This window comes from Plecotus auritus, assembly GCF_963455305.1.
Source record: "Plecotus auritus genome assembly, chromosome: 1".
Taxonomy (NCBI): Eukaryota; Metazoa; Chordata; class Mammalia; order Chiroptera; family Vespertilionidae; genus Plecotus; species Plecotus auritus.
Window position 1 is genome coordinate 182,390,868 of NC_137770.1, and position 120,899 is coordinate 182,511,766.

Genomic DNA, 120,899 nt, shown 5'->3' on the forward strand with positions numbered 1-120,899 from the left:
CTCTCTGCCTCTCCCCCTCCCTTCTATTCTCTCTCAAAAAAATCAATGGAAAAAATATCCTCGGGTGAAGATTAACAATCAAACAAAAAATACGTTAGAACTGATAAATGAATTCAGTAAATTAGCAGGATACAAAATGAATATACAATAATGATATATCAGAAAGAGAAACTAAGAAATAATTCCACTTACAATTATATGAAAAGAAAAGAAAATACCCACGATACATTTAACCAAGGAGGTAAAAAAAACCTATACTCAGAAAATTATTAGGCATTAAAAAAAAAATTTGAAGAAGATACAAATAAATGAAAAGCATATACTGGGCTCTTGAATAGGGAGAATTAACATCATTAAAATGTCCATACTACCCAAAGCAATATATAGATTCAGTGCAACACCTAAAAAAATACCTATGGCTTATTTCACAGAACTAGAATAATCCAAAAATTTATTTGAAACAACAAAAGACCACAATAAGACACAGTAATCTTGAGAAAGAAGAACAAAGTTGGTGATATCACCCTACCTGGTATCAAACTATACTATGAGGTTATAGTTATCAAAACAGCATGGTACTGGCATAAAAATACACACATAGATCAATGGAACAGAATAGAGAGCTCAGAAATAAACCCACACTATATAGTCAATTAATTTATGACAAAGGAGGCAAGAATATACAATAGGATAAAAATAGTCTATTAAATAAATGGTTTGGAAAAATTAGACAGATACAAGCAAAAAATGAAATTAGACCAACTTCTTACAGTAAAGTAAATGAGACATATTTTCCAAACTAAAATCACCTGAACATCTCATTGAAGGAAATATATTAGGCGAAATCTTTCTATGAAGGATTTAATCATTAGGGGAAAAACTGAGGGCATCCTTAGTTTTCTTTATATCTATCTAGTAGAATTCCTTGACAAAATTCCCGTAGTCTTATTATATTTAATATAACTTTATATTACTTATAAGTTATTTATACTATTTATTAAATATATAACATTTAATAAAATTTTAAAATTTAATATAAGATATATAAATTATATATAAGAATTAAATCGGTGTGTTATCATTTCAGAAATTTAGCCTCTGTAACACTAAAGTGTTTCTGGTCCCCAAAAAGGAATATATATATATAAATTTTAATCAAGAGATCCTGCTTGGATAAGGGGACAGAGACCTTGAAGAACAAGGAGAACTTCTACTTTTACCAAGAAAGCAGAAACACCCCTAGGAAAAATAAAGTCTTATCTATTTCACATACATTTTAATTTCATCAACTGGAGTAAGCAAGTATCAATCCCTCCTAAAAAAGAAATGAGTTGATTCATTACAACTTGAGCCAAAGTATCAACTGTTACCCATAGATCCAAATATAGTGCCTCCTGGCAAAGAAAGAGCACACAGCAAAAGGCGAGCTGGTGCAGAGACACCTGATAGCATTGGCCGAGTAACCTGAGCTACAGTTTTGCTTGTTGTGGAGACTAATACACTGAAAATCCAGGCAGCAAAGAAATCACATTACCTCAATTTTAGAACGTTCTTGAAGATAGATTTTAAATCTCCTACATGCCTTTTGTTTTACCTTTTATTGTAGAATTTTCAACCATTCACAAAAGAGAAAGAATAATGTAATGAACTCCCAATGCATCCATCAACCCAGCCTCAACAATTACCATCATTAATATAATTTTAAAGTTTTATGCATAGTTTTAAACAAAGATACGCTTTATATATGGCAAGACTTCACAAGCTATTTTTCAGGTTATACGAAGGAGTATGGGTTTTTGTTCATCCATGTTACCCTTAGGGATATGTGGTAAGAGCCTGGCCAGCTTGGCTCAATGGTTGGTCATTGACCTATGACCCAAGAGGTCATGGTTCAATTCCTGGTCAGGGCACATGCCTGGGTTGGGGGCTCGATCCCCAGTGTGGGGTGTGCAGGAGGCAGTGGATCAATGATTCTCTCTTATCATTGATGTTTCTATCTCTCTCTTCTTCTCCCTTGCTCTCTGAAAGCAATTAAAAAATATTTTTTAAAAAGATGTGGTAAGAGAGAAAGGGAGAGATTGGGAACTTGGCGGTTTTGTGTGTGTGTATTTTTTAGATAGAAACTCTCAGGGCAAATAAATGTTTATGAGGACTCCATCAATTAAAACTGAGAATGTTCAGAAAACCACTTTTATTATTTCAACTACAGAATAGACAGACTCTTGGAGACTCATTCATGCTAACAATAAAGCTTGCTAGAAGCTAATGGAAAACCCGGAAGCTATTGTTAATTTATAATAAAGAAAGCAATCTGGAATGTTCAGTTCATTTTATTTCTGGGAAGAATCTAATAGGAAAATAAAATTTAGGTTAGACGTTTGCTTATTAAGAATAGAATCAGAGTATAAAGAGAGGGATAAAGTTAAGGAGAACCTCACCCTATTGGGATATTCAGGTGGGCCCTTCCCTTGTTGGGTGCTTACTTTGTTTAGTAGGTGACTTGGGGTGCTCATAACACGCCTCCCCAGGCCAGCGTTGGAGAGCACTAATAAGGACTTACTTTCAAACTCTTTCTTGTTAAAGTTCCTTAACTCCTTTTTTTTTCCTATTTCTAAAACACTTCCCATGAAGATGTATACTTTCTAAGATTATAGTTTACCTATCTGAGTAGCATTTTAAATTAGTTTCTTCCATTTGGAGGGAAAAGTCCTAGGCCCCTTGCTGAAGTTTCTAAGCAGTCTACTTAGAAACTATGGACTCCTGGATGTGCTATCTACCACCCCTCAGGTCACGGAGACTTGAATACTGGCAAAACAAATTGCGTACAGATTTGTCCTGTTTTTACAGCTTTCAGAGAAAGGACTTGGACTTTTTCCCCTGGGTTTGTTAAGGAAGACTAGCCTATAACCCAATCTCTATGGGAGGACTTCTAAAACGTCAGAATTCTCCCTTAGATTTTTCAACCAGAACATCAGAATAGTTTTTTCTGTCTTTTTGCAAGCTTGTTGATTCTTTTCAAATTTGTTTTTCTATAAGATTAATAAAACAGAGTCTTTCTCCTTTGTGCATGCACATGCTACCAATATATTATTATTGTTAGCTTTTCTTTATCAAAGGATTGCAACAATTTCAAGAGTTCTCAGATTATAGAATTAAAATTTGTTTCATTAGCTCACTCTCGTACTAAGTAACAGAGGAGTAAATGAGACACTTTAGTCAACAGAGCCAGACATTTCATGATTTCCTTCATTTGCTCTAAGTGGCTTCCTTTTTAACCCAACCCTAGCCTATCATTAAGAAGTCGACTTAATCAAACTGCCTGTCTACTGATATGAATTCTTAAAAATTATTTTCAACCAAAAAGAGTTATATTGGAGGGCACTTGACTCCTGATAATAATAAAGTTCGCTAAAAACTAATGGAAAACTCATTGTACCCTTGAAGATTGCCAGCACATTCTGATTCTGGGGTTTGTAAAGAGCAGTTTCCTCCTCTGTTAGTTTGTTCCAAGATAGTTGACCAGTAGACCTTATAGTGATAAATAGTGGGATGCTAAGGAATTTCCTTGCTGTAGCATTTAGGTATCAGTAACATCTCTGAAATAAGGACACTTAGTTATTTTATATGCAAATATAATGTTGGGTATAAATCACGTTATCAAAATAATTTACTTTCAGTTTCAAAGTTAAAAAAAATTCCCTGTCCAGCTGTTGTGTCTCAGTGGTTGAGCGCCAACCTGTGAACCAGGAGGTCGAGGTTTGGTTCCTGGTCAGGGCACATGCCTAGGTTGAGGGCTGGACCCCAGTGGGGGGCATGCAGGAGACAGCCAGTGGATGATTCTCTCTCATCATTGATGTTTCTGTCTCTCTCTCCCTCTCCCTTCCTTTCTGAATTCAATAAAAACGTATTTTTTAAATTCCCTCATTAGTTCCACAAAAGCTAATACAATTTATTTGCTTCCTTCAGATTTATTTACCTGTTTTTATTTTCTCATCTATTAATTGCAACCATTATGGATTGACAAGTGATTTCCTTGAAGGCCTCAGCTGTAAAATTACAATAAAATTATCTGACAATATAAGAACATAATAGCTTTAGCTCAGATGGCCTACACATTGAGCATAAATACAATGCTTTCCATTCTTCACATTTTTTCCTTAAAAACCAGTAAGTGCCACATTGTGAGTGGTAGCATATGACTTTCTTGTAAATGGAACCTTGCAAGTAGAACTGGGGGACATGAGGAATGACCTTTAGGTATAATTTGTTGACAAGTTTATTATACTATGGAATTATAACAACTGATAATAATTTTTCAGGCTTTTATTGATATGCACCTCTGCTTTGGTTACTAAGAGTGTGTGTGTGTGTGTGTGTGTGTGTGTGTGTGTGTTAATCCTCACCCAAGGTTATTTTTTCCATTGATTTTTAGAGTTGAATGGGAGTGGGAGAGACAGAAAGAGAGAAACATCGATGTGAGAGAGACACACCAATTAGTTGTGTCCTGTTCAAGCCCCATCCCAGGACAGGGATTGAACCTGCAATCCATGTACATGCCCTTGACCAAAATCAAAACCATGAGCTTTCAGTCCACAGGTGGACACTCCAACCACTAAGCCAAATCAGCTAGGGCAGTTACTAAAGGCTAATGATTGTGTTATTGTGGGATGAAGCAATAGAAAGGGAGTAAAAAAGTAGGGGGAAAGAATACATGAGAGGAGATAAGGAACACAAAGGAGAAAAGACAAAGAATTTGAAAAAGAAAGTATAGAACAGGAGAAGGCAGAATGTTCTTTAGAAAGAAGAGATAATTAGTCCTCTTGTCAGTTTCTGGGTGTGTGAAGGAGACTTATGTCTCCAGGAGGAGGAGGGGGAGGGGAAGGGGGAGGAGGAGAAATTCTGAGAGGAACAGTTGGGTTGGTTCTCATAGCAGTGTGGTTGTTTCTGGCAACAGGACCCCAAGCAGCACTCCACAGATAAAACACTCACATGTCCTGCGGTGATAAATATTCAGTTTTCAACATGTCCTTTTTATGCTCAAGTTAACTTTGGCTCCTATTAGTTATTTGTTCTTTTTCTGTTACCAAAAGCTGTTCATCTCTTCTTTTTTTTCCTCTGCCTTCCCTTTCAGTCTTAAAGTAATGAGACTCCTGTTCCTCTACTGTCATAAAGCCAGAAAGAGGAGCAAGCAGATGTTTAGGTGAAAGAATAATGAGGTTTCAGGAACCCTTTGACCCATCACGTCATCTCCTGAGTTAACAGCGCTCCTCTGCTAAGCCTCTGTAATGCAGGGATTATAAGCAATGTCCCCTTTTACAAGAGAGGAAGCTGTAGTCTAAATGCCTTGCCTATGGCTCCCCAGTGAGTGAATAAAAGTCAGAAATAGAACCCAGACCTCCTGACGTCAGATTCAATGTTCTTTCCACTTCACGATGCCTAAAAATACAAACAAATAAAAAACTCCCTAAAGCAAATAAAACCTTATCCATTTCCATGTTGTAAGTCACATCTTGGAAGCCCAAAGTTAAGTAAGATTGATTTTTTTAAATTCTAGCTTCTAAAATATACAACACCTGAAAAAAAAATAAAATAAAATATACAACACCTGAATTTGGAACAAATTGACTATTTAAATGTATTTTGCTAAACAAAATATTCTTAATTTTCATATTGAGTCTAATAATCTAGTAATGCCTTATAATAATAATTTCAAAGGGTATGGTCCCTTAGAAAATTTTCTTCTATCATCTTAAAAAAAAAAGTCTTCGAAATGAGAATTTTTGTGGTTTTATTTATACATTTGACTTACTTCACTATATTCCCTTCTACAAATGTGTCTTGTTGACTCTGGATCTCAGATTAAATGTCATGTCCCCAGGGCAGGCTTCTGTGACTCTTCAGAGTAAAGTATCCACCCCCACACACTGTATTTATACTTTTATAGCACCTGCACTTTTCCCTCATAGTCCTTGTTATGATAGTAATTATATAGTAATTTGAGTAAATTACAGGGTGGGGCAACAGTACGTTTACAGTTGTTGGTATGGAAAATAATACAATAATTAATGAATAATAATACAAGAATAAGCTGTGTTTTGAGTACTCACAACTGCAAACCTACTTTTGCCCCACCCTGTATTGTTGAATGTCACTATTGCCTTCCAGACCAGAAGCACCATAGGGCAGAATTTGTTTGCCTCACTAACATATCCCCAGCACCTACTACAGTGATTGGCACATATTAGGTGTTCAACAATTATTTATTTAATAATTGAATAGATACGTTTCTCAGGATGACCACATAAGTTTTTGCTTATCTGACTTAAGAAGAATCACAAATAATAATGGCTTTCTTTATTGTGTGCCTACTGTGTACAGTGTACTAGGTTAGGTGATTTACATGCATATTCTCACAACAACCCTATGAAGTGGCTACAATTTTAAATAACACTGCAGTGAGGACACTGAAATTTAGAAAGGTTAAGTAACTTGCCCAAGGTTACCTGGTTAGTGGTTGATGTTTGGGTGATATAGAAATTTAGGAAATAAAAAAATGCAAGGAAAATATTGTGTCATTTTCCCCCAAAGAGTAATCTCTTCTGATTTTTAATTAATGTTATACCAACACTAGGAGAAGTAGGAAAGGGAAACCCTCACTTTTACAAAAAACCATTCAGTGTCAGAATTCAGTGTCAGATTCTTTCACTTTGATTCCTGCTTCACAGATCCCGATTATAGCATTTTGGCTTTTATGTCTACGGGTTAAATGAAAATATTTCAGACTTTTTATTTCCATGTCCATGTATTACCTACATAGCTATTTAAAATGATATCTGAATTTCCATGGGTTCAAAGAGACAAATGATATTTTTGCTTTTTTTTTTTTCCCTAGGAGTAGAAAGAAAACCAGAAATAATAGCAAAAGAGGTTATAGAGAAGAGCCAAGAAAGCCCCATGCAACCAAGCAAAGTGCTGTATGTTTTTTAACAGTAATATATCAAGATGTATCAAAATCTGTAATTTCTGGAACATCAGCATTCCCCTCAGGAAGACAGTGCCTGTATCATTTTTGAAAAATGGTTTTGAAAATATTATTTCTGTTTAATTTAAAATCATTTTGGTTAGGAACCCAGGGGTTTCCCATAACTATTTTATAGGCTGAGAGGCTATAACTTTGTCTCTATAAAGTTACTCTCTTACTAATAATGCATTTTGTGGAGAGGCTCATCTCATACTCTTGATTCTTTATTATCACAGTCTTCACAGTAAGATCTGCAATGTTCATATTATTCAGCCTTTATTTCCTGAAATCTGTTATAGGGGGTTAAGACGATTAAGCAAGATTTGATATCATTGAATCACTTTATTATGCTACTAGAGGCCCAGTACATGAAATTCGTGCACGGGGCAGGAGGGGGAGAAGGAGTGTCCCTCAGCCCAGCCTGCACCCTCTCCAATCTGGGATCCCGAGAGGGATGTCCAACTGCCTGTTTAGGCCCAGTAAGATCAGGCCTAAACGGGCAGTTGGAGATCCCTCTCACAATCCAGGACTGCTGGCTCCCAAATGTTCGCCTGCCTCTGCCTGATTCCCCTAACTCAGGGGTAGGCAAACTTTTTGACTCGAGGGCCACAATGGGTTCTTAAACTGGACCGGAGGGCCAGAACAAAAGCATGGATGGAGTGTTTGTGTGAACTAATATAAATTCATAGTAAAGGAGCGGAGGGGAGAGCAAGAGAACCCTCTGCTCTTTCGGCTCCGTGGGCCGGATAGAAGAGCCGAATGGGCCGGATCCGGCCCATGGGCCGTAGTTTGCCCACGGCTGCCCTAACTGCTTCTGCCTACCAGCCTGATCACCCCCTAACCACTCCCCTGCCAGCCTGATCGATGCCTAACTGCTCCCTGGCCAGCCTGATTGCCCCTAACTGCCCTCCCCTGCCAGTCTGGTCGCCCCTAACTGTCCTCCCCTGCAGGCCTGGTTGCCCCAAACTGCCCTCCCCTGCTGGCCCAGTCACCCCTAATTGCCCTCCCCTGCTGGGCTGGTCACCCCCAACTGCCCTGCCCTGCAGGCCTGGGTCGCCCCCCAACTGTCCTCCCCTGCAGGCCTGGTTTCCCCCCAACTGCCCTCCTCTGCTGGCCTGGTCATCCCTAACTGCCCTCCCTGCTGGCCTGGTCTCCCCAACTGCCCTCCCCTGCTGGCCTGGTCTCCCCCAACTGCCCTCCTCTGCTGGCCTGGTCACCTCTAACTGCCCTCCCTGCTGGCCTGATCGCCCACAACTGCCCTCCCCTGCAGGCCTGGTCCCCCCCCCGAACTGCCCTCCCCTGCTGGCCTGGTCTCCCCCAACTGCCCTCCTCTGCTGGCCTGGTCACCTCTAACTGCCCTCCCTGCAGGCCTGGGTCACCCCCCAACTGTCCTCCCCTGCAGGCCTGGTTCCCCCCCAATGGCCCTCCCCTGCAGGCCTGGTCCCCTGCCCCAACTTCCCTCCCCTGCCCGCCTGGTTCCCCCCAACTGCCCTCCCCTGCCAACCTGGTTGCCCCTAACTGCTCTCCCTTGCTGGCCTGGTCCCCCCCAACTGCCCTCCTCTGCTGGCCTGGTCACCCCTAACTGCCCTCCCTTGCAGGCCTGGTCCCTCCCAACTGCCCTCCCCTGCTGGCCTGATCACCCACAACTGCCCTCCCCTGCCAGCAATCTTGTGTCCACATGGGGGCAGCCATCTTCGACCACATGTGTATTGGCATGACAGTCAATTTGCATATTACTCTTTTATTAGATAGGCTATCTGCACATTATATTGAAGTCGCATTGCTATTTTTCAGAGGCTCTGCTAGAAAACAAGCTAGTTGATGATATTTTTACAGAAATTCTTTAGATAGTTATGCAACTAAGCCCTTTCAAAACAGGGCTCAAGATAAATCTTATTCCCCACAAAATGTAATCTCCACAAGGCTTGAAAGGGTATCTGCTATATAAGTAGGTGGGTACTCAATAAACACACGTTGACTTAATTGAAAAACCTTTATATTGAATCATGATTTAAGGTCATGATTTTTTTTCAAAGCTCAGTGACGATTGGCTTATAAAATTAGTATATAGAGTAAATGCATTTGCTCACATAGAGGAAGAAGCCATTTTCATATTTGCCCATAGGTCCTTAAATAAACAATAAACAATACAATCATGGATCAACTAAACTAAACTCTTTTCCTTCAGAATAATTCCTTATTTTGAGGCCTGCCCAAAAGTTCAAAGTAATACCCACTACTTGAGCTCTATAAGCCATGAAATACCTTGAGATAAGAAGAACAGTAGAATCTTATTGAAGGAGAGGTCACCTTCTATATAGTGTAAAGTAACTATTTATTTGGCCAAAATTCAGGGTTTTTTCTAATGGAATTTTTTTCCTGTTCTTCAAAATAACATTGCTAAGAACTCTTCATTGTAACTCCACCACTCCACTACTCACTGAGTAAATTTACCTTTTATTTTCTGTGAAAGCTATTAGTAAGTTTTGAATAACATATCTCATTTGTTTAATTGGGGAACATAAAAAGTGTTTAAAGTTTCCCGTTTTTAATTATGTAGTCATTCTTGTACATATAAATAGATTGAAACCATCTATTAACAATGCTGTTCAACGTTAGGAAAAATCATCATCTCTATCATGAAGAACACAAGCTCTCAGAGAACAAGGTTTCACCCTGCAGTTTTAAAAAGGCCTTTGAAGGTGTCCATAGCTTTGGCAGTGTTCCAGAACCAGCTGCATCAGAGTGATCCAGCTGACTAGAGAACACTGCAGCCCTGAAGAATTGTGAAATCCACTATAATGTCTGGAGCAAAGGAATGTGATTATCGCTTATGAACCCAACCTTCCACTGGGAGGCATCTGTTGAGATTTCCTAAGGAATGAGAGATTGTGCATCTAGAAAGAATACATCAATAGTTTATGAAATATACAAAAATTAATACTATTTTCCTTATTTTTTTCTTTATCTACTTTGAAGAAAAGATTCTAACTTATAATTAATCACCCAGTCTAATGTGTTAAATTATTGATAATATATTAAAAATCAGTGCTGAACTTCAGTTATTTTTGGTTAACTTTTTCTTTACATCTCTGATGGAGAAAAACAACAGACATTTCCAGTTGAGCTGTGCTGGGTGATCACAGTTAAATGAAGTAGGAAGCACTTCATTAAACTATCTAGATAGCTAAAGATGCTGAAGGTTCATTCATTCATTCAGAAAATATTTAGTGAGTGCATGCTCCATGACAGGCACTGTTCTAAGGACAGTGTTCTAAGGGCCATAACTATTGACACAAATACACTAAGTTTGTGCCCTCATGGAGTTAATGTTTTAGTGTGTCTGATAGGCAATAAAACAGGTAAAGACATTATTTTCAAGTGGTGATAAATGCTGTAAAGACTGATAAAGCAGGATAATAGGACTGTGAGAAATGGTGTGATGGATTGGGTGATATTTTAGGGCAAGAGCTTTTTGAGAAGGTAACATTTAAGCAGTCTACTGTGTGCCACACAAATATCTGAGAAAGAACATTTCATGTAGAATAAAAAGCAAGAAATAAACAGAAACAAAAAAAACAGAACAGATCTTGAGAAGGAAATGCATTCAATTTGCTTTCAGAACAGCAAGGAGGCAAGTTTTGCAGGAATAAAAAGAACTTGAGAGAGAGACGCCTGATATGAGATCAGAGAAGTAGCCAAAGGCCAGATGTCAGGCTTTGTAACCTATGAAGAAGTCTGGATTTCATTCCAGTTTCCAGAAAGTCATTGGAAGAGGTTATAATTCCACAAACACAGACTTTTAAAGGTAAAAGTGGATCAGGGAAACCATTAGAAGAGGGAGGGTAGCTTGAATCTAGGCACAGCAGTAATAGATATGTTTAGAAATTGTGGAATATGACAAATACTTTGGGAGTGGATCTGAAAATATTTGCTGGCGACTTAGATATGGAGTTTAATTTTTTTTTAAGAGAGGAATCAAGACTTTTCCAACATTTTGCCATGAGCATATGAATGAATGAGGGTGCTATTTACTGAGATGTGAAGAGAGGTCAAGGGAAATGGGAGAGCAAAGGTTTTTAAAGGAAAATCAGAGTGATGCTTGATGATATAAATATGTTTAAGAATTAGAAATAAGAATTCTTCAGATCTTAGGCACTATATCATAAAGATCACATTTATTCAAAAGTCTGGAGACTTTTTAATGTGACATGTTTCTAAAAGAAAATAGGCAAGGGTATTGGGAAGAGACGCTTTCAATTTTCTTTTTTATACATTCCTGTGCTTGTTCAAAGCTTTTAAAAAAATCTTGTTCGTGTATTACTTTTATTGTAAAAAATTTTAATATACTAATAAGTTAATAAAAAGTAATTCGTTAAATTAGAGGTTATATAGTAAACAGGTAGAAGAAAAAAGTGAACTGCATTTACCTACAATAAATCTATCCAACCTCTAAACCCTTTAATGAGCTTTAGAGGCCAACAGGTGCATCTTCAGATCCCTCTTCTAGCTTTACATTTGGCACTAATATCAACTTGTTTCTTAGTTTAAAGTTTGCTTTCTTTCCCCAGTGATGCCTTACGATGCTCCATTTGTAGTATGATATGCCCTGCCTCAGGCTCTAAAATGGTTTATGCCCATCTATCTCAAAAGCATTTGCCATTTGTCCTAATCCAGTGACTGCTCAAGACCAAACCAAATGGCCTCAATTAGCTAAATGAGCCCTGTTTGTTTGCTCTGTGGACTAGGTAGCAAATACAAGTACACTCCGACTTGCCATATTACCTGATGCTTTCGACATGAAATCAGTTAGCAAACTAGCTGTCATGAAGTCACTCTTTCTGTTTAGATAAGAGAGTAGCCAAAGCTCCCAGGCATATTTTCATAGATTCCTATAGAGAAGGGATTAGGATCTCTATTAATACCCTCAGTCCCAGGATTCCTGGAACATGGGCTATTCTACTGATCTTTTCCCTTCACATTCTTCCAATGAATTACCCTTCTCTCCACACTGGGGTCTGATTTCAAGGGTGTTCACTAGCTCACTTATAAGGTCAACCTGCTATTTTTAAAATGTGGTTGTCAAATCATTAATTCATTGTAATGTCAGCTTTATTGAGGGGTAATTTTAAATGTACAATTCAACAAGTCTTACAAATCTATACAGTTGTATAACCACAATCACAATCAAGATATAGAAAGTTCTTTCATTGCCCCTCTGTAGTCAATCCTCTCCTTGACCACGGACCTGCTTTCTTGTGCTGTAGTTTTGTCTTTTCTAGAAATTCATATAAATGGAATAATATAGTATGTAATTTTTCCTGGATGGCTTCATTCCCTTCGCATAATACTTTTGAGATTCATCCATGTCGTTAGATGTATAGGTAGCTTGTTCCTTTTTATTGCTGTAAAGTATTTTATTATATGAATACTAGAGGCCTGACACATGAAATTCGTGCAAGGGACTAGGCCCCTGCAGCCCCCAGCCTGCCTCAGCCCTCACAGCCCCGGCTTCGTCCAGAAGGTGGTCCGGAAGATCTTCCGGACAGTTGTTCCCCTGTTTGGCTATCCGGTCTAATTAGCTTATGATGCTTTTATTATTATAGATAGAATATTTTATTTATTCATTCAGCAATTGACAGATATTTCAGTAATTTATAGCTTACATAAACTTATAAAAAGTTGGGAGGCGGTGGTGGGCTATAAGGGGTCAATGGAGAAAAAAGGGGATATATGTAATACTTTCAATAAAGGTTTTTAAAAATAAAAGTTTCTAACCTTGGTTATAAGTTTTTGTGTGAACATATGTTTCATTTAATTTGAGTAAATACCAAGAAGTAGGATGGTCAAGTTGGGTTTTAATCTACCCTTTTACTATTTGTTTTCTATTTGTCCCATTTGTTTCTTGTTCTTCCCCCACACCCCTTCTTTTCCTGCATTCTTTTGTATTAATTATTTTTAGCATTCCATTTTATCTTCATATTTGTTTATTAGCTTCAGCTTTTTTTAATGGTTTCTCAGAGGATCAACAATACACATGTTTTTAAACTTAGCACAGTATTTATTAAAATAATATACTGCTTGCCACGTAAAAAACTTACAATAGTATTCTTCCATTTTGTCTCCTCCTTTGTGCTGTATTTATTGTATTTCTTATTTCTACACATATTATATATTCACTTTACAATACACCATTATTTTTGCTCTAAATAATAAATATTCTTTTAAAGGGATTTAAAATAGAAGAAAAATGCTAGCTATAATTTTTCATCTTTTACCCCTTTCTGGGGATTTTTATTCTTTGTCTGGATCCAAGTTTCCATTTGGTATTATTTTTCTTTTGTTCTTATTTTGACCTTTATTATAGTGTTAGGTATGCTTACAATGAATTTTCTTGGCTTTTATTTGCTTGAAAATGTCTTTGTCTCACTTTCATTTTGAAAGAGATTTTCACCGACTATCATTCTTAGGTTGGTAGGTTTTGTTTGTTGGCCTTTTTTTTCCTTCCAGTTCTTTCTTTCTTTCTTTCTTTCTTTCTTTCTTTCTTTCTTTCTTTCTTTCTTTCTTTCTTTCTTTCTTTCTTTCTTTCTTTCTTTCTTCTTTCTTTCTTTCGTATTTGTCTACTTTATTTCCATGACAAATGTCAGGCAGGAATATGATGCAGACAGCACACAATCCAACCACAGTATTTAAAGGTACAAATATCTCAGAATTCTTACATCAAAGCCCACGCCCTAATCCAACACTCCCATTCCTCTTCCTATTCAAGGTCACCAAAGAAATTCTTTTTCTTTTTTTTAATAAATCTTTATTGTTCAGATTATTACAGATGTTCCTCTTTTTCCCCCCCATAGCTCCCTTCCACCTGATTCCCCACCCCACCCCATACCCTTACCCCCTGCCACTGTCTTCATTCATAGGTATAAGATTTCTGTCCAATCTCTTCCCGCACCCCCTGAGAATTGTCAGTCCACTCCCTTTCTATGCCCCTGATTCTATTCTATTCATCAGTTTATTCTGTTCATCAGATTTTTTATTCACTTGATTTTTAGATTCACTTGTTCATAGATATGTATTTGTTGTCACTTTGTTGTTCATAATTTTTATTTTTACCTTTTTCTTCTTCTTCCTCTTCTTAAAGAATATCCTTCAGCATTTCATATAATCCTGGTTTGGTGGTGATGAACTCCTTTAGCTTTTTCTTGTCTGTGAAGCTCTTTATCTGACCTTCAATTCTAAATGATAGCTTTGCTGGGTAGAGTAATCTTGGTTGTAGGTTCTTGCTGTTCATCACTTTGAATATTTCTTGCCACTCCCTTCTGGCCTGCATAGTTTCTGTTGAGAAATCAGCTGACAGTCATATGGGTACTCCCTTGTAGGTAACTAACTGTTTTTCTCTTGCTGCTTTCAAGATTCTCTCTTTGTCTTTTGCCCTTGGCATTTTAATTATGATGTGTCTTGGTGTGGTCCTCTTTGGATTCCTCTTGTTTGGGGTTCTGTGCTCTTCTTGGACTTGTAAGTCTATTTCTTTCACCAGGTAGGGAAAGTTTTCTGTCATTATTTCTTCTAATAGGTTTTCAATATTTTGCTCTCTCTCTTCTTCTGGCACCCCCATAATTCGGATGTTGGTATGCTTGAAGTTGTCCCAGAGGCTCCTTACACTATCTTCATATTTTTGGATTCTTTTTTCTTTTTGTTTTTCTGGTTGGGTGTCTTTTGTTCCCTCATATTTCAAATCTTTGGTTTGATTCTTGGGGTCCTTTGGTTTACTGTTGAATTTCTGTATATTCTTTATTTTAGACAGTGTATGCTTAATTTCTGAGTGATCCTTTTCCTTTTTTTTTTTTTTTTTTTTTTTTTTTTGGCATTCTCATTAAGATCCTTAAAGGTCTCACTAAGTTCCTCAGAGGTTTTTAGAAGATTCTTGAGTAACCTTATAACTGTGGTTTTGAAAGCTATGTCCAGTAGTTTGCTTTCCTCCATTTCTTTCATTCGTGACATGTTTCTTTGTCTCCGCATTTTGGCTGCTTCCCTGTGTTGATGGAGTGGTTTTCTGTGGTAGGTGACCTATAGGGCCCAGTGGTTCAGCCTCCCCAATCACCTGAGGTGGACACTCTTGGTGCACCCCTTTGTGGACTGAGTGTACAGTCTTGTTGTAGTTAAGCCTTGATTGCTGTTGGTACACTGGGAGGAATTGACCTCCAGGCCAATTGGCTGTGAGGACCCGCTGTGTCTATAATGGAAGAACTGCTGTGCTGGAGACACCCTTATGGGGCAGGACTTGTTTCAGTGGGGCTTTGGTGCTCACTGAGTCTGCCTTTTGAATGTGTCACTTATGGATGTGAGGAGTAGAAATCTGCTGTCATCTCACACTGACCACTAGGTACACTGACTCCTGGATCACCAATGGGGTGCAGGTCAACTACTGTCTGAGGCCACCCAGCAGGAGCTACAGCGGATTTCTGCAGATTTCTCCTCTTTGCTTGGGGTTTGGAAGTTTTGGAGCTGTCTGCCCAGAGTTGCAATTGGTTAGGTTAAGCTGTGATAGGGCAGGCCATTTATATGCAAAAGCTGCTGCGCACAGTTTGGGTGGGTTTGTAAACTGGGCGGGATGGGGTCTCAGGGAATCACTAGGGCCTGGCAAACAGCGATGACTGCAAGTCAGCCGTCTCTGCATCTCCGCGTTTCCATGTCCCCATGTTTCCACGTCCCAGCGCAGTAAACAATGATTCCTGTGCGCACCTCTGCAAGAAAGCCACCCTCACTTTCCGACCTGATGGCAGACAGTCCAGCTTCTCCCCGTAGGAGTCTGGGTCCCCAGAGTCTTGCCGGAAACTGGAGTTCAGGGCAGTTGGGAGCTTGTATCTCCCTTTGGGTTGAAAAAAAGAGCGCACTCAGTCGCCAGCTGCCAGCCCAATTCGCGCACCTCCGTCACTCTGCTTTTCTGCGCTTGTGCACGTCCTACCCGGTCTCAATGCTCTTTTTTCTTTCCTTCTAGTTGTAGAACTTCTACTCATCCAGCTTTCCTGTGGTTCTGGGTGATAGACGTTTTGTCTTTTAGTTGTAGTTTTGGTGTGGTTGTGAGAGGCAGCACGTACAGGTGTATACCTTATGCCGCCATCTTGGTTTTCTCCCTTCCAATACTTTAAAGATGTTGCTTCATGTCTTTTGGTTTGCATAGTTTCTGACAAATTTCTGTTGTCCTTCTTATCTTTGTTTCCCTGTGTTTTCTTTTTATTTTTCTCTTAGGCGATCTTTAAGATTTTTGTCTTCATAAGGACATTGAAGCAATGCAATTTTGATATGCTGTGGAGTGGTTTTCTTTGTGTTTCTTTTGCTTAGGGTTTGTTGATGTTCTGTGATCCATGGGTTTATAATTTCAATGAACTTTGGAAATATCTCAGCCATTGCTTCTTCAGTTTTCTGTGCTTCACTCCACGTTCTCAGACTCATGTTTACAATGTTTACATGTATATCAGAACACTCGATAGATACTGTTCTTTATGTCATGACACTCTGCTCATTATTTTTTGGCTCTCCCCCCACCCCGCTCTCCCCCTCTTTTCATCATCATTTTGTGTATTATTACATCTTTATGTTTACTTATCTTCTCTGTGGTGTCTAATTTGTTCTTAATCACATGGAGTATAATTTTTATTTCAGATAGTATATATCTAATCTCTAGAAGTTTCATGTGGATCTTTTAAAATATCTTTAATTTCTCTTTGCACCATGTTCATGTTTTCCTTTACCTTCTTGAGCAGATAAGGAAATATTTCTAATAGCTCTTTGATGTTCTTATCTCCTAATTTTATCATCTCTGTCATTTATGGGTCTGTTTCTATTGACTGAAAATTTCTCCTGCTATGGGTCATATCTTCCTGCTTCTTTGCATGCCTAGTAATTTTTGATTGACTGATGAACATTGTGGATTTTACACTGATGGGTGCCATATTTTGTTGTATCCCTTTAAGTAATATAGGAATTATTCTCAGACACAGTTAAACTACTTAGAATTCATTTAATCCTCACAAGCTTGTTTTTAAAGCTTTGTTAGCATGTTTTTAGAGTAGTTTATCATCTAAGTGTAAGTTATCTTCACTATTGAGGTGATGTTTATCCAATGCCTGTGTATTAGAAGTTGTTCCATTTAGGCTGGTGGGAACACAAACTGTTACCACCTCTGTCTGAACCACAAGAATTACTTGGTTTACATCTTTCTGATAGGCTTTCCCAAGCCATGAATAAGTAGTTTCTTCACACACATATGCAGATCAGTACTCAGGAGAGCCTTCTGTAAACCTCTGGGGCTCTCTCTGTGCAGCTGGCCCCTGCCTTACAAATTTAACTATCTTGGTTTCCCAGAACATTGATCTCTCCTCATTCACTGAGAACTCTGAGCTCTTATTGGGTTTCATTTCCCTGAGCCGTGGTTTGGAAAATGCATCCAGACATTTAGCTGGAGCAATTTTAAGGCTCACATTATTTGTTTCCTTCTGTCAGGAATGACAGTCCTATGTTGTTGTTGTCCAGTGTTGAAAGGCATTGTTTTGTATATATTGTCCAGTTTTTGGTTAAGAAGAAAAGCAAATGTTGGCCCTGTTGCTCTATCATATGTGGAAGCATAAGTTCCATTAATTCTTTTAATGCTATAAAATAACTCAGTACATTTACAATTAATATATTTGTACGCCATGTGAAAAAGAAAAAACCTGCAATAATCAAAACACAAACAGGTCTTAATATGATTCACGCAACTCTGACAAATTCAAATACACAAGCATGCACTCATATACACAGCCCTTGTGCATTTTGATATTTTGAAATTAGTTTGTGGCTCCCTCTCTGTACCTAAAAAGTAAAAATTAAATACTGAAAAAGAGGTGAACATTAACAAGAATAAGTGAAGAGAATTAAAGATAATGGTGGCTTCACTCTGCAAGTGGCCAATAGTTTTTCTTTACCACTCCCAAATTACGGTTTATATTCCAGAACAGCAAGCCATAGCACCAAACTTGGTCTTTTAAAAAATTTTTGTGACCACATAAATAGACTGTCAGCCTTCCTTGGAGTTATGTGTAACAAAGAGACTGAATTTTTGCCAGTGGAAAATCAGCAGAAGAGACATGTGCCACTGTCAGGCCTGGACCATGCAAAGCTCCATTCACAGCCCACTGTGCTTTTTCTGTCCATTGAGGTGCCCTTGAATACCACATATTGAAAATGGCAAAGTAGCGATAAGGAAGGAACTGAGTACCACTTGCAATAAAGCTGTCCACTTGTCAGGAATCCCTGTTTTGACTTTATGTAAGCAAGACAATAAACACAAACCATTATGTTAAAGCCACTGGTTTGGGGGATTTGTCTGGTACTTAAGTTAGTGCTACCTTAGTATGCTGTTCTTCCCTCAAACGGCTTCTCGTTTCTTTATAGCCACTCAAACAAATGAGCTGTATTTAAAAACTGCAAAGTTTTGCATTCTTTCTGTTATATCTGTTTATTTATATGACTGATGTTGAGAACATTTAATGTGATAAGGCAGAGCAGGGTACAGTTACAAGCATATGCTTGGGAGTCAATCAGACCTTTAGTGGCAGTCCCTGATTTAACCTTGTACTGTGTGACCAGATATTTTCTTGTCTGTACAATCAGAATATTAGCTCTACCTCAGAGGTTTTTTATGAGGCTGCTATAAAGTGCTACATAGAGAATGCTTTGCTCACTGTCTGCCACAATAAGAATAAAAAGTTGCATGTGCTATCATTCCATCTTCTATATATTGTTGATGTAGTCCATTTAATCATTTAAAAAGTGTTCTAACATAACTCAGATATGCCACCACTAAAGAATTCATCATAGTTTATAACTTTTTATTAATCATTTCTTTGTGAAAAGATACCAGAATATTTTCTACACAGATTGTAACAAGGTTAATTTTAGATGAGTCACTAATAAAGTAAAGGAATAAAATCTTCCTTTCATGGAAATCCCTAGGTATCATCCATTTTAAAATGAAGAGGGAAGTTCCGATGTCACATTAACCCTGTGGTTAGAGCTCTGAGTTGTGGTTCTATTCGAAGGATCACTTGGGCCCCCAAAGGCCCACTTAATCTTGTCAGAGAAGAGATAGCTAGAGTGAGGGAGTGTTTCTTTGCTCTCGCCTTCAAGTTATAATAATATTAATGGGTCTTATCTTAGAAAGTGTCTGCCAAAGTGCCTAAGTTCTTAAGACTAAAGTCCTATGGGATGTTTGAAAACTCCATAGTTATAGTTAAACTGTCCTAATATTTTTCCAAACTATCTCTATATGAGCTCTATAGAACTGTGTCTAGGCCTCCATTCCTACATTTAAAATGTGTTTATAATAGTCAAGCTTATCACTCTGTTCCTATTAATCACATTAAAACATTCATTTCATTTCCAATACTGGATCCATTCTTCTGTGACTTAAGATGGCATCCAATTCTAAGCTAATGAACCAGAGTAATTATTTAAAGCATGGTCTTTTAAAAAATTTTATCTTTATTGTTGAAAGTTATACAGATGTGCCCCTTTTTTCCCCATTGACCCCTTCTAGCCCGTACTCTTCCACCACACCCACCCCCCCCCCCCACCCCGGCCAGGCCTTTACCACACTGTTGTCTGTGTCCATGAGTTATGTATATATGCATGTAAGTTCCTTGGTTAATCTCTTCCCACTGACCCACCCCTGCCTTCCTTCTCAGATTCTGTATTCTTTCTTATGCTTCTATGTCTCTTGATCTATTTTGTTCATCAGTTTACTTTGTTCATTAGATTCTACATATGAGTGAGATCATGTGACACTTGTCTTTCTCTGACGGGCTTATTTCACTTAGCATAATACTCTTCAGGTCTGTCCATGCTGTCTCAAAGGGTAAGAAGTCTTTCTTTCTTTTATTTTTTTTTTTAGATGCATGACGCTGTTTTACTTTATTTCACATTTATACTTCTTAAAATAAGAGAAAGGGAGCTTTTTGGTAGGGAGTCAGCCTTTTATAAAAGATCATTTGTTAAAATCTTATGCAAACGTTTACTAACATTCCCTTACAATGGTTTTAGGAGAAAAGACATCAAAATTTCAACTGTTAGAAGTCTATGGTACACCTACACAATGGAATACTATGCTGCTGTAAAAAGAAGGAATTCTTATCATTTGCAACAGCATGGATGGAACTGGAGAGCATCATGCTTAGTGAAACAAGCCAGTCAGAGAAAGATAAATATCACATGATCTCACTTATTTGTGGAATATGATGAACAACATAAACTGATGAACAAAAATATAATCAGAGTCAAAGAAGCATTGAACAGACTGTCCAACCTATGAGGGAAGGCAGAGGGTGAGGGGGTAAGAGATCAACCAAAGGACTTGTATGCATGCATATAAGCCTAACCAATGGACACAGATGGGGGGGGGGGCATGTGCTGGGGGGTGGGGGTGGCTGGGGAGAGGTCAATAGGGGAAAAAGAAGACCCGTGTAATACTTTAAAGAATAAAGAATTTAAATTAAAAAAAAAGAAATGGAAAAAAATTTTAACATTTACAGGTGTGATTATGGGTTTTCTCCCCATTTTTATACTTTCCACACTGTGTATCTGCATATTCTGTGATAATGAGATTGGGGCATAAACTTGAACATGTTGAAAGAAAAATCTTATTTTTACTTTTCCAGATTAAAATAAACTATATAGCAGAATAAAAGTGTAAAGATACAAATGCTAAAAAAAAAATTTTTTTCACCTGAACATTAACCCTATTCCCTGAATGCTACAGTTTGAACTGGCTGTAGTAGAAGTCACTCAGGCCTAGAACCTCTTTATCCAGCAGCTGATATCCAGTATTATGGGGCTTCTAAAGACAGGATTTGTTTATTTTATTAATTCTGAAAGCCTCCAAATCTGCAAATTCTTTGATGTCTAAAGTTAATACTGCACTGTCAGGGAAGACCAGGCAGGGAAGGAAAGGGGCGCTAAGAGAGGCTGGCAACCCTACAGCACATCCTCCAGACTATCTCAATGCCACTTTTCAACTTTAGTTCACCTGTTTTGGGAAGGTACACAATTTGATCTATCCCCAGACAACCAATTCCCTAAGCCCAGGGTTTGCTGGCCCTATCAACAAGGAAATTCTACATAAATGACTTTTAGCCTTTAGCTATTTTACCAGTCAGTGTACCCAAATATGTTTATATAGTGGTGACTTCCAGAAAATTTGAGTTCTCTCAGCACATAAGGTGACAACAAAACTGTGACAGAATGGACGTATAATAAGTTCATTTTTTGCTCTTCAGTGCAAACACATGGAACAATACCTAATTTCAGTTCAAACTCATTTCCTTTTTATTAAAATTCAAGTTACCATTACATGGTTTGGTACTCAAAAAAGAAAAACTTGTTCAAATAAGGTAATATGTTATCATCGGTATTTTCAGGTGATAGTTTACACTCAAGTAGTATTATCAGTAAATCCTGGGGAAGCCTATCGATGGGGTTTATACTTTGTCAAGGCCACTTCCTCTGGGGTGGAGATTCCCAGTTCATTTAAAGTTGGTCTAAGTTCCTGGATGACATAAGGGTAGATTTCCTTATGCGGTCCTGCTTTGTCCTTAACAACCACTGGGATGCGAACAGCATTAGCAAAATCTTTTAACCGTCTGCATGCTCGCAAAGCAGCATCAATGACCATGGGCTCTGGAACCAGATCATAGCCAACAAGCGTGTTCATCCCTTTACGCAATTCCCAGGCATCAATATCTGGCTTGTTGAAGTATGTCACCCAGCAAGCATCAAATTCCTCATCTGTCTCATGTGACCCATGGGAGTAGCAGCGAACTGACTGGATACCCGTAGCGGGGCCGGGAGCCTGTGAGGTGCAGGAGGCCTCGAGAGCTGGCTCGGTAGGCTGCGGCCGCTGCCACAGTGGCAGAAAGTGGCACCCAGAATAACGGCGATGGTGGTGCGCAGGCTCAGAAATCTTCCTTTTTTACAGCTGCATAGTATTCCGTGGTGTAAATGTACCACAGCTTTTTTATCCATGCATTTACTGATGGGCACTTGGGCTGTTTCCAGATCTTAGCTATTGCAGACCACTTTCTTAAACTGAACACCACACAAAACAACTTAGAAGAAAAATTACAGCTGTATCCTTAGCACACACATACATGTACATGAGTGTTTTTTAATATTGCTATAAAGTTTTTATCTAGCTATTACATGGGACCTGCAAATGAAAAACAACTTAGTTATATAGGTTATGAAGTAAACAAATTGCACCAGAAGGAAAATGATGAATTGAAAAGATATGCTCCTCAGAGAAGGTAAAGTTTAGGATGTTGCTTTTTTGGTGTGTTTGTATATATAGGGGGGCAGAGGCTGGAGGAAGAAAGAGGGGTAGAGAATATGAATGAATTATAAAGGAATCATATCTTTAAAAATTGTGACTGAAAGCAAATAAGAGCACACTGAAGATTTTGTGCTTGATATTGAACACACATTTTCTATAACTTTTACATGGAGAACTGAAATACTAAAGTAATCAACTAGTAACAATAAACATTTATGTAATTTGGATTTCTTTATGTAATTAGCAAGGCTTCATAAAAGTCTACCCTAACTTGTGTAGATATTCTTCCCTCCAAATAATTGGGGAGTCATTCAAATAATTCAGCAGTTAAGTGGGAGGGATACTTTTTACTTTTAATAATTACCTTTTTTTTAGACTAGATCTCATAATATTCAACTATCAGTTAATCAGTTATATGTGTTTACAATTTTATGAAGTTGTTCAGACAGGTAAATATAAGGTAAAAAACTCACAAATCTAGGGTGAGGCCAACCAACTGTACAGAATGTTGCTGTTTATTATCATAGAAGCAGGATGTTTTTTCTTTCTACTTTTTCTAATATTAAGGTGATTAAAGCAATTCCACTGACTGACCCTAGTTGTTTTAACGTGGACTTTATACAGTCAAGCAAACCCTTCACTTTGAACTACTTCTGTTATTAAGGGAGGTGGTGATCTAAATGTTTCAAAATATAAGGAAGACTTTCATTTAACTTTAAAAACACAAAAATGAGAGTAATCAGAACTAAGCGGCTTCCAATTCATACTAAATATTATTGTATTCAAGAAATAAAAATGTTAGGAAACCATAAAAATATTGATTTATATTCCTGAGGAATTCCAACTTTGGCGTTTTTTATTGGGATTTATCTAGTCTTCATGTTTCAAATAGCAATTTTTAAGAGGCCATAAAGTAAAGGAAATAACTGGTCTTTTATCTAATGTAGACTTCAAACGGCTAACCATGAAAAACAAGTTCCATGTCAAGACTTACTTATCAATAGGAGGAACCGATTATCTTAAAATTGCTGTATAAGGAACTAAATCACAGGTTGTTGAAACTGGAGGTGTTATTTCAATGTGAGATTATATACTTAATTACTTTCATGAATGCACACCTCCCACATTTAAGATTTCTAACTTGAAAAATTAACTACAAAAACTCATATGCGATCAAACCTACAATTAAAAACTGCAAAGTAAGTGGGAATTAATTGAGACATGCTTAAGAAAAAAAAAATGAGTGTAATATTTCCATTTGGGACTAAGAGCAAAATCAAAGTAGAGAAAAGTAGATTCAATGGTTTAGAGGAAGGACATAGTGAATTAAAAAAAAAAAACTTTTCCCATGAAAATGAACTGCTATAAATTGACAGCTAAAAACCCTAAATTATTTCCACATTTTAGTGGTTTTAAACAGGTCACAACAAGTCAGTACTAAAATTGGGTTACTGGAGAATTTATTATGTGACTAAATCGAGATATGAGTATCCATTGTTGAGCTCCTAAGTATTTAAGTTGATCCCTTGAAAATTAAAGTTCAAAGTCACTTTTCATGTGAACATCTAAGACCATTAATCTCAAGCAGTAAGTTATAACAGGAGGTATTGTAAATAATGTCTTCATGTATTATGGAAATAATAATGAAAAGTTTTCTCATTTTCCTTAAGAGAAAATCCAAGGATCTCAAAAAAGAACCTTTTTTTTTTTTTTTTTATGGAATCACACAGATGAAGTATTATATTAGGGTTTTCTAGAGAAATAGAATTAATAGTGTGTGTGTGTGTGTGTGTGTGTGTGTGTGGACTTATTATATGAACTTGATTTACATGATTTTGGAAGCTGATTAAGTCCTAATATCTACAGGGTGAGTCCATAGCTAGAGACCCAGGGTGTTGGTGGTGTCGTTCTAGTCCAGAGGTGAGCAGGCTGGAGAAGCAGGAAGATCTGCTGTCCCAGTCACACTGGAGGAATCCTTTCTTACTTGGAAGAGGATCAGCTATTTTTTTTTTTTTTTTCCCTATTTGAACCTTTGATTGGATGAAGCCCATTCAGATTAGGAAGGGTAATCTGCTTTACTCAGTCCACCTATTTAAATGGTGAACTTATCCAAAAATATTCTCACAGAAACACTCAGAATATTGTTTGACCACATATCTGGGTACTCTGTTGACACATAACATTAAGCATCATAAGAATAATGAATGGAGTTTTTGGTCACATTTTCTCCAGTCAAGTGTCCCTGCATTGACATGGCAGTGCAGTGGGGCAGTTATAACATGAGCTAAGTGTGAAAATGTCTGTGTTAGAATCCTGTCTCCCTAACTTATTCCCCAGGTGACCCTGAACAAGCTATGGCTACGTTTTGATTCTTGAGTAGTAAATTAGCAATAATAACAGTGCCTACCTCATACTGTTGTTATTGTTATGAAGAAAAAAAAGAATAAATGAGATATTACATGTAAAGCACCTAGAAAAATAACCAGCTCATAGCAAGAACCCCCCAGTAATGCACTACATTACATAAAATTCTTGGAAATAAAATTATTTTTTAAAAACAATTGTTTCACATATTTTTCTTTTACACCTGACTTTTTAAGTTTCATATAATAGTCCACAATTTTTCACACGCTCCAACCATTTTTTCCTGCCAAGTGTTCAGTAGTGCATATAGTAAAACCCCTCTAAACAGGTTGACACATTTATAACACAAATATATCTTATAGGTACATTGATCAAGTAGCTTTACGTGGCTGTTATTGGCCATCAAGAGAATACAAAGAAAAGTAAGAAGAGTTAGACGTTCTTCTTTCTCAAAAATGTTTGGTTCAATTGAGGAAGTAAATTAATATACAGGACTTGAAACAAGAATTAGAAACAATTCAAGACAGTGAAGTACAGTACAGTAGGGACACAAATTCCTGACCTTTCCTGCTACTCTCCAGAGCTGAGGATTTGTTAAACTGGATGTTGGGTTTTGCTTTTGTTGAATGAGGAGAATGGGCAAAGTAAACCAAAAGCTTAAAAACAAAAACTACAAAGCCAGACCAGCTAGTAGATCAACATAATAAAGAGGAGGGAGAGAGAGAAGAAAGGAGGTGGGGAAACAAAATTTTTGAATGAAACATCCAGGGTGAGTGGGTGGTAGTAAAACAAAGGTCTAGAGAAGCTACAAAAGTGTAGGGTATTCCAATGGGTGGGCTGGCCCTATTCTTTTACAAGTCATCCTCTCTTTTCTGTTTTATGGCTCACCCCTTGCTTCATCTTATTCTGATTTTGCTGAATCCTGTTGATGCCTCTCTCTACTTGTATTTGTCCCCTCGTTTCATTGAGCAGACTCCTGAGTGGACTCCCTCCGTGCTCAGTGCAGTCACTAATCTGTGTTATGGAGTGAATTTTTGGGGTGACCTCAGGAATGACCTTCCTCATAGGGCTCCTCAACTGGGGCCAGCAGGCTGGGCAGGAAGCTAAGTGCCAGACTTTTACCTTCCAAGCCCTGGCCCCAGGTGTGTTGGGTGTCAGAGAGTAAGAACAAAGGTTAATGTTAACTACTTAATATTGTACAGTAATGACACCTTACATTTATTGTTACTGTGGCATAGTTACAATTGTTTTCTTATATATTACGATAAGACATATAGCAATTTAGGATGATTCCAGGTGAGAGAAGCCGAAGGGCAAAAGATTATGATAGTCAGTTCGTGAATTACTAAGGCTTGTGAAAGGAGCTGGTCTGCATGGAAATTGGTGCACGTCAGAGAGATGCCTACAAAGAGAACCAGCAAGCTCTGGTAGCCACAATGGTAACAGAACTAGGGGCAGTCAAGTGGCTTTGAGGTTTTATAACAGGTAATGGCTGGACGGTTTTATAACAGGGCAAATGTGATGGGGACTAAAGCTGATGCAGTAAAGTTGGTGCTCCCCATGGCGGAATTGCGATTATGTTGGAGGTAGAGAACAAGACAAGCAGATTTATTTGAATATCTTTCTAAACATTGGCTGATACCACGGGATGAGGACTGCTCTCTCCATTGAGGGAAAGTGAAAACAATGATACGGCATCGATGCAATGCCTCTAGGGAGACAGCCAAACTATTCCTGACTTTTTAAAAAATATATGATGGTTTCTAAAAATTTCCCAAAGGGAAGACAGTAAATTCTAAGCTGACCTTTTGCAGGTACTGTCACTTAAAGATGTTTCTGGACTTCTTGGAGGAGGACAGTTTGTTTATGTAAGGGAAATGACTATGGATCCTCACCTACTGGGTGAGTGAATGTTTATTTTTTATTCAGATTGCAGGAATAAATTGCCTAAGAATGTCTCTTACAAAGTACAATAAGCTAGGTCAAGGGAGAATTAATATCACGAACTAGGAAAAGCCAGAAGTTCTGCCAAACCAGGACTGACTTTCCTGACATGCTGACATTGATTCCGTGCATTAGAGGACTGAGGAACGTGTATGCTAATTAACGTAAAATCTTTAAGAGTTTAAATATTGCACTCAGGTTCCAGGGCTGTGCGACAGCAGCAATGTTATAATGAAATGCCATTTGCTGGGTTTGACTGGAAGTTACTTCTTTGCATGATCAAAGTAATTCATTTTAAAATCTATCTATTTGAAAAGACTTCAGAGTGACATTTATGACATGCTCCTGTGTGAAAGGCTCTCTGTTGGGTACTTTGGCTGAGGGGTATGGGTTTTTTTTAATGCCATTCTTCTGCAGTGTAAACAGGAAAGGCTTGGAGTGGGTGGATTAGTCAGAGGATGGGACATGGCAAGCGTTTGGGGAGGGAGACTTGTTATGAAAGTCCAAGTGAGAGAAATAACATTTCTTGGCTCCGTTCCCAGTATTGTTTGCTGGACACAATTTGCGTGTGAACTGAGCTGCGTTCACACCCGACAATTCCGTTTTTTCTAATCAACTGGTGGTGCGTTTAAGTTTCTATGTGGCCGTGCTTTGGAAATTAAAACTTCAAAGGGCTGTCTTAGCCTTTGGTATGCTTGCCTAAAGAGCAGAAACCCCACTGAAGAGCCTCGCTCTTTTCCCTCCTGTCATCTGTACAAAATGAATAGGTTTTGCCAAGAGCAAACGGGCAACGTTTCCTTATTCTGCCTTGAAGACTAACATAGTTCACTCTAAGGGACCCAGTGTGTCCCAGAATAATTGGCAGCGAGTTGTGAAATGGTCTTCTTCTACTGAGTACATGTAACTTGAGTAGTGTTTCCAAATCCTAAGGCCAATTTTCCATGTGCCGGAACCTCAATCTCACTAAGTTAGGCTACAGAAAAAATGGGGAAAATAAATTACATCCAGCTGTGATCATGCTACATGCCTCTCCATAACCCTAGGGATGTCTAGGAGGCTCAGAGGTTCAGAGAACATGTGAAAATCAGTGCAAACTCCTTCTTGTTTACATTGAAATTCCCAGTAAGAATTTGACACGGCAACAACTGGGAGAAAAACAGGAAAAGCAGACTTTTGTGGACACTTAACCTCTTTGGTCGCTTTCAGTGGCAGAGTATCAGAAGACATGACATGGGTCGTTTGTTGGAAGACTTTTGGAAAAGATGTTTTTACATTTAAATTTAATGTATTCTTTAAAATTGCTAGCTAAGATTAGCTCTATTGTAGCATGGCAAAGAACTGTGAGTGTGGAGGCCTAAAGGCAATTGGAATATAAGCAGAACTTGGAAGTTTAATAGATTAAATATTCTATTAGCGAGGACAAGAATGTACACCTTAGGACATGGGGAGAATATTGTCTGTGTCTAAAGAAAACACAAATGAGGTAGCTTTCAAAAACCAAAAAGGCTGGAAAGATGGCTCAAGCTAGTCCCTGATCCTGCTTCTGAGCTCTGGCCCTCTTCCTCTTCCTGCTCCTTGCTTTTTCCTGAACTTAGGTATAAATGAAGGGCTGAAGTCACTCCTCTAAATTTATCAGAAGAGGGAGTTAAAGAAGCTTTTCTTTTCTTTTTTAAATATATTTTTATTGATTTCAGAAAGGAAGGGAGAGAGAGATAGAAACATCAATGATGAGAGAGAATCATTGATCAGCTGCCTCCTGCATGTCCCACATTGGGGATCGAACCTGCAACCTGGGCATGTGCACTTGGCTAGAATTGAACCCAGGACCATTCAGTCTGCAGGCTGATGCTCTACACTGAGCCAAATTGGCTAGGGCAGTGGTCAGCAAACTGCGGCTCTGTTGACTAAAGAGTTTGCTGACCACTGGGATAGGGGCTTAATCACAAGGAACAACAACAGCCTGTAATTATTGGAATCAAGAGTCTAAAGCTTTTCAATTTTTAAGTTTATAATCAGCTAAGTCATTGTCCAATTAATTGTTTTTTCATGTATGCAAATATTTGTCTTTCTTAATAAGTTAGGAGTCACTATGATCAGACTATCATTAAATGTGTTGACTAAAGTCATGGCTTCTTTTTAGTTCCTTCTCAAATTAATGTAGGAGAACTCTATCTGAGAGAGGTTGCAAAGCCTCCTCCTTATCTTCAGGCATGCTATTGAATTAGGCTGCCATGACCAAGTACCATATTTCTTTTTTTTTTCCTTGTTAATCCTCACCTGAGGATAATTTTTCATTGATTTTTAGAGATAGTAGAAGGGAGGGGGAGAGACACAGAGAAAGAAACATCAATGTAAAAGAGACACATCGATTGGTTGCCTTCCACACGAACCTGGACCAGGGCCGGGGATTGACCCTGCAACCGAGGTACCTGCCCTTGACCTGAATCGAACCCAGGACCCTTCAGTCCGCAGGACGACAAACCGGCTAGAGCCCAAGTACCATATTTTTTATATGGACTTGAGGAGAGCACTCTTCAAAGACCTGTGCTTGGTGGTATTGTGCCATCTCAGTACTGGCTGTTCTCAAGGGAAAAAATTGTGAAACTTCACAAACCTGAGTTAGGATTAGACATCACAGATGCCAAGTCATAGTTCATGGCTGACACTCAGGAGAGCCTATATCAGGATGAAGGATAGCTTATTGAGATGGATTACCAGTGTCAGGAGGTGAAGTTCTCTCTCTCAACCCACGTCACCTATTTAAATGTTCTTTTCCTTAATAAGAAATTGGCAGTGAACATTTGAAATGCAGAAGAGAATATTTCCAGAATAAGGTGAAAATATTCCACACTTTGGAACAGAAAAGAAATAAAATACTTAAAACAATGATGAATAAAAACAAAGTTTGGGGTGAAGTAAATCATAGACTATGGAAATGGGAAACAATAGAAAAAATACCAAACACAACACAAAGTATTTCTACAAACAAATATTGCTATAATTCAGTTCTTATTTTTGCCTTTTGAGTATTAATTAAATTAGAAGTATTTCTAATGATGGTTAATATATACTTTTACTGGCAATTTAAGTTTTTGGCTAAATTTAATAGAACTATTTATGGACATTTTCCTTCGCCTGCCTGTAAAAATACATCACTGGGGTATTTTTAACAGCAAAGCCTGGATGAGATAGTCTACTTTCTTGACCTGTCAGACACTTGTGGCTGCTCTGTGTCTAATTAGCCTCATTTGTAAGCCCTTGCTTCTGGGTTTTTTCCTTCAAAATTGGCATCATTTTTTTTTTAAATGAAGTAGCATGTATATTAAAATATACTACACATAGCTAAAATGTCACTTTACATAATTTCATGTCTCTGCAGGCATTTTGGTTACTTCTAGAAATAATTTTCAGATCCAGGTGATCCTGGAAAAGGATCTACTTTCTCTTTCATACAAACCAGGGCTGCTATGTTCTTTCGCTCCAAGCTTCTGCATGTTTAACTGGAGAGCAAAGAAAAGAAATATAACCATACCATTTTCATAAAATGACCAATAGTAGAGGAGGTATTTGGAGAGGTTATAAAATACTGTTCTCTACTTCTGAGCAGGCATCTACTCACATCATACAGATCAGGAACGACAAACATGTTCCATTGCACGTGCTGATCAATTCTCATGGATCAATTGCTAGCGGCTGCATAGAGAATCACATTGACAAGGCTTCAGAGGTTTGGTGAATGACTCCACAAGAAAGAGTGTTTGATTTTGAAATCTTCAAGCATTTTTTTTCAATGTTAATGAATTTAGGGAAGTTACAGTTATATTTGGCGAAAAGAAATGTTCTAGTGGGTAAGCTGCACAGAGGTGCGTATCTGCACCCCCTAAATAGTATTCATTTGGATAAATAAACAGATTTTTAAAAAGTAAAAGGTCGCTAAGACATTTGGAAGATGTTACATCATCACTCATAGTTTAGTGGTAATTAATTAAGTAATCTAACTCCTGGGTGAGATCAGTGAAGCGCTGGGAATGAAGCGATGCTTGATTATGGGAGAAGATGAATAGTGATTCGTGGGCAGGAGACACTAGAAGGCTTCCTAAAATGTAAAATTCTTTTGAGAGATTTGGACACTCTAGGTTGCCAATGTGTTATCTAGGTCACTGACGAAAATATCAAACAGAACCAGGCCTTGATCTGACACCTGGTAAACATTATTTATGACTTGAGTCTGACATCAAACCATTTGTAACTGTTCTATTTTCATTTCCTGAGCGCACTTCTGTGTTTCCAGATCGGGAGTGTAGTAGTGCTCTCAGCACTTAGCTGATAGATTTGCCTGAATATATAGTACTCTGAATTAGCATAGGAATCTTCTTTCAATGACTCTCTGTACTTTTATCTATACTGCTGACACAGTGGAAATTGTATGAGACAAAGATGAAGAGACTTGTATTTTAGTTTTAGCTGACCCTAGTGAATGGTGTCATTTTGTACAACTTGCTTCATCTCAATGGACCTCAGAAGATGAAGGTTAGCCCAGATCAGCATTTCACAACCAGTGGCCCTCAAATTCCAGAGAGGCCTGTTCACTGCTAAGGGCCCGCAAATGCAACCCAGAATTGTCTGACTGTGTGCCACCATTACAGGTGAAATATTGTGGAGTTATAATGTTCCAAAGAGGACTGTTGAAAAAGGAGAGAAACTCTGGCATAGGTTATGGGTGAGCTTCTATGTCTGTTATCTTTTGACTCAGAGACCCCTCATTGACATTTGACAAAAGTAAGTATATTTGACAAGAGCAAGAATAATCACTCTAGCCGGTGCTCAGTGGTTAGAGCATCGACCCTCAGACTAACAGATCCCGGGTTCAATTCTGGTCAAGGGCATGTATCTTCATTGCAGATTCCCCGGCTCTGGCCGGGGTGTGTGCAGGAGGCAACCAACCAATGTGTCTCTCTCACATTGATGTTTCTCTCTATCTCTCCCTCTCCCCCCACTTTCTCTAAAAATCAATGGAAAAATATCTTTGGGTGAGGATTAACAAAACAAACAAACAATAAAAGAATAATCACTTCTATTTTACAGTAACATAACCTTGAGGCCTAGAAAAGTATAGTCAATTAATTTCCTTCATATTATAGAATGGCTTCTTAATGATATCTTTAGAGTAAGTCTGTTTTCTTCAGTTTAGTACGATATGTATTTTTATTATATTTGGTACCTTTCCCTGATAATAGTTAAACTACCATGGATGTGTAATTATGTATTTGACTTAATTAAAATGTTGTTCTTTGGTTGACAAATTCCAATGAGAAGCAGGAGCAAACTGTACAATAAGTTTACTTTTGTAAAACATGCGATTTGACTTATCCCAGAACTGAGCGGCGGAGTTTCACTGTCAGCTAACATGAGCTGTGGCATCCTGGCTCTCTGCAGAGCTACCTGAGCCAGATACTCTTTTAATAGTGCCAGGAGATATTTCATCCATGATGTCAAAACTCGCAGAACATTTGAGCTAAGAATGCATGTTATGTACTCAGCAGGCACCAAAGAAAGTTGCTCAGGTCAAACAGACAAACTGTATTTGGAATTGACGTCTTTGAGAGATCAAGCTTCCGTTGTTATTTTTAAAACTTTAACCTTGGTAAAAATCACAGGTAGAGCCCTAACTGGTTTGGCTCAGTGGATAGAGAGTCAGCCTGCAGACTGAAGGGTCCTGGGTTCGATTCCGTTGCAGGCTTGATCCCCAGTGGGGGACGTGCAGGAGGCAGCCAATCAACGATTCTCTCTTATCATTGATGTTTCTATCTCTCTTTCCCTCTCTTCTCTCTAGAATCAATAAAGATATAGTTTTAAAAAAAGTAAAATATATATATTTGTATTTTTAAAAAATCACAGGTAGAACACATATGGGGAACTAAATACACACTGATGTCAGGTGTGTTTCTTGATGAATGACAGGAACTGTGGCATTTCTTAGTGGGATGCAGAAAGAGTTGGTGAAGTTTAAAAAAATATCTAACCAGAAAATATGATGTTTCCATCTTAAAAGTGGAGGTTGAGTGATATAACACATAATTTCAATGATTCTCTTCTTTCAGATCCAAGACCATATGTTGTATGTAAGGGGTATATTATGGGTTTATTTTAAGGGGTTCATGAACTTATTTAGGCAAAGAGCCTTAACTGTTGACTAACTGAATAATATACTTTGTATATTTATACTGATATCTTTTAAACATACATTATTGTGGCTAATACAATATTAATTCATTAAAACATGTCAGTGAAGTTATGGTATCTTTTCACAGTATCTTTATGTTATACATACATATATATGTATTTTAATATACTGGTCTTAAAAGTTCAAGAGTTATCACATGGGGGGTGACCTATGAAATTGTGTTTGTAAAGGGCCCCCACTTTGAAAGGTTGGGAACCAGTATCTAAATGGGTTTCAGGTAGTGACAGCCTGGTGGAGAGCTATTTTTGGCAAAGGGGCTCTCTTACAGCTGCCTGTGTGCTGTGATAAAAGACAAAATGTGCCTTGAGAAGAAGCAATATTAATTACCTTTCAAAAGGTCAGACCAGATTTTAGTTGTAAGAATAGTGTTTGGTATGAAAAATGATTTTTCTACCAAATTCAAGGTGTCACCTTATTTTTGAGTTACGAGACCAAAATAACAATAAAAACAACATATTCTAGATGTTTTATTTGATCTTACACCTCTAAATTACTAGGATTTCAAAGTTTATGAAACTACATAACAGATATTGCTGTGAGAGGAAGAAAATTATCAATTATTAGCTGGAAGAAATATTAAACAGCTATATGAATTATTCTTAAGTGAAACTTTAGTTATGCAAGTGAGGGGACTACCGCCCTCTAGTGGTGCCCTCTCTCTCACCTCAAGCACCTCAGCCCTTTCCCCTGGAAGTTTCCTCTTATTCAGAGTACAATCATTTAAAAAAAACAAAACAAAACAACAACAACAATAAAAGCTTGCCAACATAATCCTTCATAAAAAATAATTTTTATTTTACAATTACAACTGATGCACAATATCTTAGTTTCAGGTGTACATTCAGCATAGTGGTTAGACATTTATATACTTACAAGGTCTAGCTCAATCCATGTTGCACAAATGGCAAGATTTCATTCTTTTTTATGGCTGAGTAATATTCCATTATGAGTGTGGGGCCTGTCTGTTCTGTGTCTCTGACCCTCCTACCAGACTCAATGCTTCCTCTGTATATCCTTAGTTATAGGAGTCCTGTTCTGCTAGTCTTCAGGTGGTTCTCACTGATGGTTGTTCTATAATTTAGTTGTAATTTTTATGTAGTGTTAGGAGCAGGCGAGCACAGCATTTACCTACTTCACCATCTTGACTGGAAGTCTCCCAATATAATTTTCATATTCTAAAAGGTTTCATCTCCCTTGCTGAAAGGCACACACTCATACATATTTTTATATAATAGTGGGATTTGTTGCTATCGTAGATTTTGACATTTAACAAAAAATATTTGTTGAATATCTGTTATGAAACCACCTATATGCAACTATTCATAAAATAAGTACAAGATCATTCTTTTTTTTAAATATATTTTTATGGATTTCAGAGAGGAAAGGGAGAGGGAGAGATAGAAACATCAATGATGAGAGAGAATCATTGATCCACTGCCTCTTGCACGCCCCCTACTGGGGATGGACCCCGAAACCCAGGCATGTGCCCTTGACCAGAATTGAACCCAGAACCCTTCAGTTGCAGGCCAATGCTCTATCCACTGGGCAAAACCAGCTAAGGCAGTGGTTGGCAAACTTATTAGTCAACAGAGCCAAATTCCAACAGTACAACGATTGAAATTTCTTTTGAGAGCTAAATTTTTTAAACTTAAACTTCTTCTAATGCCACTTCTTCAAAATAGACTTGCCCAGACCATGGTATTTTGTGGAAGAGCCACACTCAAGGGGCCAAAGAGCCGCATGTGGCTCGTGAGCCGCGGTTTGCCGACCACTGAGCTAGGGCTACAAGATCATTCTTACTCCTGAAGAAACTTTTTTCTGATTCTTCTTTAAAATTTTATTTTATTGTTTAAAGTATTACAAATAGTAGTACATATGTCTCCTTTTTTTCCCCATTGACCTTCCCCCGGCCTCCCCTACCCCCGGGTACATGCCCTCCCCTCCTCCCCCCAGTGTCTTGCATCCATTGGTTATGCTTATATGCATGCATACAAGTCCTTCAGTTGATCTCTCAAACTGCCACCACCACCACCACCAACCTTCCTCAGCCTTCCCACTGTAATTTGACAGTCTGTTCTATGCTTCTCTGCCTCTGTATCTATCTTTTTGTTTATCAGGTTATAATGTTCTTTATTATCCATAAATGTGTGAGATCATGTGGTATTTTTCTTTCACTGACTGGCTTATTTCACTTAGCATAATGCTCTCCAGTTCCATCCATGCTGCTGCAAAGGGTAAGAATTCCTTCTTTTTTATAGCAGCATAGTATTCCATTGTGTAGATGTACCATAGTTTTCTAATCCACTCATCTGCTGATGGGCATTTAGGCTGTTTCAAAATCTTCGCTATTGTAAATTGTGCTGCTATGAACATAGGGGTGCATATATCTTTTCTGATTGGTGTTTCTGTTTTCTTGGGATCTATTCCTAGAAGTGGTATTTTTGGGTCAAATGGCAGTTCCATTTTTAAATTTTTGAGGAAACGCCATACTGTTTTCCACAGTGGCTGCACCAGTCTGCATTCCCACCAGCAGTGAAGGAGGGTTTTTTTTCTCCGCATCCTCTCCAGCACTTGTCCTTTGTTGATTTGTTGATGATAGCCATTCTGACAGGTGTGAGATGGTACCGCATTGTTGTTTTGATTTGCATCTCTCGGATGATTAGTGACTTTGAACATGTTTTCATATGTCTCTTGGCTTTCTGAAAAGTGTCTTTCAAAAAGTGTCTATTTAGGTCCTTTGCCCATTTTTTGATTGGATTGTTTATCTTCCTTTTGTTAAGTTGTATGAGTTCCCTGTAAATGTTGGAGATTAAACCCTTATTGGAGATAACATTGGCAAATATGTTCTCCCATGCAGTGGGCTTTCTTGTTGTTTTTTTTTTTTTAATATATTTTATTGATATTTTACAGAGAGGAAGGAAGAGGGATAGAGAGCTAGAAACATCGATGAGAGAGAAACATCGATCAGCTGCCTCCTGCACACCTCCCACCAGGGATGTGCCCACAACCAATGTACATGCCCTTGACCGGAATCGAACCCGGGACCCTTGAGTCCGCAGGCTGACGCTCTATCCACTGAGCCAAACCGGTTTCGGCCTTTCTTGTTGTTTTGTTGATGGTTTCCTTTGCTGTGCAAAAGCTTTTTATTTTGATGTAGTCCCATTTGTTTATTTTCTCCCTAGTCTCTCTTGCCCTAGGATATGTGTCTGTAAAGATATTGCTATGATATATGTCTGCAATTTTGCTGCCTATGGAGTCTTGTAGGATTTTTATGGTTTCCCAATCTTATTTTAAGTCCTTTAGCCATTTTGAGTTTGTTTTTGTGTATGGTGTAAGTTGGTGATCTAGTTTCTTTTTTTTTTTGCATGTATCTGACCAAATTTCCCAGCACCATTTATTAAAGACACTGTTTTGACTCCATTGTATGCTCTTTCTTCCTTTGTCAAATATTAATTGAGTATAATGTCTTGGGTCAATTTCTGGGTTCTCTATTCTGTTCCATTGGTCTATATGTCTGTTCTTGTGCCAGTACCAGGTAGTTTTGAGAACTGTGGCTTGGTAATATAACTTATATCTGGTATTGTGATCCCTCCAACTTTGTTCTTCTTTCTCAGGATAGCTGTGGCTATTTGGGGTCTTTTTTTATTCCAGATGAATTTTTGGAGAGTTTGTTCTAGATCTTTGAAATATGCCATTGGTATTTTAACAGGTATTGCATTGAATCTATAGATTGCTTTAGGTAGTATGGACATTTTAATGATGTTGATTCTACCAATCCATGAATATGGTATGTTCTTCCATTTGCTTAAGTCTTCCTCTATCTCTTTTTTCAATGTCCTGTAGTTTTCTGAGTACAGGTCTTTTCCGTCCTTAATTAAGTTTAGCTTCACAGACAAGAAAAAGCTAAAGGAGTTCATCACCACCAAACCAGGATTACATGAAATGCTGAAGGGTATTCCTTAAGAAGAGAAAGAAGAAGAAAAAGGTAAAGATAAAAATTATGAACAACAAAATGACATAAAATACATACCTACCAACAAGTGAATCTGAAAATCAAGTGAATAAAAAATCTGAAGAATAGAATGGACTGGTGAATATAATAGAATCAGGGACATAGAAAGGGAGTGGACTGACAATTCTCAGGTATGAGGGGTGCAGGAAGAGATTGGACAAAAATCTTACACCTATGGATGAAGACAGTGGCGGGGGGTAAGGGCATGGGGTAGGGTGGGGTGGGGAATCAGGTGGAGGGGAGCTATGGGGGGAAAAAAAGAGGAACACCTGTAATAATCTGAACAATAAAGATTTATTAAAAAAATAATAAAAATAAAAAGTTTAGGTATCTTAATTTTTTTGGTGCAATGATAAATTGGATTTTTTTTTTCATTTCTCTTTCTGTGAGTTCATTATTGGCATATAAAAAGGCCATATATTTCTGGGTGTTAATTCTGGGAGGTATCCGAGTTCTTCCTGGTTAAAGGTAAGGCTAGGCCTCCGATCACAGCCACTTTCCCCTTCAAGATGGCACGGTCTCTGCAGCAGAGCAGGCCACTCCAGGAGAGATTTTAGCAGCAGTAGAGGCTGCCCTGTCAGGGGAGCCCTGTCCAGCAGTTCCCAACAGTCCCTTGGAATATAGCTGTCCCTCACTCACAAATACAGACATGCCCCGCACGTCCACACACTCTCCTTTAGCTCTCTCACTCACATACTATCTTGCAGCCTGCCTTTCTGTTGGCAGCCATCTTCTAAAACCTCTGAAGAAACTTTTAATACAGAAGAGGATATGTACTAAGATGAAATTTATAGTAAAATTTTTTTACCATAAAGAACATGTGATAATGTTTTATTTATTAGAAAAATAATTCTTTGATCTTATGTGCTTGACTCATTGGTCATTGCAATGAGATGATTTTCAGTGTTTAGCAAATTTATTGAAAAGAAGATTATAATGCTAGAAGAGTTACAATGTTAAATAAAATTGGAATAGGTGTATGATTGGGGATGATGAAGTAGGCGAAGGAATATATCCTTGTCTTAGCTGTATCTTGTTTTATTCCTGACCTTAAACTGTCAAACTGTCATATTTACTTGTTTCCTGTCTTGGTAGAAGATGAAAGGCTGGTAGCCATTCCTGATAGTTTCCTTTCCCAGGCCATTAAGAAAACATTAAAGGCCACATTGTCATTGTAATGCCATATTTAGCACATTGTCTTGCACATGAGTGTCTAGAAAATGTCTGGCTTCCCAGTGAAATTATAACTCATGACTTCAGATTCCTTGCTCTCTAGGGATAAAGTTGTATGGTAGGAACTAGACTAGAAGATTTGGAATTGTTTCTATAATCATGTTCAGTAAATTCTTACCATGCAAATAAAAGAATATAATTTGTATTAAATCATGCATGTTAATGTGGGCCCACACATTAATTTTTCATCTCATGGCATACATAAACTAATTTCTAAAACTCTGTAGCTGATCTGACCAAAAAAAAAAAAAAAAAAAAAATAGGCATGATTTTGATTCATTCACATTGGACGGCTATTGTGGTGTGAGTTGTCTTTTTTTACATTCTAAGGGAAAAGAGGTCAGTGTCCCTGACTAAATAGTCAGAGACTGAATGTTTTAAAAATTCTTGTAGCACACCAGTATGCCTGGTGTGGCACACCAGTCCAGTTGAAAATTGCTGGATTATAGGACCATGTAATGGCAGTCAAATAATACTTTAAAAAGGCACTTTTACAGATTTAAAAATAACCTTAAATATTTTTAAAAGTTTGCCCATGTCTATGAGTTTCCTTTGAATTTTGAATAGGCATAATTTAAAAATATTTTTGGAGCATAATTTGTAAAAACATTTGAAAGAAAATTGTTCAGAAGATAGCCTGACTTTGAATAACCTCATGGAAAATTTAGTTGATTTTACAGGATAAATATGAACTGATCATGTGATATCACAGGAAAAATATGTAATGTAGACATCAACTGCATTAATATAAGTATAATGTTGAAATCATACTGCACTCTGTCCCAGTCAGGCATGTATGACGTATTGCATTCTAGTGTGGGTATCAGAATTTAATGATATCAACAAATTAAAATTCCACCATTTCCTATATAAAATATATCTCAAATTTGTACCTCTCTTTCTTTTCATTTATTGTCTCCTAGATTTGTCCCAGACTCTGTATTCTCAATGTTAGTACTTTATTTTGGATTATTCTAATAAACATTTATCTTGTTTTTACTGCTCACCCCTGACCTCAACTATTTTAATGCTGTTACTAAATATTTCTATTTAAAGTATTGTTGATGTCATGGAGATACAACAATTCTGAATATGGCTGACCTTTTGCGCTCCCATTTATAATTTATGCTGATTTTACCCTTTAATATTATATTCTACTATTTCTGATGGGCCATCTACTCAATTTAAGTTGTTTCTTCACTATCCAACATATATGTCATGTTCTTTGTCAGTTCCATGCCTTTTCTTGAGTTATATATCTCATTTACCCACTCCTAACCCTCTGTTTGTAACCAGATGCATTGAATTCCTATCCATTCTTTGAGAGCCATTACATGCCATTCTTTCCTTGAAGGTATTCTTAAACTCTTCTAGCACAATAATTTTATATCATAAAGCATATTTTAACTATTCTTTAGCACCTGATTTTTTAGTAAGGTGTAGTTAGAAAATGATACTTATTTTATGGTATTGCACATGGATCTCATTCTAGGAAAATTTTACACTGTTGGGATAGATTGTTACAGTGATGACCCCAATTTATCTATGCCTCCTTTGTATGCCTTGGATAGACTCTCATATAATGAATCTGGACTAGGCCATTTGACATAATTTAGCCAAAGAGATAATGAGTAAATGCAATGCAAAAGAGACTTGAAAAATGTTGTGCACTAGGGCTTGCGCTCTTTTGCGGATCTTGGGAACCCTGAGACCAACCATGTGAAAGAGCTTAGGCTATCCTGATGGAGACATGTGGCCCAGTCAACCCTCTTCCCTAGTGCAGGGTCATTACCAACCAACAGCCAATGCTAAGTGCCAGACACATGAGCGTGGCTATCCTAGAACTACTATTCCCCAGACAACCCAACCAACATAGTGCAGTTGTATCACTGAGCCTAGGCAAGACCAACAGAACTGGCCAACAGCTGGCATTGCCAACCCATGGAGTTGCTAGCTAAAAGAAAATAAAAGATTGTGGTTAATAGTATTGTAATACTGGCATATGGTGCCAGGTGGGTATTTGAAATATCAGGAAGACCACTTTGTAAAGTATATGATTGTCTAACCACTATGCTGTACACCTGAAACTAATACAAAATAATATTGAATGTAAACTGTAATTGAAAAATAAAAAATTAAGAAAAGATTGTTGTTTTAAGTCACTACATTTAAGAGTGGCTTGTTTTGAAAAACCAAGATGGCGGCATAGGTAATCACCTATACTTGCTGCCTCTCACACCCACATCAAAACCACACTAGCCCTGACCGGTTTGGCTCAGTGGACAGAGCGTCGGCCTGCGGACTGAAGGGTCCCAGGTTCGATTCCGGTCAAGGGCATGTACCTTGGTTGCGGCCACATCCCCAGTAGGATGTGTGCAGGAGGCAGCTGATCGATGTGTCTCTCTCATCGATGTTTCTAACTCTCTATCCCTCTCCCTTCCTCTCTGTAAAAAATCAATAAAATATATTTAAAAAAAAAAACAAAAACAAAAACAAAAAAAAAAAACACAACTAAACATCAGAACAACTACCACCCAGAAATGCGGGAAAGCTATCTCAGTGGAAGTTCCACAACTAGAGAGGTGAAGAAAGCACATTGAGACTGGTAAGAGGTGCGGAGGGGCGGAAAGTGCTGGCACCTGGGTGTGCTGCTCTTTAAACTGGGAGATACAAGCTCCCGCTTGCTCTGAACTCCAGTTCTGGGCAAGATTCTGGGAGACCCAGACAAATATGGGGAGAAACTAGACTGTCTGGCATTGGGACAGGAACGCGAGGGTGTCTCTCTTTCAGACAGAGGTGGATGGCAGCGGTCACTGTTCCTGCGCAGGGACCTCTCTGGTGCAGAACTGACTGGCAGCCATTGCTGTTTGCTCCGCCCTGGTGATTCCCAGAGACCCCACCCCACCCAATTTACAACCGCACCCAAGCTGTGCGCAGAGGCTTTTGCATATGAATGGCCTGTTCTTTAGCCTAAAACAAATTGCATCTGGGTCAGAGAGCCCCAGAGATTCCAAAAGAAGGCCCACTGCCTGGCAGCAGCAGCAGCGGCCTTGCTTCACAGCTGGGCCTCGTCTGGACACTTCCAAACCCCAAACAAAGAGGAGGAATCTGCAGATCTCTCTGTAGCTCCTGCTGGGCAGCCCCAGACAGTGGCTGACCTTGCACCTCCTTGGAGATCCAAGAGCCAGTGTACCCAGTGGTCAGAGTGAGACCATACTGGATTACAACTCTTCACATCCATAACAGACACACTCAAAGGGCAGACTCAGCAAGCACCAAAGCCCCACTGAAGCAAGTCCTGCTCCATAAGGGTGTCTCCTGTGCAACAGATCTTCCAGTGTAGACACAGCTGGTCATCACAGCCAACTGGCCTGGTGATCAATTCCTCCCAGTGATACCAACAGCAATCAAGGGTTAACTATAATAAGACTGTGCAAACAGCCCACAAAGGGGTGCATCAAGAGTGTCCACCTCAGGTGACTGGGGAGGCTGAGCCACTTGGCCCTATAGGACACCAACCACACAAGGCCACTCTATCAATTCGGGGAGACTTAACAGCTACCCAGTACATAGAAACAAACACAGGGAAGCAGCCAAAATGCAGAGACAAAGAAACAAGTCACAAATGAAAGAAATGGATGAAAGCAAAATACTGAATATAGAGTTCAAAACCACAGTTATAAGGTTACTCAAGAATCTTCTAGAAACCGCTGATAAATTTAGTGAGACCCTTGAGGATATGAAAAAGGACCAACTAGAAATTACACATACACTGACTGAAATAAAGAATAATATATAGAGATCCAACAGCAGACTAGAGGATCCCAAGAATCAAGTCAAAGATTTGAAATTCAAAGAAGCAAAAAACACCCAACCAGAAAAGCAAAAAGAAAAAGAAATCCAAAAATATAAAGATAGTGTAAGGAGCCTCTGGGACAACTTCAAGCGTACCAACATCAGAATTATGGGGGTGTCAGAAGAAGAGAGAGAGCAAGATATTGAAAACATATTTGAAGAAATAATGACAGAAAACTTCCCCTACCTGGTGAAAGAAATAGACTTATAAGTCCATGAAGCACAGAGAACCCCAAACAAGAGGAATCCAAAGAGGACCACACCAAGACACATCATAATTAAAATGCCAAGGGCAAAAGACAAAGAGAGAATCTTAAAAGCAGCAAGAGAAAAACAGTTAGTTACCTACAAGGGAGTACCCATATGACTGTCAACTGATTTCTCAACAGAAACTATGCAGGCCAGAAGGGAGTGGCAAGAAATATACAAAGTGATGAACAGCAAGAACCTACAACCAAGATTACTCTACCCAGCAAAGCTATCATTCAGAATTGAAGGTCAGATAAAGAGCTTCACAGACAAGAAAAAGCTAAAGGAGTTCATCACCACCAAACCAGGATTATATGAAATGCTGAAGGGTATTCTCTAAGAAGAGGAAGAAAAAGGTAAAGATAAAAATTATGAACAACAAAGTGACAACAAATACATATCTATCAACAAGTGAACCTAAATATCAAGTGAATAAAAAATTTGAAAAACAGAATAAACTGGTGAGTAGAATAGAATCAGGGGCATAGAAAGGGAGTGGATTGACAATTCTCAGGGGGAAGGGGGTGTGTGGGTGCAGGAAGAGACTGGACAAAAATCTTACACCTATGGACAAGGACAATGGGGGTGGTAAGGGTATGGGGTGGGGTGGGAACTGGGTGGAGGGGAGCTATGGGGGAAAAAAGAGGAACAGCTGTAATAATCTGAACAATAAAGATTTATTTTTAAAAAAGTGGCTTGTTTTGTAGCAAAAGCTAATGGATATAATGGCTTTATTAGCCAGTTTTTAGTTAGGTATTACATCTGTTTAAGCATCTGCACTATGAGTTACTTGAGAGCAAGAACCATAAAATCTTTTGTAAAATATTCAGGATTTTAGACAGCATAGATGCTAACTGACATTGCACTGAAAATTTGATTAAAAATTTCCTCTAATAATTTTAATATGATTTTATTGGTACCATAAGTATTAAATTACTGACCTTTCCACACAATGACATCACTTGCATTTTCTAATTTTAGGTAGAATAAAATAATTTTAAAATATAGAATTCATGATAAGTATAATCTTGGATTGGACTTTAGATTTTTTTTTATTTAAAGTACCAATTTTATTTTATTCTTAATGCATTTATTTATTTTTCAAAGAAAAACACTATTTTTTCCTAAGGATGTTAGATTTTTTTTTAATTTCTATAAAGAATGACACTGAGACAATTGGCAAGATCTAAATGTGGACTGAATATTAGAAAACAACAATTTATCAATGTAAAATTTCCTAAATTTTATAATTATATTGTGTTATTATATAGGAGAATAATTCAACAAAAATACTAGTACTAAATTTACTACTAATAAGTACATATATACATATATGTAGTAATACAATTACGACTAATAAGTGTATAGCGAGAAGGAATGGGGGAAGAGATAGACAGAGAACAGGTATGGCAAAATGATAAGAATCTGGTGACTCTTAGGTGAACAGAAATAGGGGACTCATTTTACTATCCCTGTACTTTTTTAATATATTTGAAATTTTTGTTCAAAATAGAAAGTAAGATGAAAAGAGGTAAGAGCCACTACTCACCAATTAAACATTTTAATTTATAAAAGATGTAGGTCACTTGTTTAAAATGGAAGGTCCGTTGGACACTAAGAATGAGCTTCCAGTTACTCTATCAACTCTGCTGTCATCATTCATTTTCTTCAGGAATTTGTTCTTTAGTCCATGATGAAAGACTGGGGGAGGGAAAATGGGAAGTGTTCAATGAATGTGGTAGACTGAGGGGCCAGAAAAAATGCTTGGGAATCTTCAGGCTTGCCAGTTCTTCTAATATATACAAAATTTACAAGAACAAATTACTTCAAATTTTTTTCCTAAAAATAGTGTAGCGCTGACCTCTTATCCCACCCTAAGAGCCTCACTGTAGTGGAGAGTTGTTTACTTTGCAATTAGTAACTGATGAAAGAGGAGAGTGGTTGCACTGCTATTTTTTCCTTTGGGTGAGAGATCCAGAATTGAAACCTAAATCGTTCAGTGATCTTCTATATGTTCAGAGTACTTTATTCTGCAGACTGAGCTATGGGATCCTCAGGAATTTAGCACAGTGACCCTAGTTAAAATTTCTCTGATATTCCCTGACTTTTTTTTTTTTTTAAGTATGTTTTTATTGATTTCAGAGAGGGAGAGAGAGAAAGAAACATCGATGATGAGAGAGAATCCCTGACTTTACCACTGTAATGTGTACGAATAAGCAAAACCAGCAATTTCTGTAAAAACTCTGGATTGCTACAGAAAAATGTGAGATATTTATTATTTCAGAAAAATTTTTCATAGCATGCAATTTAATCATTGGTTACAAGATGTTAAAGACCCAATTTCTTTAAAATGCACAACTAAAACAAGCAAAACAGTCTGAAAAACTCCAAATGCTTAGTTCCAAATACTGTAAGAGGATGAATACTCTAGGCAGTTTTGGTATCAACTTCAACATCTTGTTTCAAAGTATTGAGTTTGGTAAGAAGTGCAGCTTTACAAGGTGAATTAATTTTATACATATGATAGGTTGGACTTAGTTAAAATCGTGGCTCTCTTCCTAGATATTCTTAAATGAAAGCATTGAATTCAAGATAGAGATGTAAAGCTTTGCTAATAAAATTATTGGTTAAATAAAGTTCAAAGATAACATTCTGGTTGAAATAGAATTTTCTTTAAATGTATGCTATGCTTTCCATTGCTGATGGAAAACTTGGCCACAGAGAAGATAAAATCTTTCTGTGCCTTCTCTATCCAGTGCGCTAAGTGCAAAGGCAAACAGCTCTAAAAGTGCTGTTAACTCTTACTCGCCATCAGTTAACAAAATCATGATCAGAGCACATTTGCATGAGAACTCTCTTACCAAAAACAAGTGCAAAGCATGTAGCTCTAGTAAATATAACATAGAGTTATTATACAAAGTACACAAAGAGTAATGCTCTCTTAAAAAACAAGTAAAAGTTTCTGAATTAGATTTAAAAAATATTTATACTGTAATTTAAACTTGGGTGGAGGAAGGAAATGTTTCTCTTGAAATTCTCAAAAATCTGATTTTTTGTGCGTTTCTGTGATTTTTTTTTTCTTGTATAAATGAGATAACTGAGTCATAATGATTCTTATTTTAAAATACGTTTTACCCTTTCTGACTGAGCCCAGATGCCTTACAATTAACTGTCCCTGGTTCAGCTCCATTCCTTAGCACTCCAGACTGTCACTGGTTGGAAGTGATGAAGTATGTCTTGGTTTCTTCCTATTTATAGAACAGAGGTGATGACCAAAAACGACAGATGGGGCTTATACTAATTAGATTTTAAGTGAAAGTCTTAAACTTCAAGCTTGCATTAGCATCCCCTTCTCCTTTGCTCATCAATTTCTATTAATCAATCATCTATAAAAATAAAAGCATAATATACTAATTAGACCAGGCGTTCCTCCAGACCAAGCTGGGGCCGTGAGGGAAGCCTGGATCCCGGGTGCTTCCTGGTGGCTGGAGGGAAGCCCAGGTCCCAGGTGCCAGAGGGAAGCCAGTGCCAGCAGCGAGGGGGGTGGGGCGGGGAAGGAAGGCCTACTCTTGCATGAATTTTGTGCATCGGGCCTCTAGTATATATATACTTAGGAACTGGAAAAGGCAAATTATCTTCTTTACCTACTAAATAAGAACTTCTAAATAATTATAAACCTCTAAATAAATGAAGCTTAGTATATCCTTGTATCTATTAGGGAGATTTTTTTTTCCCTATGCAGCCTGAAACATTATGTTTTAATATTTTATATTTACTTAAGAAGAAATTTAAAAAACCTATAAAATTTAATAGGTTAAATTTTATAAAGGTCAAGATTAAGTACAAGGTGCTATAAAAGTATGTAGAAGAGCCACACAACTCAAACTTTGGAACAAGGAAACTTCCCAGAGAAAGTAATATCTGAGCTAAGAACCGACAGACAGTAGGAATAAGGAACTGAAAACCAGAAGTGAGGGGGTGGGCGGCGGGGAAGGAGCAAGGAAAGGATGGAGAAGTATTTTAGTGAGAGGTACCAGCATGAGCAAGACCCCAAAGATTAGAGACAGCGTGATGTGAGCCAGGTGGAGTGAGAAGAGATGAGCTTGCCGATGTCAAATACCGAAGGCAACTCCTATCCTTGTTAGAATTTGGAGCTTTATGCTGAAGGCAATGAGGAACCATTATAGATTTTTATAAGTAGGGGCAGACAAAATTGAAATCACTCTGTCTGCATTTGGAAATGGATCAGAGCAATGAAATGTTGTTAGAAATACAGTTGACCCTTGAACAACACAGGGTTAAGGGTGCCAACCGCTCCACTCCCACAGCGGAAAATTCACATATAACTTTTGACTCCCTGAAAACTTAACTGTACCTGCAAGGAGTGGGTTCCAGGACCCACACGGGTACCAAACTCCACAGATGCTGAAGTCTTGTCTATAAAATGGTGTGGAACAATGCATACAACTGTTCCTCCGCATCGTGGGTTCCCAACCGCAGATCAAAACTACTGTTTTCCATCTGCGGTTGGTTGAATTGGGAAGATGTGAAACCTGGATGTATGGAGGGTTGGCTGTATATTTATAGGAGAGAAAAAAATCCACCTACCAATGCAGTTCAAGCCCCTATTGTTCAAGGGTCAGCTGTATAGTTAAGAAGCTATTGCCCTACTGGTTTGCCTCAGTGAATAGAGTGTCAGCCTGTGGACTGAAGGGTCCCAGGTTCAATTCCGGTCAAGGGCACATGCCCAGGTTGCAGGCTCCATCCCCAGTAGCGGGCGTGCAGGAAGCAGCTGATCAATGATTCTCTCTCATCATTGATGTTTCCATGTCTCTCTCCCTCTCGATTCCTCTCTGAAATCAATAAAAAACTATTTTTTTTTTAAATAAAGAAGCTGTTGCGATGATCCAAACAAGAATGATGAAGATTTAAATCAAGGGATGAAGAGAAGTTGAGAGATATGAAAGAGATTTAAGAAGTGGTTTGGATCCAAAGAGAGAGAGAGAGAAAGAGAGAGATTAAAAGCTGATGTCTACAATTCTAACCAGGGCAACTGGTGGATGGTAGACATACTAATAGTTATATATGTGGATATGGAGAGAATTCAGGTTCCAGATAAAGATTTGAGAGTCATCAGCATATACTGTAATTAAAATCCTGAGCATGCATGAAACTATCTGGGGTGTATGTAAGTGACTAGAAGAATAGGCCTGAAACATGAAGGAAACCAACATTCAAAGAATGAATTAAGCAAGATAAACTTGCAAAACAAACTGAGGTGGAATGTCCAAAGAAATATAGACTTGGAAGCATAGACTTGGTTGGAAAGTCTGTAAGGAGGAATCTCTGAAAGGTTGGAGGCCTCTGGGGGACCTTGCCAAAGGCAGCAGCTCCTGCCTTGACTTTTTTAAACAAAGTCTGAGCCCCCAGATATTTACTTAGACACGTCCTTACTTAAAGGACACTACAGATGCATATGCTTTCTCAAAGATGCTTACCCTGCTGATAGTATCTAATAGTTAATTTTAGTTCAAGCTGTTGTTACAATAAAAGCCTAAGGAGACAGGCAATTGAGGCCGTTTGCTCCTATAGCTAAACAGTCCCTTAGCTTCTCTATCATAGAAACGTGTGTCAGAGTAATCCATTCATCAGTCGCTCAGGGTCTGATGGTCGGTTTCCAGCATCACTTAACCACTCCCCTTTGTTCATCAAAAACTTTGGCATCAGACTCACAGTCTTTGCTCTGCTCCAATTCCTGGCATCATTGCAGGTGGCTTCAATACTCAGTGTCCTTTCAACACTTTGGCCTCTCATTTTCTTACCCTCCTCATCTCCATGACCGTTTCTACTCCACCTTAGCTACTTCTTGCCACAGGCACACTCCGGATCTTTTAATCATCAAAATAATGATTTTCCAAATTAATGGCTTAGCATTGAGCGTTCTCACCACCATCACTCATCTTTCTGGATTGCTTCTTCAATGACTCCCACCTTAACAATTCTTTGACCTCTTTGGACCCTCCAATGGAGGACCAGTCTCCATGTCTATATCTTCTTTCCCTTTATGTTTAACTTTCCTTCTATTCAGTTTCTTTTCCATGGTCTATAATTTTAAGAACAATTTTGTCAATGCCATAAACTCTCTTTTTTTTCTTATCTCTTCTATCTGGCAAAAACCCCTCCAGTGTGATCCCAATTCTTCACTTTTTCTATGTCCTTACCTGGACAATAGAGCAATTAGGGCCAAAAAGTCATCAGACAGGGCATATCAATACCACCAAAAATTTATGATTGCCAACTTCGATTGGGCTCTCAGGGTGGCCCTGAAATCCTAGTGTGTTTCCTAGGCAACTTGCTTTCTTATTTGCTTAACTATTTTATATTTCTCTAGTCACCTGAATTCCTTAGACTAGCGATTGTCAACCTTTTTCATGACATGGCACACACAAACTAATTACCAAAATTTTTCAGCAGAGCAAAAAACATATTTTTTACCCATTTGACAAAAAAAAATAGGTATAATTTTGATTCATTCACAATAGATGGCTATTGTTGTGTTGTCTGTTGTCATATTTTTATTTGACAATGAAAGGGAAAACAGGTTAGTGCCCCTGACTAAATAGTCAGGTATTGCTTTTTAAAAAAACTTCTTGTGGCACACCAGTTGAAAATCACTGCCTTAGATGATTATTCCATATTCTCTCTCAGCCAGATAAAATCAAAACAATCAATTCCCCATTTTCTTCAACTCCCACCTACTCTCCCTATCCTTACCTGATGCATCTGAGGAGGGTTCTCTTCTCTCATCTCGACTGATTTCCCATCTGTGCTCAGGAATCCTTCTCCTGCCTTTCAAGAACCTTCAAATTTGCTTCTCTCTCCTCCTCACTGTACCTTTATCCCCTCTGCTCTTAATGAGCTTTTCCTGTGAACATTTCCATTTGATCAATCATTCTCAGCTTTAAAATAATGCCCTTGCCTAAACGACATAGCACAAATTTAACATTAACATATTCAATTTCATTAACAGTCTTACTATCAATGAAATCTATAAACCATTCTGAGGAACAGCCTCATCAACTGTGCTTTTTCTGTACACGTGAATGTAATTGCATTATAAAATATTTTCAAGGTTAACTCTCTACTGCCAGCAGGTGGCTCTATGTCAAAAAGGAATAAAGGAAACAAACAGACAAGTTATAAAAAGCAATCTAAGACTAGGACCCAGGTTCCTGTCATTACCACTTATTTTGTTTATACCTTAATAGTTACCACCTGAAAGCTGTTTATTCTCCAGAGATGAAGAGAATACCCATGAAGAAACAAATAAGTAAAACATGAAAATAAATCAATAATTCTTTCAAGGACATTTCAAATGAGCTTTAGACCTATAATGAGAAGTGGGTTTTTAAATTTGTATTTTTATTTTATTTATTTTTACTTATTTTATTTATTTATTTATTTATTTATTTAGCCAGAAAGATAAGTGGGGAAGAAAATGACAAGCTCATTAAAAGGAACTATTGTTTTACATTGATTTTCTGGGACTAGGGCAGAAAGGCTTTGAATATCACTCAGTGTCCAAAAAATATATGTATTATAAAATATTAATAACACAAACATTTGTTCACACCACCCATCTCAACAAATAGAACATTGTGTAGTTCTTGAAGGCTATGTGAACACATTTTTGTTTTTTCTCAGAGGTAACACTGCTCAGAATTTGATGTTTATAATTTTTTTCATTTAATTCTTCTCACTATAGTTTTACTACACATATTACCCCTAGATATGTATAGTTTAGTTTAATGTAAATGATGTGAATTCTTCTTTATCATCAAAATTTACATCTGTGATGTTCATTCATTTTGAGAGTTATATTCCACTGTATAAATATACCACAGTGTATTATTGAGCCATCACATTTGATGAATGCAAACAAGGGCAAAAAGAATGCAAAATGGATGGCAGAAAAAGAAGCTATAAGTACCAATGTTGGCCTTTGATCAGTTGTAAAAATGGGGATTGTAGTAGTTATCCATATTTCATCTTGTCTTATCATGTATACATCATGTATGTATATAACCAATTAAGTTTTCTTCTTTTGTCCCTTCCCTCTATTGTTTCATATGATGTGGTTGGGAATGGTTAATTTTAAAAATTAGCCTATATGAAATAGGGTATCCATATGTTATTGTGACTAAAACTAGTGGAGGAATGGTACATCAAAAGCTGCAAAGCATATAAGATATAACCTACTTGCAAGTTAACCTGCCAAAGTTTCACGGATGCTGGTACAAGAAATAAGAATCCTGGGTCAAAGATGAAGGACAGTGCATTACTGACATCAATAGCAGTAGCCAGAGAATTGTCATTTAGGGGGCTGGTTCCCTGAGCCCCAATTGCTACAGGGCAACTAAAAAAGGGCCAGATTACACCTGCAATGGTTTATGTTCCAGGAAAGGAACCTGAATCTTTTTTCCCCCCTGTTAATCCTCACCTGAGGATATTTTTCTATTGATTCTTAGAGAGTGGAAAGGAGGGGGAGAGACACACAGAGAGAGAAACATCGATGAAACATCGATGTGAGAGAGACACATCACTTGGTTGCCTCTTGCACCACCCCTACCGGGTATGGAGCCCACAACTGAGGTACATGCCCTGGCAGGAATCGAACTGCGACCCTTCAGTCCGCTGGCCGATGCTCTATCCACTGAGCAAAACCGATCAGAGCCAGAATCATTTATAAAGCATACCTGTCCCTTTGCTCTAAAAGAGACCCTATCCTTGTATTCCAAGGCTGTTCACTTTATAAACATTCCTGAAAAGAGTGGACATTAAAGGTTAGAGACATGGTACTAAATTCTGACCCCTCCTCGTTGCACATAGTAGAGGTACCTCTAAGTATGAATTACTAATGTATACTTGGATGCTAGTGTATCTATATCCACTAAGAACCTCTTTCCTTCTTAAGACATCAAAACACTTTAACTTAATAATGTCATTTATAGTAAAAAACATGCAGTCCGGAATCATAAATTGCATTGGTTGTATGTCTCTCTACTTTCTTTTAATCTGGAACTGTCCTTAATCTTTCCTTTGCTTTCATGGTCTCCACACTTTTGAATATTATGGTGAGTTATTTTGTAGAACATCCCACACTTAAAGAAAAGTCTTTCCTCATGATTAGGTTTAGGTGTCCTTGGCAGACTCGTGACAGAATGATGGAAGAGAAGGGGAGGACAAGGGAAGAGGAAGAGGCAAGCATTCATTTTGTCAAGTTTGGTGGGTAGAGAATGTGTTCCCTGAGACAGGAGTTCTAGGTAAACTTCCACCCCAGTTTCTGAGATTTAGTTCTGACCTCTCCTATTACTAAACATGTGACCTTGGGCAAATGATTTTACTTATTTGGGAAATACTTTATAAAATAGCAACTTATTAAGTTCTCAAAGACATTAATAAGGTAATAGGTAGTGGGAAGTTCTTATAGCCAATATTAAACATGACATTTTTGTATAGGTATAAAAAAGCCCCACATTGATGTCATAAAGTATATAAAAACTCATTTGTTAAACAGTAACAACTATAGCCAATATATATATATGTGTGTGTGTGTGTGTGTATATATATATATATATACTAGAGGCCTGATGCATGAAATGTGTGCAAGAGTAGGCCTTTCTTCCCCCTGCTGCCGGTACCGGCTTCCCTCTGGTACCCGGGACTCAGGCAGGCTTCCCTCCAGCCCAGGCTTCATTCAGGGGGACATCTGGTCTAATTAGCATATTACCCTTTTATTATTATAGATTGCCTCCTTAGAAAATTAAGAATTGGACGTTAAATGTTTAATTTTTCCTGCATACACATGCATGAACAATAAGCCTCTTATTTACCTTATCTGACTTACTCAGATAAGAAAAGCAGATATACAGAGCTAAAATCTTTTGCCCAGGGACCTAAAATAGTTATCTTTTCTTCTTCCAAATGAGAAAGGTTAAATACATGCAAACTGAAGATCACATCCCATCTTCTTACGATGTTGTGAGTCACTCTGAAGCCTCTGTTTTATTGGCAGTTGAAATATCCCCACCATGTGAAAATAGACTGATCCAGGGTTTCCTAGAAACAGTGCTGTAGCTATCTGTAGTCTGATAACAACACTGGGGCAAAAACTGTCAGCTCTCACAACACCTCCTCTTGCATGATGGATAAGGCAGTATTCAATTGTCTGAAAGTCCTACAAGGCTGAAGTACTTTTAGAGATCGGTGAAAATGAGCCACGTATATTTTTAAATGAAGTACTGTACAGGGAAATGTATTTAACTTTCATAGAAGATGTATTGGTGTGAGTAAAATTCTCAACCACCATAACATCACTTCTCAAACAAAACCAAAAATCCCCCAGACCAAAATACATGAAAATCTGTTTGGGTGGAAATTTCACATTGGATTATATTAACTCATAAAGACAGGATTCTGAGTTACTGCCTATCCCTGAAACTCTACAGCGCGCTCATTGCCGGCAGATGGTAAAGCGATTTGTGTCCTTAAGAGCTATCTGGGGAAGGAGATTCTATAATGCCACTAGGAATTCACTTAGCACTTTATGACCCTTGCTGTCAGGAAACTATTCTTCATATTTAACCTAAATCCCACAAGCCAAAGTTTAGACCCGTTTCCTTTGGTTCAGTCCTCAGCGGACATGGAGAACAGCTGGTGACCATCTGCATAATATTCCTTTATAAATTAGAAGGCTGAGGTCATCCCACAGTCTTCTCTTCTACTGGATAATGATCCCATTCATTTAACCTGTCCTCTTACCACCTATTTGCAAGCCCTTAATCATTTAAATTCATGCCTGTGAATTCTAAGTTTTTTATGTCTCTCATAAATTGTGTACAAGACACTTTAATATTTGTAGCAGAGCTGAAAGTAATTATTTTCTTTTGACAACTATGTCCTTAAAATCCCAATATTATATGCACTTTTAAATAATATTGTGCATTTCTAATAGGCTATTATTTGTGTTCACTGTGATTACTGTCTTTAGCTGAGCCACACATTCTTGAATTTAATTAGTGTATTTTTTTCCCTCTGTATTTGGATCACTTTATGAATATAAATCTCTATTTTTATTTTTCAATGCAGTTTACATTCAATATTATTTTCTATTCATTTATTAAAATGCCTCATAGTGGTTAGACAATCATATACTTTACAAAGTGTTCCCCCCAATATTTCCAGTACCCAGATGGCACCATACATAGTTATTACAATATTATTGACTATATTGCCTATGCTGTACTTTTACATCCTCATGACTATTTTGTAACTATTAATGAATATTTAAACTGAATTTCATTTTTTTCTGATTAGGACAAAATATCTGATTAAAGTGGCAAATATCTTATTCTACTTTGAAATTACCTATGATTTTAAATTACATGCTCTATATTCCAAAATGAACATCATGTAATATGAAAATATTATGTAAACTCTACAAAATAAGTGGATTATAGGTTAATATACCTTTGAGGATTGCCCTCCCTCCCCCCGGGGAAATGTTTCCATTGAGTAATAACATCAGCTAAGCAATCTTTGGGGGCAACACACACACATACTCTGTTTGGGGTGTTGATCTGTATTGCTGTTGCACTGAGTTCATTCTTCAAGCATCATTTGCTTGTAGACAGACCAGAAAAGCCCCACTGTGAGCTTGTGCCATTTGGCTGCAGTGTCTGCTGGCCTGTTCTGCAGCATAGTCTTATCAGAATACCTCACTCCTGTGTGTGCCACCAAACTGTGGCTATGAGCCACAAAATTCTTACCATAATCACAAAAGCAGTATGTGCAGAAAGCTCCCTTACAGTCTGCCTAGAAACTGACAGAAAGGAAGGGCTGACACTCATGCCAGATTGTATTTTTCTAGGGTCATGATTTCCATTCCTGAAGTGACACTATTCAAGCTGAGATAAATTGTATCTATTCTAACCAGTTCTTTCATTCTGCAAAATAGCTAGATTGGTCCCACAGGATATTTTCTTCACAAAGCCATGCTGCTTATTATTCTGTTGTTCCGGAAGTATTTAACAAATATTTTCTTTTTTTTTTTTTTTAAATATATTTTATTGATTTTTCACAGAGAGGAAGAGAGAGGGATAGAAAGCTAGAAACATCGATGAGAGAGAGACATCGATCAGCTGCCTCCTGCACGCCCCCCACTGGGGATGTGCCCGCAACCCAGGCACATGCCCTTGACCGGAATCGAACCCGGGACCCTTCAGTCCGCAGGCCGACGCTCTATCCACTGAGCCAAACCGGTTTCGGCAACAAATATTTTCTAATGATTAAATTTAACTAATTGGAGGGAATAGTTGTTGAACTTTTAAGCCTACAATTTCTAAGGGTCATTGGAAGGAAGAGGTATTAACTCTGAAGTCTTTTTTTGAAAATGTCAAGCAATGCATTGGCTCCTACTAATAGAATTTACATTACCAAAGAAATGCTAAAATTGGCATTTAAAAAACTAAGGTAATGAATCAATTCTTGATTTTGTCTTTTTAAAAAATATATAGCCACATAATATGAAAGTTTCCAAAGTAGTTCTCCATTCTTTTTCAGAAGTAAACTTACAGAGAATATCCTATTTTAAGTTGGTCATGAATTAGGTAATGCTTCCTCATTGCTCTGAGTTGAAAAACAGTCTGTATCTTTCAGTGTTCATTCAGAACTACACTTCACAGAAAGATTTAAAAGTTTCTAATTTAGCACTGTTGAATTAAAGAACTGAAACCATAAAGTTAAAAGGTTTTCATTTAGATATATTTGAACTTATAGTTCCCTTATGAAGTTGGAAATTATTCATATCAATGGTTTTCAAAGTTGTTTGCTGTGTAGTCCCTAAAGGACTTTTATTCAAGAAATATTTTTTGAGCACCTTCCATGGACGGTGCTATTCTATGTTCTTGTGATACATCAATAAATAAAATAAACCAAGATTCTCAAGCACCTTATTGTCTAGAAACAGGTGATAAGCATAATAATTAAATTAAATAATATGTTAGAATGTGAGATGTGCCATGGGAAAAAGAAAAAAGAAAAAAAACAGAAGAGAAAAAGGGAGGTCAGGAATATGAAAGTAGAAGAAAAGAATTGGGTAGTTTGTAGTAATAATAAGGCTTGAGCAATGCCTTCAAAGAGGGGAAAAGATGGCAAAGTGAGGGAACAACATTCCAGACAAAAGGGACAGCTGATGCATGCTCATGGATGCCAATGTTTCTGAAGTATGGTAAGGGATGGGGGCTGGGGTTAGCAGAATGGGAATTCAGAGAGGCAATGGGGAAACCAGATCCTGAGGGGACCTGGCAGCCACTAAAAGGACTTTGGTTTTAACTCTGAGTAAGATGAGAAAAGAGGATACTGGAAAAAATTTAAGCATAGAAATAATATGGTGTGAACTACATTTTTGAAGGATTATGCTGGTTGCTTTGTTGAGAATAGACTGTACGGCAGTAAAGATAGAAATATGGAGACCTCTAAGGAGGCTACTGAACAACTCAAGTAAAAAAATGATGGTGCCTCAGAACAAGCTAAGTGGTCTGATTATGGATTTCTTTTGAAGGTGAGACAAGATTTCTAGATGCATCGGATAGCAACATGAGAGAAAGAAGAGTAAAGGATGACTCAGGACTTTATATATATACACAGGGTGTCCCCCAAAATGTACACACACTTTAACAGCTGATAGCTCAATTTTGAAAATGAAATGTATTTTAATAAACACTGCCTTTATAATTATTCAAAGTGCATGTATATATTTTTTGGAATGTATGCCTGGAGTTCAGAAAAGTGGACTGGGATAGAAATATACATTTGAGAGTTATAGACTATGTTATTTAAAGCCACTAGGTTGAATGAGATCACAAAGGGAATGAGTGTTGAGAATGGTGGAGCACCAAGCTTGAGCCATGTGGTAGACCAATATTTTGAGGTCGGGGTGAAGAGGAATTAAAAACAAAGGAGACTGAGAAAGAGAGACTAGTGAGGGAAGAGGAAACACGAGTGAAAAATTTTGTGTGGTTATTTATATCAAGGAGGAAAGACTAATTAACTATATTAAATCCTGCTGATAGATCAAGTAAGATTTGATCATTGAATTTAGTAACTTGAAAGACATTAACAAACTCTGGAATAAACTTGTGATGTAATAATGGGTGAAAGTCTAATATTGTAGCACTTAAAGAGAGAATGGGAGGAGGCAGAAAAGCAAATATGGGCAATCCTTTTGAGGGTTTTTATTAGAAATGAGAGCAAAAAAAAAGGATGGCCGTTAGAAGAGGGTATTTTTAAGATAGGGAAAATAACAACATGTTTGGACACTGATAGGAGATATTTGGTAGAGAGTAAAAGATTGATGATGTAGGAAGCGGTGGAATAGCTCTTCCCAGTGCTTGAGTAGGGAGAGAAAGGATGGGCTCTTTATCCAAGTAGAGGAGTTGGCTTTCTACCATAGCATGACAGTTGTCTCTATTTACAGGTGGGAAAGCAGAATATATGGTTACATTTATTGGTAAGTAGATATCTGTGGTGGCAAAAAAAAAAAAAAGTGGAGACCTGCAGTTATTGGAAATGACAAGATCTTGTTCATGATCCTAGAAATTAGTGGCTGAGGAAGGATGAAACACAGGATCATTGGAGAAGAGTTCAAGAAACTGAATTTGCTGACTATGTGAAATAAAGTGCTATCACCTTTATTTTTTTAGATATATTTTTATTGATTTCAGAGGGGAAGGGAGAGGGAGAGAGAGATAGAAACATCAGTGATGAGGGAGAATCATTGATCATCTGCCTCCTGCACACCCCCACTGAGGATCCAGCACCTAACCCAGGCATGTGCCCTGACCGGAAATCAAACTGTGACCTCCTGGTTCATAGATCAACGCTCAACCACTGAGCCACGCCGGCTGGGCAAGGTGTGTCACCTTTAGAATGCATCACTGATGCTCTCTTTGCTTTGCTGTCATTGCGCTCTCCCACAGATGAACTATATTTTTTTGTCTATAATTAGGGGAGAGAAAAAGAAATAATCATTAAACAAAAATAGTCATCACTCTTGCTACTCCTACTCTACAATACATCTAAATTTCAGAGCATTCCAACATGGGTCAAAACACCCCATTTCTAACAACCATGTACAAAAATACTTATAAGATAGGGAAAATATTAAGTCCTATTGTAGCTTTATGGCACCTTGCTTAAACCAGGCTTCACTGACAGCAAATTTTGAGCTTTCCTATATTTTGGCAGTTTTAGAGATTTTTACACCCTGATACAATGTACATAGTAAAATTTGGAATGGCTGAACTGTTCACTTCGCTTTTATGTTGTGAAAGGGAAGGTGGGAGAGGAAATTTGGCATGATTCCTTGAGAATAGTCATATTTTCAGGCAAATCAGTTTTTTAAAAAAGTACATATGAAAGCTGAGAATTTGAGTCAATTTCCTTATTCTTAAAACTTTTCATATTCACATCCCGCATGAAAAGTCTTTGTATGCCCCAATTTGCAGACTACTGCTATTGATAGTTGAAAATTTAAAACAACCTGGTTCATTAACATTCTGTCTGGACAAAACCTATTACAGCGCAACACATTCAAGATGAATGTTTAGGTCAATTAATGCAGAGGGCAAATAAAACAAGAACAACAAAAATTTAGGGCTCTCCAGAAAGGAAGGGGTATTCTTTTTCTAAATGAAGAGCTGTGATCTCCTTTGGAGAACTTTTCCATTTGGTATTCATTCTTGAACTTTATGACACTGTATGGCCCTGGACTAGCTGGGACATAGATCCAGGGATGATAATAAACCATCCACCAGAGCAGGACAGGTCCAAGAAAACCTGCCTCAACTATAGTAGCTGATAACAGAGATTTATTCTTGCAGAAAAGCCTATATCCACAGGTTTCAACTGTCTTCAATTACAGTTCAAGCAAACACCAACAAAGGCCGTTAGTATACACTGAAGCACCTGGATATTCCAACAGGCTGGTGGGTCCTACAACAGAGATTGAAGCAAGACTATTTAGAATCTGAGTCATGCAGTGAGACCTGTATTGGACTTCTAACCTACAGAACTGGAAGATAATAAATTTGTGTTGTTTTAAGATGCTAAATTTGTGGTGGTTTGTGAAAGCAGCAATAGAAATCTAATACAGCACTCCAAATACAACGGTTTCTTAAAAGAAACATGATGTGATGAATTATCTTTCTTTACACAACAAATAATGATAATAATGGCATATATACCATTGAATAAAGTAGAATTAATAAGTTCTTCCTGATACGAATAGATAAATGGATAAATAAACACCAGAAGCACTACTTTACAGTAGAAACCCAACTAATAAGTGTAGAAGGAAAGATGAAGCTAGGAAGTCATCGATGGATGTTAAAATTCATGGTTGAAAGACTGATAAGGATATTTACAGTCTCAAAGAAAAAGAATCTGAGTAATACAGATAATCGCCATCAGGGAGGCTAATCCGCAGGCAGCTGGGCCTCCGGTCACCACCACCACCAATCTGTAACTTGACGGAGAACTTGCCTCTTCAGCTTTTACCAAGATATGTTGGTCTTTAGAAGGAAAGGATGACAACTCTCACTGATAAAAGGAGAACATTTAGTGGAGATTATTTGCTTCAGTTAAAACAGAAATTTCTGACATCACATGACATTTCTGCTCTAAGCCAGACCAACGCCTCCTCTGGTTGTGCTCTGATAATGGGACTCATGCACATTTCCACTTGAGACCTGGTTGGTTGCTCAGTGGCTAGAGCTCTGGCCTTTGAACTGAAGGGTCTCAGGTTGTACAGTCCAGGACATGTACCTCATTTGCAGGCTTGATCTCCAGCCCCAGTCGGCATGTACAGGAAGCAACCTGTCAATCTCTCTCTCTCATCAATGTTTCTTTCTCTGTGTCTCTACCCTTCCCTTCCATTCTCTCTAAAAAATCAATGGAAAAAATATCCTTGGGTGAGGAGTAACAACAACAACAAAAAGAAGTAACTGATGGGTGCCCTGGCCAGTGGCTCAGTCAGTTATAGCGTCATCCCTTACACCAAAAGTTTGTGGGTTTGAGCCCGACAGGTGTGGCTCAGTGGTTGAGCATTGACCTATGAACCAGAAGGTCACAGGGTTCGATTCCTGGTCAGGGCACATGCTGGGGTTGCAGGCTTGATCCTCAGTTGGGGGCATGCAGGAGGCAGCCGATCAATGATTCTCTCTCATCATTGATGTTTCTATCTCTCTCTCCCTCTCCCTTCCTCTCCAAATTCAATAATAAATACATAAAGTGTGGGTTAGATCCCTGGTTGGGCATATGGGAGATGACTGATCAATGTTTCTCTCTCTCTCCCTTCCTCTCTCTCTAAAATCGATTTTTTAAAGTATATTTTTATTGATCTCAGAGAGGAAGGGAGAGAGAGAGAAAGAAATAGAAACATCCATGATGAGAGACAATCATTGATGGGCTGTCTCCTGCACGCCCCCTACTGGGGATCGAGCCTGAAACCCAGGCATGTGCCCTGATGGGAATCAAACCGTGACCTCCTGATTCATAGGTCGATGCTCAACCACTGAACCACACCCGCGGGGCTCTCTAAAATCAATTTAAAAAAATTTTTTTTTAAAGTAACTGATGGGGTCCTGACTGGTTTGGCTCAGTGGATAGAGCATCGGCCTGCGGACTCAAGGTTCCTGGTTCGATTCCAGTCAAGGGCATGTACCTTGGTTGCGGGCACATCCCCAGTGGGGTGTGTGCAGGAGGCAGCTGATGTTTCTAACTCTCTATCCCTCTCCCTTCCTGTCTGTAAAAAATCAATAAAATATATTTTAAAAAAATAATAATAAAAATAAAGTAACTGATGGGGAACAGATAGTGCCAACAGCCACCATGAGTTCAGCAACACCTTGACATTTTATTACTTTTGAGAGCATCTACATAAATCTGAGAATTATTAGTACATACATTTACAAGGCATTTTTTAAATCTGAATAAAGTTAGTGTTTAATGGGCATATAAACTCCTTACTTAGTTTTAAAACCTTCAGTGGTCTATGGACTAGAGACTGAAAGCCAGTGTTCTAATTCAATTCCCACTTCTTGTATCATATGGTTTCAAGTAAGCCCATTCTCCAACAGTCAGTCTTGAAGTATGTCATGTATATTCATGATTCTAAAACTGGGTTCCTGGGAGGATGAAAAGGAAGCCATCACTACATATCCTGAAATGTGGTAGCTAGTACATATAAACTCAATCTGAAGTTTTTATTTCAGAAAGAGACAATATGAAATTTATGAAAACATAATCCTATGAAATATTTCAGGATCTATGCATTAAAAAAGTGTTTTGGCCCTAGCCGGTTTGGCTCAGTAGATAGAGCACCGGCCTGTGGACTGAAGGGTTCCAGATTCGATTCCGGCCAAGGGCACATGCCCAGGCTGCGGGCTCGATCCCCAGTTGGGGGCGTGCAGGAGGCAGCCAATCAATGATTCTCTCTCATCACTGATCTATCTCTCTCTCCCTCTCCCTTTCTCTCTGAAATCAATAAAAAAAATGTTTTTTTAAAAAAAGTGTTTTGTTGGGAGTGTCAAAGAAAATTATAAAGATTATTCTGAAAATAAGAGCACTTTACAATATCAGAACATAAATTGGTTTTTATAGCATGATATATAAAAATAGGTATTTCTTCAGTTAAAGCTATAGTCTCATAAAAATGTTTCCCTTCATGGAAAAGAGCAAAGGTTGTAAGTGAAGTACTGAAGGGAAAAATGATTACCAGCATTTTCTCGTCTTAAATCAAAGCACCACCAGAGAGCTATAAAAGTTTCTTTTGTGCTTATCCCAGCATTGGTAAAATGTTCATGATTGGAAAAATTCATTTCCAAATACTTTTATGTATTTGTTTTGCCATATGTTTAAAAGTAGGCTTCTATCTCCCTGGATACACCAGTGCACTTACAACAGTGCTTATTTCCAATGGAATCTTGGATAAATATAAGAAAAATAGCAATAAATGAAACACATACATGTGTGTTTTCCAAATGTAGACAGATTTAATATTAACTTAAGAGCTTGATTTATTCTTCCTTTATTAACACCTTCAGAATAATTTGAATTGTAAAAATTAAAAAGAACATCTAATCATGTGTATTAGCATTAAGACACATACAATAGTCCATAAAGTCTCTAAACTTAACTTACAAATAGTACTTACACAGGAAAACCTACCCTGGAGTGCTGAGCAGAGATTCTCATTTCCTTCCAGCTGCTGGTCTTGCGACACTCTTCCTCCTCTTCCCTGTGACCCCTGCTGCCCTCATACCCATCCTTCCATTACTAGTTTAGTGCAGAGTCTATGGCAAGAGATGGGTGGGGGCAAACTGGAAGAGGAAGTGAGATTGCCCGAGACTAGCTGGTGTCTGCCACATGTGCCCTTAAGGAATTTGCAATAATCCTATATAATAAAGAGGTAATATGCAAATTGACCATCACGCCCTTGCACAAGATGGCCGCCCCCATGTGGTCACAGGATGGCCACCCCCATGTGGTCACAAGATGGCAGCCACAAGATGGCTGGCAGGGGAGGGCAGTTGGGGGGGACCAGGCCTGCATGGGAGGGCAGTTAGGGGTGACCAGGCTGGCAGGGGAGGGCAGTTGGGGGGGACCAAGCCAGCAGGGGAGGGCAGTTAGGGGCAACCAGGCCGGCAGGGGAGGGCAGTTAGGGGCAACCGGTCTGGCAGGGGAGCAGTTAGGCATCGATCAGGCTGGCAGGGGAGTGGTTAGGGGGTGATCAGGCTGGCAGGCAAAAGCGGTTAGGGGCAATCAAGCAGGCAGGCAGGCAAGCAGTTGGGAGCCAGCAGTCCCGGATTGTGAGAGGGATGTCCAACTGCCACAGGGATCGGGCCTAAACAGGCAGTCGGACATCCCCCGAGGGGTCCCAGATTGGAGAGGGTGCAAGCTGGGCTGAGGGACACCCCCCCCACCCAGTGCACAAATTTTGTGCACCGGGCCTCTAGTATAATCATAAGACAATGTGAAGATTAGATCCTGGCACCTGCTTTCTGTAACTATTTGTTAGATGAAAAAGTGAGTGACTAGAGGATAGGGTGTGATGAGGTGAAATGGAGAAAAATAATGGGATAGTGTAAAAAGATGTTGGATAGGTTTTTAGTGTTTTTCAGTGGGGGACTTGGAAATTTGAGTTAGACAGTTCTTCATTGTCTTAACTCCTCTTTGCATTACCATAGATAGTTCCATGGTACTATAATAATTACAGCTACATTGTGCTTCTTTTTAAAAAAATATATTTTACTAGATGCCCAGTGCACAAAATCCATGCATGGGTAGTGTCCCTAGGCCTGGCCGGCAATCAGGGTCAATCTGTGGGGTGACCAGCAGGGCAAACCTTGGCTGGCCTGGGCCCTGCTGGCTGGAGGCAGCTCCTGCATTGAGCATCTGCCCACTGGTGGTCAGTGCATGTCATAGTGACCAGTCGTTCTGCCTTTTGGTCAATTTGCATATTAGGCTTTTATTATATAGGATTGATTTCAGAGAGGAAGCGAGATGGGGAGAGAGATAGAAACATCAATGATGAGAGAGAATCACTGATCAGCTGCCTCTCCTGCATGCCCCATACTGGGCAGTGAGCCTACAACCCAGGCATGTGCCCTAACCGGGTATTGAACCATGACTTCTTGGTTCATAGGTCAATGTTCAACTACTTAGCCATGCTGGCTGGGCTACATTGAGCTTCTTATTGTGCCATGCACTGTTATGAATGCTTTCTATGTATTTAGCATAGTTTGTAGTCTTCACAACAATCTCATGAGATAAACATTATTATTCCCATAAAGGAAACAGATACAGAGAAATTAAGTAACTTACCAGTCACACTTTCAGTCATTGTGACATGAAAACACTCTCCCACATTTCCAAACACCACATAAGGATAGAGAACTAACTTGGTCAACAACAGCTAAATATCATTCCATTGTCATCTGGCTTTCATTATAGCTGCTGAGAACTCAGTTGATCTGTATATTAAGATGAGCTGGCTACTTCTAAAATCTTCCCTTTGGTATTGTGAAATTTCACTACAGTGTGATAGTGTATTCTTTTTACTTTAAATGATTTTTTTTCCAGTTACAGTTGACATACAATAATATATTAGTTTCAGGTATATAACATATTGGTGAGATATTTGTACACCTTTTGAGATGATCACCCTGGTAAGTCTAGTACCCATCTGGCACCATATAGTTATTATAATATTATTGACTATATCCCCTATGCTGTACTTTACATATGTGTGACTGTTTTTATAGCTGGCAATTTTTAGATATTAATTCTTTCCTCTTTGTTCCACCCATCCTACCAACCCCCTCCCATCTGGAAACCATCAGTTTGTTCTCTGTATCTATGAATTTGTTTCTGTTTTATTTGTTCATTTATTTTGTTTTTCAGATTTCACATATAAGTGAAATCATATGGTATTTGTCTTCCTCTGTCTGACTTATTTCACTTAGAATAATACCCTCTAGGTCCTTCCATGTTGTCATAAACAGCAAGGTATTATTCTTTTTTATTAGCCATTATCACTTTAAATTCCCTCTCCCATTCTCTGTATTTTCTCTCAGTAAAAGGTCCATTATATGTACTGTAGGGTTTTTCTCCCTCTATCCTGTATTTCCTGACTTTTTTTTTTTTTGTATCATTGAGTCCCTAGGTTACTTTTGGTAATTTCTTTAGCTCTGTCACCTTTTAGTTTACTAATTATCTTTCCAACCATTTCCAATGTGCTATTTAGCCAAAATATTCTATTTCTAATGTCAATATCATATTTTTCATTTTTAAAAAATTCATTTTGGTACATTTTACAAATTTTCTTGATCAGTTTTGATAATCATCTGTTCTTCCATTCTAGTTTTATTAAATTATTTTGTATCTTTAAACATACTTATTGCACAGTCTCCTTTGTTGTCAATTCTAATACCTGTCGTTTTTTAAGATATGAAAACAGTTGTTTTTGTTTCTTTTGATTCTCACAGTGTCTTGTTTTCATGTGCTTTTGGTAGTTTTTTTTTAATTTTGAGCCGATTTTCCTTGGAACTTTAGCTATGAGAAGTTTTAGACACCTAAGTTTAATGTGCTTTCTTCCAGAGAGTACTACCCCCTAGAATTGCCTTAAAATATGTTTTTGGTCTAATTTTGGGGGGACTCATCGGGGTACAAAGATAGTGTGAATTTTAGTTAACAAGCCCATGTGAGTTGCAGGCTTGGCATTTGGGATTATTAAAATATTCATTTCCTTCCCTTCCTTCCTTCCTTCCTTCCTTCCTTCCTTCCTTCCTTCCTTCCTTCCTGCCTTCCTTCCTTCCTTCCTTCCTTCCTGCCTTCCTCCCTCCCTCCCCCCCTTCCTTCCTTCCTTCCTTCCTTCCTTCCTTCCTTCCTTCCTTCCTTCCTTCCTTCCTTCCTTCCTCCCTCCCTCCCTCCCTCCCCCCTTCCTCCATCCCTCCCTCCCTCCCTTCCTTCCTTCCTTCTTTTATTAATCTTCACCTGAGGATATTTTTCCCATTGATTTTTTTTAGAGAGAGTAGGAAGGAGAGGGGGGTGTGGGGGTAGGGGGAGAGGGAAGAGAAACATTGATGTGAGAGAGACACATCGATTGGTTGCCTCCGGTATGAGACCCAATGTGGGCAGGGGACCAAACCTGCAACCCAGGCAGGTGCCCTTGACTAGGAATCAAGCTCTTGACCCTTCAGTGCGTGGGCTGACACTCTGTCTACTGAGCCACACTGGTGAGGGTTCTTTTTTTTCTTCAATCTTCCTAGAATGTGGCAGCATTTCTTTCTGTAAGGATGGTTAATTTTCTTTTTTCCTAATTCACCTAATAAGAATATTGTCCTTTAAGTGTCCAGACTTTAGGCCAAGGTATCAGGTCTGAACTTCCATTCTGGTAAGGGCCCCCAGCTTTGTCTCTTTACCACAGGGGTGGCCCATTAAAACCCAGTGCTCACTTTCTACTTTCTTGTTGCTTTTGGCCTCTGAAGTTTCCTTAATTCCTCTGCCAGCATTAATCAGTAATCCTTTCGAATAATATTTTATACAATAGTGTTGGGTGTGTCCTACTAGGAAGGACTTCTCTAAACATTAAACTGCCATCTTTCCAGAAACAACAGTCAAGACTAGATATCTTATCAGGAACCAGAACTTAAACTTTCTGCACACTGTATGTTGTACAACCTGCTGATGTGAACTGATGGATTTTATAATAATTTTTAGATAATTATAATTGGATAATCCATTAAATAATCCCTGCAAAGGAACCATAAATGGAAAATATTAAAATGCAATCACAGACAGACAAAAGAAAATTACAAAGCTGACTTTTCCCCCTGCCCTTCTTTGACATCATGCTAAGCAAATGATAATCTAATCAAATATGAGAGGAGGAGGTAGTCTAATAAAATTAGTCTAGTAATCAAGAAAGCCATTTTAGACATGAATTTAAACCTGGATGATTAACAATAAGGCCCGTGCTAAGAGAGAATTATACTTTAAGATATTAGATAACTATAGTAATATACGTATAGAAAGGAAATACATATTTGCATACTTAATGATTTTTGGAGACCCCTGCTGTAATCAACTGCCTTACCTTTTTGTAGATAATAAAGGCTAAAAATGAACAAAGGCAAACATACCAAGTAAGGAAATCAAGAGGATACACACACACACACACACACACACACACAAACACACACACACACACACAATGTTAATGATTCTCAGTCGATTAAAATAGATCCAAACATATAAATTCAGGGCATAAAGGTTATGTTAATTCTGCAAAAGAGTGATGCTACAAAATAAAACACTGGACTATGCAGAAAATGAATGATAAAAGTAAAAAGAAACTTCCAAGGGTCTAATAATAGCACTTACTTTAGAAACCAAACTCAGTGATTGTTGTATCTCAATATATTAATGCAAGTATATGATTTCCCTCCATATCATCCACTAAGATTTATGCCCTTTGTATGTTCTGTGGTGGTTTTCTTTATATGGAAACAGAAATGAAGGCTTTAAACATTATTTCCTTCTAACATGTGGCAGAAAACATATTTCATTTGTTTTTATCTATAGAGATTGGCAAGTGCCTGACATACAGGAGTGTTTGATAATTTTCCTTTAATGAATTATAACTTTCTCCATTATAATATTTCTCTCAGTCAAAATAATTATTCAATATATATAGTATACTAATCAATTCTTTATAAAAATTAAGTATCTTTTACACTAACTAAAATAAAGACTAATTTACAGGGAATCAACAGTAGAGTAGAGGATGCTGAGAATCAAATCAGCTACTTGAAATATGAGGAAGCAAAAAATACCCAATCAACCCAGCCAGCATGGCTCAGTGGTTGAGCATCGACCTATGAACCAGGAGGACATGGTTTGATTCTCTGTCAGGGCACATGCCCAGGTTGCAGGCTCGATCCTCAGTGTGGGGTGTGCAGGAGGCAGCTGATCAGTGATTCTCTCTCATCATTGATGTTTCTCTCTCTCTCCCCCTCTCCCTTCCTCTCTGAAGTCAATAAAAATAAATTGAAAAACAAACAAACAAGAAAACCACTCAATCAGATGAGCAAAAAGAAAAAAGAATACAAAAAGGAGCCTCTGGGAAAACTTCAAGCATACCAACATTTATATTATGTGGCTGCCAGAAGGAGAAGAGAGAGATAGCAATCCTACGTAATAAAAGGCTAATATGCAAATCGACTAAACAGCGGAACAACCAGTCGCTATTATGCGCACTGACCACCAGGGGGCAGACGCTCAATTCAGGAGCTGCCCCCTGCTGGTCACTGTGCTCCCACAGGGGGAGCATCACTGAGCCAGAAGCTGGGATCATAGCTGGTGAGTGCAGTGATGGTGGTGGGAGCCTCTCCTGCCTCCGTGGCAGTGCTAAGGATGTCCGACTGAGGGCCTAAGCCATCAGTCAGACATTCCCCGAGGGCTCCCGGACTGCGAGAGAGCGCAGGCCAGGCTGAGGGATCCCCCTGCCCCCCGAGTGCACAAATTTCGTGCACCAGGCCTCTAGTAGTAGTAAGAAGAAGAAGAAGAAGAAGAAGAAGAAGAAGAAGAAGAAGAAGAAGAAGAAGAAAAGAAATAAAAATATAAACAATAAAATGGCAATAAATGCATACCTATCAACAATTGAATCTAAAAATCAAAATAAAGAACAAGGAATCTAAAGAACAAAATAAACTGATGAATAAAATAGAACCAGAGGCTTGGAAACATGGAACAGATTGACGAATCTCAGAGGGAGGGGCGGGGGGTTGTGATAAGGAGAGATTAACCGAAGAACATATGCATATATGCATTACTTATGGACACAAACAATAGGGTGGTGAAGGCCTGGGGTGGGCTGGGAACCGAGTGAAGGGGGGATTGGGGGGATAAAGGGGGACATCAGTAATACTCTCAACAGTAAAGATTTAAATTTTAAAAAATTAAGAATCTTTGTAAAGGAGAGATCCTTTAAGGTATTTATGCAGAGCTGAGGAGAACAAGCACCTTACTGCGGACTGGCAGTTTATGTGTGTAAAAGAAGGAGGTCTGGTGTGCTTATTCATCCAAAACAATGAGGAGCATCTGAAAAAATTAACCCCATAATAACTTTTAAAAAGAGGGAAGTAACAAAAGTCAACATTCAGACACAATAGATGATGGAAAAAGCATTTGTTATCTTTCCTATTGCCACATATTCTTATTTTTCTTATAAGGAGATATAAGATTTGGAGTTACTCCTCATGCCCAAATTCTAGATCAGCCATTTCTAACTGATGACCTTGGATAAATTACTTATTCTTTCTGTGCTTTGATTTTCTTACGTGTAAATTAGAGATTGTATGTGAAAATCAGCATGAAAAATTTTGCTTCTATGAAAGTAAGGCAACTATATAACAAAGTATTATATTTCAAGTGTCTTTGAATTCTAGTTATTGTGATTAAAAATTCAAAGTGCTATTTTGCGGTTAATAATTTGATTTACATATTTTATACAAAGTGATTATGTATCATAATTTTTTATTGAGAAATAAATAGCATTAAGTACAAAAAAAGTAAATAAAATAGAGATAATAATAGTACTAATTTCCTGTGATCATTGGGAGGATCAAATGAGAAAATACATTTGAAATATTTAGAATATTATCTGACATGTAATAAATAATTAATCAATGTTAGCTACTACTATTATTCCTGAAGCAGTGGTTTAGATAAGCTCAGACTATAAACACCTGGGAGACAAGGATGGCTCTATTTGATTGACCTCTGGATGCCCAGAGCCTGTCACAATACCTGGCACTTCATAAATGCTCACCAGATGATTGACAATCACCACATTACTATCTCTTTTGAATGGCCTCCTGAACATCAAACCCACACAACCTATACCACTTAGATATCCCCACATGGATGCCTCATAGTCACCCCACAGCAAACCTCCTAGTGTCTCCTCCTTCTGCATTTTGACTTGATGTCATGCAACAGATGTCTATTACATGTGGTTTCATAACATCACTGTTTCTATACCATCTCTGGACTTTGCTTTGCTCTTTCCATTGCATTTTAAGTTTCCTCTTGTCTCTGCATCTTTCCTTCAGTCCTTACAATCCCCTCTCCCCACTCCAGGGTCCAATACATTCTGCCAGAACACTCTTTCTAAAATGCAAGTCTCGCCCTGTCTGGGTGGCTCTGTTGGTTGGAGCATCACCCTGTACGCCCAAAGGTTGTGGGTTCAATTCCTGGTTAGGGCACATAACTAGGTTATGGGTTTGATCCTGGGTTGGGGCGCTTATGGGAGGCAACAAATGGATTTCTCTCACATTGATGTTTCTCTCCCCCTTTCCTCTCTCTCTCAAATCAATAAAAGCATATCCTCTAGTGAGGATTTAAAATAATAATAATAAATAAAATAAAATACAAATCTAATCACAATGCTTCTTTGTATGGGATCCTCTAATGTTATTCCAAAAAAGTGCACAGTAGGCACTAATTTTTTTCTTCAGTCTATATTCATTCTCTTCTTTATCATGCTCCAGCTTACCCAGACATCCCCGGCAAGTTGCTATCTCTGACCAGGTCCTCTGGGGCTTTTAAATATGCTGCTATCACTGCTTTGGGGCATTCTTTCCTTCTCTTTACCTGGTCAGCTCTAAAGTTTTGTATCATCTACTTTTGAAAACATTTTCTAGTCTCTCCATTTGGATTCCATTTCCCATTTTGTGCTCTCCTTAACACATTCTTATTTTATCACTGTCTTTTTTATTTCCAACACCCACTGTGAGGCTGAGTTCTTGGAGGCAGAGAATGCAGAGCACTAACTGGGGTATCAGGAGACCTCAGCCTTGCTGCCAACCCCCAGTCCCACCAGAGACATATTAGGAATGATGCTGGACCTCAGGTTTATTTTCTTTATTACAGTGCTCACCTATATTATATGGAATCTCAATAATTCTATAGGAAAAGCTTTAAAATATATTTGTGATACCTTCTATTCTATTGCATTTTTGCAAAATCTGATTTCTATATGATAAAGTTGCTTTAGCAATCCTTAAGGACAAGGAGACCAGCACCACGTAACTCAGAGCAAAGCAACAGAATCAGGAACACTCCTCTACACTCTGCTGTTTTATTTTCATTAACTAAAGTAAGTACTATCAAGGCCAAAAGTAAACAAAACAACCAAGAGTCTTGTAATATATGAGTGTAGGGTACAAGGAGGCACTGTCTTTCAAAACAAAAAGTCAAACATAATGTTCTGATGAATCTATTTAATTAGAAATCATTAACTGATAGTTTAGTCAGCAACTAGAATCATCATCTATGGTGGTATTCTTCATGGAATGCCAGCAATTATACATACAGCAAAAGCTACACTGGAGAAAAATATAAGATTTTCCTTTGGGGGAAAAAAAATCTTAAGCATCACTGAAGAAGAATTTGCAAAAAGCCATTCGAATTTATTTGGGTAGTAATCACTTTATATATGAGCAGAATTAAACACATGTTTAAATTAATGGAAAATGCTTGTAATAAGCTGGAATTATATAAAATTTTTCAAATAAAAACAAAATGAAACAAAAAAAATTTAGTAATGTGCATTCAGACTTACTGCAGAATAGCTTACCTACTATTATGAAAAAAACCCACCCTGAGTTTATGATAGATATAAACCTGAGTCAGTTTTACATTAAAAACACATAGCCACTTGGCTTAGTAATCTTATTTGAGGTATTTGACAATAATCTCCTGGGTCACAGGACCAACAACTCTGTATTGAGCATTGATCCCCATGGATTAGAACTGAACATAATTTGAGCTGTGTAGTACATACCTTGGCCTAAAGATGCACAGTGAACTATTAGCCAGTTTTCCATGCAAATATTTTTGTGTGATTTGGATATCAGATAAAGCAGTCCAACGTGTTTCAATTAAAAGCAGACATAGGGTATCTCCGGAGGAATGATTGTTTGGCAAATACAAATACGAGTATGGAACACATATGCTAGAACAGCAATAGGCATTTTCTTGGAGCTAGGGAAAATACTTTTAATTCAAAACTGAGTTCAATTTGGACTGTCTTTGTTTACTTATTTTAATAATTTGATAAGGACATGAGTTATATCTTATGTATCCAATAAATGTTATCCTTCAAAACCAAGCCAAATGCATTGAATAGGATTTTGGCAGGGACTTCAGAACCACTTGTATGGTAGTCACTCAAGACACAAATTAAATAACATAAAATGAAAGTTCAAGCTCAATTTGGAGAATATTTTCTTTTCTTTTTTTTAAGGCATTTGTTTTATTTTTACTTTTTATTGAACTTATTGGGGTGATATTGGTAAATAAAATTATATAGATTTCAGCTGTACAATCCTATAACACATCATCTGTATATTGTATTATGTGTTCACCATCCCAAGTTGGAGAATATGTTGAAGTTTGGTTGAATGTTCTTGCCTTTTTTTTTTTCAAATATTAATTGGCCAGCCCGGCCAGTGTTGCTCAGTGGTTGAGTGTCAACCAATGAACCAGGAGATCATGGTTTGATTCCTGGTCAGGGTTGCGGGCTCAATCCCCAGTGTGGGGTGTTCAGGAGGCAGCCGATCACTGATTCTCTCATAATTGATGTTTCTATCTCTCCCTCCCTACCTCTCCTTTTCTGAAATCAATTTTATCTAATAAAAGGGTAATATGCAAATTAACCATCACTCCATCACAAAGACGGTGGCGCCCATAGCCACAAGATGGCAGTGCCCAGTCCTCTCAGCCCCGCTGGAGTCCCCCAGTCCCAGGGGGGTGGCCACTGAAAGCAGGCCGTGTGAGTGGCCTGGTGGAATCCTTGCTTCATCACTGCAGCAACCAGGCAAACATTCCACCCCAGCCACGGAGCGGCCAGGCCCCACAGAGAGCTACTGGCACACAGATTCATGTGCAGGGCTACTAGTAGAAATATATTTTAAAATAATTAATTAATTAAAATATTAATTGGCCATATAGATATGAGTTTTACTTCTGGGCTCTCTATTCTGTTCCATTGATGTATATGTCTGTTTTTATGTCAGTACCATGATGTTTTGATTACCATGGCCTTGTAGTATAGTCTGATATCAGGTAGCAGGATTCCTCCAACTTTGTTTTTCTTTCTCAAGATTGTTGTTGAAATAACTGGTATGTAGTCTCCTGTTGGACACTGACTGACCCAGGACTCAATCTTCTTCATGTCAATGACTTCAATGCCCTTATAACAGGCTTGTCTACATATCCTGCTACACCAAGTTTAGGCTTCTGATCAATATTAATCTCAAAATGACTGTGTGGAACTAATCTTATGTGTCAACTTGACTGGGTGATAAGGGTGGCTAGATATTTGGACAATCATTATTATGAGTGTTTCTGTGAGGTTGGTTTTGGATGACATTAACATTTTAATCCATGGACTTTGAGTAAAGCATATTATCCTAGTTCATCCAATCAGTTAAAGGTCTGAATAGAACAAAAAGACTAGTTTCCTTGAGCAAGTGGGAATTCTCCAGCAAATGGCCTTTGGACTTCATCTGCACCAATGGCTTTTCCTGGCCTCCACCGGGTGCCAGCCACCAGATTTTGGACTTTGCGGCCTCTATAATTGCGTGAACCAATTCTCTCTCTGTCTCTCTGTCTCTCTCTCTCATCTCATATATATATATATATATATATATATATATGTATGTATGTGTGTGTATTTATATATATATATATATATATATATATATATATATATATATATATATGTATATATATATTAGAGGCCCGGTGCATGAATTTGTGCACGGGTGGGGTCTGGCCAGCCCGCCCCAATCAGGGTTAATTGGGGCCTGGCTGGCAGGGGGAAAGGATGCAGGAGGCTGGCCAGCCGGCCCCACCCCCCAGTCGAACTCCAGTCAAACTCCCAGTCGAGGGGACAATTTGCATATTAGGCTTTTATTATATAAGACTAGAGGCCCAGTGCATGAAATTCATGCATGGAGCGGGTTCCTCAGCCCAGCCTGCACCCTCTCCAATCTGGGACCCCTCAGGGGATATCCGACTGCCGGTTTAGGCCCAATCTCACAGAGGCCTATCCGGGATGACTGGCTCCTAACCACTTGCCTGCCTGCCTGCCTGATTGTTTCTAACCCCTCTGCCTGCTGGCCTGATTGCCCCTACCTTGCCCCCCTGCAGGTCTGATTACCCCTACCTTTCCCCCCTGCCTGCCTGATCGCCTCTCACCTCTCTGCCTGCCTGCCTGATCGCCCCTAACTGCCCTCCCCTGCTGGCCTGATTGCCCCTAACTGCCTCTGCCTTGGCCCCCACCACCATGGCTTTGTCCGGAAGGAAGTTGGAAGTCTGGAAGATGGCCAGTCGACCCAGTCTTATTAGCATATTACCCTTTTATTAGTATAGATAGATTATATAGGATAGGATTGCTTAAATAGGGGGGAAAGCCTTTTTCAGCAGGAGGAGATGCTCTTGGCAGTCAAAAACCCATAATCCCTATATCTGGGCTGATAGCCAGCCATATGCACTATACTGCCAAACAGGTCATTAAAAAAATTGAGTCACTTTCTTACACCTTACACCAAACAGCTGTTGCCCTTAAAACCCCTCCTCAGCCCCCACCTTAGGTTCTGCCTTCGCAGTTCACCCAGATTTGGTTCTGATTGGTCAGTTTTTATGCCAGTCAGCATCTCCAGGCCTATCTCTGGGCCTAATCATAGAGGTGGGGCTGATCAGCAGCCGCCCCAGGCTGCTGGTTAGTGGGCTGAACTGGTGATCTCTGGGAGAGAGAGAGAGGCTTGGCTGCTGGCAAGTTTGGAGAGAGAAGCAGTTCAGCCCACTTGCCTGCTTTGTGCCAGCCTGGCGTTAGGCCGAGCCTCCGGTCTTTATATATATAGATGATATTTCTTAAAGATGTATTGATGGTTCCAACTCTGCCTCTCTTGTACTCATACATTGGCTGGTTTGCTGGAAGCTCTTCTCTTGCCAACCTTGGCAAATATTTATGGGCAAAGTGTTCTTAAGATACCTCTTTCCTTGAAAAGGAGCAGTATATTTTCTATATGTTATTTTTTATTTTCACATTTCTCCCCTTGTTGTAATTAGCTGAAAGGATCACATTGATATTTGTAGAAATGCCTCACAACACTATTAGTCGGCTATTGCTGCCATACTGCCGCATAACAAAATCTTAGTGGCTGACAGCAACATTTTAGTATCCTCATTCATAAGTACACTGCAGGGCAAGTGGGCTAGCTTTGCTTCAAACTTTCTGTATTTTCATTCTGGGACCACTGGCTACTCAGAGCATTTCTTCTTACAACAATGCACAGGAATACGAAAGGGAAAATCAAACTGCAAGTATAGTTTTGTTGTTGTTGTTGTTAATCCTCACCTGAGAATATTTTTCCATTGATTTTTAGAGAGAGTGGAAGGGAGGGGTAGAGACAGAGATAGAGAAACATTGATGTGAGAGAGACACATTTATTGGTTGTCTCCACTCACATGCCCCAACCAGGGCCAGGGATCAACTGAGGTACATGCCTTTAATTGGAATAAAACCTGGGACCCTTCAGTCCACAGGCCAATGCTCTATCCACTGAGCAAAACCGGCGAAGGCCCAACTGCAAGTATACTTACACCCTCTGGTGGTATCACATCTGCTAGTATTACACTGGGCACAGGAAATCACACCGCCAAGTCCTAAATCAAATGGTGGGAAAGTATACTCCAAAGCAAATTGTACAAAGATTTATGTCCAAAATATTTACTGTGGGGGGAAAGGAAAAATGGCCAAATGAATTGAAGAAAGTTCCTTGTCCTCTTGCTTTTGCCTGAACATTATCCTTATTTGCATGCAGAGCCAAAGTGACGTTTTTCTCTAGCATACGTTTCTCAATCACACGTTTTGCACGGTGACATAGTAGATTAAATTTACCAATAAAGCAACAAATTTATCATCACCAACATAATGAATATTGTTTCTGCACTAACAAATGTGCTTTTACTTAGAAATGTTAACAAATATCTCTACAGGAAGGAGAGAATACAATAAAAAAGAAAGAAAAAGCAGAAAAAAAAATTTTTTTTTAAATATATTTTATTGATATTTTACAGAGAGGAAGGGAGAGGGATAGAGAGCTAGAAACATCGATGAGAGAGAAACATCGATCAGCTGCCTCCTGCACACCTCCCACTGGGGATGTGCCCGCAACCAAGGTACATGCCCTTGACCGGAATCGAACCTGGGACCCCTCAGTCCGCAGGCCGACGCTCTATCCACTGAGCCAAACCGGTTTCGGCCAGAAAAAAATTTAAAGAGAAAAGTTTTTGGCAATTCATTTTAAATGCCTTCTGTTTCACTCTCTTTTAGAATCTCACTCTAAAGAATTTTCATTCTGTTTTAGAATTCTCTCTTATCTCTCATGGGCCTTTAAAAAGGTTGACTTTTATAGCGTTCCACAAATTGTAAACCTTAGCATTTAACACACTTTGTCAGGAACCTGGGCAGCAGATATTGTGAGGCTAGAATAGGAGGAAAAGAGATGTGCAGCATAATTGACAGAGAGCATTTTCAAGCAGTTTCCAGCAACCTGGGGTGATCAAGCCAGGCTTTTTGAGGGTCTTCCCAATTGGGGACGCGTGCTGAAGGGTGGTGGAGGAATAGCTTCCCAGTTGCTGCTAACAGGCTATCGAGGCTGGAACACGTTCAAGAATGTCCCCCCAGCCTAATGTTGTCTGAGTTATACTGGGTGACACGGCCCCTCCCCTATTTGCATATTATCTTTACACAACATTTTACGGTGCAGAGTTTTTGCACTCTGTACTTTTGTTTTTGATATACTTTTTAAAAATATATATATTTTTTATTTTTTACAAAGAGGAAGGGAGAAGGATAGAGAGTTAGAAACATTGATGAGAGAGAAACATCAATCAGCTGCCTCCTGCACACCTCCCACTGGGGATGTGCCCAGAACCAAGGTACATGCCCTTGACCGGAATCAAACCTGGGACCCTTCAGTCCGCAGGCAAACTCTCTATCCACTGAGCCAAACCAGTTAGGGCTGTTTTTGATATACTTTTTTATTTTACTTAACCTGCCTTAAAAAATGCTGGCTGTGGCAAATGAACAAAAACTATGGTAAAGTTTTTCCTTCTAGATCTCCCCACAAATCCATGCCCCCACCCATCCTGCCAATTCTTCACTCTCCTCCCCCAACCTCAGCCCAACTTTCCTGAGGGATGGCTCCGCCCAAGTATTCCTATGGAGAAAACAGGAACTTTTCATATGTGAATATGCAAATTTCTATTTAGACTACCTGGCAAAGATTGGTAAAAAATACAAAAAATTTTAAGCTCATATTTAAATGAGTATAAATCATACTAAAAAAACTATTAGCCAGAGCAAAACTTTGATAAGGGGACAAGGAGTTTAGAACACATTAGAAAGAGAGGAAAACAGTCTCAGAGGAAATGACTAATGGGAAAAAGATAAGCAGCTCTTGGTAAGATTGGCCAACATTGTTCAGTTTAATTTGTATTTCTAAATTTAATTTTGTGTATTTGCAGGTCTAGGAAAAAAAATTGAAAGTATTTATACCAGCCATTAAATTTCAAGTTCATGAAGTAATTAGACGTTCTAAACTTGTAAGGAATGCTCTACCACATGTCTCTCTTCATCCTGAAAAAATGTCCCTCTGTGCAGAGCGGTTGTAAACTGAATCTTTGTGAAGTAGCAGAACTGAATTTGAGTAGCTGTATGACTTTGGGTAAGCTACTTAATCACTCTAAGTCTTAATTTTCTCATCCAGGTCTCATAATATCTGCATTACAGACTTGCTGTGTGCCTTAAAGAGCCCTCCAACTATCACTATTAAGAAATAAGCATATTTGAATTGACTATAATTTTTCTCACTTTAACTTTTTATGGAAATTATTTTCCAACACTACACATTTATAAGAAAAATATTCAATAATTGGAATTCTCAATTTTATCTCTCATATCCTTCATGGTCTCTGTTTCCCCAAGATTCTCTCCCATCCTTTGCTTTTGAAGATAGAGGTTGGTGAGTCTGCAGTGGGGTTTGAGAAAGGGTAGGGCAACAGGGGTCCAGTGATTTATCTGCTGACTTTTATCCACTTCCCTTGTGTTTGGTCCTGAATCTCAAGTACACTTTTGTGGGTCTCGGGGCCCTGGTGTCTCATGGGTTCTTTAGGGTTATTAGGATGGCTTCTCCGCAGTGTATGTCCTCCCCACTTTCAGGAAAACTTGGGTCATAACTCATTATATGAGTTCCATCAAGTGCCGCTCTTCCACTTGCCACAATGTTTTTTGAAATGTTTCTTAATGCCTCCCTTTCTCTTTATCCTGCTAACTGTACCTTTTGCATACTTTTACTTGTTTTTCAGTGGGGCTTGGAGATATTACCCTGTATTGTGAATATGTCATGCTTAACCAGCTTGGAAATTTGGAAATTTAAACAATAGGATTTAAACAAGGTATGAATAATAAGAAAGAGAAAGCAATTTTTAAGATGTTAAATGAAGGATGTATAAGAATTGTATCCTTTTAGTTTCTGGAGATCAATCCATACATTTAATTTGAGCGTTTCCTCTTTATAATTCTTAAGACAATGCAGGAAAAATCTTTTTTTAAATATATTTTTATTGATTTCAGAGATGAAGGGAGAGGGAGAAATAGAAACATCAATGATGAGAGAGAATCATCGGTTGGCTGCCTCCTGCACACCTGCTCCAGCAACCTGGGCATGTGCCCCGACTGGGAATCACACTGTGACCTCCTAGTTCATAGACTGATGCTCAACTACTGAACACGCCGGCAGGGCAGGAAAAAATCTTAAATACTTATTTTTCAAAGCACATTTTCCAGGAATTTTTGTTACACTTTTTCTTTGAATTTATAAACAGAGCTTAATAAATAAGATCCAGAGAATGGGAACTAAGATAAGACTAAACACTCAACTGGCTTAAGTTCAAACTTCACTTTTTGAAGTTCAAAGGGTGTTAAAAGATGCTTTTGACTTTGATAAAAGATAAAAGATGCCTTTGATTTTTTTAAAGAATGCAATACTTTGCATTTGTAAACCTAAAAAAGATGAACCGTGATCAGCAGCTGAATCCTGGTAGCTCATGTGCATCAGAACCTTGTTCTCTTGGGCCGCGTAGCTGAAGGGTGCTTCTCTCTGATCTGCTGTTTTAAGAAAGGAAACAAATAGAAATTTGACACTGGGGTAAGGCTAGCACTATATCCAACGAAATAAAGAACAAACACTTGATTTTGAACATTTACAAAACATAGTAGCATATTAACATGAAGTTTAAATCAATATAACATACAGTTTCATATGAATTTCTATTTATTTGCCAAAAAGAAAGCCTGTGTTTCCTAGTTGGGCCTGACAAAATACCTGCAATTAGCAAATCTCCATTAAGCTAAGGTCTGCTCTCCTTGGTCTGGCCATTGTAGAAGTTGAATGAGGTCACTCAATAGTTCATGAACCACTAAAAACCAAAATATCAATTTATTAGAATGTACTAAGAAGTACAGATGCCAAATAAATCACAAAATTCTTAGTAAATTGTCTTTCCAAGTGTTGCATCAAATCATAGAGAACCGGGTCATGTTAACAAAGAGCATCCTATCTATAATAATAAAAGTGTAATATGCAAATTGACTGAATGACGAACAGCAGAAGGACTGTTCGAATGACCTTCCAGAGGACCACGCTATGACATGCACTGGCGCCAGGCCAGCCAAGGTGGGTGCGATGCTATTGGTCAGGGGGCCCGCCATCGCCCCACGATCGCCCCACAGAGGGAGGCCCAAGCCACCAGCCCTCAGGGTGATCAATCGGGAGGCTCTGCGATCACCCCAAAGAGGGAGGCCCAGGTGGCTGAGGGGAGATCGATGGGGAGGGGCTCCACAATAGTCCCAAAGAGGGAGGCCCAGGCCACCCTCTGCAGGGCAATCATTGGGGGGCACTGGGGAATGGGGTGTGTGTGGTGGCAGACGTGGGCAGTGCCAGGCCAAGGTGAGTGCGGGAGGGGGGCAGGGCCATGAGGCAGCTGGGGCCAGGAGGCCTACCCTTGTACAAATTTCGTGCATCGGGCCTCTAGTATAATAAAAGGCTAATGTGCAAATCAACCAAACGGCGAACGACAGGTTGCTATAATGGGCACTGACCACCAGGGGGCAGACAATGCATGAGCTGCCCCCTAGTGGTCAGTGTGTTCCCACAGGGGGAGCGCCGCTCAGCCAGAAGCTGGGCTCACTCTGGCAAGCGCAGTGGCAGTGGTAAGCTGCCTCCGCGGCAGCACTAAGGATGTCCGACTGATGGTTTAAACCAGGGATCCTCAAACTTTTTAAACAGGGGGCCAGTTCACTGTCCCTCAGACCGTTGGAGGGCCGGACTATAGTTTAAAAAAAAAAACTATGAACAAATTCCTATGTGCACTGTGGGCCCGGGACGAGTCGGCTGCTAAGCAGGACAGGCAGCGGCACCCGGCGGGCTGGATAAATGTCCTCGGCGGGCCGCATGTGGCCTGCAGGCCGTAGTTTGAGGACCCCTGGTTTAAACTGTCAGTCAAACATCCCCCGAGGGCTCCCGGACTGCAAGAGGGTGCAGGCCAGGCTGAGGGACCCCCCTGAGTACACGGATTTCGTGCACCAGGCCTCTAGTAATCAATAAAAGGATAAGTCTTTACCGAAAGGAACATTTCACAGTTTCTGACAGCACCTTCTATCTTAGTGATGGGAACCTGAAAATTGTCTTAAGAAGTTTTTTCTTTTCCAGTATTCTCACCTGACCCCAAAAAGCACCTGTCATAAAAGCAAATCTTGCCCTAGCTGGTTTGGATCAGTGGATAGAGCATCAGCCTGTGGACCAAAGGGTCCCAGGTTTGATTCCGATCAAGGGAACGTACCTAGGCTGCAGGCTCCTCCCCGACCCAGACCCTGGTCCTGGCATGTGCAGGAGGCAACCAATCTATGTGTTTCTCTCTCATCGATATTTCTCTCTGACTTTCCCTCTCTTTTCCACTCTTTCTAAAAATTAATGGAAAAAATGTCCTTGGGTGAGGATTAAAAATAATAAAACACAAAGAGTTTCATTTAAAAAACAAAGCAAATCTTTATAGGAGACACCTTGTAGTGCTGGTACCAGTGTTCAATACATGTTGGTTGCATGAATGTTAATTGGGTGATAATCTCATGTTAATTACTCATTTATGTGTATACTTTTCATTCCTTGATTAAACGGAAGTATTTGATGGAAGCAGGTTGTTCTCTGAAAGAAAAGAAACTTTGAGAGGAAATCAAATGGATTTTGAGGAAAGAAGCAAATGGACAAATGCTCAAAACCACCTTAGAAAACAACCAAAAAGCTGTGATCACAGCACTGTTGTGTCTGACTGACATGTTACATGAGCCATAGAAACCATGTTAATATTTAGGATGTATTCATTTCTTTACAGAATCACAGTTACACACTATCTTTTGGTTGGTGTTCACAGATGACAAATTTATTTTTTATTTTTTTATATCTTCACCAGAGGATATTTTTTCCATTGCTTTTCAGAAAGAGTGGAAGGCAGAGGGTGGGGGAGAGAAAGAAAGAGAGGGGGGGAGAGAGAAACATTGATATGAGAGAGATACATCGACTGGTTGCCTCCCACACGCACCTCAACTGGGGTCAGGGAGTGAACCCAAAAACCCAGGTACATGCCCTTCTGTTAACGGTGATGGTTCTGTTCTGATTAGAGAAAGCACATTCTAACCTGGCTGGGAGTTGTACACCCTGGGACATACAGTACATCCTCCTTCAGAGAACTGTCTATCCTTATGGAAAGATTTACAACCTCATGGCTGAAGCAATCTAGTCTCAGAGGCACCCACTCTTTACAACCCCAGCCCCTATTGCCTATAATCTGGTCCCGAGGCACCAAGAGGCGCCCGCCCTCTGTGACCCCCCTCCCTCCCAAGCCCACATGACTTGTAACCTGTAATGATTCTATCCTGTCTTCTTTCCCATGCCTGTAATTGCTACTTCCCAATGCAATCTTTGTCCTTCTACCCAGTATAAGCAGCTGGCATATAGGGAGAGACAGAGCAGATTTTCATGGTTGACCTGCTGCACTCCCATACTGCTGGCATTATTGGAAAAAACACTCATTTATGATTCAGTCCTGTCTCTGCTTAATTGGCTGAAGTAGCGACAGGCAACCCAGACCTCTTGGTTGTCTGGCTACATAACCACTGAGCCACACTGGCCAGAGCACAGATGACACATTTTTTTAAAAATATATTGTATTGATTTTTTTACAGAGAGGAAGGGAGAGGGAGAGAGAGTTAGAAACATCAATGGGAGAGAAACATCGATCAGCCGCCTCCTGCACACCCCCTACTGGGGATGTGCCCGCAACCAAGGTACATGCCCTTGACTGGAATCGAACCTGGGACCTTTCAGTCCGCAGGCTGACGCTCTATCCACTGAGCCAAACCGGTTAGGGCAGAAGACACATTTTTTAATCATTTAATCATTTAGTTCCTCGAAACCTCAGGCCTAGTGATAATTCTGGATCTTTTCCCCAGACGATGGTGGTTCATTCTGAAGTATGGTAGCAATCATCTCAGGTAGAAACTGCAGTTTAACTTTAACCCTGCTGTTTTGGCTTCTGTACTTATTTGCTTGCTAAAACAATAGAAAAGTTACTTTGATTTTCTGAACTTAAGTATGCTATCCCAATCGATTGAATACTCCATTATTAGTGGTTTGAATATCCCATTGATTGTGATCTTACTGGTTATCGAAGCACATTCTTCTGTACCTGGAGACCAGGACAGCACAATTACTCTAAATTGCCTCAGTGGCTCCAGATAATGTGTTTCTGTTGATTCAGTGATCAAAAGACCCAAAACTATAATTAATCTTTATAGATAACTAACCTGCTCAATTTTGCTTCTGTAACTGCTTTGTGCAAACCAGCTTCCTCATTCCAAACCCAAAGATGTAATTAATACCTTTGTGATATTCTGCCTATGTAGCCAGCATTTCAGGGTTGTGAGATTTGAAGTGCTTTTGCCCCCTCATAACTGCTGGCTTTTGAGTAAATGACTTCATAATTTGACTTCTTGATTGAGGCGTCCTTTTGAGATTCAGGGTTACACTACAATAATTCTAATTGAGGTCCAAAGATCCTCACGAGCTATTGAAACTGTTTCCATCCAACAGAATGTACTACTGCCAGAAAACACCATTTCCAGCCTTGGTGGAATCGGTCCCAAAATTTTGGAAACAGCTGATAGTTTCTCTCCATATGGCTCAGACTCTTGAAGAAGCAAAGTACTCATGTAACTGTGGATGAAAGGGGCCACATGCTGACCAGACAAGCTCAGGGGAGGCCTGTATGACGGTCTTGCAAACTCAGAGACCTAAAGTAACCACAAAGGATGGTCTGAAATTAAACTTTAACTAAATGCAGTTATGGTGGGCAGTTACATCCTAGGCCAGAATCTTCCCTGACAAGGTTAACCTCTACCTTCACTGAGCCTATCTGTCTTTTTGCATCTATGATAACATACCCTTGAAATGTCTGGGCAAGTTGTAACTTCCCTTTTTTCTGGAGCCCCTGGGGCACTACTTGATGTGGTGGGCGCCAGGACAGATACCACAAATACCTTCATTATCATGTTAATTGTTCCTGCACCCACCTAAGTATGTGTCCATCATTTTATTTTTTATCCAATCCCAGGGGTTTCCCACTGCTTTGCTTTATCCCACCTCCTTAATCTATCACCAATGAATTTCATGTAACCCACCTACGTCCCTCCTTTAATGGCAATGTATAAATACAAATGTAACCTGCCATTCTCCGGAGCATTATCTCAATTCGTTGAGGTTCTGCTTTCCGGCATATGTCGACAGTTTGGCTCAAATAAACTCACAAAAGTTCTTTACAGGTTTCAACGGGTTTTTTTTTACATTAATGTAACAAAAATGTATCTTAAAGGCCAGAAAAAATATTTTCTTTAGCGTAAGTTTGTTCATTAGTTTCGGGATCTTTTTGTTTTTTTAATCTTCTTGTTTAAGTCTGTGCTATAAAGGATTGAAGCTTCATCCAACTTCTGTAGTCGTCTTTTAGAATTCTCCTTTTGCCAGAGCTCTGTGTCCCTTACAGGCACAGGGCAGCAGATGTTCCTCGTGTCAGCAGAAACAAGATGTCCTTTGTTCTAAGCAATTTTCCCTCTTTGCATTGCAGGCCTGCCGGAAAGAATTCTGCCAGAAATCCTACATGCTTGATATGAAGGCATGCAAAACCAATTTCTAGAATAAATGGTGGAAAAACCTGCTCAGGAGAAATAATTTAGATCAGAAATGTACTTGATATGTATTGTCAGGCTAAAGAAAGTTACACATATATGTCAATATCAATCACTCTTTAATATTGGATCTGCTGCTTGTTGGTTTTGAGACCTTGGCAAATTAAAACATCGAGTACCAGGTACAGGAGCAGCACAAATATCAGGGTTTGCTATTTTTAGTGCACTGTAGTCCTGGAATTTTTCTGATACTGTCTTATTCTTCAAAACCTTCTTTCTAGATTTCATGAGGAAAACACACCCCTTCAGATTAATGTATTTTCAAAATATGCAAAAAATACAAATACACAAATCATTTTAATAGGTACATTTTGGTTATTTGCCTTCTTGAAAACTTCTAGGAAAATGCTTTAATCTTGCCAAAAATTTATCTTAAATTACACTTTTGTCTACATTACTTCAGTGCCTGTAAAAATGAAGTCCCTGCTGTCACCTGGAATTAGCAGAGAGGGTGGCCTTCCACTGATCTGAGTATTTTGTCTTTGTTACTAGATTTGAGGACAAAACTCTGCCTTTGGACTTAGTTTTCAAGTAAAACAGCGAAATGTCTTGGGGGGAAGAGGGCGGGGTTATGTCACTGAATAATAGAACAGAACGTGACTTCAGGGGTAACTAGGCCAACTCTTTTGTTTTCTAAAAGCTAAGGTTGAGAGAGGAAACAAGGCTCTTCTGGGTCAGGTTAAGGCAGTGGTCGGCAAACTCATTAGTCAACAGAGCCAAATATCAACAGTACAACGATTGAAATTTCTTTTGAGCCAAATTTTTTAAACTTAAACTATATAGGTAGGTACATTGTGATTAACTTAATTAGGGTACTCCTTCAATTGCACTGTACGTGCACACCCGCACATGGTATTTTGTGGAAGAGCCACACTCAAGGGGCCAAAGAGCTACATGTGGCTCCCGAGCCGCGGTTTGCCAACCTCTGGGTTAAGGTAAAGGCTGAGCTGGGATTCACTACGTGGTCCTTTCTCCTACTGTGCACGTTATAGTGATACAGAGGGAACAGTAACCGATTCTGGAAAACTCTTGAAAAGTTAACTTATTCTAATGCTGTTAACATAAAAAAAAAACATTGAAACCTGTAAAGAATGTTTGTGAGTTTATTTGAGCCAAACTGTCGACATATGCCGGAAAGCAGAACCTCAACGAATTGAGATAATGCTCCGGAGAATGGCGGGTTACATTTGTATTTATACATTGCCATCAAAGGAGGGACATAGGTGGGTTACATGAAATTCATTGGTGATAGATTAAGGAGGTGGGATAAAGCAAAGCTGGGAAAACCCCTGGGATTGGATAAAAAGTAAAATGATGGACACATACTTAGGTGGGTGCAGGAACAATTAACATGATAGTGAAGGAATTTGTGGTATCTGTCCTGGCACCCACCACATTTGGTTGTGCCCCAGGGGCTCCAGAAAAAGGGAAGTTACAACTTACCCAGACATTTCAAGGGTGTGTTATCATAGATGCAAAAAGACAGATAGGCTCAGTTAGGGTAAAGGTTGACCTTGTCAGTGAAGATACCGGCCTAGGATGTAACTGCCCACCATAACTGCGTGTAGTTAAAGTTTAATTTCAGACCATCTTTTGTGGTTACTTTAGGTCTCTGAGTTTGCAAGACTGCCATGCAGGCCTCCCCTGAGCTTGTCAGGTCAGCATGTGGCCCCTTTCGTCCACAATGCTTATTTTCCCCATTCTTTTATTATAATTATTATTATTTTATTGTCTAAAGTTTTACATTTGTCTTCTTTTTCCCCAATTCACACCCCCCCAGCCATTCCCACCCCAGACAAGCCCCCACCACCCCAGTGTCTGTGTCCATTGGTTATGCTAGTGTGCATGCATACAAGTCCTTTGGTTGCTCTCTAACTCCCCCTCCCCTGCCATTTGTCTCTGGATCTATTCTTGTTCATCAAATTATGTTGATCATTATATCCCACATATGAGTGAGATCATGTGATATTTATCTTTCTCAGATTGGCTTATTTTGCTTAGCCTAATGCTCTTTAGTTCCATTCATGCTGGAATGCAAATGGTAAAAGTTCCTTCTTTTTTATAGCGGATTTTTCCCATTCTTGACAGAAGAGTGAAAATGAACTCTCATGAATAAGATTCAAATGTTTGAGAATTCATACATCCAGAAATGTTTTCATGGCATGCCCTAGTCAGTTACATAACTGCATTCAAGCACATGCACACCATTTGCGATGTTACTTTGTGGAATTAAATGAGATAATGTATGGCAAGCACTTTGCTCAATGCCTGGCCCACAGGAAGCAGTTAACAAATATTAGGTTAATTCATACTACAATTACTTGCTTACATCTGGGAGTCCTCTTTCAGCCAAAGAGCTGGGCAGAAAACATTTCCTCACAATTTTGGAGATAATTACTGTATCCTTCACAGCATCTGAGGAGTCAAATTAAAAAAAAAAAAAAAAATAGCATGGTCCCCATGGAAATCTGGGGAAACAAAGACACTAAAGATTTGCCAATGCATTTCAATTCCCCAGCTAGGTTGGAAGCAGAGACACACACATTCCATTTCCTGCCTTCTCCATCCGGTTTAAATACTTCAGTTTTAGGATCTCAAAAAGCTGACTCGAACCGTGAAGCCCTTTAAGAAAGCTCTGCGGGCTTCTCCCAGAGACTTCCTTCTTTCTCGGTTAGCAGGACAGTTAGACAAAGCAGCAGTGGGTTGGTCTGAACACTTCCCCTTTTCCAGAAGAAAGAAACAAAGAGGAACTACCTGCGGGCTACTTTTTAAAATATATTTGTTTTTCCATTATTAAAGAAATAGGTTATAACCACTAATACTTATCAAGCAGAAGCTCCCTGCCAAGCAATGCACTGAGTGCAATAGTTTGTCCAACCAAAATTCCTGGGAAGTTTACCTAATTTCCCCATCTCTTTCCTCATCTATAAGATGGGGATTAAAAAATGATTCAGGGAAGGGCAAGAAGATTTTTTTTAATGTAAGTTAAAACTCAATGAAAGTAAAAAAAAAAAAGTGTTAACGTTGAATAGCTCCCAGTCCATTTGCACCTGATAGTGACTTACTGTATCTATTTGGCAGGTAAGGGGCTGTCATTATGTCTTCGTAATTACACTTTGACAGATAATTACACTATTTCCATTTCTCATGTTTACAATTCGTGGGTGTATACACATTTTATAAAGTTTAAAGCACTTGGAAACAGGAAATACTGCATGGCTGATTGGGTGCTGTTGCTGCCTGGGATTATAATTTTCTGGAAGTTGAAAGCGGCCTGTCATTAAATGCTTCATGGACAATCTCGAGCCCAGTAGTGCACAGGCAGGTGTTTCACTGGATCTTTTCACTGAGCCGTCCTACTAGTATAACTGCAATTAATTTCTGCACTAAGGAATAAAAAAATGTATTTAAAAAACATTTACACACTTGTTACTAATCTATATAAAGATTATCAACAAGCTGTATCAGAATATCCCATTCCAGGTTTATTTTACACAATATGACTCTTTGGAGAAGTGAGTGTAAGTAAAATATACTAGCAGCAAGGAGACTTTGTAAAAATTGAATTGTGGGGAAATACACATTGGGCATTCATTGATTAAGTATGTATTAATGTTGACAATGTGCTCTGCACTCCCCCCCCCCCCCCCCAATTTGGAGGACACATAGTAAACTAAACAATGAACATGCTACGGGGCAGACAAGCAAAATACGCTATGTTGTCAGGCACTGCGATGAAGGAACATGCAGCAGGTAAAGGATGAGGGTGCTGGGGAGGTTCCGGTGAGGAGGTGGTGAGCCGAGGATCCTCCAAACAGACCTACTGACTTGAAGAAGCCAACCATGTGCATATCTGTAAAGAGGGTTTCCTCGTACTAACATTTGCTCATTCTCCAGGAGCCCGTGTGTGAGACTTTAAAAATAAATGGACATGTAGCAATAGGCACACATCACACCGTTAAATTTGACTTTACCAACTGTATGCAAATATCTCTTCGGTATACACAGAGATCCTATAAAATGCCAAGAATAAAGAGGTCTTTGCAGGCTTAAACTGTTTGGCAGGCATATTTCATCTAAGAAATGAAGGAGGAGACTTAGGTGGAAGTAAGTCACTTCTCTCATTGGTTTGTGACCCTGCGTTACTCATCATATAACCCCAAACTTCAGTCACATAAGAATCTAGAGACTCCACAGAGACACGGCACAAGTAAGTGATATGATCGACCTTCTCTAAGATAAGAAATGAGATACCTTTTACTGTTTAAGGTTTTAGTTTTATTACTGTCATATTCTATGTGTGATGGAGTGACTATCTTTCCTCACCATTTCACTTGCTCACAGCCTCTCTATGTTAGTGGCCGAGTGGAAATCAAACAGCAATTTCTAAGAGAAATATAGGTATTGGGTGATTTTAGAAGATTTTTAAAAGATCCTTCAAGTGGATTTTAACATAGAAAATACTGTCAATACCAGAGGGGAAAAGCTTGTCCTAATCCCAGGTTTGTGAATTGTTCCAGAATTTTCCCAAGTGATGTTTTCAGTGTGTGAAGCAGTAGAGAATGTCATCGTTTTTCTTGTTTTTTTTTTTTTCTTTTTTTCTTTTAAAAAGGTGTAGGGGTTTTATTCTTCCCTACCCCCATGTAAAATAGGTATTATTTTTGTTAGGAAGAAGGAAGATGGACATGGGTGGGCAACTTTGCTGTGTCTCTGTCGGAAAGAATTAGAGTTAACACTGAAACCTTCTTAGCATAGTGACTAGCACACAGGGAGTGCTTAGTGCCTGTTGGCCATTATGATTATAGGTCCTTCCCGCCAGGGCCAGGACTAGGATGGGGCAAGTGAGGCGAGTGAGGCACCCAGGGCACACAGGGCAAGGGGCACTTAGTCTCGGGGCTGGGCAAATGCTGATCCTGCACCTGTCAGAGATTGAGTACCTCCTTGGGAGGAAGGGCCTCTTTCAGGCAAGAAAAAAAAAAAAAAAGTTCAGGTGTTTTATTTATAATATTTTCTATCACTTTAAGGCTCATTTTGTTGAAGTGTCCCCATGTTTTGCCAAGAATTGCATTCTATCATCATTTGGTTTCAAAGATCATTTAAGGCATTTGCCCCAGGCCAGAAATTGGAACTCACAGTTCCCAAAGCATATTTTAATTATTACTCGTGCTTTGGATTTAATGTGAGGCAAGTGTTTAAAATGATTATTTAGTTGGTCTTTGGTAGGAAAATAGACATCTTGTCTTGCTAATTAAAAAATAAACATCTGGTGTTTGATTCAAATCCATAACTTACTCAGTTAAGAAAATTTTTTATATTTCTCTATTGTCCTACAATTTAACTCCAACCTGGCAACTTTTCCAGAAGGGAACTGGAAATGCTCAGGAACACTGGGAATGAGGGAAATTAGCATGCTTTACCACCGACTGTTAATGGGTTACAGGTCAATATGTGCAAGAAATTCTCGCGTAGACAGTAACATCTCATGTGATTGCTGTCTGAATCCAATTGTTGCATTTCAAAACACTGTAGTCTAGTCAATGAGAGTACATACATTATGCTCTAATTAGTACTGGTCAAGTTAGGTTGTAACAAAGAACAGAGGGCAAATTCACAAGCAATCTTTGTTTTTATACTGAAAACTCATAGGCATAAAAAAATCAATAACATAAAACTGTATCTAGAATTCCCAAGTATGTTCAAAGTTCCTTTTATTTAAGAGTAAGAGCTTGCTCATGTAGGCCAACACTTTCATGAATAAAATAAATTAGGGTAAATAGCATTTAGATTCTGGATTGAACTGTAATATGGTTAATAATCCCTTACTTGTAAGTTTTCTATCCATCAAAATTACTCCAAAAATCCTATCCCTTTTTTCAGTTAACTGCTGAAATCTTTTTTTTTTTTTTAAATATAGTTTATTGATTTTTTACAGAGAGGAAGGGAGAGGGATAGTTAGAAACATCAATGAGAGAGAAACATTGATCAGCTGCCTCCTGCACACCCCCTATTGGGGATGTGTCCGCAACCAAGGTACATGCCCTTGACCAGAATCGAACCTGGGACCCTTCAGTCCACAGGCCGACGCTCTATCCACTGAGCCAAACCGGTTAGGGCTACCTGCTGAAATCTTAATGGGCACAACCACAATAATTGGATATTAGTCTCCTTTGCCAGAGAGTTAGATTTGTTTTTTTGTGTGTGTGTTAATCCTCACCCGAGGATATTTTTCCATTGATTTTTAGGGAGAGTGGAAGAGAGAGGGAAAGACAGAGAGAAACATCGATGTGAGAGAAACACATCAATTGGTTGCCTCCTGCATGCACCCTGACCAGGGCCTGGGCTGGGGAGGAGCCTGCAGCCAAGGTATGTGCCCTTGACTGATATCAAACCCGGGACCCTTTGGTCCACAGGCTGATGCTCTATCCATGAGCCAAACTGGCTAGGGCCAGAGCGTTATATTTGGATTGTTGTCACTTTTCTGGCACAAATACTAGAATTTTTTAGACTGTTTCACTGTTCTTACAAGTGTACAGAATAAAATATTGGCTTAGTTAAAATAAAATGGTTTTTATTATGATAAAGGTTTATTTTATCAACCTACTGCTACAATAAACTATCATACTACACTGAAATGTATTATGGTAATATGAAAAACGAGCTACAAAGCTAGTAGAAAGACAGAACTTTTCAAAAACACTGTAAAATATTTAATTTCTAAACTAGTTTAGCATATATTGAAGCTAAATCTTCTTTTGCATTTAATGGCTAAATTCATATGCATTCATATGTGAAAGTTTCTATCCAGAGTATTTACTAGTCATTATTCATATGGTGTGTTTTTAAGAAACTATGTATCTTATTTTTCAAAGAGAATTCTAAGAGGGCTTTTTATTTGTCTGCTGAATCAGGAACTTTACATGACTTTCTTTGGAATAGAAGGAAGGTAGTGGTTAGTTTTAAGACTAAAGGAGTTCTTTAAGCACAAACAACTGTTTAACTTCCTGTTTCTGTATCATTTCAGAAAATATATGCAGCTCTCCCTATCTATGTGGGATTCTTAACACAGAATGACAGTGGAAGGGCTCAGCAATGAAGCTAACAGGAAATAAGAGGCCAGCATGACACTAGAATTTGCCTAGGCCAGTCAAATCATATTTAGGTCTATAACCCACCTGGGTGTTATTTTCATGTATTATGTGAAGTTGGAATCTGGTTATTTGTATTTTTCCTCCTTTGTCTCAGAACCATTTGTTGTTATTGATAATTCTCACCTGAGGATAGTCTTCCATTGCTTTTTAGAGAAAGTGGAAGGGAGAGGGCAAGATAGAAACATCCATTGGTTGCCTCCTGCACATGCACCAACCAGGGCCAGGGATCAAGCCTGCAACCGAGGTATGTGCCCTTGTCCGGAATCCAACCTGGGACCTGTCAGTCCATAGGCTGATGCTCTATCCACTGAGCCAAACCGGTTTTGGCAATATACTCTTCCTCTTTTAATATATCTTTGACTTTTCTTAATTTTTCAATTCCCTGAAACTACTTGTAAAAGACAAGGATTACCTTTTCCTTGAAGATTAAGTAAAATTCGCCCGTAAAATCATCTGGGCCCTGTGTCTTTCATGGGTGAAACTAATGACCAATTCAGTTTCTTTACTAATAATTGTTCAATGCAGGCTCTTGGTTTCTTTTTTACTTGATTGTGTTAATGTATAAACCTCTCAAAATTTCCCCACTTAGATTTAGTGACAAAGTTATTTGTAGTGGTAGCTTATGATTTTTAATGATCTGCTTTACCTGCTATGACCTCTTTTTATTTGTAACATTAATTATTTGTGACTTTTCAGATCTTTTCCTCTTAGAAGTGCCAATTTGACCTTTTAAAACATTTTATAAAACTGGCCGCCAGACCCTAGTTTCAAGCGCTACATCCCTCCAGCCCCCCTCTTATGGGCAGGATTTTATTCCCCTTTATTCTGAAGGAGCTAACCTCCCGGCTGGCCCCGCCTCTCGCAGAATTTAGAGTCCTGCTCATTGCATTTGTTTCGGTTCGCTCTGGCCCAGGCAAAGCTTATCTTGCTTTTCATCCCAACTGTGTATTTTCTTTCTATATTTCACTTTTCTTTTCTTTTTTTTTAATATTTAAGTTTAATGTTCAGTGAGCGACCATATATATATATATATATATATATATATATATATATATATATATAAAATTGATATTTTACAGAGATGAAGGGAGAGGGATAGAGAGCTAGGAGAGAAACATCGATCAGCTGCCTCCTGCACACCTCCCACTGGGGATGTGCCCACAACCAAGGTACATGCCCTTGACCGGAATCGAACCTGGGACCCTTCAGTCTGCAGGCCGACGCTCTATCCACTGAGCCAAACCGGTTTAGGCTCACTTTTCTTTTTATGTGCTTGCAGCAGGATGGGTTTATCAAAGAACAGGATCTTGAGGATTTGAGTCCAGTCAAATCACACAAAGCTGGTCACTCGCCTCTACTATGGAGGGAGCCGCACCTCCCTTTCCTTCTCCTTCCCTCTCTTCCTTTTTATTCTCTCCTTTCTTTCTCAACTCGTACTGCTACTAGAGAATCAAACTCCCTTGTCGCTGGTGGGAGTGAGGTTCTTGCCATATCTTCAGAAAATGAATTTTCTAAGATTTGCCTGGGAGGATGGGATGTGGAAAAAGGTTTCATTGGTGTGAAGTTACGTTTCCTAGGTTCCAAAATCCCTTGCCCCTTCAGCCAGTCCTGGAAAAGGTGCAGCTGGGGTTCCAGCAGAACCAAAAGCAAGGCGGGTGCCCGGAGCTTCCGTGCCATGTTGCAGCCGGTGTGGTTCGGCATCCAAGCTCACTAAAGTCCATTAGTCCACGTGTGGGGGCCCACATGGCCATGAGCTACATGGGTGCAGGGGAACGCACCCCCTTTCCACAGGAGAGGCAGGAACCTGGTGGGTGAGAGGGAGAAGAGTAAGAGCAGGAACTTCCTTTGTTTGGAAGTTTAAATATTCAGGTTTCATGCATTTGCAGTGGCCTCGCCCATCCTGGCCACTAATTTGTTCCCCGGTGTTACCGGCAGACACGTAGGCACCTTCCACATCACGCAGACCTTACTGGGCATGTGTCTAAACGGCCTTTGTCCAGTCCCTTCCCCCATCGGTCAGCGGGGAACAGACTGGAGAGTGTTAAATGCAGCTTTGGGGCAAAGATGTGTAAATGGCCTGCCTCTACTATTTGGTCTTCTCTTGCTCCTTCCCTGTTAACTAATAACCAGGTTATTACAACAGCATCAATACCATGTGCCAAGCACCATATTTTACACACAATAGGTTCGTCACCATTTTACAGGTAAGGAGACTGAAGCTAAGAACAGGTGACTTGCTCAAGACCATTCAGGTAGTGTCAGGAGTGACTCCAAAACCATACCTTGCCTTCAACCTTGAACTTGTTCCTCATTGCATCCTTTGGTGGGGGCTGGGATAGGTTTTACCATTGTCCTTTCGGTCCATCATCTTTATGAAATAAAGTCTTTAATAAAGTGAGATTACTGTGACAATTCTAAATGCAATAAGAGGGGGAAAATGTATTATTCTAGACACTACCCTCTATTTCCTTATCTATTTTCATTGGCCATAGAAACATTTACTTGAAATTCCTAATGTTAGTTTTTAAGCCAAAGCTTTACAAATATAGAAAGGATTTTTAGAATCAGTAAATGTTTCCAACTGCATTTACCTTTACTCATTTTGTTGTTGTTGTTATAAAAATGAGCACGTATATCCTGAAAAACAAAAGTCTTCAATTTTGGGATTTGTAGCTGTAGAAATCAAGAAAACAGACTCTTGTTCAGTAGAAAATATAATTATGCAAGTAACTACAAGAATGTGGTGTGCCAGTACGGCTTCATTAATGAGTTCCGACTGTTGAAAGGATGTTCTGGAAGAAGAGATAAGCATTTTGTCAGATGTTCACGGACCTGTGCCAAATCTTAGATTTAAAGATATATCTGCAGAGAAATGTAGATAACTACCCATCTCTGCCAAGAGTTTTAAAATATCTTCTGTGCAATCCAGAGACAGGGAAGCATCGATCAGACTGTCAAACCTCAGAGAGAAGGTAGGGGAGGGGCGGGATGAAGGGGAGAGATCAACCAAAGGACTTGTATGCATGCATATAAGCCTAACCAATGGACACAGACAACAGGGGGGTGAGGGCATGAGCGGGGGGCAGGGGAGAGAGGGCAAAGGGGAATAAGGACACATATGTAATACCTTAATCAATAAAGAAGATTAAAAAAAATCTTCTGTGCTTGAGTGAAATGCACTATAAAATGGCACAATGTTGCAAATTAACAATACAATCCCTTTGTTTTCATGCAGAATTGAAGAATTGGACTGATATTTATGTGGCATTTGACCAAATGAGAAAAGGTTACATGTTTACATTTTAATGTTGACCATAATGGACATATATGAACCTATATGTACATGTAATGTTTATAAGAAGAATATATAATTTCTTTATTTTTGTGGAACCCTTGACCTAAGACAACAAAAATCAATTTAGAAAAACTGTGTAAAATGCTTTTCAAATAGAAACTGCAACAATAAATGACCTTTTCCTACTCTGAAGAATTTTTTTTGTTCTTTTAAGATTTAAAACAAATACATTAAAGAATTACAATTATGCTTTTTATTTCCTAGATAATAATTTTTCCTTTATGATTACATAAAATGTTCCCTTTTTTCAGAAGGAAATCTACTACTTCACATTTTTCATTTATTTTTTGTGCTCTCATATCTTTCCCATTATTTATTTCTAAGCTTAGCATTTCTAAGGGACTTGAAAATAGTCTCATTATTCTGATGGGCAATTCCTTTAGTTCCCCATCTTTGAACTTCCTATATGCATTCTTTCCCAAAGGAATTTAGGGCTGTACGTGTTGGAATATTTATTAGTTTACTCCAGTGAATTCTTGTCCACAGAGAACATTCCCTCACATATTGATACATGTGACATGCACCACCTTTCACTTGGGTGGGAACTGGATGGCTAATGGGATGGGACAGGACACAGAATGACCAGGGGGACTTTTTAGCAAGGAGCACTCCTCCACAACCTCTGCACATGGAAAACCCGGGCCCTGAGAAACGATTCCTTAGGAAGCACCATCCCATCATTTCCTGGGCCCTGAGGGGGTCTAGACAGTCAACCATACCATGCTTTCCAGTCGTCCTCTCCACAGGTGGATACTATGAATGCATGCACCTAAAATATAAACTTGGTGATCTAGATTTTTATGATTTGTGTTTGACCTTTTATTTCATGTGACTTCAGATGGAACTTTGAGGCTTGAGCCTAGCTTTTCTTTTTATCTAACATTCTAGTAATATCTTTGAAAGATTTCCTTAGTAGAGAATAAAATGTTTAAACTTGCCAGTTTAAATAAACAATTGTTTACTTATGATTTTTATTTATGCAATTATTATAATTATTATTTTTAGTGTGCTCTATTCACTATAGAACCAGTTCAAAGTTATTGTTATTATTAACTAATAATTATTAAGTGTGTAGCATTGTTCTAAATGCTTTACATGTATTAACTCATTAAATCCCCAAATCCATATTAATATCTTTCTCTATAAAAAGTGTGATTTATGCCCTGACTGGTTTGGCTCAGTGGAAAAAGTGTGATTTAAAATTCAGTGAGATTTTGTTGGCTAGCTCAAAAATACACAGTAACTACATGAAAGAACTGAATTTCAAATGAAAATGTTTCTAATTATTATACAATTACAATACAGTCTACTATTAGTGCTTAAAATAATCAATTGTTTAAATACAATGGAAATGAGCCTTGACTGGTACGGCTTAGTGGTAGAGAGTTGGCCCATGCACCAAAGGGTTGTGGGTTCAATTCTCAGTCAAGGGCACATATTTGGGTTGCAGGTTCATTCCCCTGGTCAGGGCACATGCTAGAGGCAACCAATTGATGTGTCCCTCTCACTTCAATGTTCCTCTCCTTCTCTGTTCCCCTCCCTCCCACTCTCTCTAAAAATCAATGGGAAAAATATTCTTGGGTGAGGATTAACAAAAACAAACAAACAAAAAACCCAATGGAAATGAAATTATACAAATCATAAAAATATCACAAAATGATATAATGACATTCATCTAGCCAGCAGAGCTAGTATTAGAAAACTCTTTGAAATATAAGGAAAGTTTGCTTGCTTTCTTCCTTGCTCCTCTACAGGGGGAATGGAGATATATGTTCTCCATTGTCCCATCCCAACAGAGGTCCCCAAGATGGGGTATGTTTGTATGGTGCAAGCAACCCAATAAAGCCAGCAGCATGGATCAGTAAGAAAGAAAAGAGAGCAATGTTTCCCTAAGCCTTTGATTCCCCGAAGGTAAAGCCACGGGTGAGGGAAGAGAGGGGGTGAGAGGTTGGCATGGCTGGCTCATGTTCCTGCTGTGTGTACCCTGCCCTTTTCATCCTTACCCAACTGTCCTCACAAACTCGGCTGTGTCAACAAAGCAAACAGCAAACCAAATGTCCAACACCATCTATTACAAGTGACTAAAGGCAGGACAAAGACATCTTAAAATGAAAAGTTCTGACTCCATCCTCTGAAGGTTGGTGGGCAGATACCTTCTTACTCAGAAGTCTTTTTATAATAAAATTAAATTTGGTTATTTCACTGGAATGTTCCAGCTAGTTCTTAAAAAGAGTCATGATGTTATTTCAAGTCATCCCCATATGTTACTAGGATAGTGATTTATAATTATGGTTTTGAAATACCTTTTAATACCTCCCGTTATCTCAAAAGATGCCATAAAGTTTTCAAAATGTCCCCAAAGAAAAATGTTGAACATCTCTAGAGGGCTGTAAAAATAATCCCTCCATTTTTCTCTTTCCAGAATCACACAATGCCAAGCTACAAACTCATTTATTTTAATATGAGGGGGAGAGCAGAAATTATTCGTTACATATTTGCATATTTGGACATAAAGTATGAAGACCACAGAATAGAACAAGCTGATTGGCCTGAAATCAAACAAAGTAAGTAGCACAAATAATAGTTGATGAAAATGTAGGGAAAATATTTTTCCAGAATGTTTTCTTTCTTCAGGGAAATGAAAAACTAAAGAATTTTAATCTCACATAGTTTTATATTGAAAAACAGCAGTGCAGGCAAGCTAAATAAATGCTATGTGACCCAGAAAATTCCCTATTCAAGGTGAAAATATAAACACCACAGAAAGAGAATGTAAAGATAAACCAATATGAAATTTTGTCAGAAGAACTGAAATGGGGATACTGAAGTCAATTTTTTTTTTTTTAAATCCTTACCCAAGGATAGTTTTCCATTGATTTTTAGAGAGAGTGGAAGAGGGAGGGCAAGACAGAGAGAAATATTGATGTGAGAGAAACACATCAATTGGTTGCCTCCTGCACCAACCCCAACCAGGGCCCAGGCCCGGGAGGAGCCTGCAACCGAGATACGTGCCCTTGACTGGAATCAAACCCGAGATCTTTGGTCTGCAGGCCGACACTGTCCACTGAGCCAAACTGGCTAGAGCTGAAGTCAATATTCTTGACAATTAGAGTTGCTATGGATCTCTATGTTTTAACAAAGGATCAGATGTGCTGCTCTAACAGAAAATGAAACTCAAAATGGCTTAAATAATAAAAATAATGACTTGAATCACGAAACTGAAAATCCAGAAGTAGAACAGGTTTCCAAGGATGGTTTTATTCATTTTCCTCCTCTGTGTGTTGGCTGTATTATGAGGCTGGTAGCCATGTGCTTACTGCAATTCCAGCCACACAGCCTTGAACAACAATGCTAAGAGGATATATTAGTATGAGAAAGAATAAGAGAGAGAACTGCTTTCTTAAGTGTTCCCAGAAGAATAAAGAAAAACTTTTCCATAAGACCTCAGCAAATTTCCCATGTCGCACTGGCACAAATTGAGTCACATGTCCATTTCTGAATCAGTCACTGGCAAAGGGAATGATGGGAAGATCCTGAGAATCATCCAGCCCCCCTCTGAAGTTGGTGATGGAATCAATTTTTCTGAGGCATGTGACTATATAAGAGAGGGGTGGACATGAAAACTAAACTGGGATCTGTTTGATCAGAGAAAAGAGCAAATGGACAAATCGGTCAGGTAACCCAATCAAAACATGCTACTTAGCATTGAGGACAATGGAGAAGAATTGGAAATATTACATTCAACAAACAACAGTGTGTGGTTCTCAGTAAGCTGTAAGTCATCCTCTAGATGTTTGCCATGTTATCTAGAAATATTAAATACTAATTATGTCTAAAGTCTACATATTTATGACTGGATTATTATAAAATCACATAAAGATGAAATTGAAGAAAATAACTATTGGGTCCTTGAAGACTGTCTGGCACTTGATAGATACTCTACAGCCTCTATTTCATTTAATTTATCTAACATGCCTACATGGGATATATTATTATTTTTATTCCATAATTGGGATAACTGAAACACACAGAGTTTAGGTAATTTTTCCAAGTTCACAGCCCTAGCAATTTTCAAACACAGGTCAATTTAATACGATGTCCCAAGTTTCTTGCATTAGATAATGCTAACAACAATAATACTATGATAAATGGTATGTGAACAATAAGTATTGCTACATGCTTTTTGGAAGCTTGAGTTCCTTAAAAGCCACTTTTTTTGTTATCAGAGAATTCTTCTCCGGTGGGATAGAATATTTTGTTTTCTGTTCTCATGAAAATTTGCCATTAATGTCCAAACATTTCTTCCAATATCAGAATTTTTATATGGGGTTTTTAATTCTGTGGACATAAAATAGGTGAAAATTAATTCCATCGCTAATTAAGTCAAGAGGTAGAGACAATACATTTAAAAATGTCACCTTTTAGATACGTTTTTAGATTTTTTTTAGTGCCTCATACCCTATTTTACCTTAACTTTTCATTGTTATTGAAAATGGAATTGCTGCATTTTCTTAATATTTTAAATATATTTTTATAGAGTTGAAAGGGATCTTAAAGTTTATGATAGTTAGAATATAGTTTCAAATAACAGAGACCGAACACAAAAGTGGTTTAAAGAGGATAAAAATTTATTTCTTTTGCATAAAAGCCCACATATATACACTATAACTGTTTTTTAATATATATGGGAAAGCAATTAAAATAATTAAATGGTTATAATTATGTGGTAGAACTATTTTTATTTATCTTCATTTTAGAAGTTTTCTATAATATATATTGCTTTCTGACAAAAATATAATAGGCTTGATAACAATAATGTAGGGCTTACAGATTAAATATTAATATGATATCTGCTATGAGTCTGTCCTATGTTTGTACAAATATGCTTGCTGCTTTACTATATACTTCAAATAGTCCCTCATCAAAAAGAATTTTGCTAAATTCCTTACCATAATTCACATGTAAGTCAAGCTCTCCATATTACTCAGACTAGGGTTTTAAAGAATAATTAATGTGATCCCTGATTAAGGCCTCAAAAATTAATGAAGCTTTAAAAGAAAGGTGGTTTTTTTTTAAATTAAGTAGTAAGCATATGTAAATATATGAGATAATGCATGGTATAATATAGAGTTTTACTGTACACCTGGGTTTTCGACCTGGTTCTGTCATTAACTGTATAGAAAGTCTTCTAACAAACAATTCTTTAAAAAAAACCAAACTTGTAAAATGTAAAGATTCCACTAGACTAGAGGATGCTTAATGTCTCTTTTAGAATAAATATTCAAGAATTCTATGACTTTAAAATCAAGCCTTGGGGCAATGGTAAAATATGTACACATATAATACCTGAATAAAAAATTTTTTAAAAAAATCATGCCTTGTTTCCATAATTATCAGTAAAAAATGGGAGTATTGTAATACTTGATTTTATTATGCAAGTTGATTCCTTCCTCTTTTTATTTGAAGCTCTTCCATTTGGCAAAATCCCCATTTTGGAAGTTGATGGACTTAATCTTCACCAGAGCCTAGCAATAGCAAGATACTTGACCAAAAACACAGGTAATATGTGTATAGTGTTTTAAGATTTTTGATGACTGAAAAAAATTTCAGTTTAATAAATATAGTGCATATATATATATATGTACTATATTTATTAAACAAGTTTATTTTTTTAACCAAAATAATGTGTATATATAATTTATGTTGCACTAACACATATTTCAACAAATGAAATTCTTCGGAAGTTTAAAAGAGATGGAGATTCCTTCTGACTATGAAGATCTGACTTTGAAGTGAAAATGACATTTGAGTTGAGCTTGAAGGATCCCTAGAATTTCAAAAGGAAGACTTGGACTTGGGCAGTGTTTCTCAAACTTTATGTGCATCAGGTTAGCATGGAGGCTCATTAAAATTCAGAATGTTCAGCCTTGACTTCAGAGATTGTGATTCAGTCATCCTGGGGTAGGACCCAAAAGTTTGCATTCTTAACAATTTCCTCGATGATGCTGATGCAGCTCGTCCATGGACTTCATTTGGAGAATCTTTGGGCTAGAACACTCCAGGCAGGGAGCATATGAAAAGCACTTTAAATTTGCAGAGTTGCCCTAGCTGGTTTGGCTCAGAGGATAAAGTGTGGGCCTACAAACTGAAGGGTCCCAGGTTCGATTCCAGTCAAGGGCTCATGCCTGGGTTTCCAGCTCCATCCCCAGTAGGGGGCCTGCAGGAGGCAGCCAATCAATGATTCTCTCTCATCATTGATGTTTCTCTATCTCTCTCCCTCTCCCTTCCTCTCTGAAATCAATAAAAATAATTAAAATTTTTTTAAAAATTGCAGAGTAGAGTAGTAGAAAGAGAAACTGATAAAAAAAATAGATTGGGATCTGGTTTGAACAATTTAGAGTATGGATGTCATTCCTTAAGCAATTGTTGGTTTTAAAAATTGAGATATAATTGACATATAAAATTAGATTAGCTTCAGGTGTACAACATGATTCTATCCTATCTAATAAAGAGGGAATATGCTAATTGACCATCACACCCTCACAAAGATGGAAGCACCCAGAGCCAATAAAGAGGGAATATGCTAATTGACTGCCATACCCTCAAAGTTGGTGGCGCTCACAGCCACAAGATGGCAGCGCCCAGGCCCTCAACCCTGCCAGGCGGGTCTGGCCACTCTGTGTACCTGCTTCTGGAGTCCCCCAGTCCCCTTAGCCCCCCAGCCACCCAGGGCCGGCCCAAAATGCAAGCAAGCCTCGGATGGCAGCTGCCCAGCCTCCCAGGGCCGCCCAAGGCTCAGGTAACTAGGGCCGGCCAAGGCTTGCGCTGCCAGCAGTGGCAGCAGCAGAGGTGTGATGAGGCGTCGCCTTCCCCTGATTGCCGGTTGCCTCCCGCCCCTGAGGGCTCCCAGACTGTGAGAGGGGGCAGGCTGGGCTGAGGGACCCCTCCTCCAGTGCATGAATTTTCATGCACCAGGCCTCTAGTATCCTATACAATAAAAGCCTAATATGCAAATCGACCAAACGGTGGAATGACTAGTCGGCGGTGGGTGGAGCTGGCGAGCAGGCTGCACTAGGCCAGCCAAGGTGGGTGCCAGAGGGCAGAGGGAGGGACGGTGATCGGGAGGTGGCAGCAACTGGTGGTGGCAGAGGGGTGATCGGGTGGCGGGGCCAGCTGCTCACCAGCCAGCACTGTCCCCCGATCGGCCTGTGGGTCGCCTCCTGCAGAGGGAGGCCAGACTGCCTAAGCTGTCAGTTGGACATCCCCCGAGGGCTCCTGGTCTGTGAGAGGGTGCAGGCTGTGCTGAGGGACCCCCCTGAGTGCACAAATTTTCGTGCACCGGGCCTCTAGTATTTATATATTAAGTAATCACCAGGATAAGTCTAGTTAACATCCATCACCACTCATAGTTATAAATAATTCTTGAGATGAGAACTTTTTAAAAAAATCCTCACCTGAGGATATGTTTATTAATTTGAGAGAGAGAGAGACATCGATGTGTTAGAGAAACATTGATTGGTTATCTCCTGTAAGCACCCGACCTGGGATCCAACCTGAAACCTACATATGTGCCCTGACCAGGAAATGAATCTGCAACCTTTTTTTGGTGTATGGGACAACGCTCCAACCAATTGAGCCACCTGAACAGGGCTTGTGATGAGAACTTTTAAGATCTATTCTCTTAGCAATTTTCAAATATGCTATACAGTATTATTAGTTACTAGAGGCCCAATGCACAAAATTCCCTAAGCCAGGCCTGCGCCCTAGCAATCCAGGACCCCTCGGGGGATGTCCGACTGCAGGTTTAGGCCCAATAGGTTGGACATCCCTCTTGCAATCTGAGACCTCTCGCTTCTAACTGCCCACCTGCTCGTTCCTTACTGCTTGGCTCACCGCTCCTTAGCATTGCCGCGGAGGAGGGAGAGGCTCCTGCCACTGCCACTGTGCTCACCAGCCATGAGCCCAGCTTCTGGCTGAGTGGTGCTACCGCTGTGGGAGCACACTGACCACCAGGGGGCAGCTCCTGTGTTGAGTGTCTGCCCCCTGGTGGTCAGTGTGCATCATAGTGACCAGTCGTTCTGCTGTTCAGTTGATTTGCATATTAGGGTTTTATTATATAGGATAGTCACCATGCTATACATTATAACCCCAGGAATTTGTACCTTTTGACTACTTGTACCCATTTCACCCAGCCCACATTCCTCCCGCCCCCTGCCAATAATCAATCTATATTGATGAGTCAGGCTTTTAAGTTTAGTTTAGTTTTGTTTTTTAAAATTCTGCCTATAAGTGAGATCATACATTATTTATCTTTCTCTGCCTGACTTCATTTGTAGGTTTTTACCTGGAAAGCTACATAAGTATAGTTATGACTTTGGGGATATTATTCTGGCCATGCTTTGTATTTGATTAGCCTGACTGAGGGATGCACATTTGGATGTCATTAAAATAGTTCAGACAGCAACAGGAAAGAAGGAGTAAGAAAAAAACAAGAAATGTTGTGGAGATAGAATCATCATCATATGGACTAGAAAATAGATAATGGCATATGGAGGGCAGCATATTTGAACAAGAGAGTAAGGGCCAGGCATTGACTAGCAATATCCCTTTCAATGTCTGTCTTCTCTAGAAGACCATAAGTGACATGCAGACAAGGAATTTATTTATTTATTTTTGTTTGTTTGTTTACTGCTGTAGCCCTAGCTGGGGTTGATCCACAGTTGGAGCTCAGTAATTATTTGTTGAATGAGTGAAGAAGGAAGAGCTGGTTTGAGGTAGAACGTGATGACTCCATTTTGGGATTTGTTGAAGGAAGTTCGGGAGGCCAAAAGGATACACAGTAAACAATCCAAAAGGAAGCTGAGCCTAGGGCCTGGTCTTTAGGACTAAAAGTATTGATAAGGAGTAATCTGAATAAAATTGATAACCAAAGCCTCCAACATGGAATTCAAAGTAGGGATGAAAATGAGTGAAGAGATGAAATGATGTATTTGAAAGGACTTTTCTCTTTATTTAATTTATCTTTATTGTTGAAAGTATTACAGATGCCACGCTTTTTTCCACATTGACCCCCTCCAACCTGCACCCATCCTGGAAGGACTTTTCAAGGTCAGAAAGAAGAATCAACCTCTGAAAACTGTTGCCCGAGAGTCTAATTCCTCCCTAGCTCTTGGGAGTGGGGTTAGCACTTAAATAAGAATTTTCAGAAGCCCTCACGGGAGAATGAGATGTGGTAAAGGCTTTGTTTGCATGGATTGACATGCCTCAGGTTTTAAAGTTCCATCCTCCTTAACCAAGTCCTGAAAGAGGGGCAGCTGTGGGTTCAGCAAAGCCAAAAGCAAGCCCAGTGTGCAGAGCTTGCATTCCATGTTGCAGCTGGGTATAGTTCAGCATCCAAGCTAATTAAAGTCCATTAGTTCATTGTGTGGAGTCCCACGTGGCGGTGAGTCACGTGGGTGAAGGGGAGCGCAACCCCCTGCAACAGGAGTCAGGAGCCCAGGCAAGCACTCGAGAGAAGAGAGTGTGCTCCTTTGTCTACTCTAGAAGTTTAAATATTCAGGTTTCACGCACTTGCAGTGGTCACGCCCATCCTGGCCACTAATTTGTTTCCAGGTGTGACTGGGAGACAGGTAGGCACCTTTCTATGTTGCTCAGATCTTACTGGGCATGTGTCTAAATGGCCTTTGTCCGGTCCCTTCCCCCATCAACCAGTAGGAAACAGACTTGAAGAGTGTTAAGCTAGCTTTTTGCCAAAGCTGTATAAATAACATGCCTATATTATCTGGTCTCCCCTTTACTCCTTTCCTGTTAAATAATAACCAGGTTATTATGACGGTGCCAGTACCACACACACAAAATGTAGTTTACAGAAGGACCCTAAATCACTAAGGCATTTCTTTCTTTCTCTTTAACAGCTTTGCTGAGGTGTGATTTATATACAATTTACTCACTGTCTGTATACTATTCCTTGATTTTTTGTAAATACACACAATTGTATAAAAGCAATCTATTTTAGAATGCTTTTTACACTGAAGAATTTTAAATTGACACCAGTGAGAAAATATTTAGAAAGACCAATGATTTCTTAGCAAAATGATGATCAATAAAAGAAAAAAACCCCACCTCTATTATTTTAAACTTATAGTTTCTAGGAACAAATGCTCTGGACAAAAACTGTCTGCAGCCCTAGCCAGTTTGGCTCAGTGGATAGAGCGTCGGCCTGCGGACTGAAGGATCCTGGGTTCGATTCCAGTCAAGGGCACATACCCAGGTTTCAGGCTTGATCCCCAGTACCTCAATGATTCTCTCTTATCATTGATGTTTCCATCTCTCTCTCCCTCTCCCTTTCTCTCTGAAATCAATATAAAAAAAAAACAACTATCTGCAAAAATGAAAATAATTACTTTTGCAAAATAAATGAAAATGAATATACCGGTTACTTATTGTAGTATTGCTTATAGTAGCAAAAGATTGAAAGCAAACCTAATCAGCTGAGGGTAAATAAAATGTGGCACTTCTACTAAAGGAAGTTCCATGGAGCTGAAAAAAGAGCAAGGACACCCTTAAGTGACGTATAAGGAGAAATCATTAGGACAAATGGAAGAGGCACATATTGAGTGGAAAGTAATTCTTATTTTCATAAAGAAACAATGAAAGAATATAAAAGAACTTAATAAAAAATATGGTAGTTGGTAACAGCAAAATAAGATGGATAGGGGCAAGAGTGGAAGTTAGTCTTCATTGGATACTGTTTTATGTTGTTTTGAACTTTTGAGCTATATGAATCTATTGCCTACTAAAAAATTAATGTTTTAATATAGTAAATTAAGTTGAACATATTTGTGGGCCTCTCTCTATTCTACAGATTTGGCTGGAAAAACAGAACTGGAACAATGTCAAGTTGATGCTATTGTGGACACATTGGATGATTTCATGTCACGGTTTCCTTGGGCCGAGAAAAAACAAGATATAAAAGTAATGTGATCAGTTTGCTATTACTGTTATTAATCAGATCCACTTTGTCAAACATGATATTAGGTGCTTTTTTAAGTCCCTTTTTATCAGAGTTAGACAAACCTATAGTTTAAAAATGTCAAATTATATTAAAAAGTTTAAAACAAAGTACAGTGATCCTCTGCCCTACCCTTTTCACAATAACCCCTAAGATACAGCCCTCTTTTTAACCCTTTTAGATGTTGCTTTAGGGTTTTCACATCTCCATGTATCTATAGAATATATAAAAGTGGCTTACTTTAATGGACTCATTTTAGATTCTATGGACATCTTGTATAGTAATAAGAATTTAACTCTCAGCCCAGCCGGTGTGCTCAGTGGCTGAGTGTCCACTTATGAACCACGTAGTCACCATTCAATTCCAGGTCAAGTCACATGCCTGGGTTGCAGGCTTGATCCCCAGTGTGGGGCATGCAGGAGGCAGCCAATCAATGATTCTCTGTCATCATCGATGTTTCTATCTCTCTCTCCCTCTCCCTTCTTCTCTAAAATCAATAAAAATATATATTTTTTAAAAAATAATTTAACTCTTACACAGTCATCCTCTCTGCTTTCTGTAAACTCCCAATATAGTTATAATTTTTAAAAAATGTTTGTTAATCAGTATATGGTGACTACATTAGCATCCCAATGTAAACATTATACAAAACTGTGCATCGTGGTATAGTTTTTTGAAAAATATTTTTATTGGTTTCAGAGAGGAAGGGAGAAGGAGAGAGAGAGAAACATCAATGATGAGAAAGAATCATTGATTGGCCACCTCCTGCACTCCCCCTACTGGGGACTGAGCCCACAACCTGGGAATGTGCCCTGACCGATAATTCAACAGTGACCTCCTGGTTCATAGGTCGACGCTCAACCACTGAGCCATGCTGGCTGGGCCATAGTACACTTAGATAATATTTCCTTTCTCACTTTTCCTCTTCAAAGTTAGTAATTGTCTTTTTGCATTTGCTTTATTCTTGTTAAACCTTCCCATACTATCCTATAACCTACCAATGCAGTTTTCCACAGAGTTAATGATATGATAATCTATTATTCCTATTATTTTCTTGTCGATATCTGGCCAGAGCCTCCCATTGTCCTCTGCAGAGCTGACTAGGTTTTCTGCACGGTTGTCGTACTTCCCGTCACTCCCATCCCAGGGTTGTCTTCCTTTTGAGTTGGGGTCCTGTCTCTTGGATGCCATCCTCTGTCTTTATTTCCTCCTTTGTTTATTTGGGGCACATACTCTGGTTCCAAAAATGAAAATGAAGGCTTGATGACAGGAGATATGACCGCAGACAGCATGGATAGGTTCCTCTTTTGTGTCTCTGGTTTGGTTGCCCTAGACACCCAGTGGACAGTTGTCTCATCCTGAGATCTTTATCATCTTGGATGCTTCATTCAATCCTTTTCAGGGCTCATTCTCCTGGTTTCTGTCCTTGTTTTTGTGGAGCAATCCTCTAATAGCTTACTGAGCATAGGAAAAAGTTTGGGGCCTTATTTGTCTAAAAATGTTTTTATTTCATCTTGATACTTGAATAAAAATTTGGCTGGATATAGAATTCTGTATTGAAAGTAGTTTTTCTTTAGTATTTGGAAAACACTTGTCTATGGTCTTCTAGCTGTTGAGAAGTCCAAATCCAATCTAATTACTGACCTTTTGTATTTGACTTTTTTTCCTCTAAAGCTTTTTGTTCCACATGCCAAAGACCCCACTGATTGGCAGTCTGTCAAGTTATGGGCTTGCCCTTATCTGTTTCTCTATTTGGTACCCTTCTGTGGCCACGTCACAGAGGAAAATGTTCTTTTAGTGTTTATGGTGAGGGTATCTTTTGTATTAGAATAACAATGCTCTTACCACCTACCTCAAAAATTTTCACAGGATGCTATCCAAGTTCATGAATAAATTATATGAAGGGAGAACGTGTTTCAGAAATATTGCAAAGAGCTACAGACTGTCTGATTAATAAGCAGAACCTGGCTAGTATACAATGAAAACTGCATGGGTCTTTTGTATTTCATCCCCTAGTCTCCTTGTAGTAGATTGTACTGCTGCCACCTTGTGGTCAGATAAAATTTTCAGCAGCAGAATATTGCAGTAAAGATGGATGATGAAAATAATTCTCTTATTCCATGTGCTTTAAAAATCTATCAAATACACATAATTATAAATGTTTTAGCACTGGTTGCTGGTAATTCAGTTTACAATTTTAAAAATTAATTTAAATTTAATTTGAAAGACAAAACATATCTCTGGACATTGGTCACCCTGATAATCCTTGATCTTACCACTAGCATTTCTTTGGTTATGTAATGTGTGTTTCCATTTCCTCATCTGGAGAGCAGGGGCAGGGGTCAGATGGAGGATGAGCATGAGTGAAGGAATGCTCGTGGCCCATTTTCAATACTAAATGGTTTTGGTAGTGTGGATTTAAAAATAATGCTTTGGAGAAATATACAATCCTCTCTAATTCCTCTAAAAGCCATTTGATAGAATACTGTAGCAATGACTTCTCAGGGTGAAGAAACACTGCCTTATAACTCCCTGGAGGGGGCAGTAGAACATTACAGAGTCCACCAAATATAAGAGTGGCTATCTAAGATCTATTAGAAAATGCATTTTAAAAAGTGCACACCTGGGAAAATGCACACCTAGAATGTGTGATCAAAGTTCATCTTCTTTGTTATTTTGATAAGTATTATTTAAAATAACTTTAAAAAATACTAATGATTATCCTGTTTGGTTATTCATTAGACTAAAATGACCAAACACATAAAGAGAACCTGGGCTAAAGGAGAAGTCAATAGCACAGAGATAAGAGTCTTATTTGGCACTGCATATACACAGTCATTGGTAAACCTTACTTGTGGACATGCACATTAGAGAAAGTAACAAAATTACCCAGGTGAGATTCAGGAGATTTAGGAAAGCTGTCCAGCAGTTACATCCCACTCTGTTCAACTCCCTCTGGTTTCTAACTATTCACCTTTCCAACTGATGCTGAGCTGTGCTGAGCTACAGGAAGTGCCTGCCACACAGCTCTGGGCCCATTGTGTCAGCTCAGACATTCTGTGTAAGAGACAGAAGAATTCACACTCTTTTATTTAAAACTATGGATATATTAACCACAAAGAGAGAACGTTATGTATCAAAGAGGTATAGACCAGTAAAGAATATAAAATCAAAATAATGATAAGATATCCACCTTTAATTTGTAAAATCTGTAAAAAAAATATATAAATATGTAATGACTAGAGGCCCGGTGCACAAAATTCATGCATGGATGAGGGGAGGCTCCCTCAGCCCGGCCTGCACCCTCTTGCAATCTGGGACCGCTGGCTCCTAACTGCTCACTTGCCTGCCTGCCTGCCTGATCGCCCTAACCCCTCTACCTGCCTGATCGCCCCTAACTGTTCACCTGCCTGCCTGATCGCCCCTAACCGCCTCTGCCTTGGCCCCCGCCACTGCAGCTTTGTCCAGAAGGTCGTTCAGCTGTCTGGTCTAATTAGCATATTATGCTTTTATTATTATAGATTACTATAGATGCTCTTGCAAATTATACTCTACAAATATAAGGCATTATGTTATAGCAATCCATATTACCTAACTAAGTCATGATACCAGGAAGTAAATCAATAAATTAGTGAAGTAGTTATCCACTACCTGACTTACCTTAATAAAGGCTGGATTTTATTACAAGCATACCTCAGAGATATTGTGGATTTACTTTCACACCACTGCAATAAAGTGAATATCTCAATAAAGAGAGTCACAAATATTTTGGTTTTGCAGAACATATAAAAATTATATTTACACTACACTGTAGTCTATTAAATGTGCAATAGCATTATGTCTAAAAAAACAATGCACATACCTTGATTAAAAAATACTTTATTGCTAAAAGTTGCCAACCATCATCTGAGCATTCAGTGAGTCATAATCTTCTGTTGGTAGAGGGTCTTGCCTTGATATTGATGGCTGCTGACTGATCAGGGTAATGGTTATTGAAAGTTGGGTTGGCTGTGGCATTTTCTTACAATGAGACAACAATGAGCCCCGGCCGATGTGGCTCAGCTGGTTGAGCGTTGTCTTGTGCACCGAAAGGTCACCAGTTCCATTCCTGGTCAGGGCACATACCCAGGTTGTGTTCCATCCCTCCATCCCCAGTCAGTGTGTGTATGGGAGGCAACCAATCGATCTTTCTTTCTCTCTCTCTCTCTCTCTCTCTCTCTCTCTCTCTCACCAGTAAAAACATTTTTAAAAAATGAGAGCCAATAATGAAGTTTGCCACATCAATTGACTCTTCACTTGAAGTTTTAGAGGCCATTGTAGGGTTACTAATTGGCCTAACTTCAATATTGTTGTGTCTCAGGGAAGAGGGAGGCCCCAGAAGAGGGAGAGAGACTGGGGAAGAGCTGGTTGGTGGAGCAGTCAGGACACACAACATTTATCAATTAAGCTTGCCATCTTATATGAATGCAGTTCAAGACTCCCCCAAACAAGCACAATAGTAACATCAGGATCACTGATCACATATCACCATATCAAATATAATAATAATGAAAAAGTTTAAAATGTTGGGAGAATTACCAAATGTGACATAGAGACATGAAGTGAGCAAATACTGTTGGAAAAATGGTACCACAGGCTTATTCAACACAGGGTTGCCATGAGCCTTCAATTTGTAAAAAACATACTATCTGCGAAGAGCAATAAAGTATTGTGCAACAGACAAGGTATGCCTGTGTAGATCATTTATGGATATTAATAAATTATATACATTTTAAAAATAATATTTTTTACTTTAACTTACATTTCCTACCCAGTATACAAACCAATCCAAATTTTCATATGTAAACAAACACTTCTTAACAAGAAACAGGCCATAACTTATCTGGTCTTCAGAGATTCAAGTAAAAACACAAAGATAATTTTTTAAATGCATATATCTGTTAATTTTTTCTAAGATTCTTATTTGGTTTGTCATATTACCTCATATAATGTAGAAAAAAGGGGTACCTAGATGGTGGGTTTTGTAGATGATATTCAAGGGATACAAATCTCCTACTATACTAAGGCACAATATCAAGCCAAAGAGAAAAAATCCATAAAGGCCCACGAGCATATGATTCATTATGGATTAGTTCTGTTCAGTGTGCAGGTGAAATGAAAGACTGTCAAACCGGAGAACACTAGCCTTACAAAAATAATTAATTTCTTTACCTTCAGTTATGTTATTTAACTTTAAAGAGAGTGAGGCTAAGAAAATGGGAATTTTAGCAATGTAAAAACATAGTAGAATCATTTCTATTAATAAAAATTAAGATAAAAATCATGAAAAGATTTTATGGATGAAATATTTAGTCATCATATAGAAAGAAACTATAAGAACTGGTAACAAAAGTATTTTTTTATCCACATGTAATAAAGGAATGACTAATATCTATAGAGAATTAGATGTGAATCTCCGTAATGTCATACATTAAAAAACACCACCACGTAGCTACTTCTCTTCGACCTCATGTGGAAAAACTAAAGAAGGAAAAATCTACTTCCCCTTAGATCATACTATTTATTTTTCTTCCTATTTTCCTTAAAGTGATCTTTTTCTCCCTCTCTTAGGAGCAGATGTTTAATGAGCTTCTTACATACGATGCACCTATTCTTCTACAAGGTTTGGATACTTACTTAGGGGAAAAACAGTGGTTCATTGGTAACTCTGTGAGTATGTTTTACATCTTAAAAAATACAAGTAAATATATATATATCTTCATTTATTTGTGAAGATAAACCAAAGATATAAAAAGTTATTGGAAAAAAAATGTTACCTATTAGGAGGGAGTAAGAGAGCAGAGATAAAAGCTAAAATTTTTTGACTAAACATTTTTTGGTAGACTTAATTTTGAAACCAATAACTAAAATATTTTATATAATTATATAACAACAATAACAAAAACATCTTTAAAAGTTATCACTGCAAAGCAAAAGCAAAGTGAAACAAATAAACCTGTGTCAGATTGAGGCATAGAGGAAGGGAGAGGGAGAGAGATAGAAACATCAATGATGAGAGAGAATCATTGATTGGCTGCCTCCTGCACACCTCCTACTGGGGATCGAGCCCGCAACCTGGGCATATGCCCTTGGCTGGAATGGAACCTGGGACCCTTCAGTCCGCAGGCCGACGCTCTATCCACTGAGCCAAACTGGCTAGGGCAGTACCTATGTATTCTATTAGTGAAGAACTACTTTGAGAAACAGAGCTTCATAGCCCAGCCAGCATGGCTCAGTGGTTAAGTGTAGACCTATGAACCAGGAGGTCACAGTTCAATTCCCAGTCAGGGCATATGCCCAAGTTGTGGGCTTGATCCCCAGTGTGGGGCGTGCAGGAGGCAGCCGACCAATGATTCTCTCTCATCATTGATGTTTCTATCTCTCTCTCCCTCTCCCTTCCTCTCTGAAGTCAATTAAAAAAAAAGAAAGAAAAAGAAGAAAATATAAAGCCATAGCTGATTTGTCTCAGTGGATAGAGCGTCAGCTCAGATTAAACGGTCCCGGGTTTGATTCCAGTCAAGGGCATGTACCTCGGTTGCAGGATCTATCCCAGCATACAGAAGGCAACCAATTGATGTGTCTTTCTCTCATCGATGTTTCTCTATCTCTCCCTCTCCCTTCCACTCTCTCTAAAAACCAATAAGAAAATATTCTCGGGTGAGGATTAACAAAAAAGAAATAGCATAATATGAAAAACACAGGAACTTGACTATACATGCTATTGAGAACCTTTCACTATGGTAGAAAGAAGATAGAGATGTAAGATCAATAAGGTTAAGTAAACATTCTATTTCTGAGTGTGAACTAGATGCAACAGTATAAACTCATGATGTACTTTATCTTTAGATAAAGTACAAGAAAAATGCACTTAGTATCTCTTTTTCAACAATGACCAACACAGTTGTCCTGGCCACCCCTAAGCCTGAGATTCTGGTCTTCAAATACTGAAGGAACCAGGGCTTTTTGGAGAAAGGCTCATTCTCAGTTTGGGACAGGAAATGCAAAAGATTAACTGGGAATTCCTTGTCATACCAGAAGGAAACTAATTATCAAAGACAGCAGAAGTTATGTCTAAAGGTCTCAGAAGTCAACTTGAAGAGGCTCCTATCGGCCAAAGATAATTCAAGCTGCAATAAGAATGTTCACTGCAATGGACTGAAACAAATCAAAACGAAAGAATCCATTAGTATAACAACCACAACCAAACACGCATACACACACAACCCCCCAAACCAAAGTTTCACTGGTTACTTTTAGAAGATGCTACGGAGCCAAATTATTATTATGAAAACTGTTGAAAACAAACAGAAAAGTGAGAGGTTTGAATAAAATCAGTTGTACCTCAAGATAATAAAAATTGATGGCCAAATTTTGTCTTCATAAAAACATCTTAATTAATAAATTAGGAGAGATTAAAATAAGATATCATTGCCCTAGCCAGTTTGGCTCAGTGGATAGAATGTGGGCCTGCGGACCAAAGGGTCCTGGGATCAATTCCGGTCAAGGGCACATATCTTGGTTGCAGGTTCCTCCCCGGCCCTGATCAGGCCTCCTGCAGGAGGCAACCAATCAATGTGTTTCTCTCACATCGATGGTTCTCTCTGTCTTTCCCTCTCTAAAAGAGCAATGGAAAAATATCCTTGGGTGAGAATTAGCCAAAATAATAATAATAATAATAATAATAATAATAATAATAAATATTACCATTGATGTTTCTCTGTCTCGCCATCTCCTTTCCACTCTTTCTAAATCAATGGAAAAATATCCTCAGGTGAGGATTAACCAAAAAAAAAAAAAAAAAGAAAGAAAGAAAAGAAAGCAAGCTACTAGTCCACATTTGAACTTCACTCTTTGAGCCAAAGTAATGTCATCCATATTAGTTTCTAGTCACAAAGGGGACAAGAATGTAAAAAAAAGTATAAAAGGTAGGACCAGCCTGTCATCATCATGGTCAATCTTAGGATACCACTTATAGTCAGACACCTTTATTTTAAGTCGTCTGATGTGATACAATATAATGAGTGTTAGCCAGAAATACTAACTTGAAACTATGAACTCTTGCCCTGGCTGGGTAGCTCAGTTGGTTACAGCATCATCCTGATACGCCAAGGTTTTGGGTTTGATCCCAGTCAGAGCACTTTTAAGAATCAACCAATGAATTCATAAATAAGTGGAACAACAAATCGATGTTTCTTTCTCCCTCTCTAAATAGATAAATACAAATTAAAAAACAAACAAACAATGAATTCCATAGGGATAACTTGCACCCTATTCCTTTACATCCTGCAGTGTAAAAGAACAAGGTAAACAAGAAGATGAGATGATCACACAAACCATGAAGACAGGACATTGTATAGGACTAGTGTGGAATCCTGACTAATGCAGTGACATGAAAAAAAAGGGTACTATTCTAAATTAAAGAGAGTTAAAGGACACAACCAGATGAAATGCATGGTCTTGAAATGGATTCTGCTTTGTCCTGTGAAGAACATTTTGGAACATATGGAAAAGTATTGATTGTGTATTAGATAAGATGAAAATATAGTCAGAGAGATGAAGACTAATCAAGTTACAAGAGTATGTACTGTAAGATCTCATCTTACTAAAAATGCACACACACAGAGAATACCACCTTATACACAGGAGTTAATATTAGTAATCTCTGAGTGTTGGGAATATGGTGTTATCTGTAATTTTCTATCATACACACGTTACTGGACCTTGAATGCCAGATTCTTGAGTCTCAATTTCATAGAAATGAGCACTGAACTCAGTACAAGATCAAGCAGATGGGGATTATTGAAAAGAGCTTGTGCACAGGGATTTGATCAGAAAAAGAGAAGTTCTTGTAGATGGCTTACTTTGGCATGGATGCAGGACTTGGGAATGAGGATGAGGTCAGTTGTCCCACAAAGGTCATCTGGCAGCGGTTGATCCTGGGGTAGTCATAGTATGTTTTCTTTTTTAAAACATATTTTTACTGATTTCAGAGAGCAAGGGAGAGGGAGAGAGAGCTAGAAACATCAATGATGAGAGAGATGCACGTCCCCCTACTGGGCATAGAGACCGAAACCTGGGCATGTGCCCTGACTGGGAATTGAACATGACCTCCTGGTTCATAGGTCAATGCTCAACCACTGAACCACACCCACCAGGCCACAGGATGTTTTCCATGGTCGGTGGGCCCATAATAATGCTTGTATAAACATTCTAGTTACCATTTAATTGACAAAACTACTTTGCAGAATATGATGTTAAGAAAGGATGTTATCGTCGTACAATCATTCCTTTAAGGATATGGATAGGTTAATTTTAACTACAGAATTTTACTGAAACCAAGAAGTCATAGGCCTGTAAGATGGAGTTTAGATGTGACCCCTATACTGTCTCACACACATTCCACTTTTGTAATAACAAAAGATTACTTTGAATTAAAAAGAAACTATTTTTTAGATTAAGAAGTTATGCCTTTTATATTCAAGTGGAAATTTCTGTTTCCTTTAACTCAGGTAACTTGGGCAGATTTCTACTGGGAAATTTGCAGCACTACCCTTTTGGTCTTTAAACCTGACTTGTTGGACATCCATCCCAGGCTGGTGGCATTACGGAAGAAAGTCCAAGCCATCCCTGCCATTGCTGACTGGATACAACGAAGGCCACACACCAGACTCTAGGGGGTCCCTGCTGCCTCCAACTTTGCTGTTCCCTCCCATCAGATAAGAAGCTACATCAGCCTGTCTCCCTTCCCCCACTCCATCAAGACTCCCTTTTGCCATATTCTGTTTGAAAAGAAAAAAAAAAAAAAGAGCATTTAGTTGTCAGTATCCATTCTCCACCCCAGAATACTTACAACTGAGGAAAAATAGTTTAAGGCAGGCCTCGCCTTGCACCAGTTCTGTCATGCATTAATTTGGCCACAGTAGCTTATTAAATAAATTCCCCCTGAAAATGGTTTGGACTTCAGTTACCATGGTAACTGTGAGTAATTGCATTAAGTATAAACCTTGCTGCTAGCTCTTCAGCCCACAAATCTCTATGTAAATAAGATGCACAGCAAGACCATGACCAATGATGTCACTTCTTTCAGTCTGTTAATGGTTGGTCCCTGCACATCTGTGTGTTATTCATCCACAGACAATAAAGTGTGTAGGGGCATCGGCTGCTTGTTTCTCGGTGTTAAACCATCTTATAAAAGTGGGTAATTGAAAAAGGGAAGTCACTAACGAAGATGAAAATGCAATAAAGAAATGAAAGTTAAATGGAATTTTTGGACTGGAACCCGGATTCTTTGTCCACAGGAGTCAAAGAATGAATCAATGGATATAGGGTAGTATAGCAAAGGTGGAGATTTATTGAAGAACAAGTACAGATTCCACGTGGGGAGAGGGAAAGAGTCCCACAGAATGGACTCCCACGTGGGGAGGGTGGAAGAGTCCCACCGACTTCCCGTTTCCATGGTTTATAAAGGCTGCAGTTCCTGTGTCCTGACATCCCCTCTGATAGGACAGTATTCCCTTTCAAACTGGTTACTATAGTGACTCCTGAGGCCCTCCTCCCGCATTGTCCACCTATTCCTTCTGGGCTTTCTTCCTTCTTTATTTTGTAAATATAGACCTTTCTTGGCTACTTCCAGTTCCCTTGTCTTATGGAAATAGATCTGCTGCTGCTCCCTTGTCTTCTGGGAACGTAACTGCACCTGGCTTTCTTGTGTTATGGAAATGTACCTTCTCCCAGTCTGCAGCCCTATGTGTTTTTTTCCCATGGACCCCAATTCTAAAAATTCCCTAAACCTGCCAATGTTCCCCCTAAAATTCCTGTTTCAAAAGGTGATAATGCTGGGGTGAAATTCAAACTGAACATAAATGGAAAGAGCTGATTGTGAGAATGTTGACACTAATGCAGTTCAAGAGGCTGCTATGCAGCCACAACTTGGTGAAGGCACACTTACCAACATAAATGAGGAAAGAGGCTGTGACAAACATGATATCCCGGCCTGGCTGGTTCGGCTCAGTGGATAGAGCATCTGCACACAGACTGAAGGGTCCCAGGTTAGATTCTGGTCAAGGGCATGTACCTTGGTTACAGGCTCGATCGCCCACCCCAATGGATGTGTCTCTCTCACATCGATGTTTCTCTGTCTCTCCTCTTCCCTTCCATTCTCTCTAAAAATTAATGGAAAATATATCCTTGGGTGAGGATTCACAATAACAAAAAGATACACCCCAGGGGAGGTGAAACTGGTATAAAACTTCCTATTAAAAGAACAGAGATCTAAAGAATGAGAATACAAGCCACAGACTAGGAGAAATTATTTGCATGACCTATCTGATAAAGGACTATTATCTAAAATACTAGAGGCCCGGTGCACGAAATTCACACATGGGGGTGTGTCCTCAGCCCAGCCTGCACCCTCTCCAATCTAGGATCCCTCTCACAATCCAGGACTGTTGGCTCCCAACTGCTCGCCTGCCTGCCTTCCTGATTGCCCCTAACCGCTTCTGCCTGCCAGCCTGATCACCCCCTAACCACTCCCCTGCCAGCCTGATTGCCCCTAACTGCCCTCCCGTGCAGGCCTTGTCACCCCTAACTGCCCTCCCCTGCAGGCTTGATCGCCCCCAACTGCCCTCCCCTGCAGGCCTGGTCACCCCTAACTGCCTTGTCCTGTAGGCCTGGTACCCCCCTAACCGCCCTCCCTTGCAGGCCTGATTCCTCCCAACTGCCCTCCCCTGCTGGCCATCTTGTGGTAGCCATATTGTGTCCACATGGGGGCAGCCATCTTTGACCACATGGGGGCAGCCATCTTGTGTGTTGGAGTTACAGTCAATTTGCATATTACTCTTTTATTAGATAAGATAGAGGCCTGGTGCATGGGTGGGGGCTGGCTGGTTTGCCCTGAAGGGTGTCCCAGATCATGGTGGGGCTTCCCTTGGGGCGTGGGGTGGCCTGGGTGAGGGGCCTGTGGTGGTTTGCAGGCTGGCCATGCCCCCTGGCGACCAAAGCAGGAGGCCCTGGTATCTGGGATTTATTTATCTTCTATAATTGAAACTTTGTAGCCTTGAGCGGAGGCCAGGATGTGCAGGAAGCTTGGCTTCCTCCATCGCTGGGGAAACCCAAGCCTCCTGCTCGCTCTGTGGCCGCAGCCATCTTGGTTGGGTTAATTTGCATACTCGCTCCTGATTGGCTTGTGGGCGTGGCTTGTGGGCGTGGCAGAGGTACGGTCAATTTGCATGTTTCTCTTTTATTAGTGTAGATACAAAGAACTCTTAAAGGTCAATAAAATGAATAACCCAATTAAAAAATGGACAAAAGACCTGAGCAGACACCTCACCAAAGATATACAGATGACAAATAAGCATATGAAAAGATGTCAATATCATATATATCTGGGGAATTGCAAATAAAAACGAGGTACCAATACATACCTGTTAGAATGGCAAAAATTCAAAACACTGATAACACCAAATGCTGGCAAGGATGTGGAACAACAGGAACTTTCATTCACTGCCGATAGGAATGCAAAACGGCACTCTTTGATATTTACTCAAAAGAGCTGAAAAATTATGTCAAAACAAAAACTTGCACACAGATTTTTGTGGCAGCTTTATTGATAATTCCCAAATTTGGAAGCAACCAAGATGTCCATAGTAGGTGATTGAATAAACTGTGGCACATCCAAACAAGGGAATACTATCCAGCACTAAGAAAAAACGAGCCATCAAACCATGAAAAGACACGGGAGGAAACGTAAATGCACATGAAGTGAAAGAAGCCAATCTAAAATGACTGCACACTTGCGCTCTTCCTCTTTGAGCACACCTGCGCCTTTCCCTTCCCCCCTGTGTCCCTCCAGGCCTGTTACCTTTGCCTTTCTCTCTAAGCTCCAAGGGCCCTTCTTCTGCCTCTGTAACTTTGTTTCCTGAGCCTACACAGCCCAGTTGGCTCACTTCTACTACCTCTGTAACTTTCTACATAAACTTTCTTATAATTTGGGGAAAACAAACAAGATAAAATGACTGCATACTATGATTCCAGCTATTTAAAATTCTGGAAAAGGCAAAACTATGAAGACAGTGAAAATATCAATGGTTTCCAGGGGCTAAGAGTGACGTAGGGATGGATAGGTAGGGTACTGAGGATTTTTAGAACAGTAAAACTATTCTGTATGGTACTTTAATAGTGGATTTTTTTTTTTTTTTTTTTGTCAAACCATCAAATGTACAATGCCAAGAATGAACCCTAATATTAACTATGGTCTTTGGCAATTATGATGTGTCAATGTAGGTTCATGTATTGTAACTGATATACCATTGTGGTGCTGGATGTTGATAGTGGGGGAAGCTGTGCCTGTGTTGGGGGATATATAGTAACTGTACTTCCTGCTCAATTTTGCTATGAACCCAAAACTCCTCTAAAAAAATAGTCTATTAAAGAGAAAAAAGAACAGGGGTATTTTGTGATATTGAAAGGGCAATAACATATTGAAAGCTGATCCATATTTGAGATTATGACAATTTACCAAGGTATTAAAATAATGCTTGCAATTTATACAAAAAGGTACTGTTCAAACTACTCATATTTACAGAAATAAAACTTTCTCAATGTTTCCAATACTTGATAGTATACTGAAATTAGTTTTACTACTTATTTCATTTGCTTATACATTTAGAACCAATGTTTTTTTTTTTTTAATATATTTTATTGATTTTTTACAGAGAGGAAGGAAGAGTGATAGTCAAAAACATCGATGAGAGAGAAACACCCATCAGCTGCCTCCTGCACACCTCCCACTGGGGATGTGCCCGCAACCAAGCTACATGCCCTTGACCGGAATTGAACCTGGGACCCTTCAGTCCGCAGGCTGACGCTCTATCCACTGAGCCAAACCGGTTTTGGCTAGAACCAATGTTTTTAATGTGTTGACAAAATTTTTTAAACGTCATGAAACCATCACTTTCCCAATGACTAAGATTTTGAAAATTTCAACTTGATGTCATTTTACAGCCCCATATTATCATGGAAAAGCAAGAAGTGTATGTATAACAAAATTGTTGAAATAGAAGCCTTCCAAAGTACTGTATTTAATATGATTGCTCCTAACACCCTTTTTAACCATGTACTATTGGAACATAAAATTGGGGTTCAACTTACATGTCAATATTAACATTGGGTTACTTAATTTCAGTATGTTACGTTGCACAGAAACGAACTAATGAAATACATGGTCTTACACTTGAAATACAGGGCAGCAGAAGGAGAGGAAGAAAGGAATAGCAAAGCCTAGCTTAACATGCTCTTAAGGGCCTTCTTCCCTCCCAGCAATGTCCCATGAAATGGGGGGAATGTTAAATGCTTTACATATTACTAAGGAAAACATGAAAACAAAGTGTATATTCTTATATAGTCAACTAGTGGCCCAGTGCACAAAATTCGTGCACATTAAAAGGGGATTAGAGTAAATAATTTAATATTGCTATTTGCCCTTTCTCTATAATAGAAGTGTCAGAGATTAAAGACAATTAGAAAAATGTATATGAAAACCTCCTCCTGTCAGAGTCTGGGGCACACCACGGGACCCAGAGTCAAGTCCCCGCCCATCCACATACGCCTCAAAATCGTGTGAGACCCAGAATTGGCTGTCCCCCCCCCCCCCCCCCATTGGGATAGATCCAGACCTGGCTAGCTCCGCCGGGCAGGGAACGTAGCCTCAGGTTCCCCGGCCTGGCACCAGGAGGGGGGAACAGCCTCAGGTCCCCTGTCCAGCCCCATCGGCAGGGGGGTGTAGCCTCAGGTCCACCCTGGGAGGGGGGGGCGCAACCTGAGTTCCCCTGACCCAGCACTTGGGGGTGCACCTTGAGGTCCCCTGTCAAGCCCCACCAGGCAGGGCGCTGGGGCCGGGGAAGCAGCCTGAGGCGCCCTAGCCCAGCACCAGGATGGGAAGCACACCTTGAGGTCCCGTCAAGCCATGCTGGTTGGGGGGCATGGCCTGAAGTCCCCTGTCAAGCCCTGCCAGGTGTGGGGGCAGCCTGAGGTGGGGAGCATGGCCTGAGGTCCCGTCAAGCCCCACGGGGGCGGGGGAGGGTGTAACCTCAGGTCTCTGCTGATTGCTTGTTAAGGCTCCTTATGGGAACTTGGCCTCAGCTGTGGGTACAGCCATCTTTGTGACGGAGTGATGGTTAATTAGCATATTCCCTCTTTATTAGATAGGATGGCTGTGAATAAATGATAATAGGTTATTGGTGAATCTCATTGCACGGTACTCATGTCATCAAGGCAGTTTAAAGAAAGTATATTTCACAAAATAATTTTACATAATAGTCTAGATCAGTGGTCGGCAAACTCATTAGTCAAAAGAGCCAAATATTAATAGTACAACTGAAATTTCTTGAGAGCCAAATTTTTTAAACTTAAACTTCTTCTAATGCCACTTCAAAATAGACTCGCCCAGGCCATGCTATTTTGTGAAAGAGCCACACTCAAGGGGCCAAAGAGCCGTAAGTGCCTCGCGAGCCGCAGTTTGCCGACCACTGGTCTAGATAATACAGGTAATAACTTTCCTCCCTCTTATACATGTTCATTTTCCTGCATATGATTACATTCTGACAAGCTTTAATAAAAAATAAATTTCATAAAAAACAATGCTTATCTAAAATTATAAAAATTTAAAATAAATGATCAGTCCCACTTGTTTACACAAATCAACTCAAATATGCAGTCAATTCAAATAAATGAAGTCACAGCAGGTTTCAGAAGGAAGTATTTCATTTCAATCATAGCATCACCTTAACCTTTCAGGATCATTTTTTCGCTGAAGGACAATACATTCCATTATCCCATCCTGTACCCAAAGTAAATGTCTCCTCACTGAGCAAGTGAGAGAATATGAATGATTCAGAGCAGAAATTGAATTGCATATTAATCAGAAAAAAACATATTTTGGGAAGAGTTAAAAAAATCAATTTCATGAACTATTTAAGGGTCTCACTTAAGGTCACACAAATAGAAACCAA

At 39.0% G+C, this 120,899-nt stretch overlaps 2 protein-coding genes across 4 annotated transcripts; one reads left to right on the plus strand and one right to left on the minus strand.

The window, feature by feature from the left end:
* Positions 1-21,521: 21,521 nt before the first annotated feature.
* Positions 21,522-49,093, minus strand: LOC308241817 (cytochrome c oxidase subunit 5A, mitochondrial-like; the record flags this gene model as incomplete). The annotated part of the gene is made up of 2 exons (XM_080655472.1): positions 21,522-21,953; positions 49,061-49,093. The coding sequence occupies 2 exons, from the start codon at positions 49,091-49,093 to the stop codon at positions 21,522-21,524; spliced, it is 465 nt and encodes a 154-aa protein (XP_080511598.1).
* A 38,402-nt stretch (positions 49,094-87,495) lies between these two features.
* On the plus strand, positions 87,496-115,154 carry HPGDS (hematopoietic prostaglandin D synthase). Of its 3 annotated transcripts, XM_080668543.1 has the most exons (7): positions 87,532-87,549; positions 93,723-93,773; positions 96,265-96,406; positions 99,309-99,401; positions 104,707-104,816; positions 110,464-110,562; positions 114,402-115,154. In XM_080668543.1, the coding sequence occupies exons 3-7, from the start codon at positions 96,274-96,276 to the stop codon at positions 114,564-114,566; spliced, it is 600 nt and encodes a 199-aa protein (XP_080524669.1). In that variant the 5' UTR covers positions 87,532-87,549; positions 93,723-93,773; positions 96,265-96,273; the 3' UTR covers positions 114,567-115,154. The 3 variants fall into 3 exon arrangements, with proteins under 3 accessions (XP_080524668.1, XP_080524669.1, XP_080524667.1); XM_080668542.1 differs by lacking the exon at positions 93,723-93,773 and having other exon boundaries at positions 87,496-87,549; XM_080668541.1 differs by lacking the exons at positions 87,532-87,549; positions 93,723-93,773 and adding an exon at positions 90,645-90,731.
* Positions 115,155-120,899: the final 5,745 nt, after the last annotated feature.

Excerpts from the sequence above, each read along its gene's own strand:
- HPGDS (XM_080668541.1), top strand. The coding sequence starts at position 90,693 with ATGCACCAACCAGGGCCAGGGATCAAGCCTGCAACCGAG. Across the intron at positions 90,732-96,264 it reads GGATCAAGCCTGCAACCGAG|AATCACACAATGCCAAGCTA; the intron begins GTATGTGCCCTT and ends TTCTCTTTCCAG. Across the intron at positions 96,407-99,308 it reads TTGGCCTGAAATCAAACAAA|CTCTTCCATTTGGCAAAATC; the intron begins GTAAGTAGCACA and ends TTTTATTTGAAG.